At 48.6% G+C, this 108,378-nt stretch overlaps 4 protein-coding genes and 1 long non-coding RNA gene across 15 annotated transcripts in view; 2 read left to right on the forward strand and 3 right to left on the reverse strand.

Annotated features, from left to right (window-relative positions):
* Positions 1-11,542: 11,542 nt before the first annotated feature.
* Positions 11,543-52,423, reverse strand: HM13 (histocompatibility minor 13). Of its 7 annotated transcripts, none has more exons than XM_027078649.1 (14): positions 52,039-52,423; positions 44,911-45,009; positions 39,445-39,527; positions 32,802-32,890; positions 31,105-31,283; positions 30,887-31,012; positions 30,010-30,067; positions 26,811-26,894; positions 21,473-21,509; positions 18,997-19,099; positions 14,703-14,788; positions 12,861-13,007; positions 12,074-12,236; positions 11,543-11,952 (listed from the first exon to the last, which is right to left on the reverse strand). In XM_027078649.1, the coding sequence occupies exons 1-14, from the start codon at positions 52,219-52,221 to the stop codon at positions 11,947-11,949; spliced, it is 1,443 nt and encodes a 480-aa protein (XP_026934450.1). In that variant the 5' UTR covers positions 52,222-52,423; the 3' UTR covers positions 11,543-11,946. The 7 variants fall into 7 exon arrangements, 5 of the variants coding, with proteins under 5 accessions (XP_026934450.1, XP_026934451.1, XP_026934454.1 ...); XM_027078650.1 differs by having other exon boundaries at positions 31,105-31,190; positions 52,039-52,359; XM_027078653.1 differs by lacking the exon at positions 12,074-12,236 and having other exon boundaries at positions 31,105-31,190; positions 52,039-52,359.
* LOC113605362 (uncharacterized) lies at positions 50,750-72,977 on the forward strand. Its single transcript, XR_003427177.1, has 2 exons — positions 50,750-51,069; positions 72,450-72,977. It is a non-coding gene; the product is annotated as an uncharacterized LOC113605362 (long non-coding RNA).
* A 4,269-nt stretch (positions 72,978-77,246) lies between these two features.
* REM1 (RRAD and GEM like GTPase 1) lies at positions 77,247-85,701 on the reverse strand. Of its 5 annotated transcripts, none has more exons than XM_027078658.1 (5): positions 85,529-85,701; positions 84,090-84,238; positions 83,143-83,231; positions 79,142-79,343; positions 77,247-77,862 (listed from the first exon to the last, which is right to left on the reverse strand). In XM_027078658.1, the coding sequence occupies exons 1-5, from the start codon at positions 85,684-85,686 to the stop codon at positions 77,591-77,593; spliced, it is 870 nt and encodes a 289-aa protein (XP_026934459.1). In that variant the 5' UTR covers positions 85,687-85,701; the 3' UTR covers positions 77,247-77,590. The 5 variants fall into 5 exon arrangements, with proteins under 5 accessions (XP_026934459.1, XP_026934457.1, XP_026934455.1 ...); XM_027078656.1 differs by having other exon boundaries at positions 77,248-77,862; positions 84,090-84,643; positions 85,529-85,644; XM_027078654.1 differs by having other exon boundaries at positions 77,248-77,862; positions 84,090-84,672; positions 85,529-85,620.
* A 2,539-nt stretch (positions 85,702-88,240) lies between these two features.
* Positions 88,241-90,275, forward strand: DEFB124 (defensin beta 124). The gene is made up of 2 exons (XM_027078659.1): positions 88,241-88,298; positions 90,072-90,275. The coding sequence occupies exons 1-2, from the start codon at positions 88,241-88,243 to the stop codon at positions 90,224-90,226; spliced, it is 213 nt and encodes a 70-aa protein (XP_026934460.1). The 3' UTR covers positions 90,227-90,275.
* A 17,118-nt stretch (positions 90,276-107,393) lies between these two features.
* The window catches only part of LOC113605048 (beta-defensin 115-like), a 50,002-nt gene continuing 49,017 nt past the window's right edge, over positions 107,394-108,378 (reverse strand). The window contains exon 3 of the mRNA XM_027078053.1: positions 107,394-107,643. Within this exon, the coding sequence (XP_026933854.1) occupies positions 107,498-107,643 (146 nt within the window). The 3' untranslated portion in view covers positions 107,394-107,497. The remainder of the gene's footprint in view (positions 107,644-108,378) is intronic.

Consider the following 108,378-nt stretch of genomic DNA (forward strand, 5'->3'; position numbering starts at 1 on the left):
CACCCTGAATAGAGATGCTCAAGATGCTCTAAGCATCACCTCCAATTAAGGGATGATGAACACGGAGGTCCTGAATGACAAGTGACTTGGCGAAGGAGAGAGTGGCATGGACATATGTACACTACCAAACGTAAAATAGATAGCTAGTGAGAAGCAGCCACATAGCACAGGGAGATCAGCTCGGTGCTTTGTGACCACCTAGAGGGGAGGGATAGGGAGGGTGGGAGGGAGACGCAAGAGGGAGGGGATATGGGGATATCTGTATATGTATAACTGATTCACTTTGTTATAAAGAAGAAGCTAACACACCATTGTAGAGCAATTATACTCCAATAAAGATGTTAAGAAAAAAAGAACAACAGTTAAAATTCAAAGCCGAATCTCCAGACTCCAGATAGAATGTTCACTTATCACACCATTTTGCTTCCCTGCCCCACTCACCAAAATTCAAGGCAACTGATTTGTAATAAAGCTCTATATAAATCCTGGAAAAAAAAAAAGAAGGATTGGGTGTAGGGCTAGGGTTGAAGTCTGGGGTTCTCAAAGCCTGTGGGTTCCCGTATATCACGCCTCCTTTAGCTTCCTGTGTGCTAAGTGCTTTGCAAACCTCATTGCTTCGTTCAATCAACAAATATTTGTGGAGCACCTACTGCGCCCCTGGCTCTGGGCCCGCGCTGGGATATTATAGTGAACAGAACAGACAGAACTCACTACCCTGTGGAGTTTATATTTAGGGGAGGAGGGCACACAATGAGCAGGGTAAGTGCAATATTATCTCCTCTGGTGATAAATATTATGGAGGAAAATAAGTCAGGAGACGGGGAGATAGGGAGGACTGGGATTGGGGTGGGTTGCAGTCTTGGGTGGGGGTGATCAGTAAAGGCTTCTCTGAGAAGGTGATATCTCAGTAAAGAACTTATTCTCTCACTTCCTTCAGCTACTGGGGGCAAAACATTTCAGGCAGAAGTCACAATCAGTGTAAAGGTCCTGAGGCAGAAAGGTGCCTGGTATGTTCAAGAGGCTAATGTGGCTTTAGCTGAGTGAGCAAGGAGAAGGCTGCTAGGAAGTGAAGGTCAGGGAGATATGGAGGAAGGGGCGTAGCTGGGACTCAGAGGCCACAGTGAGGACTTTGGTGAGGTAGGAGCCCTGGGATGGCTTTGAGCAGAGGAGGATGGTGGCCCGACTCACTGAGCGGAATCTCAACAACTCTGAGCCCACTGCTGCAGGGTTGCTATCCCCGCTGTACTGGAGGGTTGTCCCTGCTCATCTCCGGCCTTGCGTTTCTCTGTTTGTGTGACAGCAGTCGGTTTAGATCAGAGTTTCTTAACTTTGAGGCTCCTGGTTGGGTTTCGATGTTGGGTGAATTTGATGCATTTTTTGGGGGGGGAAAGCTCCACAGCTTCTAACACATTGCCAAAGGGGTCTGCGAGGAATCTATAAAGTGTTCATAGCAGTCTTGTTCATAAGAGCAACCAATTGGAAACGATCTAAATAGCCATCAAAAGGAGAATAGATAAATACACTATGAAATACCGTGTGGCTCTGGGAAATCATGAGACAGCACTTTCACTTTCAGGAATTTATACTAAGGATATACTCAAATGTGTGAAATGATGTATGTCCAGGAAGAGCAGCCAACTGGAAAAAACCCATATGTCCATCACTAGGGGATTGGTTGAATAAAGGCTGTTCTCTCCATGTAGTGGAATATATACATGCAGCTGTGAAAAAATGAGGAAGCTGCCTTTATCCTGAAATACTAAGGTCTCCAAGTACTTTGTTAAGTAGAAAAACAAAACAAAACCGTTTGCAGAGTTGCAGGGTAATATGCATAGACTGCCACCCCTTGTGTTTAAAAAGAATAGAAAAGAAAATATATGCATTTACTTGTAACTCACTAGGAAACTGATCACCGTGTGGCTGCCTCTGGGGGTGAAAAGGGAGATGTCTGTACTTTTAAAATTATATACCATGAGAGTGTATTACTGATTCAAAAACGAAATAAAATTACAATGTAAAAGGGAGAGGTTTGGACCCAGAAAAGATTAAGGGAGAATGCTTGCTTTGTTTCTGGGGTTTCCCCCAGTCTGAGATTGTGTGGTAAGGAGACATCTGTGAACCAGTCTGAGGAACTCACCTGGACCCGTGACTGGACCTGAGAATCACTCAGTCACAGCCACCTGGAGGTGGGACCCGGGGCTTGGAGGTGGGAAACACCCTGTCAGTGGGCTGAGGGCTCCGAGGTAGGAGCATTTCTAGAATTTACTTTTTTTTCTTTAACATCTTTATTGAGATATAATTCACATATCATATTATACAATTCATCCATTTAAAGTGTACAACTCAATGGTTTTTAGTATATCATAGAGTTGTGCAACCATCACCACAATTAATTTTATAACATCTTCATTAACCCCAAAAGAAATCTATTAGCAATCACTTTCCATTTACCCCTACCTCTCAGACCCTGGTAGCCACTAATCCACTTTCTGTCTCTATAGGTTTGCCTATCCTGGCTCCTTCCTATAAATGGAATCATACAATATTTGGTCTTTTGGGACTGGTCTCCTTCATGTAGCATAATGTCTTCAGGGTTTCTCTAGAATGTACTTTAAAAAGATTTTTTAAAAAAAATTTTTTTACTTTTTATTATTATTTTTTTAAAAATATTTGTTTTATTTATTTATTTTTGGCTGCGCTGGGTCTTTGTTGCCATGCGCAGGCTTTCTCTAGTTGCGGCAAGTGGGGTCTACTCTTCGTTGCGGTGCATGGGCTTCTCATTGCCGTGGCTTCTCTTGTTGTGGAGCACAGGCTCTAGGCATGCGGGCTTCAGTAGTTATAGCACACGGGCTCAGTAGTTGTTGTGCACGGGCTTAGTTGCTCCGCGGCATGTGGGATCTTCCAGGACCAGGGCTCGAACCCGTGTCCCCTGCATTGGCAGGCAGATTCTTAACCATTATGCCACCAGGGAAGCCCTAGAATACACTTTTAAAATGCCCAGAGAGGGACTTCCCTGGCGGTCCAATGGTTAAGACTCCACACTTCCACTGCAGAGGGCACAGGCTTGATCCCTGGTCAGGGTCCCGCATGCCATATGACGCGGCCAAAAAATAAAATAAAATGCTCAGTTACTCCAGCAGGATGCATAGGGGTGGTCTCTGGCGTTGGGATGTGGGATCAGGTCGAGCACTCAGATTGAAGGTGGACCTTCCCCTTTCTGTGGCATGTACTTCTACATGACTTGTTGTTTCATAATAATGTATTCCTTATATTAAGGCTGATTAAAATGATAACACATATTCATTATAGAGAGTTTGGACATATAGATCAGCTCTAAACAAGATAAAAATCATCCTGTCCCCACACCTATAAACGCACAGAGATAACTTCTGAATATTTAAGGATTTGGGTAGGGTGCAGGAGAGGCAATTTCTGCACTGGGGAGCAGCAGTGTGTGTGTGTTGTGGAGGTGGTGTGGTCCAGGGATTTCCAAGATTCCACTTAAAGAGGTCGTGACTTTGATTTTCGGTTACTTGCTGTGAATGCCCTCCCCCTCCCCACCTTCGTCTCTGTTTACTTATTGCAAGGTGGAACTATGCATTTATTTGGGGAATCATTTATTCATAAGCATTTTGCAGTAGATGCTCAATAGAAGGTAAGAGATAATGAAACAGACTCTATGACCCAGAAATAAATGTGTGTTTCATTTTTCAGTTATGTCACTCATGCAATCCTCAGTTATTAATCACCTACTGTGTGCCAGGCTCTGGCTAAGTCCTGGGGAGACAGAGATGAGTAAAGCCACCCTTCTTGGCTTCCCTAGGGACTTTCATGTGGCCTTTTCCAGGATCACTATCTAATTCAATAATTGTGATGATAATGATGATGGTAATGATCTAAAGTAGTGGTTAGGATTTCAGGCTGTGGGGTGAGGCAAACTGGATTCATGGCTCTGTGGCTTTGAGAACTGTGGTGCTCCGGGCACGAAGTCCATCTTCCCTGGGCCTCAGTGCCCTGTTCTACAAATGGATCCTAGCTGCGCCAACCGCAGGATTGTGATGGAGATGCACTGTGACAATGATGCAACGTGCTGCATCTGGCCTGGTCCCATGTAAACTGGTGGTGATCGCTGAGAGCTTAGCATTGACTCCACTCCCCCTTTGTCTGCAGTTCACTTAGCACCACTCCCAATGGAATCCTTCCAGCCACCAATGACTCAGGTACCACCACCTGCATTTTGCGGATGAGGAAACTGAAGGTGCAGTCAGCTAAGGAGGGAGTGAGGACACGGGCTTTCTCACTGTCTCACTCCCAGGTAGAAGGGGCCAGTGGGCTGCGGGTTGAGAGGAAGGGGTTCTTCTCCTTGACCCTCTCTCTCCCTTCCCTGGGAAAATCCAACAGGTGGTGGGGCCTCCGCTCTGGGGGGCCATTGTGTGGGGGGCCTGGGAGGGTCGGAGGGCCCAGTGTGTGTCTGGGAGAAGATGGATGCCTTCATTACCATGTGAATCCTGGGAAACTGCCTCCCAGGCTGGGTGGTGGGTGGGCGTGGGCCACGGGGCTGGGGGGCTGGGTGTTCTCAGGCCTGGACCACACAGCGGCTGGGAAGGGGGTCTGCGTGGAATCCTGAGGGACCCATTAAAAAAAGATAATGGGGTTTCCCCTCTTGTTTAATTTCTTATTTTAGGACATCTCCATCCTGTGGGGCTTAAAAGAGACACAGATTGAAAACAAAAAGTTTTTTTGTTTTTTTTTTCCCCCCTCTCAGTTGCAACTTTCCCATTGATGTGCTGCATATCTGGGCCTGAACAGTTAGAGTAGGAGACTTTCACAGCATAAAGCACAAATCAGCGTCTCTGTGGGGGCATTTCCCAGCGCTGTTCCCTGAATGGCTTTTTCATTCATGGAAAGTATGTCCTAGGTAAATCCAGGGTGATTAGCAAAGGGTTGCTGAGCAAATTGGGAGAAGCAGGTTTTAGGCTTAAAAAACAAGGTGTCATCAATTTGACTGGAGCAGTAAGGACTGGCCAGCATTTGGACAGAAGGCCGGCGGTAGAGAGAGAATAAGGTAATCAGAATCAAAACAGCACCCGGTGACTGGGTGTCCTCATCTGTAAAATGGGGCTGAGGCTTTGGAAGGACCCAGGCAGAGGGGAGCACAGACCATAGCACGAGACCTGGAACACAGACCTACTCACACACGAGGGCAGAAAGTAGGTGGATCAGCGCACGTTCACCAGCTCGAACCAGCAGAGCCTTTCCGCAAACCCCTTCCCACAGTCACACGGGATTGTCCTCTCTTGCTCTCTCACACACACACCAATGCAGGCCCTGGCTCACAAGCGTTCTCACAAACACACACTCTTAAACACGTCAAGATAGATCCAGACGCATAAGCATGAGTTCACAACCACCACCAGGTAGAAACACATCTGCAGCTCTGCCCCACGTAAGTTTTCCGCATCCTCACGCTTACCCACACACTTGTACAAACCCCAAACTCACACAGATTCCACAAGAACACACACTCTTTCACCCTCACACACAGGTATAGTCGCACAGAGAACCTCTCAAGCAGAAAGGGGCCTGGCCCCTCCCCCCAGCTCCACACCATGGCAGCTGGCTTTCTGGCCTTGGCCCCTGGGTTTTCTCTACTCTCCCCCCAACCCCATCCCCCACGCCCCACGCCCCATCACACCTTTGACGCATGTGTCTTGTGTGCCTCCACCTCCCCTCCCCACTCCAGGGCCCCAGCTGGACCCTAGGGTAGCCTGAGAGGGGGTGGGCACGCAGCTCTTAGCAGCAAGGGGGGTGCCTACTTGCGGGGCATGGGCACATGGAGAGGCCCAGAATGCAGTGCCGAGGGGCTGGGCCTTCTCTTGGTCCCCTCTGCCGCCGCCCACCCTCCCCAATAGCTTGTCTCAGGAGGGCAAGGGTCTGGGCCCCTCCACAGGAGGGCAGGGTGCAGTGGGGAGAAGGGCCCATCACTGACCCCAGCGGGCCTCATCCGCCTCTCAGGCGTCCGCCTTCACATGCAGATGGCTTATTTGTCTCACCTGGTCTGCCTTAAAATGACAAAGAGGTTGGATGCTGTCTGGGTATTACAGAAGATGATACCTGACCAAAATGAGAAGGGGAAGATTGTCAACTACGGAAACAAAATAGATGTCAAAATAGTTTGCACTATAGATATTATTTGTGCTAAAAAATACATAATAGAAAATAACCCTGAAATCTATGTTTAGCTGTTAACAGCAGTAATCTCTGGGTGGCAGGAATATGCTGTTTTATTTTCCCATTTTTTTAAACACATATTCTAATTTTCTACAAGGCATGGATGCAACTTCTAGATAATAAAAGGTTTTTGTAAATGAATTTTGAATGACATGAAAAATGACAAGGGGGTGGTGGCCTCATGTGAACTCAGAGCTGGGGAAGCTCGTGGTTGCTGTGTGGGCAGCTCCCTTCTCTGTGCCTTTATTTCCTCATCTGTATGATGGAGACTCACCACATGGAGAATGTAAACACTTGGGATGGTGCTTGGCACACACTAAATGCTCAATAATGGCGCTGCTGTTCTTCTTCAGCCATGGCTGAAGGGCCCAGCCACTCCGCGGCATGTGGGATCCTCCCGGACCGGGGCACGAACCGTGTCCCCTGCATCGGCAGGCGGACTCTCAACCACTGCGCCACCAGGGAAGCCCCATCCATGAAGGTTTCTGTTCACACTGCCCAGTACATGTTGGACACCTCCTGGGTGCCTGCAAGGACGGGTGTGCACGAGGCCCCTAGGCTGGAGCACATGCAGGTTCACACACATATAGGTCTGCCGTGCACTTATGTGTGCCTTGGGCACACCCAAAGCTTGCACGTTGCACGAAGAGCACTGCACTTCCATGGGGGCATCAGGCATATGCACAAGTGCCTGCAAACAAGATCACAGGCCCTTCCCTCCGAGCACACGCTGGGGTGGAGGAAATGCTGTTTCAATCAGTTATCTACACCAGCATGCTCTCATCCCTTAGTTCCCTTCAGCTCAAAGCTGCTGGGAATTTAGGCTTCTTTCCTGGCACCAGACTAGACTCAGGGCCCCTTCAGGGGTCTTAGGACATTTTTAAGGGTGGGAGTGGTATGGGTTGAACAACCTCCAAGGAAGAGGAAATTGGTAAGTAGAGTTGGGACACGTGGGTTCATGGCCCTGCCATGCTGCTGAGGGATATCTGGATGACCGTGGGTCCACTCTCTGGCCTGCTTTGATTTCTCAATCTCTCCTCTTCATCTGCCCCCGGGGCCCTTGCCCTTTTATCACTCAGTGCAGCACTCTCACTGACCTGGGGCCCCATCCTTGGCTTCCAGGCCTTCCCAATTTTAACGCTTAGAAAGGACTATGTCACTCCCCGGCTCAGAATCCTTCCTTTGCTTCCAACGCCTCCAGAATGAAGCCAAAACTCCACGGCCTGGCCTTGTGAGATCTGCTCGCCTTTCCTTACCTCTCACTCTTTTCCACTTTGCTGGCCTCTTCCCTCTACTCAGACAGGGATCCTCTCTTGGAAACAGTAATGAAGGCTAAATGAGCTTCCTTTCCTCACTCCTCTTTGTTTTTAATTTCGAGTCCGACAGATTTGTGTTCAAATCTCATCTTTGCCATTTCCCAGCTCCTTGTGACTCAGAAAGGTTTTGGACCCTTTCTGAGTTTAAGGGGCTTCCTTTGACAGTTGGAGATAATAGCTGATACTTCTTTTTGCCAGGGATGGATTTATTTTTATTTTCAATTGTATTTGTCTTTGAAAAATTCAAAAATTAAAGAATATAAAGTATATAAAAGATTACATGTACAGTAAAAATTTCCTTCCAAGCCACCTTCATATTTTTCTTGTCGTCAAATTTACCCAAATTAGTATCTCTTTTTACACATCCTGTAGACTCTTCCATACATATAATCTATTGGGGACCTGCTGTATGTGCTTTCCATGGATTATTTCCATGGATTATTTCAATTAAATCCTCACAGCCACCCGTGGGGCAGACGAGGAAACTGAGGCTCAGGTACCGGAAGCTGCTTGCCTGAACCCACACTGTGGGTAAGCAGCAGACCCAAGGCAATGTGAGTGTGTCCATTTATGAAGTGCTTTCTATGTGCCAGTCCCCTAGGATTGTCCTAGACCTGGGACATTCAACAAGTCATTCAACAAATACTGAGTGCCACTCTTTAGGTCACTGGGCCAGATGCCAGGTTACAACGGTGGGGAGGAAAGCAAAGGCTCAGCCCTCCCAGAGTTTTATCTCAGTGGAGATGGCCCATCGCTGTTGCCCCATTTTCTGGGTAAGAAAACCAAGGAACAGAAGGGAAAGAAACTGACCTGAGGTCACACAGTGATAAGAAAAGAGCTGGGATAAGCAGACGCATTTTACTGGTGGGGAAACTGGGGGATAGAAAAGAGAAGTGACTTGCCCAAGGAAACCCTGATAAGCAGGCGGCTGAGCCGGCATTCCACGGCTTACAGGGTCTTGGCCGCGCCTGCGCCTGACCCCTCCCCTCAGGGGCCGGGGCCACTTCGGCCCCGCCTTGCCACTCGCGTCCGCCTTCCTGGCAGCCCTGGTGGCTGTTTCCTGCCTGCGTAGCTGGGCGGGCGGCCGGCCCATCTGGCGGCCCTCGCCGGGCGGCGCGGGGAGGCGGCCCAGACTCGCTGGAGCCAAGCGCCGGCCCGGGCCCCCCTGTCCGCCTGGAGAGACCAGGTGTGGCCGCGGCGGGGGTGGAGGTGGTGCCTTCCTTCCCGCTCGGCCCTTCCTGACGCACCCGGGCAGGATGCTGCCTCCTCCCCAACCTCCGCCTCCCACGACCCGGCCTGGAACGTGGAGGGAATCCTAGCAGTGGGAGAGCCGGGTGGGCAGGGAGCAGCAGGCCCCGCCTCTGGTCTCCACTGCTATGAGACCCCGGGCAAGTCTTGCCCTTTTTTTGGCGTGGGGCCGGTGGCACCTCTCCTGCCTGCGGTCTTGACATTATCATTGACTTGACATTATCCATTTGTTCAGCCGTTTCAAGTCTGTTTCCCTGATCACAAGGTCAGCTGGGGAACCCGCGCTTGCCCTGTGTTCCCTGCTGTGTCTAGCAGCTTGACCGATGCCCAGCTCATAGATGGTGCTGAAGCCCCAAAAGGGCATCTCAGGGCTTTACTCCCAGATTTGGAGCCACCCAGGAGGGTCTTACCCATTTCACAGCTGAGGAAACAGGACAAGAGTGGGTAGGTCTGCCCGTCACATTGTGGTAGGCAGCCCTGCTGTCAGACGCTGACCCTCTCCTCCAACACCACCACAAGACCAGAACCCGGAATTTAGCATCCTGACTTGCAACACCACCACCTGTGGTGAATATCATGATTCTGGAAGCCAGGCACCCTGGGTTCAAATCCTCCCCTTGGGCACTTAAATGTCTCTCTGCTTCAATTTCCTTTACCTGTAAAAATGATAGTACCTACCTCACAGGGCTGTTATATCGATTACATAAATATTTCTAAAATACATAGCATAATGCTAGACACGTGAAATACAAATGAAATAATGTACTGGAGCTCTCAGCAGGGCTGGACTTCTCCCTTCCCCTACATTAGACCCCTCCCACCTACCATAGTCAAGGGAGACTGAGGCCACAGAGAGGGACACCTAACAAATCAGGGGCAGAATATGGGGGCTTTGGAGCAGTTTCCTAAGAATCCACTCCCACTCCAGGGTGAGGCTGGCACTAGGCCCACCCAGGGCCGTGCCCACCCCCCCCTCCGGCGTGCGGACCCAATCCACGCCCGGCCTGGTGCCATTTTTCCATGGGACTCTGGCTGTGGCGGTTCACATCTGGAGTCTAGACTCGGAGGCTCTGCGGGCCGGGCCTACCGCCCGGGCTGGGCCACCGCTGCCCGCTGTTTGCTCAGCTGAAGCTGGTTAATTGGAATTAGAGTGGCCTCTGCGGTGCCGGCTGGCCGGCGGGCCCTGGCCGGCCACTGCCGAGGTCTGTGGAACATCTGGCCGGGCCAGGACGGCCATTAGGTGGCAGGCGCCCGGCGCCACGGCCACCTCAGCCTCCGCCGGGGGCCGGCGGTGACTCAATGAGGCCTTTGTGGGCTCCGGGCTGCAGAACCAACCGTGCTGTGTGCCTGGGCTGCCTGCCCCATCTTCCGCCCTCAGAGTGGCCTTGTTCCAGGACCACACGGCCTCCCCTCTGGAGGCGGCTGGAGTCGGCAGAGATACGAGAAGTCCCTGAAAGGAACCCCCTGGACTGGGAGAGGCTTTTGAGATTTCCTACCCCTCCTTTCCAGAAGGCCCAGAGAAGCTGGTAGGGATCAGGCCCAGGGGTCTGCAGAGGAGTTGCAAAGTCCTTAGGAACTCTGGAATTTGATTCAGATGGCTCAAGGTCAAATCCATATCTATTAGGTAATCTGCCTCAACTCTCTCACTTGTGCAATGGGGCTGATACTAGCACCCACAGCCTGAGAGTGAGAATTAAGGGAAATCCTGTATTGAGGTGCTCGGTACATGTAACAGCTCCCCTTCTCTGCTCCTACCTGTGCTTTAGCTCCAAACTGTCTGGCAGCCCCTGTCATCTTCAGCCTTTAAACCTGAAGCTCAGGTAAGAGAGATCTCTGGGTGGGGTGCTGAAGGTCTGAGTCTTGGGCCAGCGGCCACCCTCCCCCACATCAGTTTCTCCACCCAGTGACCCCACCCTAAGCAGGCAGATGAGGGCTGTGCCCACCCCTGGCTTGGTCCACTGGGGTTTCCCCTACAGGCCAGGGCTGCTGTCTTCAGCAAACCTTGGAGAAACCCTAGCTATGGGATCTCCAGCTATCGGGCCTGGATGGCCTCTCGGAAGCACTGGGCCCAGTCCCTCCACCCCCACCCCACAGCCTCTCCAGGGGCCCTGGGGGCGGCTCCTAGAATCAGGATCTTTCTGGCCTTATAGTAGTCGTTTTGGGAAGAATCTCAGGAATGGGCAGAATGGGAGCGGTGGGGCCTTCATCTCTAGGGCAACCTAGTGTCCAAGTGCTCTCCAGCTGAAGCCATGGGGACATCAGGATCACAGAGGATGACTTCTGCCATCCTGGGAATAAAATCCAAACTCTTTCCTGGGGCTCACACGGCCCTGCCCATTTCCCTGGCTTTGCAGATAATGATCCCCTTGCTGAGTCAGGTCAGCCTTTTGGTACCACGGCCTCCTCCCTGCAAACCTTTCCGCCAGTAGGTAATGCATCCAGCACCTGTCCAACACCCTCACTGCCCCCAAGTATTGGGAGCAGCGTGGCAGGAAAACTGGATGGCAGGGGAGAGGGCTCAAGGGCCCCCTCTTCTGGCCAGAGGGTATCCTGGGGGCGCTGAGCTGGCATACTGGCCAGGCGCTGGGTGGGCATACAGGAAGGAGGGGCCCAGAGGTCAGGGCCTCAACACAGGTTGCGACGGTCCACAGTCCCCTTCCTTACAGAAAAGTCCCTGGGTGGGAAGGTGAGACCTAGTAAACCCATTGTAAGATACTGGGTAAGAACCTTCCAGAAGCACAGTGGACTGCCCGGGCAATGGGATGAGTTTTTAATGTGAGGCAAAGTCAGTCCACAATACAAAAGTCTAAAAATCAGACCCACTTTTCCCACCTGGCACCTGGGGGGGTGGGGGCAGTTGGGGGCTTCCTTTGCGGGCAGGGATGGGGAGAGGCAGAGCGAGGCCAGAGATGGGGGAGAGGGAACCAGGCCCCGGAGGCCCTGTTGGAGGGAGCCTGCTGCCCCTGCCCCTCTCCTGGAGCTGCCGTTCCCCTTCAGCAGGACTGCGGCCGTGCGGGCCCGTGTGTCTGGCCCTCAGAGGGTCAGGCACCAGCCGCATCATTTCTCCTTCTTCTCCAGCCCCTTCGATGTCGAGGCCTCTGTTCCCTCTTTGGATTCTGTCACTGCTGCTGGATCCTTTGGATTTGACTCCTCATAACTGACCAAAAGAACAAAACAACGACGACGACACATTTAGAGGAGGGAAGAGCAGAATCTTTGTGCCCCACCTCCCACCATCGCGGGGAAACCCCTGGGCGCGCACATCCTCGGCCCAGCACCTTCCAGGACTTGGCCCGGCCCCGCTGTGCGCCCTCCTCAGACAGGCTGCCTGCTCCGCTTTCTCTGTGCCTGGTGGTGCCAAGAGGTGGCAAGGGCAGCGGCAAATGGGAGAGGTTGGACTTGGGCTTGTGAAGGCCAATTTTAAGCTTCTTGAACCTTCCACTGGAGAGAATGGGGGAAAAAAGGGGCAGCCAGGATGAGGCTACGGGAGATGCGCTGCCTCCCAGGGCACACGGCAGGAGTCAAACAGCTCAGCCCCAGGGGTGCGGGCAGGCAGGGGGCTGCTCTGCTGGCAAGGGGCAGGGTGCCACTCTCCCAGGCGGACACCCTGCTTAACTCTTACTATGGGCTCCACTTACTGAGCAAGTGAGCTCATGCCAAGGACAACACTCACATTTCCTTACCAGATCAACCACACAAGGCAGGCACGTGCCCACTTACAGATGAACACAGAGGTTTCTGAGAGAGGAAAGTGACTTGCCCAAGGCTATATGTATACGGTATACGGAGAGTGGTAACAGTGTCTACTGCTGTATGACAAGGGCTGCGGACACCCACTCTCACATGAGTCCCACCGTACTGGTGAGGACACCAGGGTTCCGAGGCCCTGCTCCCCCACCCTGCGGCTGGGCACCGTGACTGCCTGGTGGTGGTGGAGGAGCTGCCTCTTGCCGCCTGTCCCTGGCAAACCTCCCTGCCCTGTACACTGGAGCTGGGGTGTCTGCCCTACCTTGGGCCCCAGGGCAGTGGGGGGAAGTGGGCAGGTGGGCACCCGCTGGGCATTACATGGCGCTGGGATTCTGCGGGCGCCGGCGGCGAGGGCCAGCTAGCTTCTGCTGCATGGAGTCCGCCAGGCTGGCTGGGGAGCCCGAGACTGTGGGGAAGTGGGTGAGCCTCGGGGTATGAGGCAGGATTTCCGCTGAGGACTCGTAGCTGTGTGAGAGACAGACAGACAGAAAAAAGAGATGGAGAGGAAGAGACTAAGGGAGGACAGAGGCTTCTCTTCCAAGGAGCAGGGAGCAGAACTGGGTCTTATTTTATCTATCTCTGCACTTTCAGGCTCTGCGGAAAGAAGCCAGTGTTACTTGGAGAACAAAGAGAAAAAGATGCACCTACATAGGGGGACACTCTGCAGAAGAACTAGGATGCCCTAGATGTATACGTGCTGCTGCGGAAACATCTCTCAGACACACCCTTGTGTGAAAAATCAAGATGTAGAATGCTCCGAGAATGCCACCATCTACACAAGAATGTGTACACACATGTGTGCTTTTAGGTGCAGAGATGTCTCTGAATGTCCAGGGACAGAGCTGGCCTCTGGGGGTGGCTGAGGTCTGAGGGGTTGTCCCTCTCATGCTATGGAATTTTTTTTTTCATGCTGTGGAATTTTGACCGATGTGCATGTGTTACCTATTTAAAAAGAAGTAAATGAATTTTTTAAAAAAAGGGAGAGTGCCAATAAAAAGAAAAGTAAAACCAAAGATAAGGTGGACAATTAGGGAGAGAGATGGGCAGAAAGAGAAGAGAGAGACCATTTGCTTTATCACCTCAATCTAAGAACCTCCTGGGGAGTGGGGGACAGAAAGGTGGGGCGCCCATGTGGGCGAACATTTAGAGAAACAAAGCACCAAGTGGTTAAAGGCAGGCACCCTCTGTCCTGGCTGGGGAGGTGGCCCCAAGTGGGGGCTGGGAGCCGAGGGTGAGGGTAGCGACTGAGCTCAGGGCTCAGGTCCACCCCTGCCCCCAGAGCTCCCCCAGATCTGCCCCCAAGTTCACCCCCAGCCTTGCCTCAGAGGCCGCAGGGCTCTGCCAGGCCGGGAGCCCCGAGCAGGCAGGTTGGGAGCCTGGGGCTCCTAGGAAGGGCAGAGGCAGGTACGGGGCAGGGGTGAGTCACAGGTCCCCCTGCAGGCAGCCAGGTGCGCAGAAGGCTGGCCAGGCAGGTGGAGCTGGTGGGAGACCCGAGTGGGCAGCTTCAGTTGCAGCCGGCAGCTATTTCTGGGTCCCTGGCGGGCGGGGTCAGTGCTGCTGGGGAGCAGACACCTGTCGGAGTCATGCAGGCCTCGGGGTCAGGGTGGGGCTGATCATCGGTGTGGCAGGTGTGCGGATGGCCATGGGGAAGGGGTATATGTGCGACTGAGACAGAGAGAAAGCAGCTAGCTGTGGGTTACAGCCACAGAGGCGACTGGATGGGGATTGACACTTGACTTCTAACAGGGCATTTCCATCACACTAGGGTCCCCTCTATTACTCACATGTAGAAACTGAGGCCGGAGGAGGGGAAGAACACGCCTGAAGTCACATGGCAGCGGAGTCAGGAATGGGAACGCAGGGTTCCCCACAGTGGGGCCGTCTGGGGGGGAATCTACACCAGCCAGTTCCTTCTCAGGACTCAGCTGGCATCTGGGTGTGGGGGCTGCCTCGAGAGCCCCAAGGCCTTGCCCTCCCCTGGCTCCTGGCCCCCAGGAGGGTTCTGCTGGTGCCCACGGGTCTGGCACCCATGTGCTGGTGGAAAGGGCGAGGGGTGAGGCCGGTGGTGGGAACAGTGCTCCTCTGGAGACATGTACCAACAGCCCTGGCAGGCTCCACTAGCTGCCTGCAGGTGCACCTGTGCCCCCTGCCGCCTCTCACCTGAACATCTCTGTCACTTCTCCCTTGGCCAGTGCCACCAGGACAGGAAAGCCGATGCAGGCGGGGACCAGGTACAGGAGCGCAGGCTGAGAGAGAACACAGGCTGGTGAGGCAGTGATGGGCAGGGCACACGCTCAGGGCTGTGCCCATCACCCCAACCCTCTCCCGGTGTGACTGAGGGACACTGACCGCCCAGGTTCACAGAGCAAGTCAGTGGCTGGGCCCAAACCCAGGGCTCCTGACTCCAGACCAGGGCTGTTCTTCTCTGGGAGGGAACACAAGAAACCCAAAGAAACTCAAGTATGCAGGGCTTTAAGGGTGCCCATAAGTCTGGATGGCAGCATCCCAACTGCCCAGGACATCAGGTTCAAACTTGCAACCTCCTGAGTTGGTCCTATTCCCAGAGACCCTGCTTGCCTAGGTCTGGGGCTGGAAGTCTGCACTTTTAACAACGCTCCAGGAGATGCTGTTAGAATGACAGTGATTACGACATAGCTGCTATGGATGGAGTACTTTCTGTGGCCTGGATTGAGGTCACTGGCTCCACCGGGATTCATGCCCAGGTGGTCTGGGCCTGGAGCCTGTGAGGAAACTCCTGGCGAAGCTGGGTCTGGAGGATGGGACAATGACACTAACAGGCCGCGCTCCCAGAGTACCTGCTGTGTGCACCGAGCTCAGCCTCTGGGGAGCGCTTCAGTCCAACTCCACACCCGCTGTGACCATCCTCCTTGTGTATGGAAGGAAGGCTGATGCTTCGGGAGGAGAGGGGGTAGCCCAGGCCTTGGAGGCCTAAATGGCAAACTGGAGGTTGAACTTGGGCACCCCCCAGACTCCAAAACCATTCTTCTCCTTGCAGCATCTGAAAGCTGGACCTCATGCTGATCAACCCTCCATGGCCCCCAATGCTCCCAGCAGCCTGAAGTCCCCATGAGATGTGACCCCTGCTTCCTTCTCCAACCTCACCTGCCCTGCCCTACTCTGGCCACACTGGCCTCATTTTGGTCCTCCTCGTCACCTGAAGCTACAGGACCTCTGCATGTACCATTTCTGGGATGTTCTCCCACCTGTGCCTAGGTTCCTCCTCCATCAGACCTCGGCTCAGCTGTTACTTCTGTGGGGCAGCCTTTGCTCGCATGGAGTCAGGCCCTCTTGCTGCACACTCTCAGCTCCCCCACTCCCCCTGCAATTCTTCACAACATTCTCTGGCAACTTGGACTGAAACATCCCTGTGCCATTATAGGCTGGAGTTTCTCTCCTGTTACGCTGTGAACTCCATGAGGGCAGGCTCCACAGCTGTCTTGCTCACTGCTGTATTCCTGGTACTCAGAAGAGGGCCTGGTAAATACTAAGACAATGGCTTCCTCACAGATGCTCACAAAATTAAGGGGGTGTCCTGGAGATAACTAGGGTGAGGGTGAAGGAGACATCGTTCCAAAGGCAAAGCCAACACCTGGCTAGAGAACACTGCTCCAGAGTCTCCTGAGGCTGACCATCAGACCATTTCCTGGCTCCTGCCATGGGTGAGCTGTGAACTACCCTACTTCATATATGTTATCCTTGAAACTAATAACACCCTAATCATTTGGATCTGAGTTTTACAGGTGATGCTATTAAGGTTCAGAAGGAAATGACTTGCCTGAGGTCACACAGGGTGTTAAGTGGCTGAGTTGGGATTTGAACTTGGGCAGCTGAGCTTCTTCTCCTGCATCAGGTCTTTGCTATGAGATAGGCTTTGGGCCAAGAATGATAGAAATCACAACGACAAAGGCGTGCACCAAGACTTGTGAGAGGCAGCCAAAGCAGTACTCAGGGGAAAATCTGTAACCCTAAGTATATTTACTAGAAAGACTGGAAAGAAACAATCTCAGTTTTCAAATCAGGAAGCCAGAAAAAGAATAAAATAAACACCCCCAAAGGAGGAAGAAAATAATAAAGGCAAAGCAAAAATTAATGAAATAAAAATAAAACAAATACAAACTGATTAAAATTTAATTTCTGAAAAATAGATCACTTTTATAGATGAAGAGACTGAAGATCAGAGGAGAAAAAAGGATCTGCCCTAAATCACACAGTTGGTCAGGATACAGACCCAGGTTCCTCTGTCTCTAAGTCCAGTATATTTTCTTCACCAAGGCCAGGCTGGGCCAAATAGAAGGCTTCCCAGGAGGAGGGTGAGTAGAAGTCTGGCCCCACCATGGCCTGCCTCATTTAAGAGCTGGCAGCAACTGAGGGGCTCTTTTTTTTTTTTTTTCTTTTCTTTTTTTGCGGTATGCGGGCCTCTCACTGTTGTGGCCTTTCCCGTTGCGGAGCACAGGCTCCGGACGCGCAGGCTCAGCGGCCATGGCTCACGGGCCCAGCCGCTCTGCGGCATGTGGGATCTTCCCAGACCGGGGCACGAACCCGTGTCCCCTGCATCGGCAGGCAGACTCTCAACCACTGCGCCACCAGGGAAGCCCTGGAGTGCATTTTTGATAGAAGCCAAATGGGAACACAGAGGCAGAAGTGACCCCTACCTAGGGAACTGCTCGCACTGGGACTGCCTATGTCTTGGAGAAGGAGAAGGAGCTCAAAGAACAGGTGTCCCTTGTGTCCCAATCCCCATCCCAAAAAAGATTTTCAGAGAGATGCCCGTGTGGGTGACTGAGAACAGCTGGGCTGCTGCTGGGGAGTAGCAGAGGCCTGAGACCAGGAGTCTAGGGCTCCAGCCAGGTCTCAGCTTGACTTGCTGCATCACCCAGGGAAGGCTCCTTTTCTCTCTCCCACAGAGAGGACCACCTCTCCCACCTCTGCCCTGAGCCTGTGTGAGAGCTCCCACTGGAGCCTTCTCTGAGTCTAGCCCAGGCAGAAGGCAAGCCTGCCACCTGGTGGCCCTCTGTGGAATAGCTCTGGGCTTGGACTCTCGCGGGACTGACAGCTGGAGAAGAGACCTCTAAGGAGGCCCAGGCACTCTCTGCGCCCTCTTTGCCAAGGGCATGTCCCTCTTAGCTTGCGGAGCTTCCAAGGCCATTTGGGGTAGAAGTGAATGAGAGGTGCTTCCCCACTGGTTCTTGGTTTCTCTATGGGCCAGGGGACCTTGGACCTTCGGTAAAACATAAGTATCAATTTCACAGACATTGTAGATATAAAAATATTGTAAGGACTAAATGAGTTAATGAGCGAGAGGGTTTAGCACAGTGCCTGGCACAGAGTAACTGGCCAGCAGCTCTTGTGATTAATTTAAATGTGGCTTCCCTGTGGCCGGTGCCCTGGAGAAGCGGGAAGGGAGCAGGAGGAGGGGAGGGTGGAGGGGGTACAGTAATGCTAACTGGGCCGGCGACTCTGAGCACTTTACTTATATTAACTCATTTCACCCTCAGATGACCCCAAGGTGGCTACTATTATTTATCCTCATTTTCCATTTTCACGAATCAGTGAGGAATCCTGAGTATAACTTCAGCAACTTGCCCAGAGTCCTGCAAAAGCAGATGGTGGAGCCTGGATTCACACCAGGGCTCCCTCGGCCTCCACTCCACACTGCCTCTCCCATGGCCGGGGGTTCAGAGCCTGGGCTTGGTCTTCACGTGACACAGGTTTGAATCCTGGCTCCACCACACACTTGCCACATAGCACCTAAACTCCAGTTCCCTCGTCTGTTCACAGGATCCTCCTGAAGTACTGAGCAGAGCCTGACACATGGGGAGTGCCCTTATTTCCAGTAGAGAGCAACCTTGTCTGCTGGCTTTCCCCTGCCCAGCTCCTCTTCTCCAGGCCACACTGACAGCTTTCAGCCCCAGCCCAGCCTGGTTCACTCTGTGGCAGCTCAGTACCCATCTAGGTGGGAGAAGCGGGCAGAGCCTGGCCTGCTTGGGGAGTGATGGAAGGGGGGCCCTGACATCCTGTCACTTACCTGGTGGGTGGACAATGGGCTGAGACCCCCAACACCCACCTGATCCTGTTCTTCTGTCCGCTCCCACTACCGAGGCTGAGAAGCCATGGCCACATTACAGCTGGGGCCCAGGGACACTGATCTGTCCCAGGAGATGTGGGCAAAAATCTGCTAAGAGGACTCGGAGAAAGGTGTCATCTTCCTGATGAAGGCGACAGGCATGCTGGCATCCTTCCTCCTCCTCCTTGCCACCAGTGTGCATGTGCTGCCTGAAGGAGGGCGTCACCTTGCAACGACCACAGGTGAAAAGGCCAAGAGAAGCACAGACACGCCTGCTCTACACCACTGGACTGCTCGCATGTGGGATAAGTATGTGCCCGTCACTTGCAGTGAAAGCACTCCCGATACACCGAGGACAGTCATGCTCACCTGGGCGTGTTTGAAGATGTGCATGATGAAGATGGTCAGGCCCAGGCCGAAGATGTAGGCTGCAAAGCTGGTGTAGAAGTAGGTGTGGGTGTTCTTCTTCAAGCTTCAGTGATGGTGTGGGGAGAGAGGAGGGTGAGATTGAGGCACTGCAGAGCAACAGTGAGGAGGGGGGGAGCTGGGGAAGACCCTGGAGGCTGTGTGGGGTGGCTGAGAGCTCTGGGCTGGGGGCTTGGAGGTGAGCATGCACTCTGATTCTGCCCCAGCTAAGTGTCTTTGGACCAGTCACTTTCCTTCTGTCAGCCTCAGTTTACTCATCTGCAAAATGGGAAAACCACGAGCCATCTCCCTAGTGGTTGCTGAATGTCAAGTGCTATAACCTAGAACAGTAGCTAGGAAGCTCAGGCCAGCAGAAAAATCACCTGGACAGCATGTTAAAAAAATAGAGCTGTATGGGAGTTCCCTGGTGGCCTAGCGGTTAGGATTCTGGGCTTTCAATGCTGTGGCCGGGTTCAATCCCTGGTCGGGGAACTGAGATTCCACAAGCCACGCAGCATGGCCAAAAAAACAAAACAAAAACAAAAACAAAACAAAAGAAACACCCAGAGTTCTAGGTCTAATTTCCAGGGAGTCGGATCTAATAGGTCTGGGGCTCTGCATTTTTTTTTTTTAATTTTGTAATAACTTTATTTATTTTTGGCTTTTTTTAAAAATTGAAGTATAGTTGATTTATAATATCATATATAATATATGATATGATACGATATATGTATCGTATTATATATATAATACGTATTATTATATGTATAATATACGATATAATAATATAATTACTTTCAGGTGGAAAGCACGGTGATTCAGATATATATATATATATATATATATATATATATTCTTCTTCAGGTTCTCTTCCCTTACAGGTTATTACAAAATATTAAGTATAGTTCCCTGTGCTATACAGTAGGTCCTTGTTGGTTTGGGGATCTGCATTTCGAATCTGACACAGGTGGATCATGCTCTGAGGAACACTGATACAGAAACTGTACAGCAAAGTTCTTTCAAGCGCAGTGGAGCTAATAGTTCAGTAACCCACTGTGAATACTGAATGGATGCTGATTACATGGATAGAATGCCAGTGGCTTTCTGGGCGATTCACCCAAGATCAGCTTCAGAAGAGCTGACCCGTGCAACCTGGCACTGCCATCACTTGATGCCCTTTCACAATGGCAGCTCAGGACCTTTGCCTGTGTCCAGCAACATCGAATGAATGAGTACTTCTGATGCCCTTCCCTCCTTACCCTGGCGGCTTCTGAGCCTGGAGCTGCAAGTACACTGAGACCTGTCCTGTTGTGCAGCCTGGAGGGTAACGGATTCCCTTTGGGAATGTCACGCAGATTCTGGAACCATCTCGGAAGGACTTGCTTATCCTGCAAGTCCAGGCCAGGAATGAGCTCCTTCCTCCAAGGGTGCTGCCAGCTGAATCTGTATCTCTAGCAAATGGCCGGGAGACTCTCGTGGGTTGCTCTTTGTATTACCTCTGAACATCTAGGGGCAGAGCAGCTGGCACAGCTGTGCTTCTACTTACAGACTGGCCAGGTCCCTTCCAAAGGCTCCACAGTGGCACTACCCAAATAACCCAGATCTATGTCAGTGAGCAAAAGTTAAAGTTTCACATGCAACTTGGATTTCCACGCACTGGCACTGAGCTTCTCACGACCACTTGCAACACTATTACTGTTTTGGCAACTACTGGGCACAAGGAGATTAAGAAAAGTTCATAAACCACCTCAAAATTAAGCGCACACACAGCAAGCCCTCCACTGGGAAGACTGAGCACCACCTACTGGTGGCGGGCCCAGACGACCAGGTGCATTAACTCGGTGTGACCTTCTCTGAGTTTTAAGGGGTGGCTCAACTTGGCCCCCTTCCCTTGCCCTTGTGCTCACTTTCTACAACGGACTGAAAATGTCTGAGTAAGGAGAGGGTGTGGAACAGCTAGAGCAGCTGGAGCACGGTGACCTGACCCCGGCTGATAAAAAGCGATAATGATGATGACGGTGCCTGCAGCTGGACTTCCCTGGGAGCCGCTGAGGTCAGCCTGTGCTCAGCACTCCCTCCACATCTTCTCGGTCAGCCCCAGGCAGGAGCTCCTGTTTACTACTAACTTAAGGATGAGAAACCTTCCCTCAGGAAGGTCAGTTCACTTGCCAAGAACACACGGTAAGAAAGCTCTATGGGTACCACCAGGACCCTCTGGGTTTAAATCTCACTCTGTGATTCATATCTCCCCCACCCTCTCCAGGTTCTTTGAACACTTAGAACCTCAAGATGCAAAACGCAGATAAAATCGGAATTACCCTGGCTGCTGTGGGGGTGGAAGTTGTGGTCCCGAGTTCTCTGTGGTCCCCAGAGAACCTCCCTGCCCAGGGGAGGCCCCTCACTTGTGGAACCTGAGCATTAGGGTGCCTAAGCGGCTTACCTGATGTCAAAACGCAGCAGCAAGGCGATGAAGATTCCTGTGGGGAGAAAGCCACGTTAGACAGTGGTAGAGGAGGAGCAGGGTAGTCAGCTAATATGCAACTGGGTCCCCACTTGTTCTCAGCCACGGAGCAATCAACAGGGGCCAAGAGTGTGGCTGACGCTGCGAACTGCCAGCAGAAATCCCGTTCCTCTACCTTCAGGCCACCTGGAACAATGAGACGGGCCCAGGATTTTGCTTTGGTCTGGGACCATGCTGACCTGGCACCTCAGAGCACCACAGTGTGGCACACTGGGCCCACCCTCCCAAACATTTATAGGGTGCCTGAGCACTAGGCACCATACGCAGTACAGGGGGAAGCAAAACCACTGCTCTCAAGAGCCCAGCCGAGGGGGCAGGGCATGCTGACCGAACATTAACAAAAATCAGTGTAAATAAGCGGAAAAGAAGAAGTAAAGCTGTCACTGTTTGCAGATGACATGAGACTATACATAGAGAATTCTAAAGGTGCTACCAGAAAACTACTAATCAATGAATTTGCTAAAGTAGCAGGATATAAAATTAATTCACAGAAATCTCTTGCATTCCTATACACTAATGATGAAAAATCTGCAAGAAAAATTAAGGAAACACTCCCATTTACCATTGCAACAAAAAGAATAAAATACCTAGGAATAAACCTATCTAAGGAGACAAAAGACTTGTATGCAGAAAACTATAAGACACTGAGGAAAGAAATTAAAGATGATACAAACAGATGGAGAGATATACAATGTTCTTGGATTGGAAGAATCAACATTGTGAAAATGACTATACTACCCAAAGCAATCTACAGAGTCAGTGCAATCCCTATCAAACTACCAATGGCATTTTTCACAGAACTAGAACAAAAAATTTCACAATTTGTATGGAAAACACAGAAGACCCCAAACAGCCAAAGCAACCTTGAGAAAGAAAAATGGAGCTGGAGGAATCAGGCTCCTGGACTTCAAACTATACTACAAAGCTACAGTAATCAAGACAGTATGGTACTGGCACAAAAACAGAAATATAGATCAATGGAACAGGATAGAAAGCCCAGAGATAAACCCATGCACATATGGTCACCTGACCTTTGATAAAGGAGGCAAGAATATACAATGGAGAAAAGACAGCCTCTTCAGTAATTGGTGCTGGGAAAACTGGACAGCTACATGTAAAAGAATGAAATCAGAACACTCCCTAACACCATACACAAAAATAAACTCAAAATGGATTAAAGACCTAAACGTAAGACCAGACACTACAAAACTCTTAGAGGAAAACACAGGCAGAACACTCTATGACGTAAATCACAGCAAGATCCTTTTTGACCCACCTCCTAGAAAATGGAAATAAAAGCAAAACTAAACAAATGGGACCTAATGAAACTTAAAAGCTTTTGCACAGCAAAGGAAAACATAAACAAGATGAAAAGACAACCCTCAGAATGGCAGAAAATATTTGCAAACCAAGCAACTGACAAAGGATTCTCTAAAATTTACAAGTAGCTCATGCAGCTCAATATCAAAAAAAACAAACAACCCAATCCAAAAATGGCCAGAAGACCTAAATAGACATTTCTCCAAAGAAGATATACAGATTGCCAACAAACACATGAAAGGATGCTCAACATCACTAATCACCAGAGAAATGCAAATCAAAACTACAATGAGGCATCACCTCACACCAGTCGGAATGGCCATCATCAAAAAATCTACAAACAATAAATGCTGGAGAGGGTGTGGAGAAAAGGGAACCCTCTTGCACTGTCGGTGGGAATGTAAATTGATACAGCCACTATGGAGAACAGTATGGAGGTTCCTTAAAAAACTAAAAACAGGGCTTCCCTGGTGGTGCAGTGGTTGGGAGTCTGCCTGCCGATGCAGGGGACACAGGTTCATGCCCTGGTCTGGGAAGATCCCACATGCCGCGGAGCGGCTGCGCCCGTGAGCCATGGCTGCTGAGCCTGCGCGTCGGGAGCCTGTTGCTCCGCAACGGGAGAGGCCACAACAGTGAGAGGCCCGCATACTGCAAAAAACAAAAACAAAAACAAAAAACCCCCCAAAACCAAAAAAACTAAAAACAGAACTACCATATGACCCAACAATCCCACAACTGAGCATATACCCTAAGAAAACCGTAATTCAAAAAGAGTCATGTACCACAATGTTCACTGCAGCTCTATTTACAATAGCCAGGACATGGAAGCAACCTAAGCGTCCATCGACAGATGAATGGATAAAGATGTGGCACATATATACGATGGAATATTACTCAGCCATAAAAAGAAACGAAATTGAGTTATTTATAGTGAGGTGGATGGACCCAGAGTCTGTCATACAGAGTGAAGTAAGTCAGAAAGAGAAAAACAAATACCATATGCTAACACATATATACATGGAATCTAAAAAAAAAAAAAGGCTCTGAAGAATGCAGGGGCAGGACAGGACGTAGATGTAGACGTAGAGAATGGACTTGAGGACATGGGGAGGGGGACGGGTAAGCTGGGACGAAGTGAGAGAGTGTCATGGACATATATACACTACCAAATGTAAAATAGCTAGCTAGTGGGAAGCAGCCGCATAACACAGGGAGATCAGCTCAGTGCTTTGTGACCACCTAGAGGTGTGGGATAGGGAGGGTGGGAGGGAGATGAAAAAGGGAGGAGATATGGGGACATATGTATATGTATAGCAGATTCACTTTGTTATACAACAGAAACTTACACACCATTGTAAAGCAATTATACTCCAATAAAGATGTTAAAAAATAAAATCAATGTAAGACTGCCTGTGAAAGGGTGCTTCCTGTGTCATGGGAAGGTCTATCAGGGGATGAGACCCAGGCTGGGGGGAGGTGGGGAGGAAGGAGGGCTTCTCTGAGGAAGTGACACTTGCCAGGGAGAGGGAACAGCGTGTGCAAAGAGGAAAGAGGGCTCAGGAGGTGTGGCAGGGCTCAAGGAGCCAGTAAGGCTGCAGCCCAGAGCAGGAGATGCTGGGGATGGACCAGCCATGCAATGCAGGGCTCCATGGGTACGAGGAGTGGAAGTCAGGGGACACACCGGAAAAATTCTAAGTGGGAGAATAACCTAAAAAGATTCTGAGAAAGACCTCCATGGCAGTTGCTTGGCTGGAGGGAGAAAGAGCAGGAGCAAGCAGCCCACCGGAGGCTCTGCAGGAGCTGAGGCAAGGACGGTGAACACTGTCCACCCACTGCACTATCTGCACTTCAGAACCGAGCCCAGTCACGCTGGAAACCCGAGTCCCTGAGACACAGCCAGCCAGTCCGGCCTCTGCATGTTGCACACGCGTCCATCTCTGTGTCTGTCTCCCTGACTTATCTTGGGGCTCAGACAGAGCAGGGCTGAGCCTCATTCAGTTGACAGCAGGTTCTCAGTAGCCAAAACATTCTGTGCTCATCAGAAGCACTGACTGGCAACATGTGATTAATTTCAAAGAGGAAAATGAGTTAGTCCCCACTGAGGACTGTGAGTAGGGAGCTGGTGGGTGGTGAGAACAGACAAATGCTGCCGTTCTGGAAAAAAACCTGGGAACCCAGTGGCCCCTGGCAGCTGAATTCTACAACTGTTCTTCAGCTAATCCACGGCCCGGCCCGAGCTCCCAAGAGCTTTTACTCATAATCATGCGTCTGATCCTCAAAGCAACACCCCACAACCCATTCTTCCTTCCAGATCATCCCCGAGGCTCTGTGAGGGTGCAATAACTCACACTGATTGTGACTGCTGAAAAGACTCAGAGACACAGGAATATGCGGACATGCAGAGATGTCCCATGCAGGCCTCAAGCCCAGAACCACCCAACAAGGACAATGGGGAAGCCTGCGGGTGCCTGTGACAGACCCTCCCCTGCAGGGCGAGACGAATGCTTTATGGGACTCAGTTTCTTCAGTCCCTCCTCCCAGCACCACAAGCTATGGGAACACCTGGCTTCAAGACCATGGCCCCACGGCCTTAGGCAAGTCTCTTTGAACCTCAGTTTCCTCATCAGTAACATGGAAATACCCTCTACCTCATCGGGCTGCTAGAAGTAGCAAAGATAACATATTAAAAAACACCCAGCACAGTGCTTGGCCAACAACAGGTGCTTGACAAATGATAGTTCTGGGACTATCTTATTGTTATTACTGTCATAAAAGCAGTTCTGATAATATAACATTTTTTGCAGTCAGATAGATCTGGGCTGGGTCTTGGCCCTTTTGCTTCCTAGTGTGTGAATTTACCTTAAGTCCCTTCATTTCTGAGCCTCAGTTTCCTCACTGGCACAAGAGAGAAAGCCTTTGCTTCACCATCATACGTATCACAAAAGGAAGGTATCACAACACAGTGCCTGTACCATCCCAGCTTACTAGCAGAATTGCTATTATGTCCTACACTGGAAAATAAAGTGGCTTTTACTTTGTTCCAAACGTTCTTCTTTTAAGCAAGCACCAGGGGTGCTTCTAACCCTCTGACTCTGAGCCTCTGGGACTAGGGGAGTAAGAATGCTCTTTGGATGTTCCGTGCCCGTCACCAGGCCTGGATCTCGCAGACACAGAATCCAAGCCTCAGCCATTTCAGCTGCCCACAGAGAGGGAGCTCAGCTTTGCCCCCAGGTAGCTCGGGCTGCAGGCCGCCAGGGATGTATGTCCAGGCTCAGACCTCCACACAGGGCACCTGTCCCTGTGTCCACAGGTACGCTGACTACCACCCACACACGGATAATGGGCTCAAAGGCCAGCTCGTGCAGTCGAGCAGGTGCGTGCCACCCGTCCCTCTGCTAACACTGCAGACAAAGGAGCCCACAGCCATGGTGCCCCGTGTCCACACACAGTGCACGTTCTCCTGGAAGCCCTCCCAGCACTGGGGAGACGAGGACCTGTGGCAGTTCTAGCACATTTGTGTCACCTGAAAACATTGGGAAGGGGTGTGTACACATGCAAGTGTGTGAGGGGATCAGATTCCTTTAACACTGCCACAGAATGTGCTTGTTTAGAGTGTATTGCAGTCTGCCATATACATTTATTTCTGTAGTTCCTGAGTAATGTCTGCTCACCCAGTCAGAAGCTCCATGAGGGGCAGTCTTGCTCACCCTGTCCCTCCAGTGAGCAGCCCATGGCCTGGCCCAGGACCGGCACTCCACAATGTGTGCTGAGGTAGACCCCTTCACCAGACCCCTGGGCAGGGGGCGGGGGTATCTCCCAGCCTAATCCTTTCTCCTTCCCTCTCCTGGTGGGTAAGGCTGTGTTTCACAGGACTCCTCCTTCTCCAGGGAAGCCCCCTCCACCCTTTGCACTGTGGCCCCCACCTCAGCGTGGTCACCTGGAATGACGATGTCTCCGAGTCCCAGCATGGCAAAATTGTCCGCTTCCAGGCCCTTCTCCAGCAGATCCTGGGGAAACACCACTGCAGGGGGAGGCAGGGATGCGAGGAGGTGGTGAGAGCCCAGCTCACTCTGACTCCTAGCCCTCCACCTCTGGTGTATGGAACTCACACACTTGCATTTCTGGGTGGGGGGATGGGAATGGGGAGCTGAGAGGATGTCGAAGGGCTGAAGGGCAATGTCTCCATCTGGACTCACAGCTGGTTAGAGCAGGGAAGAATCTAGGATCATCTAGGCTAAAGGTTTAATGCCTTTATTCAGCTGTAACTCACATGTCATACAATTTCAATGCCCTTGTATAGCCAGAACTCTGGTTAAATGGGAATGACCCTAAAGCCTAGTATATAAAAGATGAAACAGCCCACACGGTGCTGGCATCTAATAGGCTATGCATCTCACTGCAGCTGGGGTGTGGACAGACCCTTGTTCTGAAGCAGGGAGAGCTTGGGCTACAGGCTGTTTCTGTATCTGCTGAGGGTGAAGAGGTCACATACCTATAAATTCCTTGCTAGAGCTCCTTACTCAGAAATCCTACTGGCCAGCTTGTTTGGATAAATACAGATTGAGAGAAATGCCTCCCTGTATGTCCAGTTATGGCAAGGGGCAGCTGTAGCTGGATTTCATCCATAGGGGCCTGGAGCAGAGAGCAGTTATGTATGGGCTTCAGGGTCAGACTGTGTGGGTCTGAATCCTGGCTCTGTTGTGTGACTGCACAGTTTACTTAACTGCTCTGGGTCTTGGTTGTCTCACCTATAAAATGGGTATAACAGCTGAACTGACCCCACAGGACTGTGGTGAGGATTAGGTGATTTGCACACATTGTTAACGTCACGCCTTCTTTACTAACCCAGTCCTGCTTTTGTGTGTGGCCGCCCTCCCAGGGGATGAATCAAGTGTGGCATAAGGCTAAGACAATCAGGACAACCTGGTCCCCAAATTCCTGACTTCCCTGGCAGCTAGGAGTGGTCACGTGACCCAGCTCTGGCCACTGGTACGTAAGCAGAGGTAAGCTGGGGGTTCTGGGCAAGCCTGTGCTTCCCTAATGAATTGCAGAGGCCCTTCCTTGCTTGCTTCTTCCTGCCCTGAATGCACAATCAAGTGATTTACAGCTCTCCTCATCTGATCCTCCCAAACCTGGTACCATTCAATTCTGAGTGGCAGATGTGGAAACCAGGGCCCAGGGAGGTGAAGCCTCTTCCCTCAGGCCACGCAGCCAGCGAATGTCACATCTGGGATTCAAGTCCAGGCCTCCTGACTTCAGCATCTGTCCACTTAACCACTCTGTTAGACTGCCTCTGAGCTCTACTCCTAGCAGTGGAGGGCAACGGACTTTCTCCCCAAGCCAGAAAACCAAATTTCAAGCACCAGAAACCAGAGGTGACTGTCATTTCCCTGCTCAGAGTCTTCCAAGGGCTCATCCACTGCCTGCTGGGCAGTGTCCAGGCTCCTTGACATGCCATCCTTGGCTTCCCCATATCCGGCCTCTTTTCTGCTGCTCCCCTAAACTCAGCCACATTCCCTCCCCGATTCTCTGCTCCCTCCTGCATTTTCCTAATTGTAGCCCTTGGCTGAAGCTGTACTCTCTCTTTCAAATGCCCCTACTGCCCCTGCATGCTTGGTAAACACATATTCATCCTTCGTGACCCAGGAGAGCTTTCCTGACACCTTGGCTGGCTTCATCCATCGCAGCACGTAGGGCGCAGCTGCTCTTCTTGCTGGCTTGCCCAGCATCTGTTCTCTTGCTCTGAAGAACTGCCCTCACCGTACACCCTTGGTTCTGGGAGGCTGCTGATTCAAATACTCTGCCCTCAGGCACTGGAGAGGGCAGTGACCCTGGCCTTTCCACCACTCCCGGCTGGAATGCCGAGCTCACGGGCCAGGCCAGCCTCCATGGGTTCATCCGAGCCAAAGCTGGGAGAAACTTGTTTTCCTCTAGGGTCGCTGAGCTGCGACTGCAGCAGCTAGGAACGAGTGGCCACCAACCTCTCTCCAGCTCACAGAGAGGACCTGTGTACATCAGGGGAGAGTCAGACCGTGAGGAGGACAGTCATTTCTTCACTCTTGGGGCTGACTCCACCCCATCGGCCCGCTGCCCAAGCAGCACTCCTTGTGGAGCTGTGATGTCTTCCTGACAGGATCCCCCTGCTTCCTTCCATCATGTCTGACTGATTCCGTTCCTCCTCTTTGGGTCTTGTGATGCCAGGAGGTGATTCCTGATTAGTCTAAGGCTTAAACTCCAAGCTCATCATGCTTTTCCCATCCCCCTTGATGATGAATGACAGAATTGGGCCTGTGACCCAATTCTGGCCAGTGAAATACGAGAGAGGCTACAGGGGAGATTGGGGGAAAAACACCCCTCTCTGATGAAAGAGAGACATAAAGTTCCCCCTTTCTGCCCCTGAACATGTTGAGAATGGTGGGGTGGAGGGCTGAGGTGACCCTGGCTCTTGGCAACGCCAAGAGGGTCAGAAACCCAACTCTAGATGCTCTGCCACTGGGCTTGCTGCAGTGTGAAATAACAACATTTCCACTTTTTTTTTTTTTTTTTTTTGCCACGCAGCACGGCATGCAGGATCTTAGTTCCCTGACCAGGGATTGAACCCGCTCCCCCTGCAGTGGAAGGGCGGGGTCTTAACCACTGGACCGCCAAGGAAGTCTCCACGTTCTTTACAGATGCTTGTAGGTGGGCTTTCTAATATTTATAACAATGGATACACTGAAGAACAGAATCAGGGCAGTGTGAGAGGCGTGGGGCAGACAGCACCTGAGATTTATGTGCCAAAGGGATCCAGGGGGAGGGCTCCAGGTCTTGGCGTGGGGGATATCCTCCTCTGGAGGCCCCTGCCTGCCCTGCACAGGCTGCGTCAGACACCCCTCTCTGTGCTCACCCCCATTCCACAGAGCGTCCCACAGAGCCATGCACTGTGACCAGACGGCCGGAGGCCAGGGCCTGGGAGGAGGATGGCTGTGCAGGAACACAGTGGATGAATCAAAGGGGAGAAGGAAACCAGGCTGGAGACACAGGGGAGCTTGGAGAAGGAAGAGCTAAGGGAGGGTATGGACCAAAACGGGGACCACGAGGGGATGGGCCACCAGGGTGGGGGCAGATGGGCTCCCCATGGTGGGGTGGTCACTTACATTTTATTGGTGCCTCAAAGGACTTGGCCACTGTCACCATCACATTGGTACCAAATACCTAGGAGGAGGAGAGAGGAGTCTGGAGGGAGGTGAGGGCTGGGTGGGAAGGAATGGCTGTGCTTGGGCTTCTCAATGTGCTGCTGCCTGGGACGGGCGGGAAAGGGGCAGGGAGCCAGGAAGGGCTCCAGAGCAGATGTGAAGTTGAGATGAGGTGGCCACCGACACTGGCCATGTGGACACTTCACGGGGTTCCTTGTTCTAGGTAGCAACGAGGGGCAATTCCAAGGAGTTGGTAAAGGGCCTCTGATGCCCCCGGCCAGGCATCCTATGTTAGTTCAGGGGTCTGCCCCTCCCAAGAGAGAAAGTCCTCCAGCACCACGTACTTAAGGGGAAAAGAGGCTGCCTGAGGCCACGGAAAGGGTGCCTGAGTCAGGCTGCCCTCGATCCCTCAGCGGGGCCCCTCAGTGAGTGTGGCAGGTCTCTTAGCCCAGGGCTGGCACGCAGCCTACGTCCTCACAGTCGGTACCTTGCTCACCAGCGTCCACTCATCTGCTTTAACTTGCCTCAACGTCTGAGCCTCAGCTCACTTGCCGGAGAGACACAGGATAAGCAATATCCCTGCTGGGGCCACCATGAGGAAGAGAGGGCGGCTGGAAGGCCCTGGGCATAGGGTGGGCTCTCAGCAAGTGAGGACTCTGCTCTCTCATCCATTCCACAGCTGAGGGCACTGGGCCCAGAAAGGACGTGCTCTGGGGTCTTACTTCCAGGTCAGGGCAGCTTCCCTCTATCAGACGACCGCTGCTTGGGCCAGAGACAGGGGAGGAGGCGGCGAGGGGGCCCGGTAGCCAGACATCCTTTGCGTCCCTGCCCAACTCACCCAGAAGACATCGTAGATGAAGAGCCCGCCCAGCAGGATGCAGCCAGTGCTGACGTTGTTCAGGTGCAGGAGCTCCACCCCATTAAGGGAGAAGGCCAGGCCGAAGAGGTTGTTGGCAATCCAGTGCTGGGGAAAGATGTGAGTGAGTCCAGCTCTCCTGCCCCCAACCTGCCCCTCAGGCGCTTCCCCCAACACTGCCCTGGGCCCTGGCTACGTACCTTCCTCAGCAGGTACCAGACACCAACGATGCTGCTCAGGCCCAGGCACACCAGGTCCTTGGTGTCAAACTCATAGTTGATGATCTCTGGGCAGAGAGGCCGGGTAAGTCCACTCCCCGGGGCGGGGCTGCCCCTCCCACCTGTCAGCCCCTGGACGGAGGAGGGCATGGCTGTGGGCTCTGTCAGAGATCCACAGGTCGGGGGTGCTCACTGGAGCCCCCCCACCCAGCCCCTCCAACTTCCTAGAGGAGGGAATGGAGGCCCAGAGAGCACACAGGCCTGACACAGGGTCAGTGGGAGATGGCTCATGGTGCTGGAAGCACGGGCTCTGCGCTTGTAGCTGGGCGGCCTCGGGGGAGGCAGTTCCCTCTCTGAGCTTCAGTTTCCCCATCTGTAAAAAGGGGATCACAGCACCTCCCTGATAGGACTGCCGTGGGGAGCAAGTGAGACGGCCCTTACACAGCGCTCAGCATGGAGCCTGCACACAGTGGGTGCTCAATCAATGCTGCCTGCACCGAGCCCAAGGCTTTTGCAAGGTCCCAGTTCATTCAGGAATCTTTCCACTGTGCCACCAAAGGAATCAAGAAGCTTGCTGGCAGCGCTGTGTCAACAGCACAGGAGGAGGAAGGTAAGAGAGGGAGGCCTGGAGAAGCAGCAGGCAGGAGGACCCCAGGGTGCTCTGGTGGGGAGCCTGTGGCAGACGTCCTGATGTTAGACCTCTTCTCCACCACCTCCAAGTGTCCTACTGAGGAAGCTCAGAGAGGCGGTGGAGCTTGCCCAGGGTCACAGAGCACAGCATTTCCTTTCAGATTCCAGAATGTAGCAGACTGCCGGTTGGCCCCAGTTGTTGTTCACTCCTTTGTGCTAACAATACCCTGATGATTTTCCCCTGGACACAAGGCCAACTAGCTCTCGGCCACATTTTCTAGCTTCCCTTTAGCTAAATGGGCCCGTGATACAGTTGTCTCTCCTTCCTCCGGGAGGGCCCGTGGAGCAATGGTGCACTCTTCTGGATCCGCGGGCCCCCGAGTGCGGCAGAGCACAAGACAGGTGAAAAAACTCAACAGTCACTGACTGGGTACAGATGCCTAGAAATGCACAAAGGAATCCTGCTCTCCAGGGACGAGGCAGAACATGCTAGGCACATTCACAAGTGCGACATTCGCAAGCTCAGACTTTGACACGAGAGAAATACCCTCCATCTGGCCGAGCCGTTGATAATCCTGTCACAGCAGTAGAACCCACAACCTAACTAACCCACGTGACCCAGGCTTTCCCCAATTCCCTGCAGTTTTCATTTTTTCGAAAGCCACGGAACTCCCCTTTCAAATCGTAGGTGGGGAATAATCACATTAAAAACTGACATGATCAGAACAGCCACGAGAGCCAACTGTTTACTGTTCACTGTGAGCCGGGCAGTGTGCTGAATGCCTTCTACTCATCACTTACTCACAGTCCTAACAACATGCCTATAAGGGAGGTACTAGATTATGATGTTCACTTTACAGATGAAAAAACCCCAACCAAACCACTCAAGGCTCAGAGAGGTACCGGTGTGCACCCAGCGGCAGAGCTGGGATGTGATCCCAGAGCCCACCTTTCCCATCACTCGCTGTACCGGGGAGTCCCAGTATTGGAGAGACAAAGGCGGGGGTGGGGGAAGACACCCAAAGCAGGGGAAAGTGGGCAGCACTCACCTTCCTTGTTCTCCCCAGAGCCCTGGGTGAAGAGCAGCTGGTACTGTCGATTTGGGAAGTTGGCTGGAAAAAACTTATTCATGAAGGGGCTGGAAGGAAAGACAAAGCAGGTTGGCAAACAGAGCCCCCATGGGCAACAGTCACTGACGCCCTCCCCAGGCATCTGTTTACAAGCTGTTATCTCCCAACAGCCTCACAGCTGCCCTGAGAGGTAGGTGTTATTGTGCCCATTGTACAGATGTGGAAACAGGCCCTCAGAGGGCAAGTGACTGCCCAGGTCACATAGGAAGTCAATATCTGAGCTGAGACCTGAACGTAGGTCTCTGGACTCCTAGAGCTTCCATACTGCCTCCGAGTTATCACCCAAGAAACACAAAGCAGAGGCAGACTTTCACATAAAACAGTTTTTAGGAGAGCAATGGATTCCAAAGTCCAGTTTATGTACCATCTGTATCAGAGCCCCTTGTCAAGAATGCATATTCTGGCTCAAGCCTGAGTAGGGCAAGTCCTCATTCTTGAAGGAGACCCACTGAGTCTAGGCAGATGGCAGAGCTGAAATGAGGTGCCAACCAGTAGCCTGGGGTGAGATCTGACTCCTTAGAGGGTGAGCATGCCTGGGCCCCATACTGCTTAGGATGCTAGAAGGCTAGCAGCCGAGAGGGGCTCATTAACCTCAGATGGTCCTAGATAAGCCACTTTCTCCTTGCCGGCTCCCCCGCAGCCAGAGGCAGCTGACCTGGCCTGCTCCAGAGTAAAGCAGAGGATGCGCCAACCATGGCCAGGCCCACAGAGGGAAAGGAGATCTGCAGCCCTCTCTCCTGGGCTGGAGGTAGAGAGGTAGATGGGTGAGGAGGCATGAATTTTTTTTTTAAAATAAATTCATTTATTTATTTATTTTTGGCTGTGTTGGTCTTTGTTGCTGCGCGTGGGCTTTTTCTTTAGTTGAGACAAGTGGGGGCTACTCTTCATTGCGGTGCGTGGGCTTCTCATTGCGGTGGCTTCTCTTGTTGCGGAGCATGGGCTCTAGGCGTGCAGGCTTCAGTAGTTGTGGCACACAGGCTCAGTAGTTGTGGCTCGTGGGCTCTGGAGCGCAGGCTCAGTAGTTGTGGTGCACGGGCTTAGCTGCTCTGCGGCATGTGGGATCTTTCAGGACCAGGGCTCAAACCCGTGTCCCCTGCATTGGCAGGTGGACTCTTAACCACTGCGCCACCAGGGAAGTCCCATGAATTCTGCTTTTGACTCTAGGAATGGAAAGATAAACCCCTTGTCCCAATTCCTCAGAAGCCTCTTGTTTATTCCCAAAGCCATTCAGATGTGTTCAATGTGGCAACTCAAAGCTGCAGCATTCCTTTGCATTTTGAGGCTATTAGAGACTTTCCATTAAAATGTCCATCCAGGGCTTCCCTGGTGGCGCAGTGGTTGAGTCTGCCTGCCGATGCAGGGGACATGGGTTTGTGCCCTGGTCCGGGAAGATCCCACATGCCGCGGAGCGGCTAGGCCTGTGAGCCATGGCCGCTGAGCCTGCGCGTCCAGAGCCTGTGCTCCACGACGGGAGAGGCCACAACAGGGAGAGGCCCCCAAACTGCAAAAAAAAAAAAAAAAAAAAAAAAAAAAGTCCATCCAATCACTCTTTCAAAGGTAGCCTGTTGAACTATTTTAAAGTTTTTGAAACCCCATAAAAATCCAGCACACTCCTCTCTCTCTCTAGCAGTTAGCAGACCCAGAGGCAGCCGGAGTTGACTATAAAGTACACTATTCTGGTGATTTGTTTTAACTATTTCCTTTAATTTTCAGTTTCCCAGAACACTTAGCTATGTTGACATGAGGCAATTCCTTCTAGGTGATCCCTTAAATAGTATATAAACTATGCCAACACAGATAAAGCATAAACAGTATAATGTGAATTATTGTTACCTGCACCTCTTACTTCAATAATAAGCATGGTGTCAGCTTTGTAATCCAAATAAAAGGAATTAAATATGGGGAAAAAAAAGAATGCATATTCCTGGACTCCCTTCCAGACCTATTAAGTCAGATGACCTGATGGACACCCCACTCCATGACCTGTCAGGCCTGGGATTTTTACGAACTCAGCCGGACTTGATGAGCTAGATGAATCACAGCCCCTTGGGTGGGAGCAACCTCACGTTCACTCCTTCCGTGAGGCCTCTGTTGCTCACGATGGGCTTGGCCCTGTCTCTGGAAGCATTCTCTCTGATTACTCAGCATGGTCCACTTCCTGCCCAGGCAGGGAGCAGAGACTTTCTTTTCTGGATCACCTTCAGAGAAGGAACAGAAAACTAGGGGCTTCTGCTCAGCCTGGTGTGGCAGCATCGTGGAGTGGACACAAGCTTGGCGGGCCCAGCCCCGACACGTGCTCTGCCATGTGAGGCCCTGGGCGAGCCACTTTAGTGGCTCAGTCTCCTTGGTTATATGTGGGGATAATACCACCTGACTCAAAGGGTTGCTGTGAAGGTAGGAGAGAAGGTGGGGAGAAGTTTAGCCCAGCACTGGATCCTCAACAGGGGTCATAAGAACTGTGAGTGCCCATCATCGCTGGCACTTGTCCAGAGCCTGGGCTCGAAAGCAGCTGGCAACACCAGAACAGACCGACAACGACTGATGGGGTAGGCAAATCCAGAATGGTGCTCCCAGCTGCAGGAAAATGACCCAGGCCGAGTGGTATCGAGGGCACAGTGGTAAAGGCAGGGAAAAGGGAGCTGTCCAAGACCCTGGGGCTTGGAGGAAGAAACTATGGATTAAGAACCACCTCTGGGCCTCAGTTTCCCCACCTGTCCAACAGCCAATCCCTCCCAGTCTGCAGGGCTGTGGCGTGAATGATGAGGGCTTTGTGATTCTGTGGAGACATGGTCAACACAAGGATGCAATTGGGAGTGGGTTTCTACAAATGGGCTCTGAGCAGGTGGGAGGCAGCAGCTGAGATGCATGAGGCTGGAAGCTACTTTCAGCTCAGTTTGCTGAATCACTTTTAGGGAGTTTGAAGCCAGAGGGTGTGTGCAGAGGCAGAGAGAAGGCCTGAGGCGCTAAGCCCTTCACTCCAGCCTGGCATCTGCCTTAGGAGCTCAACCAGCAGAATGCAGTGCTTAAGAGTATGGACTCTGGAGCCAGGCTTCCTGGGTTCAACGCCTGGCCCTGCCACTGAGCTGTGTGACCTTGGCAAAGTTACTTAACTGTTCTGTGCAACTGTTTCCTCGTTTGGAACGCTATAACAGTATCTTTCTCATAGGGATATTAAGAGGATTATACGAATGCTTGGCACCCTGTAAGCTTAACTGCAGCTTCAACTCCAAGTAGGAAGTCTGTAGACTGATGTCTTTGTTATCTCGAGAAAAGAGGGGCTGCTGGGTAACACATGGTAAGAGTCAAGCAACCTGGCCGGTGTGAGCCTGCCTTGAGGGCAGGAGTCCCGACTTATCGCCTTCACTACACTCACGCCAGGCTTGGGGCCTGGGAGGCAGCTAGTAAACGCTTGCGGAACGCCTCTGAATGCGGGCTTTCATAGCAGGCAGAGACTCCTTCCGGCCCTCGATGGCTCATGCCAAGCCTAAAGGCCACTGCTTCCTGCTGGGAAATCACATCCTGGTGCCCTCCTCCCCTGGAGGTGAAGGCAAGGGTCAGTGAAACAGGTGATGTGGCCTCGCCCCCCTGGGGTGGCAGAACCTTTTCGTCTAAAGGTCATCTGGGTGGGATATGAACTCAAGAGGTGATAAAAATAAGCTGTGGTTCCCTTGGCAGGAAGGATATTGGCATGGGCTTGAGTCTTGGTGACCGTACAAGGTGAAGGCAGGCTGTGAGCCCTTGCCTTCCTCCAAAACCTCAGGCTGTGCTATCTTTGCAGGGAGGCTTGAGGCGGCCACGGGAAGCGGAAGGAATCCCACGAGCGTCTCTGCCTGGGCTACGCAGCTCCGGGCTCAGCTTCTACAGCCTCTCAGCTGGCCTCTCCTCTGCCAGTCCTCGGGAGACCACAGGCCCACCAGAGAGGGTGCCCAGGCCCCTGTCTTTAAGTTCCCTCTCCCCTTCACTTTTGCCAGACCGGAAAGAATACCTGGCCGTGGAGTTAGACAGACCTGGGCTCAAAACCTCACTCTGCTCCTAGCAGCTACGAAGCTCTCTGAGCCTCAGTTTTCCTGTCTTGAATCTCTAGACCTTGTTTGGATCCTGAGGCAGGTCTGACTGAGTTTGTGGATACATATAAACAATTCATCAAAATTCTAACAACACTGTAGACCTCTTTGAGAAAATATTTAAGAAAATTCAATTTGATTGAAGAAAAGTCAATTTAATTCTTAGATCAACTACCTAAATAGCATGATTAAACTATGCCCTTCCCCTTTTCTACTAAAATTATTTTCATCTGATTCAGTTCTTTTCCATGTACATTTTACAGTAATGAGTTCTTTCATCCCAGCTTTTAGCCCGTATCAATTTTTTTCAGAGGATAGCTCGGACCCTGAATGGTGAGTACCCTTTATGCCCATGGCCACCCATTATTTTCATAAGGTCTAATCTTCCCAGATCAAACTGTGTGCTCTAAATCTTATCAAGAAAATGATTCTTCTGTTAATTTTTAGTCACTAACAAATTTTACCATGTGCAGTTTTAGTTGCTTTGGTTCTATTTTCTTTGATAATTTCTAACAGTAAAAATTATGAATTGGTTAAAAGACAGACAACTGTTTCTTGGCTAATCCACGGGAAATCTGGGACATTGTTCCTCAGTTACTATTCTAAAAGGGAAAAAAAGGTCTCTGGTGTCAAAATGACACAGGCTCAAAATACCCTGCTCGTACCGATTGTAGGATTGTTGAGATAAAGTGAAATGATCAATTCCTCAGCACATGGCCGAACAAAATATACTGGGTTCTTGCACTCTGAGGTGGTGGCTGGGCTGTGGGGAGGACTGGGCTCTTAAGGCTCTTGTAGATGCTGGGGGGTGGGGGGAGATGGGCTAGAATTGGGGGGGGGGATCCAAACCAGCATGGGAAGTGACTGCTCCCACACCGGTCCACCAGGAAAGGACAGGTCTGTCCCTTGAGGAAGGGTGACTGGGTCTGCCACTATCTTGCTGGGTCCTGGCCAGTCAGGCTCTCTGGGTTTCCATCCTAAAAGGATGGCGGGGCTGGCGGGAGTGGGGGCGCTAGAACAAGGCCTTGTGGGTGAAGGTAGGTGTAGTTGGAGACAACACTGAACTCAGTCCCAGCTGTGTGAATTCGGGCCAGCCGCTCACTCTCAGTGCGCTTGGCACTTGCTCTGGGCAGGTCACAGACGTGCTCACTTGATCCTTCCCACGCCCCTACGAGGAGGTACTAAGCATCTCCATTTTATAGGTGAAGAAACTGATGCTAGGAAAGCTTGAGTAACTTGCACAAATAACAGAGCCTTGGTTCCAGGGCCATGTGCCTTTTGAGCCTATGCTCCTGACTTCCAGGGTCCCGCTTAGAGGAACGAGGCTAAACTCCCCCTGGCTCTGCACGCTTCCGCGAGGATCCTGCTCTTTCTCTCTGACTGTTCTGGGAGATCCCGCCTGCACTGTCAACGTGCACAGGCCTTCCAGCTCCTGGCCTGGCATCTCCCTCCTACACCCTCTTCCGGGTTTCCTGCCCTTCGGAGTTGAGTCCAAGTTGTGTTCCTGCCTTCTGGAGACTTTTCCTGGTCCGCTGGCCACCTCTGTGGTTCTCAGCCCGAGGCTGTGCCTCAAGAGACCAGATGGAAGTAGACTGGGGTGCTTTTGTAGTCGCAGTGAGGGGGTGTGCTGGGGCGCAACCCCCATCTGGTAAGCAGCCCCACCCGAGGACCAGGGGCTTCGACCCTTCACCCCCACTGAACTGACACAACATGCGGCAGTCTGAGCAGGGTGGCAGTGAAAAGAGGATGGGCTCTGGGGCCACAGGAACTTAGGTTTGAATCTTGGCTCTGCTGCTTATCAGCTGTGTTGTCCTAGCAAATTTCTTAACCTCTCTGAGCTTCAGTTTCTGAATGTAACAGATAATAATAATAATAACAACGGCTAACATTTATTGAACACACTGAGTGCCAGATACTGTGCTAAAAGCTTTCCACATGACCCATAAGGAAGGTACTATCAGTTTTCTTCACGTTCAGGTGAGGAAATTGAGCCCAGAGAGATTAAGTAAACTGCCCAAAGTCACAGGGCTATTAAGTGGCAGAGTCTGGATTCAAAGTCAGATAGTGAAATTCCAGAGCCTGTGCTCCTAACTTCTCTCGATACTGCCTTGCTCTCTTATGAGCTGAGACCACGTGTGAGAGGCCAGCTTAGTGCGTGTGCAGCAACTATGACACCTCGCAGGTGGCAATGGCATCACTCTTCTCAGTACTGTGACAACTACCATGACATTACTGTTCACAAATAACTTTCCCAACAACCGTGGTGGGAAATACCCACTGGATATTCTTACCATTCCTTGTAAAGAAACTGTGGCCCAGAGAGGTTATGGTTCTTGTTCTAGGTCACCCACGGTACAACACAGGGGAAAGATTCCCTTGGATTTTACAGCCAGGATTCAAACCTGGCTCTGAATGACGCCAAAGGTCATGTTCTCATCCGAGACCCTGTACTTGCTCTTGAGAAAGCCGCTTCAAATGCCGCAGAGATGCCTTCTGACCTGATGGTGTGCGACAGGGCCAGGATTCCCAGCACGAAGAAATACATGGACAGCAAGAGGTTGATGTACTCCTGGGAGAATATCTGAGGCAGAAATACAAAGAGAAACAGGAAGTCAGGGTTGCCAGTGGCTATGAGGAAACCAGAGTCCACGCTTCTCTTCTGGAGTTGGGGAATGGTGTCAGAAAGACCCTCAAATGGTACTGGGGGGCCTTCTAGTTTCTATGGCAACAGGGAAAAGGGAAGGAACTTCAAGCCCTCAGATGCACCTCCCAAAGGAGTCTGTAGGTTTGCGCTTGGTGGCTCCATTATTTGCAGACAGGCAATATTGTGTGCGTGTCGAGGGTCCTGCATGGGGGAGGGGAGTCTGAAGTTCAGAGTCCCAAGAGAGCTGTCTGAACCTCAGAATGCACTCTTCCAAGCTTCCTTCTCTCTGCTCAAAAATCTAGGGAGCCCCCTACAGCGGCCACACAGTTGAGTCATCTGCACCCTGTTCCATTCTCCATGCTCTTCTGGATGACTCCTCCCCCAGTGATTCTGAAGCTCTGATGGCAGGCCCTCACAGCTGCTTCTTGGTCCTGTTATTGTTAGGTGAACCCAAGGAACGTTGTCTCTCGCAGGGCTAAAGCCAGTGGTCACATGTTGTTAATTCTGGACTTCAGGCAGGCTGTGCCATATGGCTCCATGGTTGCTGCACTGTCTTTTTTTTCATAAATTTATTTTTATTTATTTTTGGCTGTGTTGGGTCTTTGTTGCTGCATGTGGGCTTTCTCTAGTTGCGGCGAGTGGTGGCTACTCTTCATTGCGTTGTGGCGCGCGGGCTTCTCACTGCAGTGCTTCTCTTGTTGCGGAGTACGGGCTCTAGGCACGTGGGCTTCAGTAGTTGTGGCACACGGGCTCAGCAGTTGTGGCTCACGGGCTCTAGAGTGCAGGCTCAGTAGTTGTGGCGCATGGGCTTAGTTGCTCCACGGCATGTGGGATCTTCCTGGACCAGGGCTCAAACCTGTGTCCCCTGCATTGGCAGGCAGATTCTTAACCACTGCGCCACCAGGGAAGCCCTGCATCGTCTTCTAATTTGTTACCGTGAGGCTTTCTAACTGGGAGGGAATAATGTGCTGTGGTGTGGGGTCTGGGGCCACTGGCCACTCTCAAGTAGGGACCTGTTTAAACCTCTGTCTGAGCCCCTCGATCCGCTGCTTAATGCCTCTCAGCAGCTTCCCTCTGCTCCCACGAGCTCAAGGCCCACATCCTCCCCCTGGCCTCTCACGCTCTCGTGGTGACCACCACAGGCCTCCTCAGCCGCTCCTTCTCGTTCTCCGTGCTGTGGCCACACTGGCCTTGTTGTGCCACATTCCCACCCGCGGGCAGCCCACGTACATGCCTCTCTGCTGCCCAGGACGCTCTCCTCTCCTCACCCAGGTTTCCAAGCAGTTTTCCTTGATGTGACCTCCGTTAATTGAGCTCATGTTTACCGACTGTCTGCTACGTGCAGTGCGTCGTGCTCAGCACTGGAATAGGCAGAGAAGTCCCTGCTCTCATGGAGTTCATGTGCCAGTGAGGGAGACTCTCACGAGATGAACATGCAATACACTGTCCGGTGGAGATGGGCGCTAAGAAGAAAAGCAAAGCAGGGCAAGGAGGCCGGGGGTGGGGTGGGGCATCACACAGGTGGCCTGGGAAAGCCTCCGACACTGACTTCATTTAGGAGTAGAGCCCTTAACGAAGTAAGGGAGCGGCTGTGAGGATACCTGGGGGAAGAGCCTTTGAGGTGGAGGGAAGGGTGAGTGCAAAGGTCCTGAGGTGGGCATGCGTTCATGTGTGCAGGGGACGGTGAGGGCCTGTGGCCAGGAGCCAAGGTAGGAAGGAGAGTGTCAGGAGACGAGGCTGGGAAGGTAAGAGGGAGATGGACCGTGAAAAAGGCTTTAGCTTCGTCTGGGTAAGACAGGCCGGTACTGCAGGGCTGAGGGCAAGGCTGTGATCTGATCTGACGGCCTGAGAGGATCCCTCTGCTGCTGTGTGGAAGGCAGACTCCACAGGGCAAAAGTCAAGGCCGACAGCCCAGCGAGCGAGCTGCATCCAGGAGGATGGTGCCCTGGGCTGGGGGGCAGGAGGGATGTGATGAGCCAGGGTCGGATCCCCGATCAGCTCTGGACTAGCGAAGTGGGTTGTGCCCAGGGCTGCGTGCTGAGAGGAGGGAGGAACCCTCCTAGTTCGGCCGAGCAGTGAGGTGGGTGAGGTGCTGCTGTCTGAGACTGGGGCGTGGGCAGGAGCAGATTCTTCCGTGCTCTTCTGGTGCTACAGACCCCGCCTTCACACCACTTTCTAGGACTGTCACTTCGCATTTATCTGTGTGACTGCTTGACCGGTGTCTGTCTCCACCACTTAACAAGAAGCTCCCTGAGGGCAGGGGTGGGCCAGCTGTTTTCCTCACTGCAGTGTCCCCAGCACCCAGCACAGGATCTGGTGTGTGTTTGTAGAATGACCGAATGGACGAGCACATCAGTGGCTACAGTGTGAATGCTGCTACCCACACAGGCGTGTGGACCGTGTTTACCCGTGAAGACATGGTGTCCTCTCACACAGTGTTCTTTCAACGTGGGTCCTGGGGAGAAATTTCTCTCTGGCCACACCTTTGAGCTTCTGGTCGGCTTGACTGTGTGGACTATGAATTGTGCACCAAGTCTCACTTCCTTTGTGCTTTGGCTGCTAGAAAATCAGAGTCACGCCTGTGTCAGAGGCACTTCTGGCAAGAGTACAAGTCTTTAGACTTTAGAGCATGGGGTCTGGGTATGGTCCTCACCCAGAGCTTCACTGTCTTTTCCTATTTTATTTTTTCTCCTTTACCCCAGTTTCTTCCTTTATTATTTTTCTTATGCTGTTGGATTTAATTTTTATAAGTTGCCTCAAAGCAATCAGGTTTAAATGAGGTGGGATAAGGTAAATTTTATGATTTTGAGAAATGCAACCAACTCCAGTGCCCCAACCAGGAAAGGAGGAGGAAAGGGGCAGAGTGAGAGCCACTGTTAAGCAAACCACAACCAGCGGTCAGTCTGGAGTTTGGAAGGGATCTGGTGGCCGTGCTATCCAGGCAGCTGCCTTTCAGACATCTCAACAAGGACACTCTGGTGACTTGGGAGGAGGTATGCTGTGTCCTCTGGCACAAGGCAGGCTGGGGCTTACCTGCCTGGAGAGGAGGACAGGCTGAGCAACAGGCGTCCGGAGCCTTAAATAAAAATGTTCACACCCTCTGCTGCCAGAAAGTCCTTTCTGGGGAATCTAGCCTAAGGAGAGAATCCTAAATACTAAAAACGTTAGATGGTCCTGAGGCAAAGGCCTGGGTGTATATTCCTAGCACTTAGCACAGCAGAGACTCGAGAAATATCTGCCAAAAGCCAAGTTGGAGGCAATGAGCTAGATGTGTACAGAGCCACAGAGATCTCAGCAGCACAGGGGAGAGGAGAAGGAACACAGTTCTACTTACGGAAACCAGACTCTCACTAAATACACACAGATACATTAACACCATATATTTTATAAAAAGAAACACATCCAAGGACACAAATCAAACGCATTAGGGCAGGTGCCTCTGGTGAAGGGAAATGAAGGTGGCAAATGGAGATGGGCATCAGGGTGAAGGTGGTGAAGGAAACAAGGAGGGGGCCCTCGCGTGGGCCGACGCCAGCGTGCTGTGAACCAAAGCATATGATAAATTCACCTCTTCTCCCGAGGTCCAGGGGAAAAAAAAAAAAATCAGTGAATACCTAACGTTATTTGATGCACTCTTACTTATAAGAGTAAAAATCAGAACGATATTTTCTGTTTAAAGTGAGGGGGATGCTATAAGTCAGTCGTGGTGTATCTGCTTGTGGGGATATTCTGAAATCATTAAGAAGAGCAGTTCTGATCCAATAATGAGAGAGTGATGGAACAGGAAGCAGGCGTTAAAAATTATGTTTCTGACTCACTCATAGACTGGTAAAAATAAAGAATTTTGATGCGAGTCAGTATAGGTGGGAGTACAGTGAAGCCAGCACACTTGTAACTGTTGGTGGAAATGTAAATTGGTACAATCAGAGGGATTTGGCACCAACTATTCCAGATGCTGTTTGATCTGGTAATGCTACTGCAGATATACTTGCCAGATACTTACATGAGGATGCTCATGGCAGCAGTGCTGGGACATCCCACCACTGAATGCCCCTCGGGGGCACATCCACGAAACACAACCACAAGCAGCTGTTACAAAAAATGAGGTAGCTCTGACTGTGTGGATACAAAAATATCTCCCTGGTAAGAACCATATGTTCGATACATATATTTGTTTTAAAACTGTTACCTAAATGTAGACCTATGCATAATGGAATGAGGCACAAGGAACTACGCTGGGGAGAGGACTATGGCTCGTTTGCACCTTCCCTTAGATTGAAAAACATTTTCTTAAACTATGTTTATGTATTTTTAAAATGTGAATTAAAAGTTATCCTTGAGGAGGGATTTCCCTGGTGGTCCAGTGGTTAGGACTCTGCGCTTCCACTGCAAGGGGCATGGGTTCGATCCCTGGTCGGGGAACTCAGATCCCATGTGCCAAGCAGCATGGCCGGGGTGGGGGGGTGGTGGTGGTGAAAGTTATCCTTGAGGAATTTTCAATGACCAGGAAAAAAGTGCTTGTAATGTATTATTAAAAAAAAAAAAAAGTTATAAAATGATTATCATTAGGTTAAAAATACGATTATGAAAAGCCTGAAAGGAGATATGCCAAAACGTTAATAGTGATTACCTCTGTGTATTTTTCTCTCTAAGTTTTCTGCATATATTACTTTTATAATCAGAAAACAGTACATGTTATATTAAAAAAAAAAAGTTTGAGAGTTTGCAGTAACATGAGAAAATGCTCACGATGTAATTAATGTGAAGTGAGAAAAGCAGCTACAGGACTGAATACACCACATGTTCACAGCTATGGAGGAACCATGCACAGGGAAAAGCAGAGGAAGGACACACCTCCAAAGGGACTCTGTGACTGTCTCTGGCAGGGGGGTTTTGGATGGCTGCTGTTTTCCCCTTTTTACTTTTCTGTGTTTTCCAGGTTTTCAACACTGAGCCTGTGTAACTTTTATTGGGAAAATAAACCTCGATAAATTAAAAAAAAAAAAAAGCAATTAGTATGGTAGAGGTATGTCCGAGACATAGCTATACCCCACCCCAATATGAAGAGTACAATGAAACCAAACCGGTATCAGGAAAACAAAACAGAAAGCTCCTCGAAGAAGGGAAATAAAGACTGGTGGGAAGGGGCCCCCGACATCACAGTGGGGTCTCTGGGTAGTGGGTCTAAGGGTAAATTGTTATTTTTCCTGCTCTTTATTTTCTATAAATGAACATGCATGTCTCCTGTGATGGGAAAAATAAAACAAAATCAAATAAAGTTATTCAAACCGAATGCTACAACAGGTGACAAAGGACTTACTTTGAAAAAGAGGTAGAGCCCCAAGAGCGTGCAGCTGGCGATGATGGGGAACCGGGCAGCGTCCCGGCTGGTGATGGTCTCGGGCATGTCCGAGGCATTCTAGACGAGAGAAGAAAGGCCCTGCTGAGTGCGGGGAGTGCTTCTGGCCTCTGAGGGTTGGATGCTGGCAGGAATTTGGTGCCCCAACAGCTCGTTCATCTCCTTCCCCTCCTGCCATCACTGAGTTGCCTCAGGGCTTTGCAAGTGCTGTTCCCTCTGCCCGGGCTGCGGACCACCCAACCTGGGGCAGGACGCTCTGATCCCATCGTCTTGCTATTGAGGAGACCTGCACTCCAACAGGGACAGTTCCTGGGAGGACCCAGGGCACATGCGGCAGAGGCAATGGGTACATAATAACTGAAAGAGAAAACCCTGGACACTGGTGACAAGAGAGCAGTTCTGGGCCTCACGAGGACTACCTCCAGTTTTCTTATGGATTAGCTGAGATGTAAATATGATCAGTCTTTTATCCAGTAGGCAGTGAATATTATGAGTGGAAATAAACCAACAACACACAAAACTTAACAATGGCTAAAACCGAGTATGGGAAGACACCAACTGCAAGGAGAAGCAAACCTGGACAAAACTCAACTCGAGAAGTGTGACTGCGAAAACTGAATCTGGTCAGAGTAAAAGCCACCTTTAAATTCACAATGGCAGATGCAATAGTTGGCAAGAATGTGATCTAGGTAAAGAGCTGACGGAGGATAAATATTTATGTGAAAAACAACTGAAGGCAATCAAAATCATTTCAGTATTATCAAAATGGAAAAAAACTGGAAATAGAGTAACAGTGCAACATAGAAAATTAAGTCAGCTCCATAGAATTCGTGACAGAAGACTTTCGAATGCAAATCCATCATAGTAGTATAATTCTGGTTTAAATTTATATTAAAAATGTTTTTTAGTCAAGTGGGGAGGCCCTTAACCAAACCCCAACATATGCATGGCTGAGGCGGCCCAGGCACAGGGCTGAAGGGAGACCCGCCCTTGTGGAGGGACCAGGTAGCTCTGTGTGAGTCACTCTCTGGCAGCTTTGCTGGGAGTGGGGTGGCGGTGGGTGAGCAGCAGTGGCATGGAGAGGCAGGGCCACCCTCCTTCCCTCTGCTCTCCCAGCCCTTGGTTTCTGCTTTTGGCAGCACTGTGCTGTGGGGTCTGGGCAAATTCATCGCCCTCTCCGTGTACCTCCATAAAATCATTATATTTCCTGTGTAGCAGCAGGGTGGGCACAAAAATAAATGAGCTCCTGACCATAAAGAGTTAACAGGCAGGTAGGCCAAGACCTTGACATGTAAACAGAGTATCACCGCAAACTGTGACATGTGACAGAACAGAGACACGCATACTGCGGTGGTACGTGGCATGAGCGCCCAGTGGTGGAGGGAGGGCTCTGATGTCAGCAGGCCCAGCTGCACTCCCAGCTCTGCTTCTTTCCAGGTTTGGGACCTTGGGGAAGTTAACTTCCTTCTCAGAGCCTCAATTTCCTCAGCTGTAAAATGGGGTGACAGGATTTGATGATTTTTTTTTTTCCCCACAGCACTGGAAGTACTTGTGTTGTGCCTTGAGCTTCCTACAAGTTGTATAAACTATTTGTATTATTCTTATGTAGAAGGGAATCATGAGAAAGCAGACAGGACACTACTTTCGCAAGGAAGCAGGGGAGTGTCAGAGGTGATTAGAGCAGATATCACTTAAGCAAGGCCTCGAAGGCCAACCACAGGGTCTGGTATGTAGTCGAAGCCAGATAAACGCTGACTAAGTTGAGGAGTTTGCTTTGTGTACGAGGAAGGGAAGCGCTTACCAAGCAGAGGGACCTGTAGATGCAGGCAGGGCACATGGTATGAAAACATTCACAGACTCTGGCTTCACCTACAAACCAGTGTTACCGCTCATTTCCACAGTCATTTCAATTCAGCCCAGGATCCTGGGTGGGAAGAGGCTTAATATTATTCGATGACAAACCAGGCTGGACAGATGCTCCATCACACAGAGGAATCTGGTCTCCTCTGTGGGTGGCTATTGGAAATATCCCACGTGCAATGTTGAGTCAGAACGGGAGACTTGAAATCTGACCACTGATGACAGTAACACGGATAACACTTACTGAGAGCTTTCTAGGTGCCAAGCATCGTTCTAGGTGCTTTACATGATTTCATCCTCACAGTAACCCCAGGAAGCAGGTACTTTTAATAGCTCCACTTTACAGATGAAGAGACTGAGGCTCAGAGAGGGACATAACTTGCTTTAAGGTCACACAGCTGACGAGTGGCAGAGCCAGGATTCACACTGAGGCAGTCTGGTTCCAGAGCCCAAACTCTTGGCTATTACCCCCTAGACGTCCTCTACCTTTTCTATCTGGAAATTTCCGCTGGAAAGTTGTGACAAGATGCTCAGGGAGCCTACGACCTTTCTGAGGAACAGAATCCTGAAGGCGACAGAATCTTTGTAGTTGGAAAAATACAAAAAGTTGTCAGGATTCTCCACTGATTCAATTTGGATTTTTAAACTAGACGTTCTTATGCAAATGCAATGGCTCCTGAAATGCAAAACATACTTGGGGGCGGTGGGGGGGGGGTTGGGAACTGACACAAAGAGCAGAAATAAATTCAGCTTCCAGTGACATTCTGCACGCTCAGTTATCAGGGCGGAAGCAAAAGCAGCGAGGGAAGATGGCTCGCTCAAGTCGTTGGCTCAGCTGGAGCTCTGGGAGTTCTGCTTCCAGGCCATGCCCTAGAAAGGATCTGGAATTCGTGGGCCATTCTGTTACCCCAGGGTCTCCTCTCCTCACTGCCACGTGCACTCACTCACCTGAGCATCTCCTGAACTACCCCCCACCCCAGCCCTTTGCCCCTACTGCAGTCTCCACTAGCACCACCTCACCAGCCCCCTTCCTGCCTGTCACCTCCCCTATCAGGAGCTCTTTCTGAAGGACCTGATCGCATCCCACAACAGCTCAGAAACCTCTGGAGAATGGACTACCAAGCAGCCGTCAAACAAGAACTGAGGTCACTGCGGGTGGGAGTATAAACTGGTACAACCTCTATGGTGGATAATGTGATAAAATCCGTCTAAATCAAACATGCACAGAGCCTTTGACCCTGTAAATCGATTTTAAGGAATTTATCCTACAAATACACAGAAAAGTGTAAAGTAACAAATGTATAAGGAGATTAATTTCAGCATGGTTTGCGATAGCAGAAGATTGACACACCTAACTGACCAGTGGAGGACTCCAAATCAGGGGCCCTCACACTTGGGCTCGCATCAGAAACGCCAGGAGGGCTTGTGAACAGATCTGCGTTTCTAACAAGATCCCAGGTGATAACTGATGCTGCTGGTCCTGAGATTACATTTTGAGAATCATGGCTGGGGGGTACAGGTGGACACCACACAGCTGTTAAAGAACACAACCGTGCCATGTGTACTGACATATTAGATCTCCAACATGTAAGTGGTGAAAACAGCAAGGTGTAAAAAAGAGTGTATCTATGACAAAATGTAACAGTTATGTAGCAAAAAATGGGGGGAAGCATATGCTTATTTATTTGTAAAGGCACAGAGGCTCTGGATGGATAGCCAAGAAACATGTAACAGGGGCTGCCTCGGGGGAGGGAAACTGCGAAGCTGGGGTGGGAGGGAGATTTCACTTTGTCCCCCTGTACCTTTGGAATTCTACACCTTGGGCGTGCGTGACCTACCCTCCCCGCCATAAAACAAGGTACATCTACATGTACTGACACAGGAAAATGACCAAGACATACTGTTAAGGAAAAAAAAAAGAATCAAGTTTTAGGGCAATTATGTACCGCAAAATCCCACTTTTATATGTATGTGCACACAGGCGCATACATGTTTGTATATATGCAGAAAAAGGTCTGGAAGCTGGCACACCAAACAGCTAACTGGGTCACTTCCACAGAAGTGGTACTGGGGTGGGGGCTTTTCCTTTATACTTCTGCGTTGCTTGAATTTTTACAAATGCAAACATGTAGTAACTACGAAGATTAACTGGTGCGTTGCCCTCAGGATTCTGGACCTCAGAATGGCCGCAGGATCCTAGAGCATCTTCCTGTTACATCACCCGAGTACCTGTACTGGGCTCACATCAAACTGCTCACTGCCTCCTGGAAAACACCTGTGGGCCCACGCCTCCCTCTCCTCCTGTCCTACCTGCTGAGCTATCCACCCTGCCAAAGATCACTGCTGCCGCCTCTAGCAGTCGGCTGGTCACACAGCTGTTCCTCCTTGGTGACTGCGCTCTGTGAGGGGAGGGCTTGACCTTCTTTGTCTTGGCACCCCTGGTACCCAGCCCAGAGCAGGAACCCAGTCCGGCTGGCTGAGGGGCTCCTCTGAGTTACAGGCCAAAGGCCTTTGAAGCGATGATGAGTAGCTGTTGCTGGGATTTGCCCCCTTCTGGGAACAGAGGTCTCTGACAGGAATGGGCACTGCTCTCAGATGGCTCTGCCCATGGCTACTTCTTCCCAACACACTCCTGGACATCTCCTCCCATGATTTCACAACTCGCCCTGCCTGTCATGGACAACTTGCCCCCAGGGAGAATTCTGTCCTCACATGCCCTCTCAGCTGGCTGTGGGGGGTCTAACACTAGCGGGAAATCAAAACTCCTGGGCCCCCAAGCTAACTTTTCTCTCCTTGGCAAATGATTAGAGAAACAACTCAGGGTAGAAAAAGGGCGTCGTTTGGCCTGTCCTCTCCCTAGGCCACTTGTATGGGTCTTCAGAGGCACCTGCATCAAGGAGAGCCCCGGACTAGGACCAGGGACAGCTGGTTCTGCCCCTAATTGGCAGAGAAGTCATTTCTTTGACTCTCAGTTTCTCTGTACAATGGTGTTAATAAAACTGGCTCTGCCTGTCTCACTCAGTTGCTGGGAGAATCAGAGGGCGAAGGCTTGTAAACTTTAGAATACCCTGGTTACTAGTGGTGGGAGGCTACGGGTCAGGCTGTTTGCAATTCCATGCACAGTCTTCCAGCACCCCTGTCTTGCCGGAGATGCTGGGGAGAGGTATTTAGATGCTTCAGTAGATCGAAAGCTCTCTTCTGTCCCTACCCTCTGCTCCAGCCACTCCAGACCTTCCACCATCAACTAAACTGCCTCGTACAGCTGCTTTCCTGGTTTCCTCTGCCTCGAATGTCTTCTGGGGGAAATTCGACCTCTACCTCAAGGCTCCAGCCCACCTCCAGCACAAAGCCGCCCTGCCCTGCCCCAGGTGTGTTCAATCTTTCTCCCTAAAGCCTGCAGCACTACCTGTACCACAATCACAGATCTCGTTATTCCTCTCTCATCCAGACACCTAAACTCCTTGGTGACAGGGCTCTGACCCACTCATCTTTGCAGCACCCGTCTGCCCTGGACAACAGTGGAGGTTCAGGAAATTCTGTTGTCTGGAAGGTGTTTTCTGAAGAGATTACTAATCCATGTGTAGATGGTGCCAAGGAGAATTACTCAGTATAGGGAGCCCCTCACATCAAGTGCCCAGCTCACTCCTTGCTGCCCTTCACCTTCTTTGTCCTGATCTATTTCAGAACATCCCCCTGTACCAAGTGTTTGCCCGAAGCAAAGGTAGGGAGGATGAAAGCCACCAGAACTCTGCTTAGAAGAGGCAGAATTGTACGGAAAATGGGGCCACCTAAGCGTGACCAATCCCCTTTGCATCTGACCACAGAGGGAACCAACCTCAAGATCTCTGATCTTGAGAAAGGAAGGTGGCAGGCCTCGGCCACTGCTCAAGTTGAGTAATGTTTTGAGAACCTGGGCTTGAGCAGTTTCAAAAGTGGCAGCTCCTCTATGGATCTGCCCTCTTTGGGTACGACGGCTTCCGCTAAGGTTCAACTTCAGGTCTGGGTGGGGGAGGAGCAGCAGGGAGCTGCAGATCAGGAGGTGGTGGAGGATGATGGGAGAGGCTGCCAGGAAGTGAGAAGTCACTGGTGCAACGGGCTAGAGAGGGCTTAATATCGGGAAGAAGGGTAACAGAGAGGAAGTCAGAAGGTGGAAGGCCCTGGGGTCCTCTTAGGTATCCAATGGGACAGATGTTGAAGGACAGGGATGAGCTCTGGCCCAGTCTCACAAGAGAGGCCTACAGCAGCTCACTTACTCAGCAGGTAAGCCCAATTTGGTGGAAAGACTGTCTTAAGGGGCATGAGAAGAGCTACTTTGAGGTAGGGTCTGGGGTGGGACCAGGGTCAGGGTTAGGGGTTAGGAATAGGGTCTGGGCTCAGGCTCGGACAGGTCCGAGCTTGGGTGTAGTCAGGGAGAGGAAACCAGCAAACCAGGGGTCTATGGCTGGTTAAAAAGAGAGGCACCAAAGTGCCAGGTCCTGAGGAGTTGTGTGACCGGAACTGGTTCCAGAAAGTGATGCAAAAAACTAGGAGCTGAGCTGGGGGTTCCAGGAGCTAATATTCCTGTGTTAGTTTTTTGTTTTTTTTTTTGTTTTTTTTTTTTAGGTGGGGCAAAGGCTTGATCTGGGGGTTCTAGGAGAGCACTCTATGGGTCACAGATTCCAGCTGGGCAGGTGTCAGAGTCTAGGAATGAGCCTGGGTGCCAGAATTTGCCCTGGGTTAGGGTGAGGAATGACAAGAGGCTGTACTATTCAGGAGGTGTCAGAACCAGTGCCCCATCAGATACAGATGGATGTTGACCCAGAGCCTGGGATGGGGTGACTGTCCCAGATGGGATGAACAGCCAGAGCAGAGCGTGAGGCTGGTCTGGCTGGGTCCAGCAGGCTCAAAACAATTAGTACCCGAATCACAGTGTCAGGGTCGGCCAACAGTGCTTCCAGCATGGTGCACAGAGGGAGGGATGTGTCAAGGTCCGAACGGGGGTGGAAACCGCTCCCTATTTGAGAAAGGTGTCAGTACCCGGTTCGCGGATCGGTGCCCAGATCCTGGGGCACCTAAGGTCAGCCCCGGGATGTGGGCCCGGGTTGGGGATGCGGTGGTGAGCAATGCTGGGAAGGGTCAGTGTCCGGGCAGAGGAAGTGTCTGTCCCGTCCAGGGCGGGCGGGGGAAGGGTCCGTGCCAGCCGTGTCAGGGTGGGAGGTGGACAGCGCCCGGCTTTGCCGCTGACCCTACCTTGCCGCGGGCGCAGCGCACGGAGCGCAGGGCGCCGAAGAAGATGGGCAGCAGCGCCATGAGCAGGAGGCTGCCATAGGCCAGCGCGATGCCCTCAGGCGTGGAAGGCGGCCGCGTCGTGCCGTTGGTTGGGCCGCCTGCCTCGACACTGCCGTTATGCGGGTCGCTGAGGGCCGAGTCCATGGCAAGGCTGCACTCGGGGTCCGACTCCAGGTCCGGCAGCTGCAGCAGAGACGCAGAAGGGAAGACGGGCTATGCGTGGAAAGCCACGTTCCCCTAAAGAAACAGGAAGTGACGTGCTTCCCTCGCCGGCCTGCGCCGCGCACGCGTGCGCGTTCACGTCTCCCCGCCCGCGCGCCCTCTAGCGGTGGCGGAGGGACAGGCGGCCGGTTGCTAAGCAACTTGCTGGTAGCAGGGAGAGGAACACTGGACCACTGCGGTGGATATCCATCCCTAGGGAGACCTGAGGACCCCATTCCCTAGTCCCAGTCAACCTCCTTAACTCCAGGACACTAATAACTAAGAATTTGTTTACTCATGCAGGCATTCATCCAATATTTAATCATTCCCTCACTCCTTAAGTATTTGGGTATCCCATCATATCCAGGCACTGTCCTAGGCTCTGGGGACACAGAAGGGAACAATATAGGCAAAAGTCCATCCCTGCCCTCATGAAGCTTGCACTTTTAGTGTGGCGGGGGGTTGTTGGGAGGATAATAAATAAAATGAATAAAATAAATAAATCAAAGTCTATAGGATGTTAGTGTGTAGTTATATGTTACATAGCATGTTTTTTAAAAAAAATTATTTATTTTAGGCTGCATTGGGTCTTCGTTGCTGTGTGCGGGCTTTCTCTAGTAGCGGCGAGCGGGGGTTATTCTTTGTTGAGGTGTGTGGGCTCTCTCATTGCGGTGGCTTCTTTTGTTGCGTAGCATGGGCTTGGGCTTCAGTAGTTGTGGCACGCCGGCTCAGTAGTTGTGGCTCATGGGCTCTAGAGTGCAGGCTCAATAGTTGTGGCGCATGGGCTTAGTTGCTCCGCGGCATGTGTGATCTTCCCGGACCAGGGCTCGAACCCGTGTCCCTTGCATGGGCAGGCAGATTCTTAACCACTGCAGATTAAGTAATTTAGAGGGAGGTTAGTAATTTAAGTAAATTAAATTAAATTAAATTAAGTAATTTAAGGGAGATTAGTAATTCAGAGAGACCTCCCTCTCTAGGAACCTAGTGAACTTCTGTATATGGCTTGGGCCAGGGTGGTTCCAGCCAGTTCCAGAGGACAAAAGTCAGGTGGCTTGCTCTGCAGATGGCCAGCTCTGTCGGGTTCCCAGTGTATGTGTGTCCAGGAGTGAGGAGAGGGTATAGGTAGGAGTCACCTGAACTTGGGTGCAGGCCCAAGCTGTCTGGGGCTCCTGGCTATGCTAATGGTGCTCTAGTTAAGAGCTGGAGAAAGTATGTAGCAGACAAATTGATGAAAGCTGTACCCTGCAGGCACCTAGCACTGGAGAAACCCTGCGCCAAGCAGTGGGAAAAAAGCATGTTCTCCAGGAACCCAGGAAGTGAGCCAACCTCGAACCAGGAAGGGAAGGTCCATTCTCCTCCAGCGTTCCTCTAGTACACTCTACTGAAAAGGCTTAAAGTATGTCAGCTGGCAAGGAAGAAATATTTACGAGGTCTGGCTCCATTATCACAGAGCTGGCAAAAAGAGTGGTTTTAGAGCAGAGAGGCAATAAGTTGATAAGTGACACTGATAGTGTAAAATCGCATGGCCTGGTCCAAGCTGGGCAGGTGGTGAGGTGGGGTTGGAGTATAGGGTTCACAGTGAGAGGAGACAAAGGCAAGGAGTCAGACTATTAAAGTTTGCATAATGGAGTTTGCCTAGTTCATGCCAGGCACTGTACTGGTAACTTTATAGGTGTTTTCTTTGATCTCAATAACACTGGTAAGATATGATTAGTCCCATTTTGCAGATAAGGAAACAGGCTCACAGAGGTAAACTAGCCATCCAGGTCACACAGTCCAGCAGAAGAAGAGGAGAGACTTGAACTCAGGTCTGTAGGTCTCTGAAGCCTCTGCTCTTTATAATATCCCAGCTACAAAGAGGGCTAAGGAGTTTGGACCAGAGTGACTTAGTTCTGGGCAGATGGTGTACAGTTTCAGGCTCTGTTTTTCAATAAACTGGACATGACCTGAGTGGATGGGTGAAGGCAGTGTGCCTGATGAATTCATCCATCAATAATTCAGGCCACAGGATTTGCCCAGCAGCTGGGCCTCATGGCTCCGAGCCTCTTCATCTGAGAGCATACAATCGGAAATCAGAGACACTCCTGCTTCATGCAAGGCTGAGCACTTGATTTAGTTTGGTCTGGGGCAGATCTGGCCATCTCCCTTTACACTCATGGGAGACTGTGAATATGACCCAGGGAACTGAGGGGTCGACTCAAGTTCAGAAAGCTCCCGTCAAGGCTTCTGGAGGGTTGGATTTCTGGCTTGGAGCCAGCCTGTCTTGGTATTCTCTGGAGACAGGGATAAGACAATCTTGTGCGTGGGGGGGTGGTGCCCCGAGGCTTCATCTGCCAAGCCTCCTGTATGGTGTTACTTTCCCAGAGGAGATCTGAGCTGAGGTCAATAATGGAGCCTGTTTAGAGCCTGGGATAGTTAAATTACCGAACACTTGTTCCAAAGAAAGATGCAGACTTACTCCCACCCCATTTCTCTTATTACTGTGTTCAGTCACTGTGAATGGATCTCAGTTTTTCCAATTTTTTTCTCATATATGCGCACACACATATACACACACACTTACACACACTATTCCATGCTTAAATAATTCTTAAAATAGTAATCAAGGATCATTAGTGGATGCTAACCCTTGGGAGAAAGGTTTTTGAGGGACAGGACAGTCACAATTTACCCCACAGATTACTAGTTCTTTATAAAAGGAAAAACTTCCCTTTAAAGTGGAGTGACCTGGTGGACACTCCCTTAACCAAGCGATCAAATTTAGCATCACCGAATGGGATGGGACAAAATGACTAGACGTGATGCAATGCGGGGGACACATCACCTGCGTAGTCTTCTTGCCAAACATGTTTAACCTGCATCTACTCATGAGGAAACATCAGGAAAAATAAGAAAAAGCCAGACTGTGGCATATTCAGAACAACTAGCCTGAACTCTTCAAAAATGTTGGTGCCATGAAAGAGAAAAAACCCAAAAAATCCATGTTGTAGATGAAAGGAGAATGAAGGGAGGGGAAAAGCAAATGTAATCTATCATCCTTGATTGGATCCTGGATCACAACATTTTTAAAAAGGCTATAAAGAAAAATTTCTGACACGTGGGGAAATGTGAATGTGGATTGTTTGGGAGTGATAACGGTATCGTGGTTCTGCAGGACCTTGCTAATCAGGGCGTGATCCCCAGACTAGTAGTAGCAGCTGGGAGCCTATCAGAAATGCAGAATCTCAGGCCCCACCCACACCTACTGGATGTCCCCGTGATCTAAGTGCACATTTAGTTTGACAAATCCTGGTGTAGGAGATGCACTGTATTTGTAGGAGGTATAGTCCTGCCTCAGGAGCCCAGGTGATCCTGTGTTCTTGATTCTTGGGAGAGAATGGGCAGGGAAGCAGTAAAACTGTGTAAATGTTTACTGTTAAATTACCTACTGAGGCTCAGGACCTTTAAATATATGTGCTCAATAAATATTTATATGTGAAGGAATGAGTTTATTGTTCCCTCCACCTAACCATGTTTACCTTTCCTCACAACACTGGTTAACCCCTACTCATTCCTCAAAGCTTGAGTCAAATGTGATTTCCTCAGGGAACTTCAGGGAACTTCTGTATTTCTAGCAGTGTGGAGCTGGCAGTAAGCACCACAGGGGTTTTACTAAGATAGAAGGAACAGGGTGAAACACTCTCTGTGCCCCTATACCTCCTTACAGTAAGACTGGAATTCTCATTTGGGAAGATTTTTTTGGAGGCTAAAACTGTTCATGTAGCTTGTGTTTTCAGTTCCATCATCCTAGAGAAATTCTCACACAGGTCTATTAGGGAACATGTCTGAGGATTTTCCTGCAGTTTTTTTTTTTTTTTTTTCCTGGTGGTAGCAGGAAGTTAGAGTGAACCTAGGTGTGTGTCCCTGAGGAACAAATAGACAAAGTGTGCTGGGTGTATACCATGGGATACTAGGCAACAATGAGAAGCAACAAGCCAAGTGCCTGCTCGGTCAGTGCAGTCAGGACAGTCATGGCTTCTGCTCTTTTCCCTGGACGACTTTTTTTTCAATATTTTTTATTTTTTTTCAATATTTTCAATATTTTTTCAATATTTTAAATTTTTATTTTCAATATTTTCATTGATTTACAATGTCGTGTTAGTTTCTGCTGTACAGCAAATGATTCAATTATACATATATATACATTCTTTTTTTTTAATATTCTTTTCCATTATGGTTTATCATAAGATTGCGCTGGCTGATTATTAATAGAACCCCTTGCATTCTCAAATATGTACCAGTTTGGATGATCATGCGTGGTCACTCTCATAGGTCAGAGAGCCAGAGATGAGGATTCTTGTTTAACTGCCTTTGGTGGGGAGTGTCCTTAGGAGGAAGGGAAGAAGGAAGGAAGGCAGGAGATAAAAGGCCAAGTGAGGGGCTTCCCTGGTGGCGCAGTGCTTGAGAGTCTACCTGCCGATGCAGGGGACGCGGGTTCGTGCCCCGGTCCGGGAGGATCCCATGTGCCGCGGAGCGGCTGGGCCCATGAGCCATGGCCGCTGAGCCTGCGCGTCCGGAGCCTGTGCTCCGCAACGGGCAAAAAAAAAGGCCAAGTGAGGATGGGGTCTCTGCCGGGGACTCGCTCCAGCACGACCTCATGGGGACCTCTGTGGCACAAAGTGTGCCACAGACTTGTTCCCGCCTTGAGGCCTCTTGTAATCCTGTATCTGTCCATCACTGGCCAAGTCTAGGGGTCAGGGAGGGAGGCGGGGAGTCTCCCTGGCCATTTGGCTTCTGTTTGACCAAAGGCAATTCTCCAGAGAAGGTGGCAGCTGTGAGTGTTTTTTAACCAATACTCACAACAGCTGGTGGTCAGGCCACTATGTCTGGTAAAGGGGATCTGGGTGGGGCAGCAACTGCATCCCTCATAATCCCCCTACCCTTGTCAACATGTGTAGATCTTTAAAACATAGAGCTGAGCATTAAGAAAAATGTGTGATATGATTTATGTAGATTAAAAGCACATATCAGAAAAAAAAATAAAATAAAAAAATAAAAGCACATATCAGGGACTTCCCTGGTGGCGCAGTGATTAAGAGTTTGCCTGCCAGCGCAGGGGACACAGGTTCAAGCCCTGGTCCGGGAAGATCCCACACGCCACGGAGCAACTAAGCCTGTGTGCCACAAATACTGAGCCTGTGCTCTAGAGCCCATGAGCCACAACGAGCCACAACTAATGAGCCCACGTGCCACAACTATTGAAGCCCACGTGCCTGGAGCCCGTGCTCCGCAACAAGAGAAGCCACCGCAACGAGAAGCCCGCGCACCGCAATGAAGAGTAGCCCCTGTTTGTCGCAACTAGAGGAAGCCCGCGCACAGCAACAAAGACCCAATGTGGCCTAAAATAAATAAATAAAATAAATAACAAAATGTTAAAAAAAAGCACATATCACACTGATAAACCCTAATGGAAAAGAATATGAAAAAGAATGTACACATGTATAACTGAATCATGTTGCTGTAAGTAGAAATTAACACAACATTGTAATCAACTATACTACAGTAAAATAAATTTTAAAAGTACATATTACATAGCAACATTGCAAATCTAACAAGGATATTTACATATTAAAGAGTACATATTGAGCATACTAGAATGGTTGCCTATAGAGGGATGGGAATGAGGGTGGGAACTGGTAATTAAAACAAACAAAATATGTACATAAGTAAAGTAAAGCAAGGGCCTTGGGGAAAAGAGTGATGATGGTCTACTATGAAGGAATGAGCGTGATGAACCCATCCCTCTGCTCCTGACATTCAAAAAGGAAATAAAAGATCTTTGAAGACTAAAGAAAAAGTTGTCACTTACAGTTCCCTTTCTTCCTCGCTGGTTTGGGGACAGAGGCTGGGTTTGCCAAGGGAAAGGCAGTGCCTCTGACGGCGAGTCAGGGCGCTGTGGTTGGTGGAACCAGGAAGGCCAGCCGGATGCACTTTAGGCAAAAGCGGCAATGTATAGGCTCCAAGGAAGAGGTGAAAAACCAACCCCTGGACAGGACAGGCAGGGACAGAGCTGGACCTTGGTTAGCCCCCGAAAACCAGGATGTCTATATTGCCAGGATCCTTTCTCTGCATTGTGTCTTTGTTTTCTTCCACAGCATATCTGTGAGCTACAATGGCAGCCCCCATGAGCTGAGTTAACATGCTGTGATTTGCCTCAGGAACCCGGAGGCTCCCTTGTGGTCAGGGTGTCCAGTTCTACCGACACAAGTCCTCTGAGGGGGATGAAGCATCCATTACATGGTCTGAGTCTGGGCTCAGCGGAGATTTCAGTAATCTCAGGCCACGCCATAGGATGTTGGAATGATGGAATGTTAGTCATAGAATGTTAGCACCACGCTGTACTCAGGTGAAAATGTTATTGTCTTGGTATTGGTATTTTTCCTGGGGAGGGAACTGTGTATATGTATAGTATGGGAAGATAACCTTGACAATCCGCTTGAGGGGAATGTGAGACCCCAAGAGCCCTCACTGGCAGGTGCCAAATAAACAGAGATGACAAATGTGCTTTGCATTAAAAATGATAAGGAATTTGTGGGAGGGAGAGAATGAGGCAGACAGAAATGAAGGGGAGGATGGAGGAAGGAGAGGAGCCAGTGAGATGGTGAGGCTGGGACACCACGTGGAGAGAGGGGAAAATTCCCGGTGGTGGGCGGGCAAGTGCGTTTGTAAGGCTCGGATATGAGCACCTCTGTTCTCCTGAATCTTCATAAGATTTTCCATGCCTGCAGAGTGCCCAGGGTGGATGGGGCTGTGTGTATATCAGGGATTTCCCTATTTGGTTCAACATTGAATGGTATGAGGAGCTATACACTGAGGAGAAAGGAGTTTGGAGTCAGAGTATACCATGAGCACTGCCTGCTGAGTGGGAAATGGATTGGCCAGGACAAGAGTGACAGTGAACAAATCGGCCAAAGAAGAGATAGTGGTGGCTTTGGCTAGGGTGTGTCTGGTGGAGATGGAGAAAAGTGGACGTGATTAGATATATTTAGGACATTTCTGATTTAGGATTTTATTCAGAAAATAGAGTCAAAAGGACTCCCTGATGGGGAGTGAGGGAGAAGGAGGAACTGAGTCCTGGGTTTCTGAATTGAGCTACCGGATGATAGAGATTCTACTAACTGAGACGGGGAAGATGGGTGCTGGTGAGGTATTCTCTTTTTTTTTTTTTCCCACAGTTTAAAGTACTTTATTTTATTTTATTTTTAACATCTTTATTGGAGTATAATTGCTTTACAATGGTGTGTTAGTTTCTGCTTTACAACAAAATGAATCAGTTATATATATACATATGTTCCCATATCTCTTCCCTCTTGCGTCTCCCTCCCTCCCACCCTCCCTATCCCACCCCCCCCAGGCGACCTTTTCATTGAGAATTGTGCAGCTTTGGGAAGCAGCTGCTCCCCTTGCTCTAGTGCCCTCTTCCGCCAGCAGAGGGCAGCTGAGGCCAGTTAACAGATTCAGTCCAGGTGAAATGGGGGTGTCCAAGATGGGCCTGGGGGACACCGGCTATGGGAAGGCCACTACCTGGCTGATGTAAAAGCAGCGGGTTTGCTTTGAGGCTTAAATCCAGCCTCTGATTTTGAGGCCAATCCAGACTCAGAAATCTGGGGCTGTCCACGTCCAAGGCTGCTGGCCAATCCAGGCCACATCGTCTCTCCCAGGCTATTAACAGTTTCCTAATTTGTCTCCTGAAGTCAACTCTGTATCATACCTCTTTGCTTGAAACCCTTCAATATCTCCCAATGGCCCTTAAAATAATCTCATGCTCCTCACCATGGCCTTTGAGGCCCTGCATGTACTGCCCCTGCCTACATATCTGGCTCATCCATTACCACTCTCCTCTTTTGCATTAAGCTCTTTTATGCCTCAGGACCTTTGCATAGGCTGTCCTCCCACCCACCATCTTCTCTCTTCCTGATTGTTTGTTAAGCTAGCTCCTTATCCCAGGTGACACCTTATACATTACCTTCCCCACAACCTTGCCTATTCTTTCTCAGCTACTTAAAAAAAAAAAATCCTCATAACACACAGCACTTCAATGTGCAATGTGCTATCTACCAGGATAATTCGATATGTTAATTTTTTTTCCCCTCTATTTTCTCCTCCCCTTCCTGTATCACTTGCCTAGGAGAGGTTTGGTCACGGGGTTCACAGCAGAAACTGCCTCTGACTCTTTCCTTTCTGGCTTCATTTTCTATGTGTTTAAACATCATAGAGCAGATATTGCAAACTGCATTTCCTAGGCCCCATCCTGTTCATAGAGGTGTTCTGTATGCCCTTCACCAAGGTTTAACAACTGTCTTCACTCAGTTGCCAAAGTTAAAAAACAGCAATTTCAAAATAAAGATTTGGATATTTGGATTTTCTTGAATATTTAGAAGATCTGGCAGTCTCAGCCCTGTATTTTCATGAGATGAGCACTGATAGTTACTGAGTACCTACTAATGTCGGGCACTGTTCAAAGTGCTTTCTCACAGGAAGTTGTTGTACAGGAGGTACGAGTATTATTCCTTATCATGGTTAAGGAAATGGGCACAGAGTGGTTAAGTGACTGGCCTAAGAACTCACAGACAGTAGACAGCAGCATCAGAATTTGAACCCAGGCAGCATAGCTCTAGAATGTGGGGTCCTAACCACTGGGCAACACTGCCTTATGGCTGTTTGGTGAGCTGAGCTGTGCTGCCCCCTTTAAGTGGGACCTGTGCTCTCCAGTCACCAAGTCTCACACTTTATTTTTTGGTTACCAGTTTGTCTCCTGGAGACTCAGAGTTTGCAAACCTTTGGTGTAGAGAGAGTGCTCATTTTTTCTGAGGTCAAGGACAGGGGAGAGGAAGGAGCTCTTGGAGGCTGTGAACTGAAGGAAGATCAGTGGAGTCTGGGGTCAGGGGATCCTCCCCCTTCTTGGCCAGACTGTGGGGATGAATGGACAGGGTGTGGGGAGGCTGGACCCAGTCCTGGTGATCCCAGCCTCCAGCAAGACTCCCAGGTCCCTCCTCGGCTTAGAAGCAGGGGCTGCTGGACTCAGGTGTCCTTGAGGCCTTGGGCACTGTGGTTAGAAGCCCCACATGGTCCAGAGCTACTGAGAGCCCCCAGCTTCCCTCCCTGTCCCCTGGCAGGAGCAGCCTCCAGTAAGGATGAAGACTGAATTTCCCTCCAGTCCAGAAGGGTAGGGGAATAGTAGAACTTAACTTGGTTTTTGAGAAATGAATATTCCTTGCCCACCTGAGTTTGGGGGTTAAGATTTACATCTGATTGCAACAATTTGTAATTATTTTTTCTGTTTTTATGAAGTTTTCTGTTTTGTGTTTGTCTCCTCCATTAGACTGTGAGCCCCTTGAGGGCAGAATAATGTAGAGTGTTTACCAGTGTTCACACTGTACATGTACTGTCTAGAGGGTTCCAGGCACATAGTAGATGCTCAATAATCATCATAATTATAACACACATTTATGGAGTGTTATAACACACATTTATTCCTATGCACTGTGCTTAACATTTACATGAATGTATTAACTGACTCATCTGAGCCTCACACCACCCCTTCTGTGGGCAGGCATCTTCACACAAGAGGAATCTGAAGTGCAGAGAGGCCAAATAATTTGCATAAGGTCACACAGCTCAGGTTGTGTCTAACAGATACTCACTGAATGAATGGATGAATGGTTCCCTGGTCTCTTTGCTCTCTTTGCCTCCAGGCTGTCCCTCATCCTACCTAGTTGTATCCCACAGTATTGGAATTACGTGGGTCAGACCCAGGCAGGGGACTGTCTCAGAGCACTCAGTGAGTCCCTGAGGTCCATGGGGCAATGTCCTCACACCTGGGACTGGTGTGACTGATCCTTTTCCATCACCTCTGGCCTCTCCTTGTAGCCTCCTCTCTTCATTCCCAGCCTTACACCCTACACTTCAACACACAGACTACTCATACGTTCCTAGATTCTTTCCGGCCTCCCTGCCTTTGCTCAAGCTCTTCCCTATGTGGGGACCATCCTTCCAAACCTGAGATTCCATAATTCTAGAAGAAGATAACAGGAAGGTAGGCAAGTTCTTTAAACCACACCAGCCCTTATGTGGTGATACTACGACGCCAAATTTCATCTGGTCCCCAGCAGCCTCAGGATGGTGGTGGTGATGGAGGCGATTATAGGACAGTATGCTCATCCCCATCTCTCTGGAAGGATACAAGTCCCAGAGAAAAGAAGGGACTTGAATAAAGCAAAACAGGGGTCAGACTCAGAGCGGGGAGGGCTAGAATCCAGGCCATTGGCTTTCCAGCCCAGAGCTCTCTCCACAATGAGGCAGCTCTGTCTGGCATCACACAGGGCCTGACTACCCAAAAAGAGCTCCTCAATTCTGAGCTAACAGTGCCTGAAATTCCACCATTGGAGATCATTTCTTCTGGGGGGGGGGGGCAGAGGGTGTTGAAGGCTTTTCAGTCTTCAGGGAGCCCCAGCTAATGATGAAAACCCCTGTGATGGGTCCTACACTAAGCTCATGTCAGCCTGTTCCCAGGAAGATGAGTGGCTGACAGGCAGCCAAGGGTGAGATGCCGTGGGAAGGAGATCCTGACCGAGGGTCGAAGGAATATGGGAAGCACTAAGGCAGGCAGAAAAACAGGGGCAGGGGTGGGGGTGTCAGCCACAGAAAGGGCGGGGCAGCTGTGAGCCTTGGGCTGGGGACTCAGGAAACCTGGCTTCATCACCAACTTGCTGTGTGATGTTGGACAAGTTTCTTTCCTACTTGGAGCTCTGATCTGGGTCAGTGCTATGGAACAAACTTGCTTCTGGGTTTATCTTAAGGCTCTTGGTGTCAGGAAGTTGGGGCCCTGGCTGGTGGTCGCCATGACAACTATCTCTGTGGTGATAGTGACCAAGGAGACTGTTGCCAAGACTATAATTACCAGGTACAAGAGTCAAGTGATTGGTTCTCAGTTCTGTCTTAGGACAGGTTCCTCCCTGTCACCTTCTTCCATCACCTGCTAGAGTTTACTGTTTGTGGGGCCAGATGACGTGACACCCAGGGAATTGTCAGGAGTCTGGAACCTGTGTCCTATTGTCCTCGCTTATGCTGACAGGCTGTGTGACCTTGGGCAAGTCTCTGCTTCTCTCTGGGCCTTAGTTTCCCCATCTGGAAAATGAAGAGTTTGCACGAGGCCCTTTCACCTCTAAATTTGTATCAATTTGCCTTTAAACAAGGGACAAATTTATAAGTGAAAGTGTTGTTTCTAGGAATGATATGAAAAGTGTTAACAACTGTTATGACTGTCACTCACCAACATATCCACACAGTCTTGGACGGCCCTGCTATGGCAGGGATTACCCCTTCAGTGGTTGTAAGTGGGGAGGTCTGTGTGGTCCCAGAGGAAGCTCTGGAGTGGCCATTACTTGGGGGACATTCGGGACAGGGGTTCTTAACAACTAGTAGGAATGTATCTAAATATTTTGACAACTGGTACAGCCATACTTTGCATCCTGGCTGAACACCAGCCTTAGTCAAATCTATAATGGTGGAATTGCAGGCACTGTGAGTAGCAAAGGAAGATTTTCCAGGCAGAGGGGCTGCACGGATGAAGCCAATGGCTTTCAAGCCCAGCCCTGGTCAAGATCTCCAAGAGTAAGACCAGTCCTTCTTCCTGGCCACTGCACCTCCCTGAGTCAGCTGTGCACAGTCCCCAGAGAGTCGGGTTTGCCAGTGTCTCAGTTCTAGGATGGCTGATGCCCAGACAAGCGGGCAGGGTACAGCAGGAGCTGGCAGAGGGAGAGAGCCCAAGGAGGAAGTGGGGAGCTCGGGGGACGCCTGCTCCTCCTCTCCCAGGAGACGAGGCCCTGGGCAGATGCCAGATCTTTGGCCTCCCGGGTCTACTCCCCCTCCCCCTGCATTCCCCTCCTTGCATCTCCCAGCAGGACTTTGCAAACAACCTCTCCGGATGGGGATGGACGTGGCTGCCGCCTCCTCCCTGCACACTTTCCATTCCCAGCCCTGAGCCTCAGCCAGGGTTCCTCAGGAAAATTGGCTGAAAGAGACATTTTCCATGCTCTTGCCTCCTCTGCTGGGTGGCTGTCCCTGCCTCCACTCTCTTGTCTCTTCTGCAGCTGGTCACCCAGACCTGGAAGGAGGGGAAATATTTGGTCAACTGGTTGCTGCTCGCTCACCATTTAATTTTATATGTTATTTTGTCTCCCTGGGCTTCAGTTTCCTAATCTGTGAAATGAGCTAGCTATGCTGGGAAGCAGGCTTGGGAGTCAGACATTGTTGTTTTAATCCTTAGCTCTGCAGGTTACTAACTGAGTGACTTTGGACAAAATACTTAGCCACTTGGAGCCTCAGTTTTCCTCATCTGTAAGATGGTGTTGTCTCTTACTGTTGTGAAGATTAATGAAACAGCTCTGGTATCTGGAAGAAAGAACACCCCTCTACTCCAGGCAGATAATGAAGAGTGGAGTAACCTAGGCTAAAAATTTAATCTGATCCTTGGAAGCTGTAATTTCAAAGTTTCATTGGGATTTTGGGCAGCGAATAGGCACACTCATTGAGAGAAATATTGCTCAACTTCAGAAGAATCAGAGAAATGCAAAGTAAACGATGAGACATCTTTTTCCCCCCAGCCTTCCCTCATCCTGCCCCTGAGAGAATGTCAAATGAGAAAAGACTGGTCTTTTGGGTTCCTAGACCCAATTCCAACGTGTGTGTGTGTGTGTGTGTGTGCGTGTGCATGTGTGTGTGTGTGTGTGTGCTTCCCCATACCAACAAGCAATTCTTGGATACCCTGCTGGTGTCAATCCTGACACCATCTACCTGGAGATAGCATCAGATCTCCTAGGTACAGGGCTCAGTCCCACAAGACAGCCCTCCACTGCAGATGCCGGGTTGTTAGCTGTACTTCTGTCTGACTGGCTATAAATTAGAGGTTCCCATGACCCCTTTCTTGGGTTTGATTAATCTGGTAGAACGGCTCACAGAACTCAGGAAAACCTTTTACTCACTAGATGACTGATTTATGACAAAGGATATTAAAAGGACACAAATCAACAGCCAGATGAAGAGGTGCATAGGGTGAGGTCCTGAACAAAGGACTTCTGTCCTCGTGGGTCTTGGGGCCCAGCACGGGGACACGTGGAAGTGGTCTGTTTCCCCAACTTGGAAGCTCTCTGAACTCCCTTCTTTTGGGCTTTCACCTGGGCATGTTTGATTAACTCATTGGCCATTGGTGATTGATTCAAACTCCAGCCCCTCTCCCCTCCTAGGAAATCACATGGTGGGACTGAAAGTTCCACCCCTCTATTCAGGGTTGGTTCCCCTGGCAACCAGCCCCAATCCTTAGGTGCTTTCCAAAAGTCACCTTTATGAACATCAACACAGTTGTGGCAGAAAGGGGCTTGTTATGGATAACAAGCCACCCATTTCACCTTTATAGCTCTGAAGCTAGTTTTCTGGAACTGAGGACAAGAGATCGAATATTATAACAAAACACGCTCCCATTGCTCTTATCATTTATAAGGGTGTTGGGAGCTATGAGGCAAGAACTGTGGATGAAGACCAAATACACATGAGGAATATATTTTGGTTGTCGGAATGACCAAATATATATGTTTCCTATAAAGTACAATATACTTGGGCTTCCCTGGTAGCGCAGTGGTTGAGAGTCCGCCTGCCGATGCAGGGGACACGGGTTCGTGCCCCGGTCCGGGGAGATTCCACATGCCACAGAGCGGCTGGGTCCATGAGCCATGGCCGCTAAGCCTGCACGTCCGGAGCCTGTGCTCTGCAACGGGAGAGGCCACAAGAGTGAGAGGCCTGCGTACCGCAAAAAAAAAAAAATTACAGTATAGCAACTGGTAACATCTAATGTGGGGAACTGGGCACTGTTGATATGAATATAAACAAAAAGAGCCCTTTTGGAGGGCAAGTTGGCAGTCTGTCAAAATGTAAAACGTACATGCCCTTTGACTCAGTGAGTGTGAATTCAGTAATTTCTCCTCTAAGTGCAAGAATATTCACTGCCTAAAACAAACAAAAAAACAAAACCAAATAAACCCTAAAGGGACTTCCTGGTGGTCCAGTGGTTAAGACTCCATGCTCCCAATTCAGGGGGCCGGGTTTGATCCCTGGTCAGGGAACTAGATCCCACATGCCGCAACAAAGAGTTCACATGCTGCAACTAAAAGATCCCGCACGCTGCAATGAAGACCAGGCACAGCCAAATAAATAAATAAATAAATATTTAAAGAAAAGAATATTCACTGCCGCACTGTTTGTAAAACAGTTACACTAACCTAAATTCACTCACCTTCGATTGGTAAAGTATGTAATCCATATTGTGGAATATTTTGCAGCAGTGAAAAGAACAAGTTAAAGAAAAAATGTACAGACTGAAAGGAGAAAAAGACATATCACAATTATAACTGAAGATTTCAACACTCCTTTCTCAGGATAAAACAAGTAGACATAAAATCACTAAGTATATGGACGACTTGAACAGCATTTTCTTTTTCTTTTTTTGCAACAAAATGAATTTTTTTTTTTTTTTTTTGCGGTATGTGGGCCTCTCACTGTTGTGGCCTCTCCCTTTGCGGAGCACAGGCTCTGGACGCGCAGGCTCAGCGGCCATGGCTCACGGGCCCAGCCGCTCTGCGGCATGTGGGATCTTCCCGGACCGGGGCACGAACCCACGTCCCCTGCATCGGCAGGCGGACTGTCAACCACTGCGCCATCAGGGAATCCCCAGAATGAATTTTTATAAGAACTTTTCTTTTAGGCTATAGCATTATTTCAACATCTCATTGATTTTTTAAAAAAACTTTATTGGAGTATAATTGCTTTACAATGGTGTGTTAGTTTCTGCTTTATAACAAAGTGAATCAGCATATCTCCTCCCTCCTGCGTCTCCCTCCCAGCCTCCCTATCCCACCCCTCTAGGTGGTCACAAAGCACCAAGCTGATCTCCCTGTGCTATGCGGCTGCTTCCCACTAGCTACCTATTTTACATTTGGTAGTATATATATGTCCATGCCACTTTCTCACTTCGTCCCAGCTTACCCTTCCCCCTCCCCGTGTCTTCAAGTCTATTCTCTATGTCTGCAACTTTATTCCTGTCCTGCCCCTAAGTTCTTCAGAACCTTTTTTTAGATTCCATATATATGTGTTAGCATACTGTATATGTTTTTCTCTTTCTGACTTACTTCACTCTGTATGACAGACTCTAGGTCCATCCACCTCACTACAAATAACTCAATTTCATTTCTTTTTGTGGCTGAGTAATATTCTATTGTATGTATGTGCCACATCTTTATCCATTCATCTGTCGATGGACACTTATGTTGCTTCCATGTCCTGGCTGTTGTAAATAGAGCTGCAATGAACATTATGGTACATGACTCTTTTTGAATTATGGTTTTCTCAGGGTATATGCCCAGTAGTGGGATTGCTGGGTCGTACGGTAGTTCTATTTTTAGTTTTTTAAGGAACCTCCATACATTCTCCATAGTGGCTGTACCAATTTACATTCCCACCAACAGTGCAAGAGGGTTCCCTTTTCTCCACACCCTCTCCGGTATTTATTGTTTGTAGATATTTTGATGATGACCATTCTGACTGGTGTGAGGTGATACCTCATTGTAGTTTTGATCTGCATTTCTCTAATGATTAGTGATGTTGAGCATCCTTTCATGTGTTTGTTGGCAATCTGTATATCTTCTTTGGAGAAATGTCTTTTTAGGTCTTCTGGCCATTTTTGGATTGGGTTGTTTGTTTTTTTAATTATGAGCTGCTTGTAAATTTTGGAGATTAATCCTTTGTCAGTTGCTTCATTTGCAAATATTTTCTGCCATTCTGAGGGTTGTCTTTTTATCTTGTTTATGTTTTCCTTTGCTGTGCAAAAGTAGGTCCCATTTGTTTATTTTTGTTTTATTTCCATTCCCTAGGAGGTGGGTCAAAAAGGATCTTGCTGTGATTTATGTCATAGAGTGTTCTGCCTATGTTTTTCTCTAACAGCCTTTTCAATCACCTAGGCCTAATTGACATTTTTAGAAGACTACACCAAACAATGGCAGAATGCAGATTATTTTCAAGTGTACCTGGAACATGGATTATGATAGACCCTATATACAAAACCACTCTCAAATTTGCAATTGGATTAAATTAGAAATCAATAACAAAAAGCACCTATAGGAACCCCTCAAATATTTGGAAATTAAACAATGTATTTCTGAATAATCTATGGGAAGAAGAAATCACAGGGGAAATTGGAAAATATTTTAAACTGAATGATAATGAAAACACAACATACCAAAATTTGTGGGATGCATCTCGAGCAGTGCTTGGAGGAGAATTTATAGCTTGATATAAATTATATAGCTTTTTTTTCTAATACAGCTTTACATGCTTGTATTATAAAAGAAGAAAGGTCTCAAATACTTGATCTAAGTTTCTATCTTAAGAAGCTAGAAAAAGAAGAACAAATAATAAGGTAGATTTATGTGTACTGGCATGGATAGAAAGCCAGGAGAAATTAAGTGAAAAAAGCAAATTATACATAATATGTACAGTATCGAGGCAGCAATTGCTTGCTGCCCCTTGCTGTTCTTCTACCTTTCCTTCAAACATAGAATCCCTGATTTTTTTTTTTTTTTTTTTTTGCCGTACGCGGGCCTCTCACTGCTGTGGCCTCTCCTGTCGCGGAGCACAGGCTCCGGACGCGCAGGCTCAGCGGCCATGGCTCACGGGCCCAGCCGCTCTGCGGCACGTGGGATCCTCGCAGACCGGGGCATGAACCCGTGTCTCCTGCATCGGCAGGAGGACTCTCAACCACTGCGCCACCAGGGAAGCCCTAGAATCCCTGATTTTGAGCTGGCACATGGCTATTCAGAATAAAGTATTCTAGACTCCTTTGCAATTAAGGGTGGTGATGTGACTAAGCTCTGCCAATGAGATGTAAGCAGAGGTGATATGTACATCGTCTGATAGGCTTTGCTTTTTTTTAACCCCATAACTACTTCCTGCTGGCTGAAATGTGGATGTGACTACTGCAGCTTGGGCAGCACAGGGGATTGAAGATGGTGGAACCACAAGATAGAAGGAGCCAGGGTCCCTGCACTGTGGAATGCCATGCCTGCCTTGGACTGCCCGCTTCTGGACTTCTTTTGCATGAGGGAGACAAATACTTCTATTTTGTTTCCATCACTGCTAGTCTGGATTTCATCCCTTGCAACTTTTCAGTCCCTTGTAGCAAACTGTGCAACTGAACACATATAGCTATGACCCCATTTATGTGAAAAAAAAAGCGAAGAAACCTATATATGTGTACCAGATGGACGATTTTGACTTTGGCACAGAAACCCCAAGGTAACTTGCTTCAACATTGAAGACATATTATTATCTTACATAACAAGCCCAGAGGTGGGGCAGCTTCAGGGTTGGCTAATTCGGTGGCTGGACTTCATCACCAAGGACTCAGGGACTTCCCATCTTTCAGCTTTGCCATCTTCTGACTAGATCCCGTCATAATTGCCAGATGGTGGCTACAGTTCCAGGCAACTCGTTCATATATTTCAATTACCAGAAGAGAAGGGACTCCCTTTCTGCTGCAGCTCTTTTTTTGTTTGTTTGTTTGCTTGTTTTTCATCTCTTTTTCAAAAGCAAAGAAACTTTTTTCTAGAGCCCTCCAGCCAACCTTCCCTCACATTTCATTGGTCATAGCTGGTTTGTAAGTCCGTCTTTATTTTATTTATTTATTTATTTGTTTGTCTGCACTGTGGGGCTTGTGGGATGTTAGTTCCCATATCAGGGATTGAACCTGGGCCCTTGGCAGTGAGACAATAGAATCTTAACCACTGGACCACCAGGGAATTCCCAGGATTTATTCTTGATCCCATGAAAATGAGAACAACAGAGCAAAATTGTGACTCTGACAGTACGGAAGAAAACAAAGATGGCCAAATGTCTGCTACAATATATATCTAAGTGTGCTGAAAAATCGGGAAGGATACACTCCAAACTGCTAATGGTGGGTACTTCTGGGGAGAGGAGTGGGATGGCGGGGAAATGAAAGGAGTTCTGTGGAAAATACTAAAATTGCTATCCAACAACGCTTACCCACTTCTCTGTTGCTCACAAAAGAGCGGCAAAGGGATGAACCATTATTGGCCCAAGCCAAATGTGGCGATCTCATTCCTTTTTGCCTGTTAGTTGCTTTCTCAGCCTCCCTTGCAGCTAGAGGTGGCCATGAGACTCAGTCTGGCCAGTGAGATATGAAAGGAAACTGCTGGGAGAATAACTGCCTCCTCGATAAAAAGAAAACCTCTTTCTGACCTTTCCCCTCCCATTCTTGCTTGTAATACTGGTGTAAGGATGTGATGCTTGGAGTTGTTGTAGCCATGTTGCAGCCATGAAGGAAATGCCTAGAGAATTATGGAGATGCAGACCCAGTGTCCTGACATTTTAAGGCTGATGAATCAACCTTAGAATTGTCTACTTCTGGACATTCTGTTAGAAAATATCCTTATAAGGGTTTCTCTCATGTGTAGTTGATGGCAGCTTAACAGATAAATGCATTTTTACTTTTACCATATGTTTTCTGTTTTTCTGATTTATCCTTATAATTAAAATGTATTATTTATGTAATTCAAAGTTCAATTAAAAATATGTACCACTTGGCATTGGGCACCTTTGGAATCCCAATAGGCCTGAAGAGGCACTCTGGGAAAGGAGATTGGGAGGAGCTGAACAAAAAGAACAAATCGTTCTTTATAATTAAGTCCTAACTACATGGTATGAGGTGACCCTGCAGACTGGGGAATGGCTGAGAATACATTTCTTTCTCACTATTTGGGTTTAGGCCAGAGGTTACAAACTGTCAGCCTCTGGTCAGAACCTGGCTGGGGGACATGTTTTGCTTCTCCTGTCCAGGGCTTAAAAAAATTGGAATTAGCAATAGTGATTTAGGAATTGGGATACTGCACATAAATATCTGGCTTGCTGCTTTTCTTAGAAAAAATGAAATATCTGAAAAATATTTTTCATTTCAAAAAATGAAATATCTTAGAAAAAATGAAATTTCCTAACAGGAGTAATAGGCAGCTTAGTTCTGTCATTCCTTTTAGGTAGGAAAGGACTTCCAGTTTGCCACAGACCTTGATGCTCCCTAATGTTTGTCACCTAGTCTACGTCATTGATTTATATTACCTGATTCTGTGAGCATTTGCATTTGTGACCCCTGGCTTAGGTTTTCGATTCAAAGTGCACATGTGCATACGTGCACGCATGCATGTAAGATTCACAGACAACTGACTGTGTGGAAAGGCATGCAAACTTATTCACACAGGTGGGCAGACCTTGAAGAGGACTGAGTTTGGAGTGGTCACACTTACTCTGGACTCTTCTGTAAGACTAGAAGAGCTAAGAACACCCTTGACTGCCCTGCTGGGGCACCTGGAGTCTTAATCCAGCCCCAATAACTCAGACTTCTGAAGATTACTGCTAGGGGTGGGGGATAATTCTGAGGCAAGACCTGTATCTGTCGGTAAGGAGTAGTGTTTTCTGAAAGGTGGGTGGAGATTTGCCCAGTGCAGGCTTGAAGAAACTGGTGATCCTGGAGAGAGGCATGGGTTTGAGGAAGGGAGGCAATGTCAGACTCTGGGGACAGTGTCCCAGTGCCCCTGACATCCCACTAAGAAGGAACCCCTTTACCTTAGGGCCTTCTCTCTGTACTCATTAGAACAAGACTGAGTTTGTGTGTTGGAGGAGAGTAAAGACCCAGCCACAGCCTTCCTTCGGCCTCCACCTTATTCTGCCATGGGTTGGCTCCCCCAGATGTCCACATCTTAGTCTCTGGAACCTGTGAATATGTTTGTTTAAAAAAATATTTATTTACTTATTTATTTTGGCTGTGCCAGGTCTTAGTTGCGGCACGTGGACTACTTAGTTGTGGCATTCAAACTCTTAGCTACAGCATGCATGCGGGATCTAGTTCCCCGACCAGGGATCGAACCTGGGTCCTCTGCATTGGGAGCATGGAGTCTTACCCACTGGGCCACCAGGGAAGTCCTGGAACCTGTGAATATGTTATGTTACACGGCAAAGGAGTATTAAGGTCACAGATGGAATTTCAGGCTGCTAATCTGCTGACTGTAAAACAGGAAGGTTATGCTGGATTGTCTGATTGGACTCAATGTAATCACAAAGGTGGAAGAGTGAGGCAGAAGAGAGAGAACCAGAGAGATGGCAGCATGAGATGGACTTGGCTCGACATTGTTGGCTTTGAAGATGGAGCGAGCGCTGAGGAAAGCGGCTTCTAGCAGCTGAGAAAGGCAAGGAAGCAAAAGCTTCTCTAGAGCCTCTAGAAAGGAATGCAGCCCTGCAGACACCTTGGTTTTAGCCCAGTGGGACCCAAGTTGGATTTCTATTTGACAGAACTATAAGATAATAAATTTGCTGTTTTAAGCCGTTAAGTTTGTGGTAATTTGTTACGGCAGCAAGAGGAAACAAAAGCACCAGGACACCTAGAGAGTCCATGTTGTAGGTGAGACTCCACTTTACTGCTGGAATCAACCTCCAGACGACATGTGAGATGATTCCAGTCGCTCCAGGCTTTGTGAGTTTCCCAGCCGAGGTCCCAGAGAAGAGCAGTACCCACTTCGCCTTGCCCAAATTCCTGACTCACAAAATCTATGAGTATAATAAAATGATTGTTTTTATGCCACTAAGCTTTGGGTGGTTTGCTATGCGGCACAGAAACTGGAACAGCGATCCATCTTAGCCTTGAACTTGAATCAGACGGAACTAGGAAAACAACACACACTGTTGAACCCAGAGCTCCCATCCCATCATTAATATTATTTTTAACTAAACCCTGAACTGAACAGAAGGAGACAGCGCCGAAATTGAAACTGAACTTGTATATTTTTTCATGCTGTTGAACTAGAATATTCAAATATTCTTGAGACAGTCGCATAAAGAATTCTACCCTAACCCCTTCACTCCGTATATTTTGATTTGCCTAAGGTCACGTGGTCATGGCAGAGCTTAGAGGTTCTTAATCTTTAAAAACATTTTGTTTTACAAAGCAGCCAGCTGTGACTCTCTCTACCCTCCTTGCCTTCCTTCAGAGCACATACCCTTATCAAAGTTTGCTGAGTAAAGGAAGGACTGAGCTGTGCCTGGGAGATGTGAATTTCTCACCATCCAAGGACAAGGGAGTTCCAGCCTGAACCTGATTCCTTGGGGGTCCCCGAGTGGAAGCTTCGTGCCCTTGGCTGAGAAATTGGAACTTTCCGTCAGGGCCAGTGATCCTCAGTATTTGAGTAGCCAGGCTGGGGTGTGCTGGGATCCAGGTGGCCTTCATCTCGTCTGGATCAGGACAGCACAGTTTGTGGCCTTCCCCCAAAGCAAAAGGAGGGGGGAAACTCTGAGGAGACTTGGGGCCCCTGGGGAGACATTCCTCTTTCCAGAGCTTTATCACTTTTTCCATAACAGTGCCCTCCCTTCAACGTGGAAAGTCGCAGCTGGCGGCTGAGTTTACTCTCAATGTGCTTTTGTTCTCCACCCTGCCCCCAGCCCAGGCAGCAGGGTGCTGGGCAGACACCAGCCTGCGCCGGACTTGCTGCACCGTCGGACGGTGAGATATAGTTGAGCCTTTCACACCCTGGGACTAGACTTCCCTGGTTCGAATCCTGGCTATTTGCTAACTGTGCAACCTTGGCCGGGTATCTGCTATAGTTTCTCCATCTGAAAACTGGCATGGTGATAATATGAGAAGTTTTGAGGATTTAATATGCGAAAAGCACTTAACACTGCACCTGATACATGGTAAGAGTGACAGAACTGTTTGCTGTTGTTATTACATGACCTTGGGAGATTCTTCTTTCTCTGGGCCTCAGTTTCCCCAACTGTACAATGAAGATGGCAGTTCCTACCTGCCTCTTGACAGCCGATCTGCGTGTGAATCCTGACTACCCTTTCTTGCTGTGTGGCCTTGGACACATTTCTTGTGTTCTCTTAGCCTCAATGTGCTCATCTGTTATCTGTTAAATGGTACCTATTAAGTAGATGGTGATAATGAAATGAGAAGATGTGTACCAAGCATGGAGCATGGGGCCTACCACATAGAAAGAGCTAAAAGAAAGTTAGCTTTTTTTTTGGTTTTTTTTTTTGGTTTGTTTTTATGTCTGAGAAAGAACTTTCTAAACTATAATAGGCCATGTCCCTGGGAGGAATATTGTGGTTTTCTTACATGCTTTCCCAGCCATGCCTTATTTACAGACTCCTAGAATCAGAGAGATCAGGTTTGGAAGGGCCCTTTAACAGATTGGTTAATTAATCCATTCCACAAATATTTAGTGATCCCCTACAATGAGCCAGGTACTGACGCAGGTGTTGAGGAGAGAGCAGCACCAAGGGTTTTGCCCTTGCGGACCTCTCATTCCTGTGGGGGAGGCAGACAGCAAACGTGTGAGTACATGAGTATATGCTACAAGCTCAGATTCAATCCCTTTATGTTACAGATGGGAAAACTGAGGCCCAAGAAGGGAAGAGAGTTTCCTAAAGTCCTCCAGTGTCTTAATAGGGCAAATACTCCCAAGCGAGTCTTCATGGTCTCAAAATATCTTACCCTAAACAAACTCTGGTTTCCCTAATGTTTTAAGATATGATAGCAGGAACCAGCATCTCCTGAATCTTCCTAGACACAGAAACTGTTATAAGTACTTGACACATCTTAAGTCATTTAATCCTCACATCAATCCTGAGGGAGGGAATTGTCATGAATCCCATTTTATAGATGGGGAAACTAAGGCACAGAGAGATGGAGGAGAGCAGGGGTTGAATACTGACCCCCTGGTTTAGGGCCCATGCCCTCCACCACTGTGCTGTCTCGCTGTGTTGGCTGCATACTCACCCCTGCATCTAGTCTGCACTATTTCTTTCTTTCTTCCCTCCCCCGCCTTCCCCCAATCCTGGCCTCAATGATTTCTTCCACAATCTGAGTAGCTTTGGGTACTCCCTTTCTGGCCCTCAATTTCCCCATCTGTGAATTAAGAGGATTATTTTCATGACCACCCTGCTTTTTAGCACCCTATCAGTTTGTAATTATTTTAATCATATACGTGTTTTCTAGTCTGTTTTCCCCACCAGACTGTGAGCTCCAGGGAGCAACACCCTACTCCTTCTTCACCACTATGTCCCTAGAACCAGGCACTGTGCCCTGCACTTAGTAGGCCCTCAGTTAATATTTGCGGATGAAGAAAGGAAGGAATCACGCTGATTGTCCCCAGGTTTTTCCAAACCAGCTCCTGCGCTCTCTCCCTGGCCCTCTTCCTTTCTCAGCCTGTGGGGCCTCCTCCCTCCCTCCCTCCCTCTCACCTCCCAGGGCCGGCTTGGGCCCTCCATCCGGCCTGCATTTTTCTGGGTTTGATATCATTTTTTCCACTCTCCCGGGCTGCTGCCGGCTGCCTCTGCCAACTTTCCACAACTATAGCCCCTCCCCCCATGACCACAGGCCTCCAGAGACAGCTTAGGGTGGGGGAAGACCCTCCTCCTTTTCCCTTCCCCGGGCTGGAGTTGGGATAGGAAAGTAAGTACCATCAGTGCCCTGCTGGCAAGATTGGGGGGTCACAGCTGGGGACGTGGCCGACGTGGGGGGCTGAGGCATCTGGGCAGGCAGCTGGCTGGGGGCAGGGGTGTCAGGCATCAGGGACACAATGGTCCAAACTGTTTGCATCATATTCTCCTCTCAAAGTAGTGACACCACTTCCCCTTATGCTGGAAACTCCTGACCTGACCCCCAAGGCCCATCCCCAGCCATGGTGCCTCACTACCTCCTACTTCCCACACAGACATAGGAGGAGGCTGGGCCCTGAGGTCTGGTCCTTACCCTTACTGGCTGGGCGACTCTGGGGTGCTCACTTCCCCTCTCTGGGCTTCAATTTCCAAAGCTAGAAAACGGAATGAGTCGGACTAAATCAGGGGTCCATCCCGGGGATTAATGGATTGAGTTTCATGGAGTCCACCTGCCCCCTTTCAATTGTGTGCAAAATTGTGTTTGAGGGCTTCCCTGGTGGCGCAGTGGTTAAGAATCTGTCTGCTAATGCAGGGGACACGGGTTCGAGCTCTACTCTGGGAGGATCCCACATGCCGCAGAGCAACTAGGCCCGTGAACCACAACTACTGAGCCTGCGCGTCTGGAGCCTGTGCTCTACAACAAGAGAGACCGCGATAGTGAGAGGCCTGCGCACCGTGATGAAGAGTGGTCCCCACTTGCCACAACTAGAGAAAGCCCTCGCACAGAAATGAACACACAACACAGCAAAAATAAATAAATTAATAAACTCTTACCCCCAACATCTAAAAAAAAAAAAAGATAATCATATTAAAAAAAAAATTGTGTTTGAAAGTCCATTTCCCTGGGAGTCTATAGTTTTTTGTCACATTCTCCAAGAGGACTGTGGATAAGCTGGCCACAGACTCTAGCCTCACAAGCCTGGGCTGGAATCCTGGCAACTTCACTTATAGCTGCTGTGTGATCCGGAGCACAAGCCTTCACTGTTCTATGCCTCTGTTTTCTAACTAGTTAAACATGAAGATTAATAGTTGTGACAGCTTAGTACCCAGTCAGCTCCCAACAAACACCAGCTATTATATTGCTAGGATGAGGGCGAAGATTTTTTTTCCAGAGAATATTTTGTGAATTTATAATCTAAAAAAGAGTTAATGAGAGAATAGGAGGTCATCACACTAAACTGTGGTTGCTTGTGCTGCACTGTGTCTCCCTCCAAGTCGTGGGGCAGGGGCTGTGCCCAGTGGTTCAGAGAAGAGCCTGAATGCATAATTGGTCCAGTGATTTTACTGACTAACCCTGACACCCAAGTCAGCAGGCCAACCCAGTCTGCAGCCCGTGTAGATGGAAAAGCGGGAGGTGGAGACGCCTGGAAGAGCCCAAAAGAAGAGATCTGGGCACTCAGACAGGACATCCTTCTGGTCTAGTTTATTGTGGGGGAATTTCTGACGGTTGGCCAGAGCCCAAGGACAAGGAAGACTTTTTACAAAAAGACACGCACTGCATGAAAACCCCAATTTAGGCTTTGGCCCCATGGTCTGTCCATCACTTGCCCAGGGCAGAGAGGTCCGTGAAGTTGCGGCTGGGGAGATGCTCTGTACGTTGAGGGACTGGACGGCCAAGGCCCACGATGTAGATTGCAAGCCACAGAGACTCTGCCTCTCCGTGGCCCTGGTGGAGGCTAGAATGCACCCCAGTGCCCCCCACCCAGAGAGTGGGTGGGTGGCCTCAGAGCACGGCCAGGTTGTGGCAGGACTTGGAGCGGGCCTTGAGTGCCCGGCGGCGGGCGCTGCGGGCAGTTAAGCGTGCCAGGAAGTGTCGAGCCCGCTGGCCTAGGCTTGCCCGTCGTCGGGGGGGCGGTGGCTCCCGGCCTGCGCAGTTCCTGCGGCGCAAGCGCAGTTGGCGCACTACGCCTTCGAAGAGCTCCGCCACGTTGTGCTGCAGCGTGGCTGACGTCTCGATGAATTTGCAGTCGAACACCACAGCGCAGGCGCGGCCCTCTGAGGGGGCGGGGTCAGTGAGCCAGGGCGGAGCCACAACCGGAAAAAGGAGATAAAGGTAGCAGGAGGTGTGTTCAATCTCAACCGGAAGCACGATTTTTCCTTTCCCCATACCTCGTGCTGCGTGCCAGGGGACTCAGAGATAAATCTGGCTTTGAGGAGTTAGTTCACAGGTTAGTGATTGATACTGATAGCAGAATGAGGCTGGGAAGACCGGGAGGTCCCACGGAAGGGTCTTGACTGCCAGGGAAGGGGTCTAATCTGTTCATCAGAATTGTCTGGGGGAGCATGTTAAAATGCAGGTCGCTGAGCCCACCCGCAGATATTCTGATTCGGTAGGTGAGGCCTGGGAACTAGTGATTCAACAAAATCTCCTGGGGATCATGTTGCAGAAGTTTGGGACGTCTGCTCATAAAGCATATGGTCTTCCGTCTCCAGGATGCCACTGGGCTGGATGCAGGGGCCTGGGTTCTAGTCCTCAGTGGCTGGTGACCCTGTAGAACTGGCCTCCCCACTCTGGGTCTCAGTTTCCATATTTTTTAGATTTCGCCCTGTGAGTAGGGCCATTTTTAGATCGTTATGGGTTCCACCTGATACATCAATTGTATTAAAATATTCCCCATCCCACTTTAAATACAATTTAAGTATAACTTTAAACATTTTGGTTTGCAGTTGCTGGCTGACACAATATTATGTTTTGTACGCAAAGCTCTGTGAAATTTGAATTTATCATTTTCTCACTGTATTTTGGAGTCAATAATTGTCTTTTTCAGGTCTCAGATGTAAGCCCTTGGAAAGCTTACAGGCGCTGAGCCTATCATGCCTGGTGAATAAAGTGTCTCAGACTAAGGGCATTGGGGCACATAGGGGAATTTTTAGGCAAAGAAGTGACAAGGTCAGCTCTGGTTCAGGAAAACTCTGGCAGCTGGTGAGGAGAACCGATTGAGTGGGGATAGAGAAGTACCGGGGTTGGCCCAGGCTAAAGTGGAGATGCCAGGATGGGGCAGAGGCTCTGGGCATGGGGACAGGAGGGGAATGTGGGGTTAAGGGAGGTGGACCGACAAGGTCTGGGGACTGGTCTGAGGGAATGAGAGAGGAGGCAAGCCAAGAATGGTTTCTAGCTTTCAGGCTTAGGCAAGTAGATGCAGGATGGAGGTGGCCGGGGTAGGGGTGGTGGGGCACGAGTCACTGAGATCGAGGAGCACTGGAGGAGGGAGGAGACGCAGTGACAACAGGGCTAAGAGAAAGGTGGAGGAGGAGGGTGGAGTGGAGGGCTCACCTTCCACGGAGACTTCCCGGCAGCGTGCCAGGTCCGCCTTGTTGCCCACCAGGATGATGGGCACGTGGTCCGCCTGATATGTGCGCCGCAGCTGAATGCGGAGCTCAGAGGCACTCTCGAAGCTGCCCCTGTCTGCGATGGAGTACACGATAACGTAGGCGCTGCCCACCTGCAGGCACGACTCCTGGCTCCAGCTTTCATCCTGTAGGGGAGGGAACCCAGGCCCATCCTCAGACGATACCTAGGCCCTGGCTGAGAAAGGAGGGGCTGGGATGGTCTAATGGGTGGGATGGGGCTGAGGTTGATACTTTGGACAGGTTGGGGGACAAATTCTGCCATATTTCCCTGTGTCACCCGGGAGACCACCGATCTTCTCTGAGCCACAGTTCCTCTGCTTGAAAAACTGGGCTAATGACACTACCTCACTCCATTCTCTCATTCATTGGTTCCTTCTGTAGGCTGGGCACTGGAGACAAAAGATGTATTGGGTTCTGCTAAGGAGAGTTCTGGCTTTGCCTTTTCAGCGCTTTTGTCTGGTTTGAGGAGGGTTTGGTCTTGCTAGACCGTCCTTTTGGCTTTTTGCAGTCCAGAGTTAAGAAAAAAAAAGGAAGGGAGAGAAGTGGGGACAGGAGGCTGTCTTCCAGGGGAGGTTTTTTTCTGGATACTCTTGAAGAGAGAGTTGAAGGAGCAACTGTGGTGTGTAAGGGAAGGGGGTGGGAGAGGCAAGGGGCATTTTAAGAAGTGGAGTCTATTCAAGATGTTTGACAAGGAAAGGAAAGAACTGGAGTAATTTTGATATTGTTTTGGATGACGCTCTTTTGTCAGGGACAGCACTCCGAGACTGAACCACCTAGGTAATGGCTTTCTAAGTGTTTCTAAGTGTTTAAGGAGACACAGTACCTGCCCTCCAAAAGCTCATGATTAGGAAGGGATGCTATGAAAATGGAGAGATATAATGCGGTGTGATAAGTACCATTAAGAGAGGCATATGCAGGGACGTCCCTGGCGGTCCAGTGGTTAAGACTCGTGCTTCCAATGCAGGGGGTGCGGGTTCGATCCCTGGTCAGGGAACTAAGATCCCACATGCTGTGCAGCTCAGCCAAAAAAAAGAGAACCATATGCAAGTGGCTGGAGGACCCATGGGGCTTGGGGCGGGGGTAGACCAGAAGAACTCAACTGGGCAGAGTGTGGGAGGGCTTCACAGTGGACTGGTGAGTGGGGTTAGAAAGAATGAGCGGCTGAGTAGTGGGGAAGAGAGTGGGCAGGAGTGGGAAATGCCGAGCGTGGTGGAAGTATTGTTTGTGAGCGGAAAAGAAGCCAGAAAAGTTTTCTGATAACCAAATAAGGTAGATAAATAGGAAAGCATCAGATCCATGGTCAACATCATTGTCAAAAGGGGTAAGTTCTGAACAGCTGTACTGATCCTTCCCCGGGGCCAAATAACCCTGAACTGAGTCAGACAGATGTGGGTTCTTATTCTGGGTTCTTAGCTGTGACTATGGACAGGTTCCTTCCTCCCTCGGAGTCTGTTTTCTCATTTGTAGAATGAGAGGGTGGGTCTTGACCATTCATTCATTCATTGCACAAATATTTATGGAAGATTTGCTATGTGTCAGCATCACAAAAGCTGGTTGGTACATGGATTGGTGGGTAAGAACCCCTTGGGGGTGTGATTAAAAATGCAGATTCCAGAACCCCACTTTTATAGGTTCTATTTCATTAGGTCTGGGGTGAGACTTGAGAATCTGATTTCTAATACTCTTCAGGTGACCCTGATGGTCAGCGAGGCTGGGGTACCGCTGGATGAACCAAAGGCCCTCCCAGTTCTGTCAGATTTTGCCTCTCGGACATCAACAGGGACCCTCTCTGTATGGACCCTCTTTGGGAACTGCCTTCACAGACACTGGCCAGGGAAACTGTAGGGAAATCAAGGGCCAGAGAAGAGAACACTTTCTCAAGGCCACCCAGCCAGCTGGGCACAGAATTCCAATTCCTGCCTTCTAGTCTGTCTCCCAAGTGGGACTCCCAGTCTGATCACTCTTCTTAATTCACTGGACTCTGTCCCATAGGATTCTCAACTGCATCCAAAAAGTAGACCCTCCTTCACCAGTCTGAGCTCCATGAGGCCAGGAGGCACGTCTGCCTTAGTCACTGATGGGTCTTCAGTGTCCTGGCCCATTATAAATATCCAGCCAGTGTTTCTTTCTTCTTCCTTCCTTTCTTTTTTTAAAAATAAAGCTTGGGTGTGAGCTGGCCACTGGATCCCCAAGGCCTTCCGCTGGCCCTAGGATGTGGGACCCTCAAGGCTGCCGCCCTCAGGCTGGCCCTGAGGCTGGCTGTGTGTGATGGGCCGGCAGGGACCTGACGTCAGACCCCCGGGCAGACCTTGCATATCTGGGTTTGGTCATGGTGCCCTCCCTTCACCCTGGCTGAGGTGGGGACCAGCCAGCCAGTGTTTCTTTTTTTTCTTTTTGCGGTACACGGGCCTCTCACTGTTGGGGCCTCTCCCGTTGCGGAGCACAGGCTCCGGACGCGCAGGCTCAGCGGCCATGGCTCACGGGCCCAGCCGCTCCGCGGCATGTGGGATCTTTCCGGACCGGGGCACGAACCTGCGTCCCCTGCATCGGCAGGCGGACTCTCAACCACTGCGCCACCAGGGAAGCCCCAGCCAGTGTTTCTTAATAAACAAGTGAGTGAAGGAGTGGAACCTCAGATGGAGGTTCAGAAGGTGATGCTCCCAGTGGGGATGGTCTTAGTGCATAAGAGTGTAAGCTTTGGGCTATTATAAATCTGGGTTTGAATCCCACTTGCTATCTGAGAACTTGGGACACATAACCTCTCTGAGCTTTGATTTCCTCATTGGTAGGATGGGAATCAGAAATACACTCATTGTATAGTTTTTGTCTTGACCGAATGTCAAAATATATGTCTAGTGTTTAGCACAGGGGCTGACACTTAGGAAGAAGGTGCTCCATAAATGTCAGCTGCTCTTAGAGAACCATCATCATTATTATGATGCTCATTTGGACCTGGGTTTCCTTTTATGCTAGTTAAAAGGAATTGGTCTCATAGCTCCTTCATCCCTAAATTTGGGCCTATCTCTGGAGCTGTCAGCCATTCTTGTCAATCACCCAACATTGCCCTCCTAAGCCCCACCCTGTGGGCAGGGCCTCCCTGAGTGTTAGGGGAGGGGCCTACCCCCTAGAGAGATGGGATCCCAGGTGATTTTTAGATCCTTTTTGCTTAGTTGCATTTCTTCAAAGTTCTACAATGAGCATGTGTTACCTGTATAGCAAGAAAAAAGACTCAACAAGATAAACAAAGGTAAGAAAACTCAAGCAAGATAAGAAAAGCATAATGGGGACATGTCCCTGCCCAATGCTCTCTTCCTGCTTTGGAATGGGCTAGGGAAGGACATCTTTGGTGTCCTCTTTTTACTAGCTACGAAGTCATGATCGATAAGAATTATCATTATTTACAATTCTTCACTCACGTTCAGCATTTTTGCATGCTCCAAACTGTGCTTATCTCAGTGAAACTGCGTAAGAAGTTTAAAAAAACCAGCTGGTAAGGAAGGCAGGAATGATCCACCCATTTATTAGGTGAGAAAACTGAAGCTCAGAGCGGGTAAGTCAGGTGCACAAAGCCAACTGGTAAGACAAAGGAAGAGGGGGTTCAACCTCAGGCTAAATCTGGTGTTCCTTTTTCTGTACAATGTGGGTGGGTGGAATGGGATAAGGGTGCTCATGAGGGGAAGATTTGCAGGGGGAGAAGCACATCCTGGGATGGCTGTGAGGAGAGGATGAATGGAGTGAGAAAGGGGGGTCAGGGTCATGAGGTCCTCCTGGCTTTGATTGGAAAGGCTGCTTAGGAGCTGCGGGTTTGGGGAGGTGCTGAGGATGGGCCCTGCCCTGTCCCTGCTCTGTAGTGTCCTAGAGGGGACAGGAGTCTGGTACTAGCCTCAGCATCCCTCCCCCCAGATCCTGCTTGTTGTGCCATACCAGTTTCTCAGCCTCCCAGGTGTCCACGACCAGCAGTGTGGTATCCTCTCCGTCCACCGTGAGGGTCCTCTCGTACACATCTTCTGCAACTGAGGAAAGACACGGATTTCAGGGAGGAGATGCAGGCCTGGGGAGGATGCAGGCCTCCCTAACCCCTCTTTCCGCCCCCTCCACTTCTCCTTGAAGTGCTCACCATATTTGTTAGATGTCTGTCTCTCCTGATAGGCCAAGAAACACCATGAGGAGCCCCTGTCCCACCAGCTGCCAGCATGGTACCTGGCACACAGTAGGTGCTGAGAAAGGTTTTGTTGGTTTGGTTGATTGAATGAGTGTGGGGCGGTGGGGTTAAATTTGGGCTGGGAGTTCTCCCTGGCTTAGTGTATGGTTCAGGCAGGTCCCGTTACCCTCTCTGGAACCCTGTCTCCCTATCTGTCATACATACCGGTGTACGTGTGTACATATGGGTTCACGCTCTGAGCAGTCAGGGCTGGGGAAAGGGCGTGGTCAGAGTGTCCCCACCTCCTCTCTGCCTTTAACCTGCCCTCTCCCCCCGCTCACCCTGGGTCCTCTCTGCCAGTCCTGCAGGGACTCATCTTCATTTCCTCTGTCCGGTCCCTGATCCCCATCATTCTGGGACCCCAGGCCCTACTTGGGACTTGTGGAACTCAGAATCGCTTCCCTTATGACATGAAAATGCATCACACACCTGTGAGAAATTAGCACAATTCTCATTCACTATTCAAGGAATTTCCCTCCTGTGGATCTTAGTGCAGGCTGTGCCCTGCACAACTCCGGGGGGTGATCATCACTTCATAGTCTGTGTGAAAGATGCCTCTCAGAGTTGAGCAGTGCATGAGTTGTACACCTGTTCTTGGCAGCGTTATGCCCCAGATAACAGGGATTTCATTCCATCGACCGCATCCCTTCCCAGCCCACAGGGTCCCTACCTCCCAGCTGTTCATGGAGATCCCGCTCTTGTTTTCCTGCAAAGAGGTTGGCCAGGCTGGTCTTCCCTACGCCAGGATCTCCAAGCAGTACCACACGGTAGAGGGCCTCCCAGGAGCCTTCAGAGTCGCTGGATTCAGAGGACCAACCACTGGGGGCAGATGAAGGTTGCCGGGTGGGGGTGTTGAGGGAGGCTGATTGGCCCAGTCGGGGATGCTGGGACTGTGTAGAAGGTGCTGTGCCCAGGAGGCCAGGCTGGTGGCCCCGGGTGGACAGGGGCAGTGGAGTACTGGCTCGGCGGCGCAGGGGGGTCTTTGCCTCTTGCTGAGTATTTAGTGTCATCCTTGGGAAGGGGGGTTTCCTTCTTTCCTTCGGCAGGAAGGGGGAGTGGGTGGTGAGCCAGGTGCTTTGAGCCCCTTCTCCTATGGAGTCCTGATGAGCTGCTGCGACGGCTTCCTCCAGAGCCGTCCTTCTAGTCCTTCTAGCAGTCCTTCCTTCCTTTGAGCTCAAATGGGAGGAGGAGGCGCCTCAGATCCTCCCTGTGGGGGCTTTCTGGCTTCAGGCCCAGAGAGAACCTGGGTCAGGCTGGGAGGGGTGAGTGCGTGTGAACACACACATGCATGCACACCCAGAGGCCATTTCCTATGCCTTGAGGATAACCCACTCCCCCATGATACACAGATAGGCAGAGGGGCAGCAGCCAGATAGGATGTCCACACAAGCACGCACACAGAGCTGCCCCAGCCATTCAGAACATGAGACCCACGTTCACGAAAGACACCCGAATTGCCCCCTTCTCTTCTTCCCCACAGGTCTCTTCCACATGGTTCGGTTCGGGGTTGGGAGGTACGGAGGAGGGTTGAGAGCCCCGGGGGGATTCACTTCCGCTGCCCGATCCCACGAGGGCTGAGGAAGAGGCAGGACGGGCAGCTTGGTCCTGCTAAAGGCTAGGGGGTCTGGGGGTTCCCTCCAGCTGAAACCTGAGAGCCCCGGTGCCATGGGAACAGCGTGTCCGGCCCGCCCCCTCCGTGAAAAATTCAGAAGCGGCTGGCACTACGGCCTCCAGCTGCTGTGGGGGCGCGGGGGCTTCGAGGCAGCCGGACCCCAGATTTGGTGACAGGAAGGGTCCCGGCGGTGAGGCGGGTGGAGAGGAGACCTACAGGGCCCAGGAGGGCATGCCATTCCCGGAGTCCGAGCTTCCCCGGCCCGGGGGTCCTGGGTGTGAGTCCCCAGATCCCGGGAGGGTTCCCTGTCTCAGGGAACAGCCCTCCGGGCCCGAGATCCGGGGGCCCTCACTCCGGGACGCGGGTTCGAGGCCCCCCTCCTCCCTGCCTGTGCCGCAGAACCCCCCCCCCCCCCCCCCCCCCGTCGCCCCATACGGGCGCCTGGCGAACTCCGCACCAACTTGACTAAGTTGGTGGCGGGCTGCGCGGGCCTTTACCTCGGTGTGGGGAGGGGTCCAGGGTCCCCGGCCGCCACAGCTGCCGGGTGCACCAGGCTGTACCACTGCCTCGCAGCATTGCCCCTCAGGCCGGTCCCGCCCCCAACGCCCGGGCCGGGGGAGGAGCCGGGACCCCGCCCCGTCCAGCCCCGCCCCATTAGGGCAGCCCCGGGGTCTCCGCCCCAAGGCCTTGGCCGCTGAATGACTTTTCGCAGAGCTCAGCTGACCCGCCACTTCAAGTACTTAGCCAGGGGTGGGGGGCGAGAGAGGGGAAGGATACGGGTTCTGAATTCCTGAGCCTGGATCCCCTCTGCATCTGCATCTATCCACTCCAGCAATGGGGCACACCAACTTTAGCCTTCACGAAAACCGCTTGAGGAACTTGTTAACTCTTCAGATTCCAGGTCCCACCCTGCAAGAGAGGCAGATTCAGCAGTCCTGGCAGAGAGGGTGGGGAATCTGCATTTTAAACAAGTGTCTAAGTGAGCCTGACCCAGAGTTCATAGACCCCACTTTGAGAAACTCTGCTTCGGATTGAGAATTAATTTTGGGAAGTGGCTTGAGGGGCGGAGGGAGCCCAGGAAGTCTGCACTGACGGGTTCTGAATGTCTTGTTTTGGCAGCGGTCATTCATTCTTTCAGCAGATTCTAGGGTAAGCGCCCCTTATGCAGCTAGGGCTGTCCTGTGCCTGGAAGAATGGCTGTCCCCTACTTGATGAATATCTACTGGACTCCTGTGCTGTCCCTGGCATGGTTGAGCACTTTGCCTGGATTATTAGCTCATTTAATCCTGATACCACACTAAGAGGATGAGCAAACTGCGGCTTACCTGGGCTTGGCACTCAGGTCTCTGCCTATTGTCCCTTTCTATCACGGTCTGTGCTTCCCCTGCCACCGCCCCCCCCCCCCCCCCCCGCCCCCTCAAGTCTTCCTAGGCCTGTAGGAGGAGAAAAGAGACACTGTGAACTTGGTACAGAAGAGAAGTTGGCTGTAGGGAACTTGTGATTTTGGCCATCCATGGGTCTTTGAGCAAGGTGCTTCCTTTTAGGTCATGATGGACCGGGGCAGGCATGTATGTGGGCCCCACGGCGACCAGCCTGTACCTGTGGGTGGAGCTCATTGTCATGGCTGAGGGGGTCCAAGTGTCCAGCTCAGAGCAACTCCCACAGCAGCCTGGTGGACTAACTCAGCCCCTGCAGGTCTTTGGGCAGATGCTAAACGCCCTCACGCCTGGTTTCCTTCTGTGGCTTGGCCCTCTAAGCTTTCCTTTGCCACCTACAAGATGGGCTGTGAGTGGTGCAGCACTGTCTGGGAGTGAGACAACTCAATTGCTGTATGGCCTTAGGCAAGTCACCTCCCTTCTTTGGGTTTCAGTTTCTCTATTCAAAACTGAAATCTGAACAGTTGACATCCTTGCTACAAAACTTACAGTTGTCTACAATACAAAAGCCTGAACTTGGCATTCAAGACCCATTGTGCTCTGGCTCTGGTCCTCTACAAGGTCATTTCCAATCTCTTCCAACAAACTCCTTGCTCTAGCCAATACCCTACTCTTTCAGGCACATTCTGTTCCTTCTGCCTGAATACCCTCCCCGCTACTCATCTTCCAAGATGCAACTCAGATGCCTGTGTACCAGACACTGTTCTAAGCTCTGTACCCATATTATCTCAGTGGCCTCAAACTTTAGTGGTGCGTTAGAATCACCTGGAGGGCTTGTTAAACCATAGCTTGCTGGGATCCACCCCCAGAACTTTTGATTCAGTGGGTTTGGATTGAGCTTGAGAATTTGCATTTCTAACAAGCCCCAGGTATTGCTGCTGCTTGCTAGTCTGGGTACCACACTTTGAGAACCATTGTATTATTTCCTTTAATCCTCTAAGTGAGCCAGGTATCCATTACTTTCTGTGAGGTTTGCATTATTACTCTTCGCATTTTCTGAGTAAGCCTAAATACAGTTGGCCCTTGAACAACACAGGTTTGAAGTGCGCAGGTCCAGTTAAGTATTTTTTTCAGTAGTAAATACTGCAGTACTGCATGATCTGAGGTTGGTTGAATCTGCAGATGCAGGACCTCGGATATGAAGAACTGCAGATCCAGAGGGCCAACTATAAGTTATAGGTGGATTGTTGACTGCCGTTGAGGGTTGGCGCCCCTAACCCCTGTGTTGTTCAAGGGTCAACTGTACATGCTTGTTTGAATGCGTCAGTGAGTTCTGGTTCTGTGTCTTCGGCATGGGAAGGGAACCTCCGTGTATTTAGTCTTGCAAGGGAGGCTTGTCATCATTTCCTAGGTGACAACCTGGAGCTCAGAGAGGCTAAGTGCCTTGTCCAAGGTATCATAGTGATTAGAGGGAGATGCTGGCATTGAACCAGGTCTCTCTGAAACCAAGGCTTTCCCCACCCTCTCAGGTGGGGAAGAGGTACAGTTTCTGACCCCAAGCATTGCTTCAGGACATTCTGTCCCCAGATTCAGAGCTCAGCAACCTCCAGACGGTATGGCTGATCAGTTCCCCACGTAGCTGGCTGAGATCCACTCTATCCTTGGGGCCACAGGGCCTCAGGCTCCCACTTAGATCTCCTGCTGCCCACACTCCTGCCTTGATCTGCAGCCCAATAAAGGCTGGGCCATAGGCAGCAAGACTCGGTGTGCTTGGTTCCTCCTCTCTTGTGTTCTCCCCAGTGGCCCCCTGCCCCGCTCTAGAGCCCTGTGGCCATGACACAGCTGCTTCTGCTTTTTGTGGCTTTCCTGGTCCTGGTTCATGTGCCGCCAGGTAACATCACCTGTGTATGTGTGTGTGTGCGTGTGTGTGCGTGTGTGTGCGTGTGTATATGTGTATGTGTAGAAATGAAGGATAGGTTCTCAGCTTCTGGGGGACAGAGGAGGCCTAGACCAGCGTTTAAGTTCTGGCCTCACCACTGACTTGCTGGGCAGCTTAGAGTGAGTTGCTGAATCAGCCCATACCTCTGGTTCCTCATTTTTAAAATGGGATTCACTCAACAAATATTCATTATAAAGACATTTACTGTGTTCCAGGCACTATTACAATGTCTGGGGATCAAGCAGTGAAAGCAAACAAGGTTCTTGCTTTCATGGAGCTGATATTTTAGTCAGTAGAGACAGAAAATAACCAAATAAACATATAATATGTTAGAGATAAGTATTGGTACTACGAAGAATAAAAGCAAGACAAGACGCTAGTGTGTCAGGTGCATGTGGGGAGTGATGGAAGAGCTGATAGGGATGGTTGAAAAAGACCTCTGATACTTTTTTTTTTTTTTTCTGCGGTATGCGGGCCTCTCACTGTTGTGGCCTCTCCCGCTGCGGAGCACAGGCTCCGGACGCGCAGGCTCAGCGGCCATGGCTCACGGGCCCAGCCACTCCGCGGCATGTGGGATCCTCCCGGACCGGGGCACGAACCCGTGTCCCCTGCATCGACAGGCGGACTCCCAACCACTGCGCCACCAGGGAAGCCCCTTGGGATCTCTTTTAATCCAGGGTGAGGCAGGGAAGCTTTTTCCCTCCATCTCCTACTCAGTCCCAGTTCTTCCGAGTTGCTGGGTCATATATCTAGAAATATCACTGTGACAGGCCTAAGTGGTCCTCCTCGCTCCTCACTTCCCACACCTGCCCTAATTGCATCACAGCACCCTGATCACTTATTTCAGGGCACTTACCGCAACTCTACTTATTGTATTTATTTGCTTGGGTTTTAACCCCCTTCCCTGTCAGGTGGAAGCTCCTTGAGGGCATGGACCATGGCCACCTTGTTCACTGTGATACTCCCAGTGCCCCATGTTTGCTGAATTAATAAATGAAGGAGGTGCCCCACACCATGCTGTGACCAAAGACCCTTGGAGGGGATATTGACCCAAAGCCTCACCTTTTTCATGGCCCATGGTTGGAAATTTCTTCACTAAATCGTAACATTAAACAGGTCCCTATGTGTGCAATGCAGTTTGAATAATGGTTACAAGTCTGGGCTCTGGAGCCAGATGGCCTGGATTTGAAGGCTGGCTCTGCTCCTTTAATGGCTGTGTGACCTTGGGCAAATTTGTTAATCTTTCCGTGCCTTGGTTTCCTTAACCCATATACTGGGATTATAATAAGACAAACTACAATCGAATACTGTTTTTATGAAAAGTGCTTAGAGTGTACTTGGGGTGTGGGTTAAGCTGAATGAGAAATTCATCTCTGATTTGTAACCAGTGGTTAAAATTATGATGTGTGGGTTAACCTCGACTGAGATCTGTGGTCTAAATTATAACTGATTGTATTATTTATGGGTAGTGGTCTAGCCTGTTACCTCTAGTCTAACCCTTGACCTGTGGTCATAGCTCTTCTTTTGTGGCCTAACTTATGACCTGAGGGCTGCTCTACGACCAGAGTCTATCTAACAAATGACTACAGAGCTAATTGGTAGCTTGTAGTCTAACTTGTGGTCAGTGGTCTAATCTGTGACCTTGATCTCTTGTTAAATCTGTGACCAGTGATATAACCTGCAACCCCTGGATGGCTCTGTGACCCGGAGTCTTCCCCTGCATAGGGAGAAGTGAATTCAAACGGTGCTGGAAGGGCCACGGGGCCTGCCGGCCTTACTGCACGAAGTACGAAACCTACATGCACCTGTGCCCGGATGCCTCCCTGTGCTGTCTCCCCTATGGACTTATGCCTCTGGCCTCCAAGCCTGAAAATGTTTAGCTGGTTCTGGGGCTGACATCCTTGCTCTCCAGTAAAGCACAAGCTGCCAGCTGTCTCCTCTTGTCATTGCCTCGCCACCCCTGGGGCTGGGGTGAGGGGTGGGGGAGGTCCAGAATGTGGGAGGGATGGAGGGATGGTTGATGGAGGGAAGTGAGGTATCCAAGGAGAGTGGGCATTAATGACCATTGTAAATGGTTCCGGTCCAGCCTGTATCACTTTCACTCTATCTAACTCCGGAAAAATTACTCTACTTCCATAAGCCTTCCCAGTCTCCTCATCTGTAAAATGGGGATAATGATAATATCAGGAGATTAGGAGTTTATAGAAGGAATGCAAAAAGAAAGATAGAGTTAATAGTAATGATAACAAGTTAATAATGGTAATAATTAACTTAATAATGGTAATAACTTAATAATGGTAATAATTAGTAATGATAGAGTTAATAATAAGCCTCTGGTATTCAGAATGAGACGGTACATTCCGCTTGAAAGGCAGGGGCTGTTGAGAGTGAAAGGATTTTTCTGTGTTCATTTAACCTCTACGTTAGTATTTCAAGAGGCTGTCCAGGTAGGAAGGACCATGAGGATTTTATGAAAGTGAAGTTTTCACATATGCAGGGAGGGGTGACAGAGGAAAAGTCTGCTTCTCCCAGGACCAAGGAACTGGGAACAGCAAGGCAGGGAGAAAACATGAGCAGAGTCCGGGAAGTGGGTAGACAGACATGCATTCTAATTACCCCGTATCAGGATTGCGTTTGGCTGAAAAAAATAGGAAACTCAACTTGTAGGGGCTTATGATTCTTACATCAAAAGAAATCTGGAGGTAGGCAGCAACCATGTTACCTCCAGATTCAGGGCAAACATCTGGGATCCTCTTGGGTCACAAACGGCTACCAAAACCTCAGGCCTAACGTCCTTGTTTAAAGCAGGAAGTGGGGGAGGGTTGGCATGGGCTAGTTTCTCACTTGCACCAGGAAAGCAAAAACTTTCCCTGGAATCCCCCTCAGCAGACTTCTGCTTACTTCTCATGGGCCAGAGCTGTGTCACATGGCTACTCCTGCTGTAAGGGGAGGCTGGGAAAGAAATTATCCAGCTGTTTTAGCCTCTATAGTAAACTTGAGCTTGGGAGAAAGGGAGTTGGAGAAGGCCCTCGGTGTTTGCCCACCTTCTCTCTGGGACTGAGCCCGGAAAGGGGCAGGCACATTGCATAAGTTGAGGGGAAGGCCAAGGGCAGAAGGGCTCTTGTCCACTGTCCTTTGAGAGTTTTTGGAGAAGGTCAGGGTAGCCTTGGAATAGGAGAATGGACCTTGCATGGCCAGGCTAAGAGAGGAGTGGTGAGTTTCAAAGTACTTAACCTCAGAAGGGATGCTGAGCCTGAGGCTGGAGCACAGTCTTGGAGGCTGCCTGCTGTGCCAGGTGTTAACTCCTTAGTTTCTGATATGAGAGGGATCTGGGGATCCCTAGGTCAGACAGAAGCAGCTGGAGTGGAGGAGGAGACACCCAAGGGCTTGGGGCAGCACCTTCTACCAACCAGGAGGGAAGCACTGCATTATTTAATAACAAAGCATCCCACCGGATTATCAGTCCTGCCTCCGTACCTTCCTTAGTTTCTGGGTGGCCTAGACATTGAACTGATTGCCAGTGGGCCTGTTTTAGGACCCAATGTGGTGGGGGCGAGGTGGGCTTGATGTTTAGAGCCTAGAAAGGGGATAAGAACCCCAGACAAGGCCACAGAATCACAGAGAGCTGACATGAAGTGACGTGTCAGTCTCCTGTCCCACTAGGCCTCAGTGAGTCTGAGGGATGCCAAGACCAGTTCACCAGCGACTTGACCTTAGCTGGAAGCAGTGAGTGTTCTCAGTGACAGACTCAAACTACCCAGACTCCAGCAGATGCCAGCCAGCACTGGACCATCGCACCTCCTCATTCCCGGCCACCATAATTGGGAGGAGCAGGGAGAGGAGAGGAGGGATCCGAAACCCTGAGCAATTTTACCAAATAGATTAAGTCCCTCAGAACTCAGGAAACCTTAAGAGACTATTTAAACTGTTGAATTAAGCTGGATTGAACTAAATTTAGTTCTGTACTCAGACCCCTTCCCCCTCAGTTGTTTTACAAAGAATAAAGAAGCTGTGTTTTCTTTGTATACTCCCAGACGTAGTGCAAGGGAATTTGTGACCTTCATGCGGTGGAGATGGTAATGATTTCTAGGAGTGAGGAGTCAGACAGACTCAAGTTCATACTCGGACATGTACAGGCCACAGGCCGTGTGATTGGGGCAAGTCACTTCCCCTGTCTGATGCCAGGATCCTGCTCTTCAAAATGGGCGTAATGACAGGTCTTTGCGGGGTAGCAGTGGGGTCAGATGGGAGCATCTGGCACATTATAAGTGCTCAGCAAGTGAAAGCTTCTGCAATCGCTATCACTTCTATGGAGCAAGAGGCCCGCCGCTGGCCTTCTCCATGGAATTTCAGACCTACCGAAAATCGGCAAGAATAGCGCAACGAATTCCTGTAGACCTTTCATGCAGTTTTTCCAAATACGACTATTTTACCACTATAACCTTTTCATTTCCTCCCCATATATATATACATATATACACATACATATATAATTATATGCAAATATAGTTTCATATATATATATATATGAATACATATATATACATATGCGCACATACATAATTATACATGAATATAGTTTCATATATATATATATATGGCAGATATGATACACTTTTATACCTAAATAGCTCAGTGGATTTTTCCTAAAAACCAAAGGCATTTTCTTATATAACCACAGTACAATTATAAAAATCAGGACATTAACACTGACAAATTTCTATTGTCTGATCTTTAGATTAGCTGCAGAAAATCCCTGGATCACATATTCCACTTAGTTGTCATGTTTCTTTGATCTCTTTTAATCTGGAATAGTTCTTTAGTCTTTCATGACATTGATGGTTTTGAGGCATCCAGGCCAGTGGCTTTGTGAAATGTCCCTCAGTTTGAGTTTGTCTGATGTTTCCTCATGATTGGCTCTAGCTTTGGCATTTTTGGTGGGAATTCTACAGAAGTGATGCCGAGTTTCTCTCAGTCACGTCAGAGGCAGCCATTGTCCTTCTGAAGGTTGAAACAAGACAAAACAGATGAGATAGTTTTCTGAAGCTTACACATTTGCAGGGCTACTTCCCACCCAGTATCCTAATAGACCCTCATCTAAGCCTATGGCCAACCTTCTAAATCCTAAAAATACACCTAAGAAGCCAAGGGAAACAAGGCAATTCTAGGGTGGAAGATTCCTCAAGATAATTTACAGATGAGGCTCCCAAGACCAGAGAGGGAAAGTGACTTGTCTAAAGCCACAGAGCTCCCAAGGCACAGAGCTAGGACTTGGAGTTAAAGCTTTGGACCTCAAGTCAAGACCAGTTCTGACACAAAAGACCCTGAATAGACAAAGCAATCTTGAGAAAGAAAAATGGAGCTGGAGGAATCAGGCTCTCCTGACTTCAACCTATACTACAAAGCTATAGTAATCAAGACAGTATGGTACTGGCACAAAAACAGAAATATAGATCAATGGAACAGGATAGAAAGCCCAGAGATAAACCCACACACATATGGTCACCTTATCTTTGATAAAGGAGGCAAGAATATACAATGGAGAAAAGACAGCCTCTTCAATAAGTGGTTCTGGGAAAACTGGACAGCCATGTGTAAAAGAATGAAATTAGAACACTTCCTAATACCATACACAAAAATAAGCTCAAAATGGATTAAAGACCTAAATGTAAGGCCAGGCACTATAAAACTCTTAGAGGAAAACATAGGCAGAACACTCTATGACATAAATCACAGCAAGATCTTTTTTGACCCACCTCCTAGGGGATGGAAATAAAAACAAAAATAAACAAATGGGATCTAATGAAACTTAAAAGCTTTTGCACAGCAAAGGAAAACATAAACAAGATGAAAAGACAACCCTCAGAATGGGAGAAAATATTTGCAAATGAAGCAACTGACAAAGGATTAATCTCCAAAATTTACAAGCAGCTCATGCAGCTCAATATCAAAAAAACAAATAACCCAATCCAAAAATGGGCAGAAGACCTAAATAGACATTTCTCCAAAGAAGATATACAGATTGCCAACAAACACATGAAAGAATGCTCAACATCATTAATCATTAGAGAAATGAAAATCAAAACTACAATGGGATATCATCTCACACCAGTCAGAATGGCCATCATCAAAAAATCTACAAACAATAAATACTGGGAGGGTGTGGTGAAAAGGGAACCCTCTTGCACTGTTGGTGGGAATGTAAATTGATACAGCCACTATGGAGAACAGTATGGAGGTTCCTTAAAAAACTAAAAATAGAACAACCGTGCGACCCAGCAATCCCACTACTGGGCATATACCCTGAGAAAACCACAATTCAAAAAGAGTCATGTACTACAGTGTTCATTGAAGCTCTATTTACAGTAGCCAGGACATGGAAGCAACCTAAGTGTCCATCGACAGATGAATGGATAAAGAAGACGTGGCACATATATACAATGGAATATTACTCAGCCATAAAAAGAAACAAAATTGAGTTTTTTGTAGTGAGGTGGATGGGCCTAGAGTCTGTCATACAAAGTGAAGTAAATCAGAAAGGGAAAAACAAATACCGTATGCTAACACATATATATGGAATCTTAAAAAAAAAATGGTCATGAAGAATCTAGGGGTAAGACGGGAATAAAGATGCAGACCTACTAGAGAATGGTCTTGAGGACACGAGGAGGGGGAAGGGTAAGCTGGGACAAAGTGAGAGAGTGGCATGGACATATATACACTACCAAATGTAAAATAGCTAGCTAGTGGGAAGCAGCCGCATAGCACAGGGAGATCAGCTCAGTGCTTTGTGACCACCTAGACGGGGTGGGATAGGGAGGGTGGGAGGGAGGGAGACACAAGAGGGAAGAGATATGGGGATATATATATATATGTATAGCTGAGTCACTTTGTTATAAAGCAGAAACTAACACACCATTATAAAGCAATTATACTCCAATAAAGATGTTAAAAAAAAAAAAAGAAAGAAGACTAGTTCTGAAGTAGAACAAGAGCCACCCGTTGGTAGGACAGGCCAGAGTGAAGGGGAAGCTTTGGGAGGAAGGGAGCTCCATGGCACTGGAGATGTGCAAGGTGAGCCAAGTGGATGGCGGATGCTAGAGAGGAATTTTTGCTCTGTGTAGGTGCTTAGAAGTACTACTCAGAGCATAGACATTCCCCAGAGAATCACTGAATGGCTGAGCTAATGGTAATAGATCAGTTTAGTAAGTACCAACAGCTTTACTTACATCATCTCACTTAATTCTCACAGTCGTAGGATATTATTATCCCCTCTTTTTCTATAAGACAACTGAAGCTCTTAGTTAAGCAAGTTGCCCAGGTTGTACACCCAGTAAGTGGTGGAGCTGGCACTCCACCCTGGTCCTCTGGACTTGATTTTGTCTTCCATGCTCATCCTTTTTGTACTTTTTTTTTGCGGTACACGGGCCTCTCACTGCTGTGGCCTCTCCCGTTGCGGAACACAGGCTCCAGAAGCGCAGGCTCAGCGGCCATGGCTCACGGGCCCAGCCGCTCCGCGGCATGTGGGATCTTCCTGGACCGGGGCACAAACCCGCATCCCCTGCATCAGCAGGCGGACTCTCAACTACTGCGCCACCAGGGACGCCATTTTTGTACTTTTAAAATAACATTTTTCTTCTAATTGTAGAAGTAATACATGTTCAATGGAGAAAACTTAGAAAACAGAGAAGCATAAATAAGAAGGCAAAAGTCGTCAGTATTTTTGCTATACATAAATACCCACAAATAAAAAAATACATAAAATGTGATTTACAAATAAAATGGAATCAAGCTGTACATTTTTTTAGTCTTCGTTTTTTTTTTAGTTGCCAGTGTATCATGAACATTTTCTATATGTGCTTAGTCTTCCAAAACAAGATTTTTAGCGCTAAAATGCCTCCTGAAAATTTTTTAAAATTTCCAATTTTTATAACCTGAGTAATATGCTTAGAACACATTATGGGAAAATAAAACATAGATGAGCTTCAAAATATTCACCACTTTTTCATAATCCCTTTTAGCTTTTGTTACATATTTTGTCAGAATGGATATATACATTTTTATATAACTTTAAAAATGTTATATGTATATTTTAAACAGTTACAATATATGTTTGTGTATATATAGTGCTCATATATAAAATATGTAATATTCATATATATGTGTATTTTCACATGCGTCAGAGTTTCTTCAGTTAGAATAGAGGTTAGAGGAGTTTCTCATCCTGCTGGTCAGCTGGATCCCTTTGGGCTTACAAGAAAGGAAAAGAACAAAGTTACAATGATCGATAGCGTAGGAGGTTCAGGGTGGGTTTTTGTGACTCCCCACCCCCATCCCCACCTGGGTTCTTGATGGCAGAGTGTTGAGTGGAATTTTTTATTGTGCCAGAGCTACATTTAAGTCTGAGAGCCAGGCGACAATCACATATGGCCCAAATTACTCTTGAAAATGGTTCAGGAAGTTGCCTTTCCGGAGACTGACATAGAGAGCTTTCCTCCATCAATGGAGCACATTGTGTTTCTCTGGTGATAACACCAAAGGAAGTAATAGTTTATGCTTAGGGGCCATTTTTATGAAAGATAAATATCTCTGTGCAGTGGAATCACACAATGAAGTGTGATGTCTTCATTGACAGGTACTTTCTTTGTGTAGGGATTGAGACAATTCCCTTCTCCCACTCATGCAGCCACTGGCTCAAGGAGGGATTCTCCTGGTTTATTTGGACTGCTATTGTTCATATTTGCAAAACATTTATCTGACAAAGGACTCATTTCCAGAATATTAAAGAATGCCTACGAATCTGTAAGAAAAAGGCAATCTAATAATGGAGTGGCCAATATTTAAACAGACATTTTACAAAAGAAGATATACAAATGGCCAATAAGCCCATGCTCAAAATCAGTAGGCATCAGGGAAATGAAAATTAAATTCACAATGGGATGCCATTACATACCTCCAGAATGATTAATGTAAAAAAGACTGACCATAGAGAGTGTCAGTGAGGATACGGAGCAACTGGAATGCTAATATATTGCTGATGGGAATGTAACATGGACAACCACTTTGGAAAAATAGTTTCAGAGTTACTGACAAGAATAGAAATATGTATATACAAAGACTTCCCTAATGTTTGTAGTGGTTATATTTATAATATCCCATAACTGGAAATAACCCAAATGGATTGTATTTATTTATAATATCTCATAACTGGAAACAACACATGAATAGATAAATTGAGTTACATCCATATGGTACGATAACAGTAAACAACAATAACAATACACTGAAACATACAACATGAATTAATCTCAAAAAACATTATGCTAAGCAAAAGAAGCCAGATACAAAGGTGTACATACTGAATGATTCCATTTATGTGAATATTTGAAAATCTCCCAAGTGCCCATCAACAAATGATTGGATTAGGAAGATATGATATATATCAATGGATTATTACTCAGCCATGAAAAAGAACGAAATACTGCCATTTGCAGCAACATGGGTGGACCTAGAGAATATCATGCTTAGTGAAATAAGTCAGACAGAGAAAAACAAATATTATATGATATCACTTACATGTGGAATCTAAAAATTAATACAAATGGATGTACATACTAAACAGAAACAGACTCACAGACATAGAAAACAAACTTGTGATTACCCAAGGGGAGACGGAAGGGGGTAGGAACAAATTAGGGGTAAGGGATTAACAGATACAAACTACCATATTTAAAATAGATAAGCAGGCTTCCCTGGTGGCGCAGTGGTTGGGAGTCCGCCTGCCAATGCAGGGGACGCGGGGTTCGTGCCCTGGTCCGGGAAGATCCCACATGCCGCGGAGCGGCTGGGCCCGTGAGCCATGGCCGCTGGGCCTGCGCATCCGGAGACTGTGCTCTGCAACGGGAGAGGCCACAGAGGGGAGAGGGCCGGGGACCCCAAAAAAAAAAAAAAAAAAAGATAAGCAACAAGGACTTACTGTATAGCACATGGAATTATATCCATTATCTTGTAACAACCTATAACAGAATTTAATCTGCAAAAATACTGAATCACTATGCTGTACACATGAAACTAACACAATATTGTAATCAATTATACTTCAATTAAAAAAGAATCCTGCTTGAAGGGTCAGGTAGACAAAGGAAAAAAAAGAAGGCAAAATTAATTTGATTTAAAAAGTAAGAAAATATCAGTAAGTTGAATAAAAAATCAAAACCCCCCTTGTCTCGTTCTCTCTCTGAGCACGCGTAGTTGAATTTGGGTAAGTTATCTTGTTGATGATGCAGCTCCATTTGTCTCAAAAGAATAGACGATTCTGGGAGAGAGGACTGTTAATGGCCAGATTCTCAAAGGGGAGATACTGCCCTCTAGGGGTTACTTTGGGAATTTTCCGGGGGCAATTTTTGATCATCCAAATTAATGGACCCCCTACTGGAATTTGTAGATTGGGGACCCGGGAAGCCAAACGGAGGGGGAAGGGTAAGCTGTGACAAAGTGAGAGAGTGGCATGGACATATATACACTACCAAACGTAAAATAGATAGCTAGTGAGAAGCAGCCGCATAGCACAGGGAGATCAGCTCGGTGGTTTGTGACCACCTAGAGGGGTGGGATAGGGAGGGTGGGAGGGAGGGAGACGCAAGAGGGAAGAGATATGGGAACATATGTATATGTATAACTGATTCATTTTTGTTATAAAGCAGAAACTAACACACCATTGTAAAGCAATGGCTCACGGGCCCAGCCGCTCCGCGGCACGTGGGATCTTCCCGGACCGGGGCACGAATCCGTGTCCCATGCATCGGCAGGCGGACTCTCAACCACTGCGGCACCAGGGAAGCCCTCTCCTTTTATATTATAGTTTATTTTTCTTGAAATTTTGTGAGTAGATAGGTTACAATATTTATGAATTTTATTTTTTAGGATAGAAAATATTTATTATAAACAGGAGCACTGGGTTGAATAGGAGTGAATGTCAAGCTCTTACTTAGTGGGATTTCATGAGGGGGATGAAGAGAGGAGCCACCCCCTTCCTCAGAATTCCATCAAGAATCCCTTGTTTCATTGATGTTCATTTCTCTCTAAGCATAGGGACTCACTGTTTCATGGGGAGAGGAGCAGACATACGTATTCCTCCCTATAGAAGTCATTGTAAGGATACAGGGAAGTGTGAAGATATGGGACACTGTGCACGTGCCGGCCATTTATACTCTTCTTTGCTCACAGCCTTGGCTGAAGTGCCAGTCACATGTATAACACAAGGTCCCCTTCCCCTTGCTCCAGACACAGTTGATTGGACACGAGATGTGCAAGCCAAGCTAACCCCATAGGCTGGCCAGTGACCTATGAGATGGGTTGGTACAAAATGATTAACTGGATCAATCAGATTCTCTGTCACAAGAATTTTAATTGGGAAATACAGAGAATAAAGCAGTTTATAAATGGAGTTGAAGCTGAAAAGATGCCTTGGGAAAAGTCAAGACTGAAGAGTAGGGCGGGTAGTGGGAGGAGGGATGGGGTAAAGCATATATGAGGAAGCAGACACTGTGAGTAAACACAAGTGATTGGAGGGAAGACAGAGTTCTCTACTTTAAAACATAAACTTGTTCCTGAACTTGTCTTTTAAATCCAGATATCAAAATATTGTGTGATCTACCACATTGCCTGCCTCACAGATCTCATTTTGTATCTCTCTTCCCTTGTACACCTTTAGCCACACAGCCATTCTTTCAGTTTCTGGAACACGCCACCCTTCCCTCAATGGCCTGAGCACATGCTGCTCTACCTGAAATACTCTTCTGCAAATCCCCTCCCAACTCTTTGCAAGCACAATTTCTCATCCTACAGATCACAGGTGAAATGCCACCTCCTCAGAGAGGGTTACACTCGTTACTCATGGAGATCCACCTCCCTCACGACCTCCCTCCCTTATTCTCAATCACTATACTCTTCATAGCCTTTACCACCATATGTAATTTGAATTTATTTCTTGTCTCATGTCTTTTTCTCCCACAGGTTGTAGACTCCATGATGGCAAAGACCATGTTTGTCTTATTTACCAACATGGTGCATGGCAAATAGTGGGTCATCAATAAATATCTGTTATATGATTAAATGAACAAATGAGTATATGTTTTATGGAGATCATGGTTCAGTAGATCTAAGACATGGTTAAAAAAATCCTGTTTCCCAACATTTTAGATGCAATTTTCAATGATATATTTCAGCATTATGTACATGTTCATTAATTTTGCTTCACTTTTTCCTAATTTGAACCTACAGTCCAATGAACATCTGGTTGAGGCTAAGGACCCCTGAGTTTGGCATGCCTAATGATTTCCATTGTCCCAGTTGTATTAAGATTATGATTCCAATCTTTCATATCACTAGCATTAGCACTCTATTTTTTCTGTTTTCCATTAATTCAACCAATATTTATCGAATACCTACTATGTGCCAGGCATTATTCTAGCTACTGAGGATTCAGCAGTGGACAAAACAGACAAATTTCTGCTCTTATGGGGAAAATCCCTTACTGATTTGCCTCAATAGAGAATCATGGCTTCTCCCTTAAATTCACAAACCAAGAGGCCCTTGGCCGAAGTGGAGACTGGTCCCTTAGAGGAAGGAAGGACTCTGTAACAATGCTACAAGTATATACTGAAACTCTTCCTTCAGACTAAAGCACCTGTGGCCATCTACCAGGATGATTTTATACCTTGGAAAGGCAGTGCTGTTTCTGAGTTGACACTAATAACTAGGGACCCAAAATGTCACGTGTCAAAATTGGAGGATGTATGGAGGTCAGATGATACATACATTTTTGGACCAAGAATATCTCACAATTGAACCATTGAATGCCCCTGAACCCTTCGGTGAGTCCACTCCTTTTCTGAATGTATAATTAGAACAGACATATTTTGTAGTTGGCAGAATTTCATATTGGCTCCCTGACCTATGGAGTGAGGGCTACTATTGTAGAAATGGACAAGTGGAAGCCACTGAAACTTTCCCTACGTACTATAGTAGAGAACCAACAGCAATATTGTTTCCCTGCGGAATTGCAGAGATTAGAGCCAACATCAAACACTTGAAGATGCAAGGGTATTTATTCTTATCACATTCACATTTTATTTTTCCCATTTGCCCTGTGCAGAAGGTAGATGGAGCTCAGAAAATGACTGTGAAACGTATCTATATATCTATCTATATCTAGATATCTAGATCTATCTATCTATCTATCATCTACCTGTCTATCATTTATCTATCTATCTAAACAAAAAATGATTTATTTGCAACATAGCTCAGTCCTCATCACTTCAATACAGCACAGGAGTAGAAAAAAGTCACACTGCAAGGATGATAGTTAACTAATTCAGATGGCAACTCTGCAGAGACAGAAGTGGTAAATACATGGACTTCACTCTCTCCTCCAAAAATCTTGCTGAGATCACCCCACTCCTTAAACCAAATGGGAGGCCAGAGACAGGAGATCCTATTGATGCAGTCCTTCCAGGGGGTCAGACAGCTGGGTGGAGAAAGGTGGGGAATGGAACTGGAAGAACTGGAGGGCAGAGGGAAGGGTCTCCCGGCCTTAGGAGTTGTGGCCCCTTCCTGTAGTTACTAACACCTGGATAACTTCAACTTCATTTTTGGCTTCAAGTGTTCCAACAAATGTGTGACCAATTTCCTGTATTAAATCCCTTTTTTGGAAATACCTACTCTGTTTTTTGTTTTCCTGACTGTACCCTATCTTTAGGAAAAATAAAATATTTATTTTAATGCTTGGGTCTTTGACAGATAACTGTAACGTATATTCAGTGTACGTTTATCACATTCTCATGGGGGGTAATAAACACAATAAAGAAAAAAGTATGGTAGATACTGACACACACTGTGGAGAAATTCAAGCCCAAAAGAAGCAAGGGAGAGCAGTTTTTGAAGAAAAATTTAAAATAAGGTATTTAGGAGAAGGCTGCAGTGAGAAGGTGATATTTGAACAGAGACCCAAAAGATGTTAGAAAGAGTCATTCAGAGGATTGGGGATGAGAGTGCCAGTGAGAGGGAACAGCAACTGCAAAGGCTGTGAGTTGGTGAAATGGAGCAGGACCCTATGGTCCTTGCCCTCCATGTCCTCAACCTGTCTTTTGTCTGTGGAAAAACTTTAGCCAAAGGATAAGCTTAATCAGAGAAGTGAGAAAATGCAGAAACAGTCCAACAAGGCTAGATAATAATAGTTTCATCATTAAGCATCGTCAAGGACCTTTAGTTCCTCCTCAAGGGCTGGAGATAATATTCTGAGCCATATCCTGTGAGCTATCTTGAAAATACTGAAACCCCCCAGTTGCCAGCATCTGAAATAAAATAAACTTTCCTTTCCTCCAAGCTTGCTCTTTATTAGCTTTATTGGCTTTTGAGCGGCGAGCAGCCGGACCCCACTTATGGTTACATTTGGACGATGCCTGGTGCATCTGAGGAATAGCAAAGAGGCCAGGATGGCTTGAGTGGAGTGAACCAGTGGAAGAGTAATCGAAGATGAGGTCAGAGAAATAATGGAGTCCAGACTGCGGGGGTGCCTTGTAGGCTATTGTAAGGGCTCTGGCTATACTCTGTGTGAGATGAGAAATCACAGGAGGGTTTTGAGGAGAGGAGAGCCAGAATCACTCTGGTTGCTCTATTGAGAATAGACTGAACGTGGATAAAGGCAGAAGGAGGGAAATCAGTTGGAGGCCAATGTAACAATCCGGGTCAGAAATGATGGTGGTTTGGACCAGGGTAGTAGCAATGGAAGTGGTGAGAAATGGTTGAAGACTGGATGTGCAGTAAACTGCTATAATGTGACAAGTGGGGTTCCATAAATGTCAGCAGGTAAAATACGGGTCTCATCATTGAAATGAGGAGTGTCTGTGCAGCTAGCAGGCTGGAGTTCTCGTCCTGTGTGTGAGGTCCAAATTTGTCTTTGTGATAGCTGGCATATCAAGCCATCATGAGGCGGTGTGGCTTCAGTTTAAGTATTGATGGTGAGGATCCTGAGTGAGGGCAGCGGGGGAGTGGGGGGAGTGGAAGGGAAGGACTGGGTGAACCTTCCAGGATATCAGCAGTGATTCCAGGAGTCTTCCAGTTAGATGGTGCCCAATTACCAAATGGGCAATAGCTATCAGGGAAGATTGGGCTGAAGGAACACCAAAGATTTGGGGTTGATCTGTTGCCTGAAATGGGTTGTCTGCCATTTGTATCTATATTTGCAAAATAATTTTTAACTTGGGAAGTCCTCTAAGATCTAGCCCTTGTCCACCTCTTTGGTTTCATCACATACAGTTCAGTTACTCTATCTCTTTTTAAAAATATCTATTTTCCTTTAGCCTTTTTTTTCTCCTAAAAAACATTGTTTGTTTATTTACTTTATTGAGGTATAACTGACATATAATAAACTGTACTAATTTAAAGTGTGCAATTTGATTTTTTATCATACATGTGCACCCATATGAAACTATCACCAAAATCAAGATAATGGACATATCCATCATCCCCAAGAGTTTCCTTGTGCATCTTTGTAATCCCCTCTTAATACCACTCCCTGTTTCTCCTCTTCTTGCCCTGTTCTAGTACTGATGTACTTTCACTACATATTAACAGTTTCTAGAGTTTTTTACAAATGGAATAATACAATATATGTTCATTTTTGTCTGTTTTCTTTCACTTGGCATAATTACTTGGAGAATCATCCATAATCATTCATGTTTTTCAGAGTTTCAATAGTTAATCGCTTTTATTGCTGAGTAGTATTCCACTATATGGATACACCACAATTTGTTTATCCATTCACTTGTCAATGGACGTTTGGATTTTTTCCAGTTTTTGGCTACCACAAATAAAGCTGCTGTGAACATTTACTTATAAGTCCTCGTGTAGACATGTTTTCACTTCTTCTAGGTAAATACCTAGGAGTGGAGTGGTTGGATCCTGTGGTGTATTAAACTTTTTGAGAAACTGCCCAATTGTTTCCAGAGGGGTTGTATTACCATTTTACATTCCCACCAGCAGTGTACAATAGCTTCAGCTGCCAACCCTTGTTCCTCATCAGCAATCATTATGGTCAATCATTTTAGACACTCTGATATGTGTGTAGCAGTATTTTATTGTGATTTTAATGTGCATTTCTCTAATATCTATCCATTTTCTTGTGCCTATTTGTTACATGTGTAACTTTTTTGGTGAAGTGTCAGTTCAAATCTTTTGCTCATTTTGTTATCAGGTTGTTTTGTTTCTTTTTATTGAGTTTTGAGAGTTCTTTACGTATTCTGAAAAAATATTTTATAGGATATGTAATTTTCAAATATTTTACTTTCTAGGATTTTTAGCTGATTTAGTTTTTGCATTTTTTTCTTTTCATAACTTTTATTTCCTTTTAAAAAAGCTTGATTTTATTATATATTGAGAAAGCAAAATAATATTTTAAAAATATATAAAAGTATAAAAAGCAATAAGACAGCAAACATCTCTATAACTACCATCCAGATAAAAAAATAGAATATTAGCATTACCTTTTGCAATTCCTATATTCTTAGAATAACCATTATCCTATATTTGTGCTTTATTGATATTTTTGTCATCTACGTCTATGTCCCTAATAAAATATTTGTTTATATGTGCACAATTTTGAACAGATTCTGGAAAAAATTTTGTTAGTTTTTTGACTGGAATTTCAATGAATTTAGGAAACAATTAGTGTAGAATTGACATCTTTAAGATACTGAGTTATCTAAGTTGTGAAATATTATGTCTCTATTAATTTAGGTTTTTTATAGTGTCTTTCAATAAGGGCTTCTAATTTTCTCCATTAAATTCCTGAACATGTTTTGTTTGAAACATTCACAGTTATCAGGAAGTACTTTTTCTTTTAGTTGTTAACAGTTTGATTATGCTATGCTATTTGGATTTTCTTTGTGTCTATCCTGCTTGGAGTTCCCTAAGTTTCTTGAGTCTGTAGATTAATGTCTTTCGACAATTTTGGAAAATTTTCAGCCATTATCTTTAAAAAATATTTCTTCCCCATTCTCTCTTTCTTTTTGTTCTGAGACTCCAACTATATATATGTTAGACCATTTGATATTGTCCCATAAGTTTCTCATGCTCTGTTCTAGTCTGCATTTCTTTTTTCTCTCTGTGCTTTGACTGTATTTCCTATTGATCTGTCTTTGAGTTACTGATTCTTTCTTCTACTATGTTCAGTCTGCTGTCAAGCATAACCAATAAATCCTTAATTTTAGATTTTGTATTTTTCAGTTTAAAATGCCCAGTTTATTCTTAGAGATTCCATTTGTGATAGACTGATACACCAGTGATCCCCAGTGAATCATGCCTGCAGTATTCATGTCCCTGTGCAGTTTTTTTTCCATATTGACCCTGGGTCACATGACTTACTTTGGCCAATAGGACTTAAGAAAACATAATAACAGAAGTTTGATAAATGATGCATATTGGGGCTTACCCTCTTAGACCTAGCCATCATGTTAGAAGCCAAGGTTAACTTCCTTGAAATGGGGAGGCCACATGGAGAGAGATGTAGTTACCTCAGTGACCCCAGATGAGAATATCAGAAGAACCACTTAATTAACACACATAATTCTGAGAAATAATGAATAGTTGTTATTTTAATCCACTGAGTTTTAGAGTGCTTTGTAATGCACTGATAGAAAACTGACACACTATTTTTCTGTGTATTGGTTTAAATTATCCTTTCAGTCAATCTTCTCCTCTAATTTCCTTGAAATATTTATAATGGTTATTTAAAGGTTGTCTGTTGCTTCTACAACTAAAGATATAAAGAAGGAAACACAATGAGATGGGTAGGAGGGGTGGAGTCATGGTAGAGTCAACACCCATAGCCCCTGGGGTGGGCGATCCACCAATAGGAGGGTAATTACCACTGCAAGGTTCTCCCCAAGAGCAAGGGATCTGAGTCTCACATCAGGTTCCCCAGCCCAGCAGTCCTTCATCGGGAACATGAGCCCCCAGTATGTTTGGCTTTGAAGGCCAGTGGGGTTTACTTTTGGGACAGCCAGAGCACTGTGGGAAATAGAGACTCCAGTCTTAATGTGTACACACAAAATCACACACACTCTGGGACCTGTGGCAGAAGCAGTAATTTGAAAGGAGCCTGGGTCAGACCCATCTGCTGATCTGAGAGAGCCTCCTGGAGCTCACCCTGGGACACAGACACTGGTGGCAGCCATTTTTGTGAGTTAATCCTAGCATGTGGACACTGGTGCTGGCAAGTGTCATTTTGGAATCCTCCTTCTAGCTCATTAGTTCTTGGAGACCTGGCTCCACCCACTAGCCTTTTGGCACTAGTACTGGGACACCTCAGGTCACGCAACTAGCTGGGCAGGGACACAGCCTCACCCCAGCAGGCCTAACTGCCCTAAGGCTCCCTGAGCCCACAGCTGCCTTGGGACACGGCTCTGTCCATGGACCCCACCCTGCACACCAGTGCACTAGCACTAACCTAGGACCCCAAGAGCCCTGCGGCCAGAGACCCTGGGATCCTGCTCCACTCACCAGTGGGTGGGCACTAACCCTAGGACCCCAGCCCTGGGACTCCCAGATCCTGCAGACAACAAAATGTTTTTAGTTTTTGTTGTGTTTCCACATAGGTAAAAGGAAAATTTTGGAATTTCAAAGCAGTGATTTATTAGATGATAACGAGGTTCCAGAGATTAATAATATAGCTAAAGATAGCTAATAAGAGTACCATAGAATTACTGAGAACAACCTGAGTGAATCTCTGAAAATGAACACATTTATACCTTAAGGTTCTATCTTAAAAAATTCTAAAAACGTAAGGATCCATACGCACACCTTTCATTAGCTGCCAGAATGATGATGTTATTGTGTGTCATGTAGATTCCAGAAAATTTCACACTTGTGAGAAAGTGAGATAAAATGGCAAATAATGTCTTATTATTATAATGAAAATAGTTTTGACTTAATGGACCATCTATAAGAGGACTTCCTGAGAACCGCTGGATAGACTAACAGGCAAACATAGGGGTCAGCCAGAAGTGTTTATTGACAGAGATTGAGAATCCACTGTGGTCAGACTCAGCGTAGCTTCACCTGCCTTTTGATGACTTCAGGTTTCAAGGAACTTAAGCTTTCCATGGAAGGTTTTTTGGCTGGTACTTGGGCTTCACACAGCACATTTTATTATTTGTGCAGTAAACATAGACCCTTTCCTTCCTGAAACATTTCTGGCGGCATTTGCCATGACGATTCCAGCATTTTCGGGTGCTACCTGAAAAGAAAGAAGAACAGAGACAGTGTCAGTCCTAAGAAGAGGTAGATTCTGGATTTGAAATATCTGTAAAAGGATTAGAACAGATGTGATAGAGGGTGCTCAGTTTCCTTTGACTCTGACCCTGGTCTTCTCTTTTATTCCCTTCTTCTCCCTTTTGAAAAATTGTGGTAAAATACAAATAACATAAAGTTTATCAGTTTAAGTATTTTAAAGCGTACAGTCCAGCGGCATTAATTACACTCACAATGTTGTGCAACCATCATCACCGTCTAGTTCCAGAACTTTTTAATCATCCCAAACAGAAACCCTGCACCCATTAAGCGTTTTCATTTCTCCTCTCCTCATCCCTGAGCAACCACCAATATGCCCTCCTCGCTATAGACTTGCCTAATCTAGATATTTTATGCCAATGGAATCATATAATGTGCAGCATTTTGGACCTGGCTTCTTTTTCCTTAGCATAATATTTTCAGCATTCATCTGTACTGTTTTTATAATTAAAAAAATTGAAGCATAGTTGATTTACAATATTGTGTTAGTTTCAGGTGTCCAGCACAGTGCTCGATATTCTTTTCAGATTCTTTTCCCTTATAGGTTATTACAAAATATTGAGTATAGGGCTTCCCTGGTGGCGCAGTGGTTGAGAGTCCGCCTGCCGATGCAGGGGATGCGGGTTCATGCCCCGGTCCGGGAAGATCCCACATGCCGCGGAGCGGCTAGGCCCGTGAGCCA

Source organism: Aethalodelphis obliquidens, unplaced genomic scaffold (genome assembly GCF_003676395.1).
Source record: "Aethalodelphis obliquidens isolate GAN/ISIS:26980383/991018 unplaced genomic scaffold, ASM367639v1 scaffold42, whole genome shotgun sequence".
Classification (NCBI taxonomy): domain Eukaryota; kingdom Metazoa; phylum Chordata; class Mammalia; order Artiodactyla; family Delphinidae; genus Aethalodelphis; species Aethalodelphis obliquidens.

Excerpts from the sequence above, each read along its gene's own strand:
- DEFB124 (XM_027078659.1), top strand. The coding sequence starts at position 88,241 with ATGACACAGCTGCTTCTGCTTTTTGTGGCTTTCCTGGTCCTGGTTCAT. Across the intron at positions 88,299-90,071 it reads CCTGGTTCATGTGCCGCCAG|GGAGAAGTGAATTCAAACGG; the intron begins GTAACATCACCT and ends TCCCCTGCATAG.
- REM1 (XM_027078656.1), bottom strand. The coding sequence starts at position 84,429 with ATGACACTAAATACTCAGCAAGAGGCAAAGACCCCCCTGCGCCGCCGA. Across the intron at positions 83,232-84,089 it reads TCTCCATGAACAGCTGGGAG|TTGCAGAAGATGTGTACGAG; the intron begins GTAGGGACCCTG and ends GTCTTTCCTCAG. Across the intron at positions 79,344-83,142 it reads CCTGGGAGGCTGAGAAACTG|GATGAAAGCTGGAGCCAGGA; the intron begins GTATGGCACAAC and ends CCTCCCCTACAG.
- HM13 (XM_027078649.1), bottom strand. The coding sequence starts at position 52,221 with ATGGACTCGGCCCTCAGCGACCCGCATAACGGCAGTGTCGAGGCAGGC. Across the intron at positions 26,895-30,009 it reads CTTTGAGGCACCAATAAAAT|TGGTGTTTCCCCAGGATCTG; the intron begins GTAAGTGACCAC and ends CTCCCCCTGCAG. Across the intron at positions 13,008-14,702 it reads GAAGTGACAGAGATGTTCAG|CTACGAGTCCTCAGCGGAAA; the intron begins GTGAGAGGCGGC and ends TCTCTCACACAG.